We start from the raw sequence: 144,179 nt of genomic DNA, 5'->3' as shown, positions 1-144,179 counted from the left end.
TATGTATGAATTTTATTACAATGGACTATTACATTATCATGTTTAAGACAACTCTTTATTTTGATTCAGCAAACATACTCTTATGTTTTTATTTATATGTTTAATATAAGTGTTTAAATTTTATTCTATTGTTTTATATTTAATTCAAAATAAATAAATAAATAAGGGAATAAATATTATAAATATAAAAAAAAAATCTGGTTTAGTCTATCCCGAGGATATTATCCTCGGTATATACCATTAAGATGACAAATTGGTTGTGCCGAGGACATTTTTCACTCTATACCGATGATATTGTCCTCGGTACAACCTATACCGAGAACATGTTCATTGTCGTCGGTAGAAGTTTACTTCTACCGACGCGGCTGTACCGAGGACTTACTGCTGACGTCATGTTCTCGGTATAAGGTCTACCAAGAACATTTAGGCTTATACCGATGACATTTGTTCTCGGTATAGGCCTTGTTTTTTGTAGTGTGATACTTTTTTAAGTTTAACGAATATATAGGGTTTGTATTATATGTTATATTTTTATATGTTTACAAGTTAATATTAAATATAGTTCTTTATAAAAATATGTTATACAATACAATATGATATAATAATAAAGTGCATCAAACTGTGAATAATTAAGAGATAATAGAATTGAATTTGAGAAAAGTTCAATGTCATAGTAAATGGCTGAGAAATATATTAATATTTATAACCAGTTTACATAAGTGGTTGAAACCATCAAAACAGAAAATACAATAACTAAAACTTAACAGAAAGCTAACAACTAACTATATATTATAACATCCCCCTCAAATTGATAATCCTGAGAAGGACAATCAATTTGCTGCAGAATATGATGAACCAATCCACTAGGAAATGCTCAGGTGGTTCTCTGAAGAGACAGCCAGCTGCTGGAGTGAAGCCATGAGCAACAATGTGCACTGAGTATCCATCTATGGAGGCATCAAATCTGTACTTTGAGCTTAAAGAGGTATTGCCAATGAACATGTTGGTGTTGTTTGGTTTTGACAGTGAAAATGCTTCCATCATAATGTTCCCAGCTCTTTTTTTATGAGAGATGGAAGAGACCAAGTAGTATGGTCGAGGGAAGATGAATCATGAGAGGTTGTAGACACAACAATAAAAGGAAAAGTGGGTGTATGTGAATTTAAAGTGGAGAAATGGATAGTAGAGAATGGCAAAGTATGTAGCATGAGAAAAGAAAAATGGATAAATAACAATGAAAGTAGTATTGGGTTATGAAAATGTAATGACCCACTAATCTAGACTAATTGGACCATTATCGAAACTATACATAAAACTTACATTTTTACGAAAATACCATAATTTATTAAGTAACTTGAAAATAAGAGTTATTTACAAATAAACAGAATACTAAGAAGGATTTTGGGATCCCATTGTCTTTAAAACAAAACAAGATTTAAAATAAAAGACATTACATAATAATGCGGAAAATACACATAAAAACCATAAAAAACATAAAAGGAGACTATATCCTCGAATCGAATAACGCTCGGCCCCTTGACTCCATTCATCATCGATACACATTCTCCAAGCGTCACGAATCTTTCCGCCTCTAAACTTATTTTCCTGCACATAAACAGAAAGGAGTGAGCCTAATGCCCAGTAAGGAAAATCTAACACAAAGTCACATACATAATTTCATAAGAAAACATAAAGACTTAACATAATACATATAACATACACTTATTATAATGGCCATTATTACTTGGGGTCCCATAGACTAAACAAGCATATGCCCATGGGATTAGTGGGGTCCTACTAGCTAAGTAGGTCATATGCCCATAACCCATTTGGGGTCTTGTTAGTCATATGGGTCATATGCCCAAGCCTACAAACATACACATATATCATAACACTTTTAATAACATAAAACATATAGATAACATAATCACATAACATGTTGATTCTAGCCTATTTCCTTACCAAAGTTACCGAGATTATGGACTGAGTTGGGATTGTTGGAACACTCCTAAAACCATAAAAAAAGAGTAAGTCTAAAGAAAGGAGATGAAATGAAAGAGATGGAAAGACTAAACCATAGAAAACATACTTACCAACTTATATGCTTAAAAGCTTGGATTCCCTAACCAAAATAAGAATAAGGTTAGGGGACTGAGTAGAAGGTTTTGAGAAAGGAAATAACATAAAAATACAGAAAAGAACTAGAGTTTTGGGTTTACCTCAAAGATTGCAAGATCAATCTAACTTCCACCGAAATACTATAGCACTCACTTACTTCCCAAAGTGTTTGATAAGCTTATGATGTTTAAGCTTATAGTTTTTCCCCAAACCAAGTGTTTACACTCTTACACTTACTTAACACTAGCAGCCTCTGAACTTAGAGCAAATGGTGAATAATGGCTGGGTACTAGGTCCTATTTATAGAGTTTGGGAATGAAAATATCTTGATTTTACTTGAATAAAAATAATGGCTTTTTAAGTGAAAATCATTTGAATAATCATTCAGCAGAGGCTGAAGACTCGTTCAGAAGATGCTGGACTGTTGAAGGAGTTTGAATGGCTGAAGGGAAAAGAATTCAAATGTATTTGAATTCATGCTGGTGGAGGCGATATATCGCCCCCTATAGGCGATATATCGCCTGGACCTTTGTTCCCGAGGCGACCGTGCATCGATTCGTGTTTTCCGTATCTACGTGCTGCGACATATCGCCCCCTATAGCTGCGATATATCGGCATACGCTGAATATTTAAACACGAATTTACACATTTTTAGCTGAGTTTGAATGGAGTAAACAGCCTTGACTAAGCCCTCAACGTGCTCAAAGCTGCTGACTGACCCTATACATTCAAACTTTTACCCTTATTTAATTTAATCCTCCAAAAATACTTAATCCTTAATTACCATTCAAAACATGTGCTTAAAATCCTATTGGTTGATGTCTAAACCTTATAATATAATAATATAATCCTTAATATCAGACACATTAATCAAACCTTAGGTTATACTTAATATTCTTAAACTATAGGTTAAACTTAGAAAATCTATAAGTACTACTATGAGTGTCCAAATAACTCCCGGTCTGAACCAAAAATCCAAAGTAACAATGATAACACTAAACATACTATAATACTATTAAACAATTAGCTAAGTAAAGTTCTTGGACTCTACAGAAAATATAGAGTCAAAGAAAAGTGAGGACATGTTTATAGAGTCAAAAGGAAAGTAGTAATAAGCAACAAAAATGCTAAAGACAAAGACACTGGGCAATTAGAATCACAGTGAAGTGAAATTATAGACAATAAAAGTATAGAGACAATGAAAGTGGGCAACATTTTATGAACATAATAGATTGCAGACAGTAGACAATGACAAACTATTACTTTCTTGGTGGTACGTTGTGTGGAGGATGAAATGGTGTGGGAAGAAGGTGACAAAGAGGAAGATGGAGCATGAAAAGTTGTAGATGAGACAAGAAATTTAATTATAAAGGTGCCATATTGTGATGGGAGTGAATTGATGATGTATTTGGCATATGTGTAAGGAAAGTAGATGGCCTCATTAGGTTGTGTAATACACTACAACAAATTTGATATACAATGACTCCCTACACTGTCTTACACCATTGGTGTAAGACATTAAAACTTATCAGGGGTTTTAAATGTCTTATGGTGTAAGACATTGAAAGTTTATATTAATGGCTACAAGTTTTCATCATACATGATTAACGTCATCAAGTTAATGTCATCATACATGATTAACGGTACTCTATTTAACACTAGGGAGCGCGATAACAACAGAAACACACAAAACAGTGGCATTAGCCTTGTTGCTAAACTGTGTAAGTCTCTAGTGCAAAAGATAAAAATCCAGTTGAATGTGATATGTCTTTTTATGGAGTAGTTAATGAAATTTGGGAGTTAGATTATATCACAACTCGAGTACCTGTTTTCTTTAGTGATTGGGTGAAAAGTGACAGCGACATAATATATGAAGATTATGGTTTCACATTAGTTAATCTAAAACGAATTGGGCACAAATCTGACCGATTTATATTAGCTTCACAAGCCAAACAAGTATTTTATGTTAATGATCCTTCAGACAACCAATGGTCAATTGTTCTTCCAACGCAAACAAGAGAATGGAACATTAAAGATGGTGATTTACATGATATACCTCTCGAAGAAGAACTTGTCACATTCACCGCACAAGAAGATAATGATGAAGTTGATGATGATTGTATTTGTTTCCGTGAAAACGGTGAAGGATTATGGGTTGATGATAATGGGTCTTGAGGTACCATTTAATGAGTTTGATATGTTTATAATATGTGAAATTTTTAGTTTCATCTTTAAATAACTATTTTTTATAATTATGAGGTTCCAAAATGGTTATAATAATGATATTTATGTGTTTACAGATGGAGGGTGATCCATTTTGTGGTAGTTCTAATGAGGGGGAGCATCGCCCTCATTCTCAGTCAGTGGAACAAGAACAAAAAACTGTGAGAGGACGTACATGGATGTCTAAATGTAACGACCCGACTTTTCTTAACTAGACCTACCGAACATGACTATGACTATCTGGGGTCAACTGGACCCTTACGATCAACTTTGGTAAAAATCGGACGTTAAAAACTAAATAAACTTTAGAAAATTTTACATTGGAGTATTTTGAAATAAAATAGTATTTGGATGGGATCCCATAGCTTTAAAAACAAAATGTAGTTAAACGTAACTTAAGAAATAATCTGTATACACATAGCTTTCTTTAAATAAACTAGTAAACATGAAATTGATAAAACTGTTACTGGACTCAGCGGAAAACTTAAGAGAACCCTGATAACCCTGCAGGTCGGTTGTTTCACAGTATGCATACTTCAGACAGAATCCCTTCCAGCTCATTGCACTGCTCCTTAAGCTTTGCCCTTACCTACACACACAGAGTAACTGATGAGCTATAACGCTCAGTAAGGAAGCTAGCTACAACTCATGATTCTACTATTCAAACCAAACTTTTCATAACAGAAATGCATATCTAGAAACTGCAAACTGAGCAACACGTCTAGCATATTCACATAAGTCAAAGTGTTGCGTAACATACTGAAAACATATAACTGAGCCATCGTGTTATCTGTGGGGTTTTAATCCCAGTGTGGCCTCCACGGCCCAAAGAATACTCACCTCCCGTACCAAAGGGGTATACTCCGCTAAAACATGATGACTTTACTGACTTGGCGGATAACCCCACTGTATGGCTGCATGGGGAATCCACCTTCACAAGGCCTTGTACTGAGCCATCGAGTTATCTGTGGGGTCATGATCCCCGGGTGGCCTCCGCGGCCTAGAGAATACTCACCTCCCGTGCCAAAGGGGTAAACTCCGCTAAAACCCGATGACTTTAAGGACTGGACGGCGAACCCCACTACACGGCTGCATGGGATCCACCCTCACAAGGTTTCCCTTGACAGTCATAAACATTGCACATGCATTCATGATAACTTTACTGCACTAAGCACATTCAAACCCGATAGATGGGTACTATCATGCGCATCCAGCCATATAATCACACATATATATAGCATCTAGAATTTAACCAGCAGTATACAAACATGCAAACAATTCACTAAGATCACAACAAGCTAAGTTACTCTTGGTGTATACTTCCTTACCTCTTGTCCTTAGCTTTCGTGAATTATGTCTTTGTGAGTATTTCCGATCGCGTTTAGACCCTATAATCATATTGGGACAATATGTCTTAGTTTATGCTTACTAAGATTCTAAAATATAAATAAGGGAATTTAAAATCAAAAACTGAAATTCCCGACCTTGGCTCAAACCCGAGCCCTTGGGGTAAAATGACCATAATACCCCTCTCAATATCCCGAACTCAACTTAGAAAAATTATTATTTCCGTTAATAATTTTATCATAAACTATGTCCAAAATTTCAAGTCAAAACTCCCATTATTTCTTAAAATTCCATTTTCTGATGCTTGAGTCCAATTCACGAGCCCCGAGCCCACTTCTTGATCTTGAGACTTAAAATTGGCAATATTGTACTTCCTAAAATATTTTCTAAGTCCTTAAAAATATTTTATAAGTTCTAAGTCATCAAATCTAAACTTTGAAACTAATTCTCGAACCTAGAACTTTTCATGAAGCTTAAATAATAATTCCCGAGCCTAGTTCGTAAATTATTTATCTTAGATATTACTTAGATAAATTTTCTAAACCTCGATCCTCAAATATCAGTTTGTAGACTTTGGGGTACCTAATCCCGAGCTTCACAACAAAATTCCAAAGTTTTGGGACCAACTACCATTTTTGGACCCTGTGGTTACTAATCAGTAACCATTAGTAACTAGTTGCTGAATGGATGAACATGCACGTGAACATCAAAAGACCATCACCCTCACGCACAGCCAACTTCCAAGACCAACCCGAGCCTTGCTTGGACCCAAAATCCCCCACCATGGCAGCCAAGATATCACCCTCATCACCACCATGACCATCACTTCGGCCACAACCACCACCATCACCGGCCTCCACCATTAACGCCGGCAACAATGGTGCTGTATTTTTCATGACAGCCACCTACCAAGCACTAACCACCACCAAATCATCCCAAATCATAATGAATCATTCCCAACACCTTAATAAGTGTTTCTAGACACAAAGTGCTGATTTAAACCATGTATAACAACCCAGATTTTTCAATAAACTTTTAAAAAAACTGAAACGAAAACGGAACCGTAACAACTACGAAGGAAAACTATGGGCTTGTACCTCTTTCTGTGGCTGGTTCATGGTAGTTTCTTCTTCTCCAAAATTTAGTACAAAATGCTATGAACACAACCAAACCATTTCTCATGAGTTTCACACTTAAAATCTAAGAGAACAATCACTGTAAAATAGGTTCGTACTTACGTTTTTCCTTAGAACTGTTCTTGTACTGAGCTCCCAAGAACATTCTCTCCTTTCCTTTGCTTTCTGTTACAAGGGATTAAGGGACTAAGGGACTAAATAAACATGTTCAAGGTCTGTATCTTCAATGGAACACCCAAAGAAAATAACTCACCTTGTTCTTATCCCCTTGGACCCGAACGTACAACACCACAAGCACCGTGCACTTCTTCTTCTTCCTCTCTCTCGGTCCTTTCCAATATCACCAATGGCTGATGCAAATGAGGGATAATGTCTCTAACTTCCTCTCAACCTCTAATAACCACCCTTAGATATTCAAAAAATTTCCCTCCCATTTAGAGTGCTTGACCGAGACTTAATGAAGAAGCACAATGCATATGTGCTGAAAGTTGCATATATTTATCCAAAATAATGCATTAAACCATAGCTTAAAATAATTAAAATCAACTATGGTCTAAGCACTAAATAATGCAATTTTGGTATAAACTTATGTCTATGATTTTATGTGAGTCCTTTCAACATAAAATCATAATTTTAATCCCATAAAATTCCTCTTGAATTATTCATAGACTCTTAGTGAATACATCACAAAATCATAGTCTAAAATAATTATAAGATTTTATGTGGATTCCAAACACATAAAATCATATAGTTAAACTCTTTGAACAAGATGTTCATCTTAGATTTATTTCACATCTAAGTTCCCACATTTTGGTCTAAAGCAATCAACTCACACTTCATTAATTAAAATAATATTCCCCATATATTATTTTAATTATTATTCCTACTCTTAAAAAAAAATTCACAGAACAATGTTTACATAAAACACAATAAACAAATAAATAAATAAAAAATTCCGGGTTATTACACTAAAAACACCAAAAAAAAGGAGTGAAGGACATCTTACACATGCTGAATACAACAAGTATGGTCAAATAGTTGGTGAGACTAGAAGCAATGTTTCATCACAACTTGGATCTATTATTCGAGCCACTGTGTCCATCAACACTAACACTTGGAACGATGTTAGTATGGTGGATAAAAATATAATATGGGATACAATGAAGGTATGATTTTATTAATTATAATTCATTTAATGTTTTTAAAATATATATTGTTTTGACAATATGATTCTTATTACTTTCAAACTTGCAGAAAACTTATGAATTGGACCCCAAACAAAATAAACAAATGTTGATGGATGCAGGAAAGTACTTTCGAAATTAGAAGAATAATCTCACAAGGGTGCACGTGTATGGCGCTATGAAAAAATTCCCAAATGAGTTCCCACCAGCTATTCCACTTGGTTTTGAGAATGTCATAAAACCAGATGAATGGTTAAAGTTTGTGAACTCAAGATTAACTCCCGAGTGGCGTAGAAAGAGAGTAGAGATGAAAAATTATCGAGCATTGAATAAATACAATCACAACCTCTCTAGAGGAGGCTATGTGCGTATTGAACAGATGTTAATGGAACAAAGTGGGAAAAGTCTGACTGAACTTGACAGGGCAGACTTGTGGAGCATGGGTCGTCGGAATGCAAAAGGAGAGCTAGTTGGAGAGGCCTTTGAGATTCAAAAAAATATTGTAAGTGTTCGTATTTAATAATGTTGATATATCAAATTATATATTAGCTTCTACATATAACTTTCTGTGAATATTGTTTCACAGGATCATTACCGGCAACTCCAAACTGAGGGTAAATGGGCACCTGATGGCCCTGATGATGTAATGACGAGGGCGTTGGGCACTCCTGAGCCCTGAGGACGTGTTAAGGCTGGAGGACACGGTGTGTCCCGCACAATATGCTGGAATACTCCAACACCTACCTCAACGAAAAATAAATCAAAAGCCTCTTCTTCGAATGACGACATTAGAAAGGAGTTTGAAGAAAGATTTCGAAAACAAGAAGAAGAGCATCGTCAACAAGCACTACGTCTAGAGGAGCGCCTTCAGCAACAAGATGAGCTCTTGAGAAAATTCATGGCCCAACAGAGTGGGTCGGGATCCAACGTTGGAGTCCCACCAGCACCACCGTCATACTATGTGCCCGACCCACCAGTGCCACCAGCGCATGCATCCTACTATACTCCGACCCACTAGTGCCTCAAGTAGAAGAACAAATTATTGCACTACAACCGCTTTTGCAAGAGGTAATTAAACTTTCTTGAATATTCTAAAACCAAATAAATTTCTTTACTGTTTCGACATGCTTATTTGTATATAATATGTTTCTTGCACAGGGCCGAGCATGCCAATTAGCGATTGGTTCAGTTTCAAACGTTTTTGCATCAGGTAAACTCATTGAAGGAGAGGCAGGCAACAACTATCAAGTTATGATTACTAGCGTTATTAAGCCAACCTGTCCTCTCCCTTTTGCATATCCTGATTTGGACATGTACTTAGTTGCTCAATCCATTGGGACGCCAATAGCGTGGCCTAAGGATTTGGTCATTATATCTGAAGATATATATCATGAGGTGATGCCAAATTTTTACATAATTATCTTTACAATTCTATATTTATTTGTTTGCATCTTTTTTAATTGTTGATATTGTTGTATACAGGCCCCCTCTACAAGTAGGACCAGATCACAACGACCAAAAGCTCCATCAACACAACAACCACGAGAAAAAGGATGACCACAAACTCCTCCAACACAATTGCTCCACACTCCATTGGAACGATTACAAAATATCGTATCTCATTGGGCTGAAGGCGAGTGTGTCAATCTAGGCATAGAGTCTGAAGTTTTTGATCAGGATATGTCTCACTGTTATATATTTAAGGATGACATACTTCAGTTTGCTCGAAAGGAGAAGATTGGACAAGCAGTGGTCGTTAGCTACATGAAGTATATATCTCACAAAGTTCGTTCATTTAATTTTCTAATTTGATTTATTCAATCATATAACAATTTTCATATTTTTGTGTTAGGTTCATTTACAGATATGTGGTACAACAAGATCGCCAAAATAAGTTTTTATTTGTCAATCCTAATATTGTTGCCACTCAAGGGAGTTCATTCGACGATTGTGTTCAAAATCTGTTCAGACGATGCAATGACATAAAATCAAAAGAACAAGTTATGCTTGTCCCTTGGAACCATGGGTAAGTTTAAAAAGTTTTTATTTTTCCCAACCATATCAATACTTTCTTTGTTTAACATTTGAGTTATAATTTTTTGGTTTTTCTTATGCAGTGAACATTGGATGTTGCTTATTTTGGCACCGTATGCATATCATGTTTATTGTTGTGCTCCGGTGAATTCAGATCTCAATAACCGTGAGGAGATTGTATCAGTGATCGTCAGCGCTTTCAATCTTTTTTTTTCTATGAATCTTCCTGATGTCGAGATCCCTGATACTCTACGCATTAAGCAACCTCAGGTAAGTAATTACAACTTAAATTTTTGAAATTTTATAATTATTAAGTAGAATAATATGTGTGCATTTTTTAACAAGTTTCAATTTAATAATGAATTACTGATACTTTTAAATAATTAGTGTCCACACCAACCGGACAATCTGGCATGTGGATACTACATAATGAGGATGTTGAAGGATTTGATTGAACATGCAAGTCCCGGACATTACTTGAGAACAGTATTACTAATTAAAATTTACAAATTATTTTTGAAACCATATATATAAATGTAATCAAATAATTATTTAATATATTTTACTTTATATTTTTTGCAGCTAACAAGTACAGCATAAACAGAGGCACAAATTGATGAGTTTTGACAAGAATGGGCGACAGATATGTTACCAATAATCCAAAGTAACCGACCTCGTTGATAGGTTTTTTTATTTTTTACCTCTTTCTTCATACATATATGCAATATTTGTTAATTTTGAATATGTCTAACAAATATTGTATTTTGTTTTTTTATTTTTTCCCTATTTCTTCATACACAATGCAATATTTGTTAATTTTGAATATATCTAACAAATATTGTATTTCTTGTATATGTCTAACAAATATATATGTCTAACAAATTTTGTATTTCTTGCATATTTTTTGTAATGCCCCGAATTCTCCGTTGTGTTTAACGGCGTGAACAGTAGGCCGGGAGGGCCATACTTGCTTGATTATGTTATTAATTGATAAAGTGCATGTATATGTTGATTATATTATGATATGATGTGAAATGCATGCATGTGAGTCCATATTTCTAATTACAGGGGTGTGATGGTAATTTGGCCCGTTGAGGGTAAATTGATTATTTGTACGCATGTTGGTGATATATCTTGAGACCACATTATGCTGTGGGTTTGTTCAAGCCATTTGTCATGAGACGATCAAGGAATGTTAATTATCGTTTTGGTCATAACAGGCTTAAGCTCGGGGCTCGGGGTGAGTCTCGGGGTGTTTTAATGATTAGAGTGTTACCGGGTATTAAAGGGTAACGGGATGTGAAATATTTGTGTTTGAGAATTTTGAGATTAGCGGGAGTTGGGAAGCGTTAATTATGATTAACGGTGTAGGTGGAAAGTGTCAAAATTACCCTTGAGTTGGCTTTAGAAACTTTTAAAGACCTAGGGGTATAATGGTCTTTTGGCTTGGATATATATGAAGCATGGAAGGCTGTAGAGTAAAACAGAACCAAAACAGAGTAAGAAACCTCCTTCCCGTGCATTCATTTCCCTTGTTTCTTCTTTGGAGTTTTTGAGCTCAAGGTGTGGAACGAAGCTAGGAAATCAAGGGGCTAAGGTTGTGGATTTAGTTCAGCCATTGGAGAGGGTTCAATACCAAGTTTGAGGTAAGCTTTTACCATTATTTTTCTGGTTTTGCCATGTTTTAAAGATAGTTTTCAGCTTGTGTTTTGTGAAGGATTGTTGGAATTGATGGAGGTTTTAGTTGGGGTTTGTCTTGGGTTATGATGGGGGAAAGTTATGGGTGATGTTTGGAGGTTTAAATGGGTGTTTGAAAGAGGTTTGGGTGGTGTTTAAATTGGGTTTGAAGGGTTGGTTCCAAGAGAAATCGTAGGGGAATAAAAAACAGGGGTTTTGGCTGAACTGGGCGTTGCGCCGCGGCATGGCCAGGGTGAGCCGCGGCCCTTGGGGGCTGCTGGGTTTAGGCGCCTCTGTTTGAGGGGCGGGCCGTGGCATGGCCAAGGAGGGCCGCGGCCCTTAAGGCATTTTTTGGCCAAAATAGAGTTTTTAGCATGGGGATTCAAGCCTAAGGCCTCGGGGTTGAACCTACTACCCGGTTGAGTAGTGTTTGATGTCCCGGAGGTTAGGTTTTGGTTTGGGAACCTTTTATTATTCATTTAATTGATGGAATCCCATAATTTGGTTATGACCAGGTAACCGCTAAAGGACCAAAAGGTTGATCGTTCTCAGGGTTGTTCTTGTATTCATTCTTGCTCGAACCGGAGGTAAGAAAACTGCACCCAAAGTGAGACATGCATGGATATTTGTGAGGCATGTTGATTGTATAAATATGGACATGGATTGAATACAGAATCGAAAAAAGTGTTAGTATCAACTGTGAAGCTGTGACTCATTAGTCAGGTTCAGCAGTGATACTGGACACAGGTCAGGAAGCACTGACTCATTAGTCGAAATCGACAAAAGTGTTAGTGTTAACTGTGAAGCTGTGACTCATTAATCAGGTTCGGCAGTGATACTGGACACAGGTCAGGTAGCGCTGACTTATTTGTCAGAACGGCCTTAGCGTGAATCACGCAAGCCAACAGAGATTAGATCTAATCGACTATTAGCATTGAATGACTCAAGGAGCATTAATGCCTGACCGACCCTGAGGGTCGATGAATGAAAAGAGAGCTTGGAGGCTAATGGCTTACCTAGCAGCCACTCTCCCGCTAGAATCATGTGATGTTCATTCGCTTGTTGAAAGCTTTATGTTCAGTGTGATTATAATGATAATCATTTGATAATGTTCATGAGATGTGTTATGTCTTCTTGCTGGGCTTTGGCTCATGGGTGCTATGTGGTACAGGTAAAGGGAAAGAAAAGCTTACCTAGCCTTGATTGGAGAGCTGATGTGGTGTTGTGTACATATGCGGCCGCTTGACCACCACGGTCAAGGAGTTCTCAGAGGAACTAGGGGGTTTACCCTATTTTTGCCGCTTAGGTCGGCGGGTTTTGTAACTTTAAAACAGTAGTGACCATCTTGTACTGAGAACCACTTGTAAATGTTTTGTTTAGCTCTGCAGAGCAGTTTGTAATAAAATCTCCATTTCCTTTTTATTGGTTTTATACCTTAACCTATTAATTACACTTAGAGCACGTCTTTGACCAAAGGACTCAGGTAACGAGTCAAATTTCCGGTCCACCGTTCACCGTAACTGTTCTGGGGTAGCCAGGGCGTTACATTTTTATTTTATTAATTATGGCAATTTTAATTTAAATTAATATTAAAATCATATTTAATTTAATTAATTATGAAATCAAATTTAAATAATATTAATTATAAATTTATTTAATTTATTTTTTTTAAATCTGGGAGACTTTCAATGTCTCCCATTGGGAGAGGTACCTCTCCCAGTAGGAGACGTGGGAAGTCTCCCACCTCTCCCAATGGGAGACGTGAGACCTATACCTACAATGACCCCGCCTACAACGTCTTCCCAATTGGGAGACATTGTAGACTTTCAACCTCTCCCAAATAAAGTCATAAAACTCTTATTTTGTTGTAGTGATAGAGGATTGTACATGGATGTCACATGAAGTAAGAAAGAGAAAGTGGAGGATCCTCGTAAAGATCCAAGTAAATTGCAATGTAAGCAATAAAAACCAATGAAATTAGAGAGAAAAAGAGAAAGTGAGAACATGTTTATGAACATGTAGATACGAGATTCTGGGCATGTTTGAGAACATGAATAGCTAGCGTGGATTGCAAATATGCAGTAAGGTTGATTTTGGCTTTAGAAGGCAGGTTTGGCAATGTGTGGTTGCCAAGAAAACAAAAGAAAATCATGAAAGGTTGGGCTAGTTATTTGAGCAAACAAGTGGTGGGCAATATTTAGAAAGAAATACCTTCTGTGTTGTTTGTTGAAAGGCATCCCCCTGTTTGATTTTGATCAAGAAGATATATCGAATATTTGCCAAAAAACCCAATCAATGCAAGTATACCGCCTGACTGGTTCACAACCTCATTTGCTTTCAACACTATTGTAACGACCCGGATTTTCAAGACTCGATAATGCGGAAATATAAATGTTTTCATTTAACAAAATGTCTCAAAAACCCATAGAAAAAAAACTTTTTTAAAAAGTCGTATGGCCATACTTAACATTTAGTTACAAACATGTTTTATAAAGATTAGAGTGAGCCTAGTTTAGGAAAATTACAGAACATTTCCAAAAATAAAAAGGCTTCCCAAAAGGTCGGTCCACATGTACATTTGCAAGGAGGACTCCAGCGCTCACTGCTCTGCCTTGCCCTTGTTCTTACCTACAACATGAAACAACTAGGTAAGCGAAAACGCTTAGTAAGATCAACTTCCAAACAAAGCAGATAGAGAAATAGGGATCCGGACCCATCCGGACCCTACACAATCAATTTCAAGAACGCTAAAGCGTCCTGGCAAACTTATGGTCATGCCTGATAACCAATGATAAATTAATTCGTAACTAGATAAAAATCCTGCACTCAGAAAAATCCTAGAACAAGCAGATATATTATATCACAACTATATCTTATCAACAATTATATCCCTGCACTCAGAAAATCCCAGAGCAAGCAGATATATTATATCACAACATAATTCGAGACCAACGCTCGACAATTTCTAACAATTCATGCGTAACGCGCCCTCCAACATAATTGCTAATCTGTAAAAGAGAACCGAGTCTCCACACTAAGATCTAGCCAATAAATATTCTCATCAAGGGTAACTATCGTGTTACCTAGGGCATCGCTACTTATTCAAGAGTGTAATCCAATTTACACGGTTTTACGGAGACTTCTATGTTAATCAGTGGTGCTGGTGAGCAGCTGCCCCTAGGGTGTTCAACCTCACTATTTCTTGGCAACCCCTAGTATCTCTAGGCACTCTCACGGAATGGCCAATATTCACGGCTGCTATCCGGGAATAACTTATCAGAGCACTTTCTCGGATTCTAACCGTCCAATGATTAAGTAAGCATGAGGGCCCCTAGGTCCCATTTATCTTGGCGCCCCTAGGTTTAACCAGCTTATCCTCATCTCATGGCCACTCGTCGCGGTAATGAACCGGACATAAATAAAATCAAGCAGTGTGACGGGGATCAACCGTCTAGGATATGACGGACTTCTACCGTTCATATTTTCTAAATCAGCACTCACTAGACTAACGTCTCTAAGCAACTTTCTATGACAGCCTATATATGTGCATGTATCCCTATACTAACATACAAGACAATAATCATTTCATGTTGCAGCCATACAATATAAGTTGACTTACTTGGAGTCCTTTGCGCTCAGCAAGTTTTCACCCTCCAACGTTCAGTCCAGTTACGCTTAGCCAATACTGTAGTTATCCATACAGTATACTCGGATTAATTATGGCACTAATAATTCATTATTATTATTTTGGGCAGTTTGGTCATTTTAATAAAAGTCATTTGTAAGGATTTATAATCCTTATTTGGTTTTAAACCTATTAAGGAAAGTCATACAAAATATTCGAGACTAAACCCTAAGTCTCGGGGAGACCTATCCTAAGGTCTTGATACCTAGGCTCGGGTATCACAATGGTATTTCCCACAATCCGCTAAAAATCTTATTCTTTCAAGGTATCGCTATTAACCCGCTCTTTCGACTAGTCGGTTAAAATATGTAAGATTTTAGCCGGTATTATATCTAGAAAATACAAATAAATTCCTTAATTATTTTTAAAGAAAATAAACTCTTTAAATTTTCCTTATATTTTTCTTAAGGTTTTAATATCTAAAAACCGTTTTAAGAAAATTGTCTAATTTGTCTTAATTAGGAAAACCGTTATAAATTTCTCATCTTAACTAATTAATTTTCCAAAAGCAATTAATCAATTTTACTTACTAGGAAAATAATTTATTTAATTATTTTCTCAAAATATAGGGTTTTAAACCCTCTTTTAATTTATTAACTATTAATAAATTAAATCTCTTATTTTTAGAAAGAATAAAAACTCTTTAATAAAAATAATTCATTTAAACTCAAAGGGATAATTTTAGTGAAAATATGATTTCAAGACTTACCAATTTATATCTTGAAATAAGCAAAATTTTACTTTTTACCTTATGTTCCAAAATCTCATTTTTACACTAAGTGTGAAAAACCTAATTTTCACATTTTTAACTACATACTTCGTTAGTTCATAACTTGAAATTTACTTACCCAATTGTTTCCAAAATTTCCCAATTCCATTTTTGTTATGCCATTTAGGTCTTTGTAAAATCTTAGGTCAAAATGAGCATTTTTTATTGGTGAAATCATTTTCCAACAATGAGGTAAAAATGACCTTATTTTCAAGTCCTTATTTTTTTCCAAACTTTGACAGTTAATAACTTTCAAACCGTTTAATATTTTCTTACCAAATTTTACAGTGGACTAATAGGTTATGCCAGAAATATGTCCACAAAATTTTAGAAAAAACTGGGTTCATTTGCCCTATACAGTGGCTGTCCAAATTTGGTTCCGAAAATAAGAATACGAAAAAACAGTTTTTTACCTAAACTTTGAAATATCATAACTTACTCATTTCTAAACATTTTTTAGTGTTTCAAAAGCTCAATTTTATGTACTCAATCTCAACAACATCACAGTACAATTTAATTTTACAAAAACAATATACAGTGGCTGCTTGACCCCTTGGAAGTCACAGCTTAAAACATGTTTTGTTTTAGGGTATCCTACAAAACCCTTGGGGGTTTTGGTTCCCATTTTCAAAAATCAATACACATGCATCATAAAAATTATTAAACAACTACCATAACCTTATTACATCATCAACAAGAAACTCTAAGCATTAGATATACAAAATAATGCTTAAAACTAAAAACCCTACAACAAACTCATCAAAAGTAAACTTTTTACCTCTTTGGTGTTCTTGCTTAAGGTTTGGACCTTCCTATAAGCTTTGACTCCTTCAAAACCTTTCAAAAACCCTAACAAACTTCCCCCAACAACATAGTCAATTAGCTATTTGAAACTATATGCTTAAAACTTTACAAAAACCTAGATTAGTGAAAGTTTACCTTAGGGAAAATACTTCCTAGACCAAGACTTAGCCTCAAAGTTTCCTTGGTGTTCTTGGGCTTGAAAAATGGAGAGAACACTTTGAGAGGTCTTCAAAAATCAGATGAGTGAATGTGAGAGAGTGGTGTGGTCGGTTGGGGAGGGATGGAAGAGTTATATACTATCTAATTTACCCTAAAAACACTCAAGTGTTTTACCCACTTGCTTTTATCCCTAACCTTTAATTAAATGGGATTTAAATCTTATAAAAGTGGGTTCACACAACTCTAAAAGACCACATGGCCGGCCACCCTTTGCCATATATGATCATTTCATTTTTTTTTTTTTAAAGGGTTAATAAATGTTTCATAAGAAGAAAAGTCCAAATTGACTTTTGACACCTTTTTCACTCTTATTAAGTTTTAATCACCAAACTTAACATTAATTAATTAAATTAAATGTCTCTCACATTTAATTTAATTAATCACATAATAAAATTTAACCTAAGGTCCATTCATGGAATAAAATTCCCCATTTCGGCAAAATTAGGCATTTAACACAAAATGCCTTAAAATTTCCATTTTCTTTTAGGTTTATTATTTTTGACCAAACTTTAACTTTTATGAATGTATTTTATGCCCAAAATATAATTGCCATGATTTTTCGTTTTATTTTCCGAGATTTTTACCCGATCAGGGTTTTTGTGTCGGTCCAGGACCGAAAGTCTTATCTTGACTTTTAAAATCACAAAATTCATATTTTGGCTAGCAATAACTCATGGAATACTTACAAACAAAATATAATATTATTTAAAATAATATTCTAAACCCGGGGGAAAAATCCCGACCCGAGTCGTTTAAAGGTACCCAAAAACGTAGGACGTTACAACTATACCCTTTGGTAGTGATGTGTTCTTCAATCTGTTTTGGTACTCCAAAAACCCAAATACAATCTTTGGATTAAGGAAGACTGAAAGCAACAGTAGTAACAGATGAAAGAAAGGCCAAAAGGGTGGAAGAAACAGAGATATTTGAGGAAATGGAGAAATTAAGAGAGGGAAAATGTAACACCCCAATTTGCTAATAAGGTTTAGGACCTGGATTAGTGTGCCTGGAGGGCAATACGTGAATTTGAATGAATATATGTGATTAGAGTGCATGTTTAGGTGGTATAAATGTGCATATGGACTCCGTTGGTATGTTAGGGGTAAATTGGTAATTTTAGCCCGTTGAGGGCATAAATGCGATAATTTTGTTATGTGATTTGCGCCACATGAGTGTGGTGATACTAATGTGATGCACGTGCCGAGACGGTCCTAAAGAGCTAGTTAATTTAAAAGTCACAATGGGATTTTATACCTGGTTCGGGAGGCGCCTAAGGGTACTTTGGGAATCTTGTAAATTTGAGAATTAGTGGTTAATGGTTATTGGTGATTGAGTAACCTGTGTAACCATTAGTAACTGCTGAGAGTAACAAGTTTAGATGGAAGAATGGTAGAATTGCAAAATAGGTGAAAGGACAAGAGTGCCCTTGAGGTTTAGTTAGGAAGGAATTCTTATGGAAGGGTAAAGTGGTCATTAGGCAAGGGTTAGATAAGGTTCAGCTGAGGGAAAAAGGATTCACGTTCTACACTTTAACATCTTGGTTTACGCTGAATTTGAAGAAAAGGCTAGAAAGGAAGGGAAGCAAGGAGGAGGGGCTGGAGCTTGAAACCTAGGAGGAAATTCAAAGGAGTTTGAGGCAACCAAAACCAGATTTAAGCTAGGATTCTTCAAAGGTAAGAATTGTGCTCTGTTTTTGTTAAATTTAAGTCTGAATTTTCAGAGATTGAGTGTGGGAACCTAAAGGAAATATGGCTGGTTTTGCTTGGAAATTCAGTTAGGATAACCAAGAGGAAAGGGGTTGGAGGCTGGAATTGAGAGGAGTTCAAGCTGAGTTTTGATTGAGGTAAGAATCCTTAGCATGTTTAATTTTCGTATCTGATGTGGTTTAAGATTTTAGAGGCATGATTTATAGTTTTCAAGCTCTGGTTTAAGTCTTGGAAGCCATGGTTTAAGTTTCAGGAATTTGAAACTCAAGATTGGATTTTGAGTGTGAGGGTGTAATTGAGTTTGTTTTTGGTGTTTATAGGTTGTTAAAGGGTTCATTTGGGGTTTTAAATTAATTTTGGGGCTTAGGTACTTGTTTGGGTTGAATTGGAGTTGTTTTGGCTCGGGAAAATGCAGGGGGAAAACCCAGAAATCTGGGTTCGCGTAGGGGCGCCGCGGCCCTGTTCTTTGGTGTCGCGGCGCAAGCATGCATCAGAATTAGGGGAAAGCCTCTGGGCACCGCGGCCCTTGATGGGAGTGTCGCGGCCCTAGGCCATTTTTGACAGCTAAATATCGTATATTTAGGGCTTTTTCCCGGGGACTCGGGGGATGGTTCCATTGCATTGTTTTAGGAAATCAGAGGTCCCGAGAGTACGGGATTGGTCCCGTGAAGTGGTTTTGGGATTGGTTAGTATTAAAAAGTGTTTTATATGTGTTGTGACTTGGATTTCGAAGAGGTTCGGGATAGAGGACCGTGCTTGTGACCTTGGTGCATTGGAAAGCTCGGGATACAGGTAAGAAAACTGTAGCACCTGTAGAGCAGGGCTTAGGCCCATAGTGTTGTTGGAGGGCATGGCCCTAGATTGTATTATTGTTAGGGCGTAGCTTTAATTGAGTTATTATATGTTTGAATGTTGTTTGAGAATGCTATATGTGGTTATAGCATAATGAACGGCAAAGGAGCCGGGAACGGCGAAGGGTCGAGAATGGCAGTGGGGCCGGGAATAACACTTAGCACATGGAGTGCTTATAGTTAGGGTGAGACCCCAATGGATACATGGGATATCCTTACGGTGAAGACCGAGATCCCAGGCTTTGATAATGCTTCTGGGACGGCATGGCCGTATATGTGTTTAATCTGCTGGTCTATCTGTTAATCTGTGGATTTATCTGACATAATGGTTATATATTATGTGTGTGTTATTTGCTGCTTGAGTTTTCTTGCTGGGCTTCGACTCACAGGTGCTCTGTGTTGCAGGTAAGGGCAAAGAGAAAGTCAACCAGCCATGAGTACGGAGAGCGTGGGGGCGGCGTATACGTGTTTGGCCTGCCTGACTGTTTTGGTTAAACCCTAATGTTGATGGTTAATTACTTGTAAACTTGTTTTGGAGTTGTAAATATTTTATAAACTGTATTTTGGAATCCCAAATGTAAGGCACTTGAAATTTTCAATGAGTTAAGGAATTTTCAAAAACTACAGCCTTGATTTCTGTTTAATCACGCTTTTGTTAAAAATCCTGATTAGCGGGTTAATTGCACATCTTGAACTCACTTAGTAACGGCTCTAAGGTAGTAGGGCGTTACAGAAAATGTGGGGAAATGATAATGAAAAATAGTGCAGGAGATCAAGAAAATATAAGCCAAAGTCTACAGATGAGAAGGAGGAGGAGGCATGACCAGTGGAAAGAACTAAACCACCATCATGGTAGGAGCTAGTTTAGACCACAGTAAGGCATTGGAGAATATGTGAATGTTGCCATGTATGACTTTGACCCATGTCTTTCGTGTCCAAGATTCTTGGTGGTCGTAGATTCTGACCCTTGGGAAGAACTGGAATGCCAAGAAAAAAAATAGCCATGGATCTTTACTGAAGCTCTGGTTAGTGAAGAAAGAAAGTAGGGTATTGATGAGTAAGGGAATCTCTAAAAAAAATTGGGAAAAATTTGGGGAATATAGTAGCCATGGATCTTTGGCTGTGGTACTATGCGAATAATTAAGAGATAGTAGAATTGAATTTAAGAAAAGCTCAATGCCATAGTAAATGACTGAGAAATGTATTGGTATTTATAACCAATATACATAAGTTGTTGAAACAACCAAAACAGAAAATACAATAACTAAAACTTAACAGAAATCTAACAACTAACTATATATTCTAACACAAACACACTCATAGTCTAAAGTTATCTCTTAATATTACTTCGACACAAAAATCAACCACACAAGTAATTCATTATTTATAGCATTTTATTTTAGCATCTTATCATCAGTTACTTTTTGTTGTAAAAATTTGTTTTTCTTCTTTTTTTTATTATTTTTTTCAACAGAGAAATTTTAACTTCAAACCTTATTTTTTTTAATAAGAATTTATCGACTAATTCTATCATTTAATAATATATGAGCGTAATTATCCAACATATACTTTTCCAACGACGGTCTCAAATAAAATATGCATCTTATTATGTTACATTCGACTGCATTTTAATTAATAATAGTATATAGTGCCTTCATTCAAAAAGAGCCACCAAACCTCAGTTCACAAACATTTAGATATATAATTAACAAATCTCTTCTTAATTATAATAACTATTGTAATGTTTGGTACGAAGTCATAAATCTAGGTGTTGGTTTAAAATCTTATTTTATGGGAACTATGTATAATGTATAATGTTATTATATAGTGTGATACAAAATTAAGTGAACAATTATGTTACAAATATAATAGGGTATTAAAGTGTCATGGATTTAATGTGTAGAAATAAGAAAGTAAATTTTTAATTTTATAATGGGCAAAATTAGAACTCACTAATTATAAATTAGGGTTGTGGTCCTCTATATATGTATTATTCTATTCTTTCTGCTATCTTATTAACAAAAAAGAAAATAGACTTTCTCTCATAGACATAAATATTATATAAAAATATTTAAACATTTTGTGCAATTTCCAACAATGGCCTCAGATTAGTGATTCCATTCTCATGTTCATCTTCTTCTTTGATTTAGGAAAGGATTTATAGAAATATGATTTAAGATTTTATGTTGAACCACTTTTAGTAACATGTTTGAGATCCGAGATTATGTATTGAAATATTTATATTTATGCATGTTGCTTTAGTCATTAATAAACCTAACACTAGCTAGTTTAAATATGTTACATATGAAATTATTTAATTAATAGTACCCTCTATACAAATAAATTGTTTTAATTAATATTGTACTTCCTGATAATTTTGCAAAATAAACAAAAAGAGATTTGAGAGAAAATCAAAAGGGAGGTTAGGTTTTCATTATATCGAAAGAGATGAAAATAAGAGTACAAAAGCAACAAAATATATAGCCAAAATAATGAGAGGCTAAAAGACTAAACTATCCTTACATATTAATAAAACTTATATTATTAACATCCCCCTCAAACTCACGATGCATTTGCTGGAAGCATCGAGAGTTTGTTAACTAAGAAACGAAAACGAGAAATAGTATGAGTCTTCATAAACAAGTCGGCAATCTGCATAGCGGAAGTGACAAATGGTAAAGTGATGGTCCCATTCTGATAGTGGTGACGAGTAAGACATAGTTGCGAGTCATCTGAATAGCACTAACATTGTCACAATGCATCGGAGTGGGATCTGAGAGAATAACACCCATATCAGCAAGTAACCAACACAACCAAACAATTTCAGCGGTAGTGGAGGCCATGGCACGATATTCTGCTTGTAACGCCCTGGCTACCCCAGAACAGTTATGGTGGACCGGAAATTTGACTCGTTACCTGAGTCCTTTGGTCAAAAACGTGCTCTAAGTGTAGTTAACAGGTTAAGGTATAAAACCAATAAAAAGGGAATGGAGATTTTATTACAAACTGCTCTGCAGAGCTAAACAAAACATTGACAAGTGGTTCTCAGTACAAAATGGTCACTACAGTTTTAAATTTACAATCCCGCCGACCTAAGCGGCAAAAATAGGGTAAACCTCCTAGTTCCTCTGAGAACACCATGACCGTGGCGGTCAAGCGGCCGCATATGTACACACCACCACATCAGCTCTCCACTCAAGGCTAGGTGAGCTTTTCTTTCCCTTTACCTGCACCACATAGCACCCATGAGCCAAAGCCCAGCAAGAAAACATAACACTTCTCATAAACATTATCAAATGATTATCATTATAATCATACTGATCATAAAGCTTTCAACAATAAATGAACATCACATGATTTTAGCGGGAGAGTGGCTGTTAAGTAAGCCACTAGCCTCCAAGCTCTGTTTTCTAGCAGGAGAGTGGCTGCTAGGTAAGCCACTAGCCTCCAAGCTCTGTTTATTCATCAACCCTCAGAGTCGGTCAGGCATTAACGCTCCTTGAGTCATTCAATGCTAATGGTCGATTAGATCTAATCTCCGTTGGCTTGCGTGAACCACGCTAAGTCCATCCTTGACTAATAAGTCAGCGCTAAGTGACCAGTGTCCAGTATCACCGCCGAACCTGACTAATAAGTCACAGCTTCACAGCTGACACTAACACCTTTGCCAAACCTGACTATTTAGTCAGTGCCATGCACAAGCGAACAACATATGCTAAGCATTCCATGTTCAATCCATGTCCATATTACACAATCGACATGCCTTACAAATATCCATGCATGTTACACTCGGGGTGCAGTTTTCTTACCTCCGGTTCGAGCAAGAACAAATAAAAGAGTGACCCTGAGAACGATCGACTTTTTGGTCCTTTAGCGGTTACCTGGTCATAACCAAAATATGGGATTCTGTCAATAAAATGAATAATAAAAGATTCCCAAACCAAAACCTAACCCTCGGGACCTCAAACACTACTCAACCGGGTAGTAGGTTCATTCCCGAGGCCTTAGGCTTGAATCCCCATGCTAAAAAGCTCACTTTGGCCAAAAATGCCTTAAGGGCCACGGCCCGCCCCTCAAACAGAGGCGCCTAAACCCAGCCTTCACCAAGGGCCGCGGCTCACCCTGGCCATGCCGCGGCGCAACGCCCAGTTCAGCCAAAACCCCTGTTTTTCCTCCCCTACGATTTCTCTTGGAACCACCCTTCAAACCCAACTTAAACACCACCCAAACCTCTCTCAAACACCCATTTAAACCCCTAAACAACACTCATAACTCTCCCTCATCATAACCCAAGACAACCCCCTAAAACCTCCATCAATTCCATCAATCCTCCATAAAACTTATCATTAAAACAGGGCAAAACCAGAAAAGTTATGATCAAAGCTTACCTCAAACTTAGTATTGAACCCTCTCCAATGGCTGAACTAAATCCACAACCTTAGCCCCTTGATTTCCTAGCTTAGCTCCACACTTGAGCTCAAAATTCCAAAGAAGAAGCAAGGAAAATGAAGGTACGGGAAGGAGAAGAAGAGAACTCTGTTTTGGGTTCTATTTCACAGCCATCCATACATCATATATATCCAAATACCAAAAGACCATTATACCCCTAGGCATAATAAAGCTTCTTAAACCACTCAAGGGCAATTTTGGCATTTTTCACCTACACCGTTAATCATAATTAACGCTTCCCAATTCCCGCTAATATCAATATTCTCAAACTCCAATATTTCACATCCCGTTACCCTTTAATGCTCGGTAACACTCTAATCATTAAAACACCTTGGAGACTCACCCCGAGCCCCGAGCTTAAGCCCGTTATGACCAAACCGATATTTAGCATTCCTTGATCGTCTCATGCCAAATAGCTCGAACAAACCCAGATTATAATGTGGTCTCAAATTATATCACCAACATGCGAACAAATAATCAATTGACCCTCAACGGGCCAAATTACCATCACACCCCTGTATAAAGAAATATGGACACATATGCATGCATTTCACATCATATCATAATATAAGCAACATATACATGCATTTAATCAATTAATAACATAATTAAGCAAGTACGTCCCTCCCAGCCTACTGTTCACGCCGTTAAACACAACGAAGAATTCGGGGCACTACACTGCTTCTGTAGACGATCGAGAGACAATAGTCTATTTTTTACTCTTCCAAGAAATAAGAGAATCTCCCAAAAATATACAAAAACCAGTGGTAGATTTGCAATCAGTACAATCACCACCCCAATCTGCATCTGAGTAGGCACGTAACTCTAAAGTCGACGTAGATGGAAAAAAGCAGACTCTGAAATTGAGTTCCCCGAAGATATCGAAGAATACGAAGCACAGCTGCCCAATGAACAGTAGTGGGAGATGCAACAAACTGATTGACAATGTGAACTGCATAAGCGATGTCTGGCCTGGTGATAGTAAGGTACACTAAGCTACCAAGCAGAGTGCGATATAGAGAGGGATCTGACAAGGCAACACCATCAGATGAAGAATACCTGGTATTAAGCTCAAAAGGGGTATCAACAGTGCGAGCATCAGAGAGATGAGCCTGATCGAGAATATCAGCAATGTACTTAGATTGAGAAAGAAGATAGCCACGAGGAGAGTAAACTACTTCTATCCCTAAAAAATACCGTAGGGAACCCAAATCTTTCATCTCAAATTCACGAGTCAAGTGTGTTTTCAACTCCGTTATCCCATTCGCATCATCACCGGTGATAATCATATCATCAACATATAAAGAGAGTAAAGTGCGGCCAGAAGAAATACACCTAATAAAGAGAGCTGAATCATGTGCACTGAGGTGGAAGCCGAGAGAAGTAATCACGATGGAGAATTTTTCAAACCATGCTCGGGGAGCTTGTTTAAGCCCATAAAGAGCCTTTTTCAATTTGCAAACTTCTCCTGAATTATGAGGAACACCTAGTGGAGGAACCATGTAAACTTATTCTTGAAGAGTCCTGGTCAAGAAGGCGTTTTTAACGTCCATTTGAGAAATGGACCACTATCGAGCAGACGCAACAGCAATGAGAGTACGAATAGTGGTATGTTTGGAAACTGGAGCGAAAGTTTCCACATAATCCATCCTATAGTCCTGAGCAAAGCCTTTAGCAATCAAACGAGCTTTGTACCGCTCTACTGACCCATCAGACTTAGTCTTGATCTTGTAAACCCAACGAGAACCAATAGCACGCTTCCCCACAAGAAGAGGAACAATATCCCAAGTACCTGTCTTGTACAACGCAGAGAGTTTTTCAGCCATTGCCCGTTGCCAAAGAGGGTCAAGAATAGCCTCTTTATAGGAAGAAGGCTCAGAGAGTTGGTGAATAGAAGTCAAAAAAGAAGAGAAAGAATCAGAATAAGTGGAGTAGACAAAATCAGGTAACTGTGTGGACTTACGAATTCTTTGAGGGTAGTGAGGAGGAGGAGCAGGATCCACAATCTCAGAAGCATCTTGGGTAGTAGTAGGGACAGAAGGGACTTCGACAGGCTAAGAACCGACATCTGCAGAGTTAAGTGTATCAACAGTACAAGAATCAAATGGAACAATACGAGTGAGATCAGAGTTGTGTAGATTGGGGGTGTCCGATGGAATAGAGTAGAAAGATATATGCTCAAGAAACACAACATGACGAGAAACATAGAGTTTTTGACTAATAGGATCATAACATCGATATCCTTTTTACCTTCACCATAACCAAGAAATACACAAAGAGCGGAACGAGAAGTAAGCTTACTACGTTCAACATGAGGACAGAGAACAAAACATGTGGAACCAAAGACTCTCAATGAAGAATAATCAGGAGCGTGACCATAAAGTTTTTCAAAGGGAGACAGACCTGAAGTGATAGATGACGAAATTCTATTGATTGAATGAACTGCAGTCAGAATGGCTTCCCCCCAGAACTCTCTAGGAACATAAGCAAACAATAAGAGAGAACGAGCAGTTTCAATAATGTGTGTGTTTTCTTTCGGCAACCCTATTTTGCTCTAGTGTATCGATACAAGAGGTTTGATGTAAGGTACCATCTCAAGCAAGCAATTCAGATAAACGATTGGAGGTATATTCACCACCCAGATCACATCGAAAACATTTGATAACAGCATTATGTTGAGTTTTAACAGAAGCACGAAACATATGATAAATCGCGAGGAAGTCAAACGATGTTTCATAAGACAGACCCAACAAAAACGAGTATAATCATTAATAAAAGAGACATAGTAACGTGATCCACCTTGATACCATGATAATTTTGCAAAATAGACAAAATGAGATTTGAGAGAATAAAAAAGGAGGCTAGATTTTCATTATATCGAAAGATATGAAAATAAGAGTATAAAAGCAACAAAATATATAGCCAAAATAATAAGAGGCTAAAAGACTAAACTACCCTTACATATTAATAAAATTTATATTATTAACACTTCTAACTTAAAAGTTTGAAAACCAACTTACATGATTCCGAGGGTGGGCAATTGTCTCTGATAAGTTTGTAGGATAGGATGAAAAAATATATATGTGCGTACTTTATATACTTTTTATATGCATCTCTCTTAAATTAAATTTTATTCTTTTACACTTAGATTTCTCTTATAGCTTTATTTATATATATTCATCTTCAAATTTTATATAAATGCAAAATGCCCAGCCACTCTAATTAAAATTTAATCATAAGTCTGCCCTTACACTCTTTTAGCTAGAAAACTATTTTAGATCGCAAACGAAATTATTTTTTAAATAGTGTCACAAATAAGAATTATCTAAACCACCTTATAGTAGGAACAAAATAATTTTAATTAACACTTTCAATAAAATACAAATACATCCAATCGGACGACCTTGGATAGGATTGGGTCCTAGGAGATATTAAAGATTAAGGACTTTTTTTATATGAAGTAACTAAATGATCATGGTATTTTTCAAAAGAATTTTTTAAAAATAGAGAGCTGCCTTAGCTCAGGGTCAATCCTGCATCTAACAATATTTAGCTCACGACTTCACATAATACTGCTCTAGTTCAATTATCAACAAGATATTGTCAACGACAACTTCAAATAAAATTAGTTTATACTATAAGCCAACACGTTCTAATTAATAGTATTATCTTAAATTTAAAAGATACACATCTATCATTCAATTGAGGATCTCATTTAATATTATGAGTGTATTTATCAATAAAATTTTGTCAACGATGACCTAAAAAAACACATTTATATAACTACTTTATATTACAAACCAAAGTGTTCATCTAGTGATCTCATTTAATACAAATATTTATATGACCTCACTTAGTACTATTAGTGTAATTATCAATTAAATTTTCAAATAAGACTCATCTAAAAGATATGCATAAGCTACCAATATTCATTTGACGACCTCATTTAATACTGAGTGTAGTTATCACAAAGATTTTGTCAATGAAGACTTATATAATTAAGGGTAGGTACTCATTTGGTACTTTCTCTTTTGGAAAAGTTTAATTTTGGTACCCTCAATAATCAATATTACTCACTTGGTACCCTCAATTTTGAAAATTAATTAAAATTAGTACATTTATGTCAATTTCGGTGAATAATTTTTTTTCAATGACAAGTTTGCCCTCCCTCCATTAATTTGAAAATTAAGTAATAGTAATAATATTATTAAAAAAAGTAATAATAATAATAAATAAAAACTTAATAATATTAAAATAAGGAATTAATATAAACAAGACAAACGTGGTGTATATCATATATGTTCAGATTGTTTGGCTTCTCTTACAAGCTAAGATGAACGTTACCTTACAGCATACCCACAGAGACTAGGCGAACAGCGCAGGCAAACAGTGCAGGCAAACGGAGAGGAAGGGCGGAGGTCACCTCCAAATAGTCACCTGTAAACTGAGACCCACCCACGATTCGCAGCCAGACGCCAGACGCAGAAACGGAGACGACAGAGGCCACATGCAGGTGAATCACGAACGGAGACGACGACTTTAGGTCACTGTTTCTCCTTCCCTCGCAGGTCACTATTTCTCCTTCAAACGTAGAGCCACCTGCAAACTGTTTCTCCTTCAAACGCAGAGTTAATTTTTTTTTCTTTACTTTTGTTTTTGTTTTCGTGGGTTTCATTGGTGTTGTTATTGAAGGTTTTCTCTGTTTGAGTTTTCAAGCTTGTGTTTTTCTGCCTTTGAATGATGGTGATGAAGGTTTTTTTAACAGTTTTATGGTCTTATTTAGAGAGAGTATATTGGTTCTATCATATACGTGTGCATTTTTTTTGTCTATCATATTTAACCTAAGGCATATATATATATATGTGTGTGTGTGTGTGTGTGTGTGTGTGTCTGTGTTAATTTGTGTCTTTTTTTTTTGGGTGAGCATTTGGAAAAATGTGGCCTAAGTTCCCTGTTTTTGCCATAGTTGTTTATTCAAACTTGCATATTCTTGCAGGATTAATAGACTCCTTCAAACGCAGAGTTAGTTTTTTTTTTTCTTTTTTTTTTTTTGTTTTCGTGGGTTTCATTGGTGTTGTTATTGAAGGTTTTCTCTGTTTGGGTTTTCAAGCTTATGTTTTTCTGGCTTTGAATGATGGTGATGGAGGTTTTTTTTACAGTTTTATGGTCTTATTTAGAGAGAGTATATGGTGTATCATACATATATATATATATGGTTCTATCATATACGTGTGCATTTTTGTTTTGTCTATCATATTTAACCTAAGGCATATAAATATATATATGTGTGTTTGTGTTAATTTGTGTTTTTTTTTTTTTTGTGAGCATTTGGAAAAATGTGGCCTAAGTTCCCTGTTTTTGCCATAGTTGTTGATCCAAACTTGCATATTCTTGCAGGATTAATAGACTCCTTCAAACGCAGAGTTAGTTTTTTTTTTCTTTTTTTCTTTTTTTTTTTGTTTTTGTGGGTTTCATTGGTGTTGTTATTGAATGTTTTCTCTGTTTGGGTTTTCAAGCTTGTTTTTTATGGTTTTGAATGATGGTGATGAAGGTTATTTTATAGTTTTATGTTCTTATTTAGAGAGAGTATATTGGTTCTGTCATATATATATATATATGTGTGTGTGTGTGTGCATGATATATATATACATGGTTCTATCATATATGTGTGCATCTTTTTTTTTGTCTGACATATTTAACCTAAAACATATATATAAATATATATATGTGTGTCTGTGTTTTTTTTGTGAGCATTTGGAAAAATGTGGCTTAAGTTCCTCGTTTTTGCTATATAGTTGTTGATCCAAACTTACATATTCTTGCAGGATTAATAGACAACATGGATATTGTGCAAGCTTTTGATATAGCAGTCTCTGAAGTTGAACCACATATTGGAGCTATTGAATATGCAACTACTGCCTCAAATGAAGAACATTTGAACTTGCTCTGCCTTTTTGAACCTAGTAAATTCCTGACACTATGATTAATAAGTTCCACAATCATTTCAATATGATTATATATACAACTGCTCTACCTTTTTTGTAAACCAATTTTTATGTTGTTACTTCTAAATTTCATTAGGTGCATCATCAAGTGGACACTGCTGGAAGCACAAATATGCTACCCGAAGGGCTTATAAAAAGCCAAATGAGATCATTGAAGCCAATGTTGACCATCTGTTAAGTCCAACTGATGATAGTGACTTGGAATGGGGAAAAGGGAGGCTTGAGAGTTCAATAGATGATAACAACTCTGATTTTACAAAAGAATGGATGAATCTGAGACAAAGTCTTATTATGGGGGCCTCTATGATAGTGATGAGGATGGCCACATTGGTTGCAAGAGAGTATGCATATCGAAAATGGTTGTTGATCCAAACTCAAAAATTCCCATATCAAAAGTTAGAGACATTTACCATAATGGAAAGATAGTGCTTCAGTTGTGGCAAACATTTAGAGACCACAAGCACTTTTGGGAAGTGTTGAAAGATTATGCTATTCAGGAAGGTTTTGAGTTGCGTAAAGTGAAGAATGCTAGAAGCAAAGTCACAACACTTTGTCGAGCAGAAGGATGCAGTTGGAGGATACATGCTTCTTTATCTCCTGATGGAAGACATTTTATCGTCAAATCATTGAATCAGGAGCACAAATGTCAATGTGTAGTGAAGAATAGGACAGTAACCGCTAGCTAGATTGCACATAAGCTTCCTAATAGTTTTGCTAAAACACCTGATCTGAGTTTGCAAAAAATGAGGGATGAGTTGAAAGACAACTTTGGCATCGAGGCAACTAACAAACACTTATGGAAAGCGAGACGGAAGGCAAAAGGAGATGTTGGTGGTGGTTATGTACACTCCTATGCAATTTTAAGGAGATATGTTGTTATGATTCATCGCACTATCCCTAGGAGTGCTGCTATTGTACAAAGTCAACTTGTGCCTATCAATATAGATGATGGTGAGATTGTAAAAGCCCCAAGAATGCAGCCACAATTCAAGAGAATTTTCGTCTGCTATGAACGGGTCAAAAATGGCTTCTTAGCCGGAAGTAGACCATTTTTTGGATTAGATGGATGTCATCTAAAAGGGCCATACAAAGGCATTTTTTTGGCTGCTGTGGGGGTTGATGCAAACCTCCACTTCTACCCCCTTGCTTATGCAATAGTTGAAGTTGAAAACACAAATAGTTGGAGTTGGTTTTTGGAGAAACTAAGGGGAGAAATAGGGGACACTGCCAGTGGCCAGCCATGGTGCATCATGAGTGAATGACAAAAGGTTAGTGTTGTATCTTCCCATTTAGATTCATTTTTATTTACACGCTTGCGTAAATCTAAGACCAAGTTTCATTTATGTAGGGACTAATTGAGGTTGTGGCTGCTATACCAGAGGCAGAACACCGATATTGTTGTTTTCATATTGAGAACAACATGATAAAAAAGTTTGGAACATCACAACTAAGGGGTCTGTTTTGGGCAGCAGCTGAGACAGCAAATTTCAACACTTTCAAGCACATTATGGACATGATAAAAGAATTCAACTCAGAGGCACATGAGTGGTTATCAAATATTGATTTCAATCATTGGACTTTGAGCAAGTTTGTCACTAGAGCAAAGGTAGAACACATTACCAACAATTTCGTTGAGTCATTCAATGATTGGATAGAGGAGCATCGTTACAAGCCTCCAGTGGATCTGTTGGAAGGGCTAAGAATGCAACAATCAGCCATGATGTATGCTAGGAAAAAGACTGCAGAAAGATGGGAGCACAAGCTCACTCCAAAGGTCCATCAAAAGGTACACGAACTACTCAAGAAAGGTCGACGAGCACACGTAACAAGGGTTGGTGAAGAAGAATTTCAGGTTGATTATGACAAGAAAATTTGTATTGTAAGATTAAATGAATGGTACTGCATTTGTGGGCAATGGCATGTCAGAGGAATACCGTGCATACACGCAGCTGCTTGTATAAGCAAAATTAGGGCCAACATAGAAGATTATTGCTCACCATACTTCACCACTGAAATGTGGAGGAAGACTTTCCAGGGTGTAATTCATCCCATAGCTGATGAATCTATATGGCCTGAGTTTGATGATGAAGAACTATTGCCTCCTGTCATAAAGGTGCAACCAGGAAGAACCAAAAAACATCGCAGAAGAAGAGTTCCTGGAGAGGAGAGACCATTACCATCAATGATAGAAAACCAGCCACAGAGACATGTTTCTAGCAGCAAAAAGTGTAAGAATTGTCATGAGTTTGGGCATAACAAGAGGACTTGCAAGAATCCGAGCATCATATCACAAAATCAACCGCCTGAAGGCTCTGCTCAAGCACAAGTACCACTTGAAGGCTCATCTCAAGCACAAGTACCACCACCAACAGGCAGGGGCTGTGGAAAGACAAGTGCTCGAGGCAAAAAAGATGCACCAACAACAAAAAGCAAAGGCAGAGATCGAGGTCGAGGTAAAGGTCGAGGGATAGTAATGGGCACACACTCTAAGGTACACAATTTAAACTTGTTTTTTTGCTGATATATTAATATGTACCAATGAATTGAATGATTCCAATATTATGATGATATATGTTTGTGGAAGTGCATTTTTGCATACTGTAACACTTACTTGTGGAAGTGCAATTTAAACATAAAATAATGTCCAGCATGCTGCAATGTTTTAGGTTCAACAATAACTTTTGATGAACATTATATATTTTGTCTTAGGTCATATATGCCTTCTTTTGTTCATTTTGTATGGCATAAACCATAGATAGTGGGTGATTGTTTTGATAAACTGTGCTAGCTAACTTTATTTAGATGTATTTTACTAGAAGTTATGGTTTTATGATAGAATTTTGTCATGACATATAAATTTCAATGTTTCAGGTTCAAGTTGGGAGCTTAGATGCATCTCTTGAGGAGATGCACTTGTCTGGAGCACCATTAGATATTTTCTTAACTCAGGATACTTAGTGGAATCACAACCACAACAAAAACTTTGGAAGAACATTATATATTTTGTCTTAGGTTATATATGCCTTCTTTTGTTCATTTTGTATGGCATAAACCATAGATAATTGTGTTGGATTTATTTTGTGCTGACTTTAATTTGTACATGTTTTGATGTACTTTAGTTGGCTTTATTTTGTAAAGCAAAGACAAGCAAAGATAGATAGCTGACTTTATTTTGTGCTGGCTTTATTTTGTAAAGCAAAGATAGCTACTGGCTGTTGTGGTTTTATGATGGAATATGCAATGAGTTTCATTTTGCAATCTTATTGATGTTTTCTCAAAATGTAGAATGTAGATTTCTATTTTTAAAGTTAATTTGCAAGTTTTTGACCAAATCAATTTCATATACTACAACCAAATTATGCTTACAGTGCAGCAGGTTTCATAAGCTCGTTTAGTACCATATGTTTTGACAAAGTTTCATTTTGGTACCCTTTATTACGAGTATTACTCACTTGGTACCCTCTATTATGAGGTCTTATTTTTCAAAATTAATTAACCTTGTTAAAATAAAAATAATAATAAAAAACCAATTAATGGAGGGCAAACTGGTAATTAAAAAAAATTGATGACCAGAATCGACTTGAAGGTACCCGTTTTAATTGATCATCAAAATAGAGGGTACCAAATGAGTAATACTCGTAATAGAGGGTACCAAAATTGAACTTTCTCAAAACATAGGGTATTAAACGAGCAAAATCCCTATAATTAATACTAATATTTAAGATAGGATCTTATTTAATACTATGAATATAATTATTAATAAGATTTTGTCAATGACGACTTCAATAAGACTCATCTAATATTCCACTTTATATTACAAATAAATTTACTATAACCAATAGTAATGCCTCCAATTTAAAAGGCACATATGCATAATCCACCAATATTCATTTGACGACCTCATTTAATACCGGGTATACGTAATTATTAGAAAGATTTTGTCAACGACAACTTCAAATAAAACTTATTTATAAAGTCACCTCGTATTACAAACCAAAGTGTAATAATTAATACTAATATTCAAGATACAATCTCAATTAATACTTTAAATATAATTATCAATAAGATTTAACCAATGACGACTTTAATAAGAATCATCTAAAATTCTACCTTATATTACAAATAAATTTATTACAACTAATAGTAGTGCCTCCAATTTAAAAGGTACAAGCATAATTCATCAATATTCAGTTGACGGCCTCGTTTAATACAAAGTGTATTTATCATTAAGATTTTGTCAACGATAACTTCAAGTAAGACTCATTTGTAAATAGTTTTGATAATGTATTTTGTTTTTCTTGGTGAGATTCTTCACTTGTATGTGTGATGAGAGTCTTGTAATAAAAAGAAATAATTTAAGTATCACAATTTTTGGAGGTAAGAATGTTAATTTTATTTTTACTTTACAAGTGAAAATTGACAGAAATAAATTTGATAGTAAGATAATGTTTGATTAGGGGTAATGGAATAAAAAAGAATGAAATGAAATTATTTTTTTCATATCATTACTCCTGCATATAAATAAGCTAAAACAATAACATCATAATATAATAAGCACAACAAATATGAGTGCACAAGCATAAACTTTTGGGAAGGGGCATTGATAATGTCCAACACCACATGACATAATAATATATTATTATTAGTGCAATTTAGTATCAGATTTTATATATTTTAATTTAAAATATAATAAGTAAAACTCGATACTAAATTGCACCAATCAATGTAAAGTATTATTGGACCACATGAATGTCCTATAGCAATGCCCGATTAATAATAGCAGTTGAACTGACAAAACATAGATTTTTTCTCTTTTTTTTTTTAAAAAAAAGAACTCTTAATAAGCTAATGATTTTTTTTTTTTTTTGTTTTAGCAGTCGAACCACTATACAACAATATGACAAAATCAGCTCTTTTCTCAATTTTCGCCAAATCAGGAGAAGAGCAACATACACGTTTGTTTACTCAGGAATTTTGATGAAGATTCTCATGTTCCGACCCACTCTTTAAGTCATCTATGTTAACATCACCCCCCACTGGTGACTCGAAAGAAAAACTCCATACAGAAGCACAATTTTCTTCGCCTATATAAAACATGACCGCAAAACATCATTAGATAACGAAGAAAATTACTGAATTAATAGAACATGACCAGGCAAAAGTATGAACTTGCTCTCCTCCAAGAGAGAAGACACGAGTATTATATCATGAACAAAACTGCCAAGACTAGAGGGAAAAAAACTGGTAAGAATAAAAATGTTACCACCCAAATGCAAATCCTCCTCGCCATCACCATCCTCGCCATCACCAGGAACAACAAACCTACGGTGCCCTGATGAAGAGGCAGCCATCGGCAAAAATGGATGAAAGGAGAAGCCATTGACAGTATCTGAAGTGTCACATATACAGAAATAAGTTATAAAGGAAAGTGCAAGTCATCTCTAATACGAATTATTCCACATTCTAGTGGACCAGAGTATACCTAATGCAGCTTGGAAGCTTGATACCCATTGCCCAGTTTTAAGATCATATATATGAACAGAACCATCCTGAAACCAAAACATTAAATTAATAGAAGAAAAAATGGAGGGATTATTTGCTTAGGGAAACTTGCAATCATCTCATTTGGTTTCAACTATCATCTAAAATTTTGTTTCCGCATATGCCTTGCAGCAGTCACAATAAGAAATTAACCTAACATAAAACTATATTTAAACCACTTTAGATATTTAATTAAATCATTTTGCAAACACAAAAGTATTAATGCGAAGAGGCTTTGCACTGTTTGAGATTTGGATGGGTACACTAAGGGTTTGCATATATTTCAGATTACTTCTAAGATTCATTTCGCAATAGATTGTAGGAAATTGGGAATAGGCATGCTAAAAAAATGTCAACCCAAAGCAACTTGAGAATATGATGGTATGGTGGAATAAAATTACAACTAAAAAGTGTAATTTCTTCAAATAATTATTACCCAAATCTGAAACTACTTGGCCATATACCTGACCACCTGTACCAAGATGCTGGCCTTGTGGTTCAATATCAAATGATATCCGCTGGTTGGTGTATTCTGATGATCTATATAGCCTATAAGTAGGTCCAAACGAAGTGAGTACAATAGATCGACTTTATAACGTATACTAATAGAAAAAGGTCACACTAACAAACAGATAGCATGAACCCCTTGAGAAAAATAAAAAGTTGAGAAAAATCAGAGTCAGCATGTCAGTTTGGAGAGAACTCCAAAAATAAGACTGAAGATACTTTTCAATCCCATTTGTGCTTAAAAAAGTTTTGTCTGCAGATGTAGTCAACAGTCTAGAGCTTCATGCATGTGAAGGTAAGCATGCCCAACTTAGAAGGTCTACGAACTTTGCAATATTACTCCATTAGTAGAGAGAAAGTTCCCAACTAAATTAAAATATATATATTTAAAAAAAAAAAAAAAAAACTTACTTGTACACAACATCAACAGTTTTGCGCATATCCCAGCACATGATATAAGGATCCTTCAAGGTATTTAAATGCCTTAATGTTAAACTCATAAAAATAATAAATCATGTACAGAATATTAATATAAGGTACCTTACGTCCTCCAGTATATAGATAATTTCCATCTTTAGAAAATTGAACCTGAAAGGAAAAGAATAAAATGGTTGCTTTCATATCTATCTATTCTAATGTCAAACAAATGAAGGGATGCCAACTTACATGTGTAACCCCACCTTCTTGGCCGTGCAATACATATAAGAGTTCCATATTATCTTCTCTATATATTCCAGTGGTCTGGCTGTAAGAACCGATAGCTAACATTCCAGTATGAGTTGGACAGAAGGCCATTGCAGATAATATGCCTGTAAATCAACGCAGATAAACATAATTGTTGTTCTCTTCATCAACACAATTCTTAACATAGCAAAACTTATAAAAAAAAAGCTTAAATCAATGCAGATAAACGTATTTCTTATTCTCTTTATCAGCGATTCTTTATATAGCAAAATCACTATTTATTTTAAAAAAAGGTTAACCTGTTTGGCCCTCTTTGTTCCCTTGAAGTGTTGAAAACTGTTTAAATTCTCTACCAGGGCGATGTAAATCAAACACCCTAACAGATTTATTGTATCCAGCAAATATCCTACAAAAAAAATTCCAAAGGACTTCTTTAGATCAACTATTATTTTTCACCAGATATACAATCCATTATTGGTGAACTAAGTAAAGAAATTTAAAAGGACCAACAACACCTGCACAAGGAAGAAAAATTACTTTGTTCCAAGGGGATTGAAAGCAATAGAAAAAGCAGCTGTTATTTCATCCATAGCATCATAAGCGCGATACGTACAACGGAGCTGCAATTATACAGAACAGACATACTTATTAGAAACTACTAAAAACAGTATCATTAGAACTGCTCTAAGCATAACACCTGTGATTTTATAGACCAATCAACTAAGTCAACCGTAATGCATAGGAAAGGTAATGCAATACCATTACTCAAAACATCACATAGATACCAAACAGCAAAATGTAGAGAGAAGACTAGCAACAACGAGTAAGAACCTCTCCGGAAGAAGCATCCCAAAGATGAATAGGATGATCGCGACTCGTACTGGCAAAAACATTGGTAACTGGGTCTGAAATGTATACCAATGTTTAGAATCAAACTTTGAAATAAATCACTTCTTAATGCAGTAAAAGTGAAATTTAATTTTCCTGACTTAAGCGTAGCATTTTGTATACTAACTGGACAACCATAACAAAACTTTGGTAATGAAAAAGCTTCATAAGCACCTGAAACAGACATGTAGGGGTACCAACAAAAGTCATACACAGACTCTCCTTCATTCAGAACAAGGTTTGCAGCATACGAATCTGCAACGTAAGAGACAAATCTTAGTATCTATAAGACAAAGAAATTAATATACTAATATTGAGCTTAGATGAATAAACCAACAAACCAATGGTGAAATTAATACAGACAAATTAAAATTCACATTCTCAACACACCAAGCAATATATTATCTTCCATTAAAGATTTGAAGAAAGGTTATCAATACCCATTGATGTAAACTTACCCCCGTCATCAGTTACAGAAGAGGCATCAAGATAATCATTCCCATTTTCTGGTCTGTAATTAGAAATTGCATGAAAGAACAAAACAAAACCAAAATGGATCACTAAACATTGAAGATAAATCGGTGTAATATAATGAATACTCAATAAATAAATAAAATACATACAACATAAAGATTCGGAAAGTATTGTCCTCAGAGTTAGTTAGAAAACACGAACCGTCTGGGGACCTGCACCGAAAACATAATCGACAGATAAAAAAAAATTAAAAAAAACCACCCAAAAGTTGAAACTTGAAAGAGAGAGAGTGTGTGGGGAACAAGTACCATTTGACGCTCTTGAGGAAGTTATTAGGGTCTGGACCAGTTCTGAACTGGTGGAAGAAGTGATGGGTTCTGTGCGGAGGGACATCGAAGCGAATGACGGGCCACTGGTAAGGTTCCTCTTGGTTGGTCGGGTCATCCGTAACATTGGGCGAACTGGGTTGCTCTGGTTCACAATCTTCTTCAACCATAGTATAGAGGAAAGGTCGCAACTGTAACCGCCAAAATACGAGAACTGCCTCCTTCGCTGCTGTTTTTTCAGGGGGGACTTTGAGCTTGCTTTCTTCTATCGACTTATTTTTGGGGGAAGCTTTGGTCATTTTAATCGATTTTTGTTTTATTTGTATTTTTGTAATTTTGCTTTATTCTCTCGGGGAAACACTAATTTTTTAATAATTCCATTTACATATCAAAGCAAAAAATTTAGGGTGAAAATAAATATTAAAAAATAAACCTATTTATTTGTCAAAAAAAATTAATCTATTTAAAAAATACCAAAAAACTGTTAAAAAAAATTTAAAAACTTTAGATAAATTTAATTAATTTATTAAAAATATTATAAATAATTTGTCAAAAGAACATGTATAATAGATCAATAAACCTATAAAAATAAAACTTAACTTAAGCCTAAAATTCTTCAAACTAAAATCGATTACAATATAATTTTTATGACAAGTGGACAAAAGCTTATTTATTAGAATAATGATATATTCTTTAAAAAAAAAAATGAAATCCACAATTCATAATTTCTTCCAACTTAGTAACATCATTTTTTTTTTATTTGTAGCGTATATTTGTCGAAGCTTAAAGCAACCATAACACTAAACCACAATATATGAATTAGACAAATATTAAGAAAGATAAATAACAAAAATCTCAAGTTTTTAATACAACTTCATTTGCGATAAAAAGTTAGGGCCTGAGTGGTTTGCGATTGAAAAACTATGGTGTTGTTTGTTAATACTTAAAAAATTAATTTTTTATTTAATTAATTAAAAATTTGACAATATAATAAATATAAAATATGTTTGGTAATTCTATTTTTATTTATTATTATTTTTAATTTTAATTAAAATTCATTAAATTTTGAAAATAGAATTTTTTCACTCTCAAAATTTTTTAAAACCGTTTTCGACTTTTTTTTTTTTCTCTTCTTCAAATCAACACCTCATATTGTTAAACAAAAAATAAAAATAAAAGTTATAAAATGCGTTTATTTTTTTATTTTTAAAAATAAAAAAAACAAAAATGGTTACCCAACATATTTTTATTTTTTAAAAATGTAGAAACAAAAATAAAATTATATTTCTATTTTTGTGTTTAAAAAATTCAAAAACAAAAATTTTACCAAACACAACCTACATTTTCAAAAAGTGTGTTGTCGAAATAAAAATATGAATTTATAGTCTGAAAACATGTTTTAAAAAATTATGATTGATTTAGTATTAAAACTGTTTATGAGTTTTAAAAAACTGGATGTGTGATTAGTAAATAATCTAAAAGTAGAAAAAAGTGATAGATTTGTAGGATTTTATAATTCAATAATTTGGAATCAGAAAAATCGTGATTTTCTTATTTTTTATTTTGTAACACAAAATTTGAATATTGATTTGAATTTTATTTTCAAAATAATCTTACCAATCAATTATTCTTGTAGGTCACATTATTTTTAAGTTTTAAAAATAATAAAATAAGATTCAAATACTATAACAATCAGATGCTCATACACTTAAAACACAAGAAATAAGCTTCTAATGTGAAAAAAAAAAAAAAAAAACTCCCTCTAGTAATATTTTAATACATATAAATATATTATTACAATACCTTATTTATTTTTGGTTATTATAGTAAGTGTATATAAATGTATTATAACTTTAAGCTTTCTACAAAGTTACTTATCTCTATTACTCTCATAGTTAAATTATTTTATATTGGATATTTATGTGGCAACATTGGTTTGGATATGCCTAGTGCCAATTTTGTTTTCGCAATATTTTATTTTGATGTTATCTAGTGCCAACATTGATTTGGTTTTATGTTGTAACAACTTTGATTTGACTTTGTTATGATACAAGTCTAGTGCCTAATTATGACTTGAAGAGTTTGTTAATGTTAAATTTTTAAGTTATTTAATCTTTAATCTTTAATTTTTAATTTTAATATATAAATTTATTTAAATTTATAGTTTAATAATTTTACTTTACGAAACCTATCAACAAAGTCGTTGTAGTATAGTGGTAAGTATTCCCGCCTGTCACGCGGGTGACCCGGGTTCGATCCCCGGCAACGGCGATTTTTTTATTTTTTTTTGGTTTTTTTAAGTGTTTTCCCGCAAAACATGAGGAACGAGTCGCTGAGTTTGAGTTTGAGCTCCATGTCGCTTTCGTTCTAAAAAATTTTCACTTTGGCATTCCTTTCTCGTTCATCTTCTTCCTCTCTCTCTCTTCTGTGTCTTTTAGTAATCAATAATCAATGGCGTTTCCTCTTTTTTTCAAGAAAATTGTAGAGTGAATCTGTATTGCCTGGGTCAAGATATCTAGTAATTTAATTTATGAGCAGAGATTTACTACCAGCGACCACTGCCTTGTTCTTGACACCAACTCCACAGTCCACACACGCAGCTGAAGAGTAACCTCACTCAACTCTACTCTCCTCTCCTCCTTCCCTACAACTACTCCACTACAGTGATTTTCTTCTTCTGCTCGCATTACCTCTGGGAGTACCTCCACCGGCCGCTCCTCCTCGCCCCCTATTGCCGCCAAACCTGCAAAACGAAGCAGGTAAATGAAGTCTTTAGACATTTTGTACTAAATTCAAAGGAAAAACAGTGTTTGATTTTGAGTTTCATTCCGCCATGCTTCTGAAAAAATCCCGCCTTTATTCTAAAAAATTCCACTTTCCCATTCAAATTATCGGGCATTCTGTTGCGTCGTTTACAATCATACTTTCGCGGTTTTTATTTTATTTTACAAGCGTTAGGGTTTAGTCTCGCTTAGAAAATTTTAGTTTGTAATATGCGATTATCAAATTTTTGTTGTGATATTTCAGTCTAGTTATTCTTTTGATCAAGATTAGTAATGGAAACGGACGAGTCCCAGCGAGTGCTCCCCTTTCAGTTGCAGTTTGATAAACCGCTAGCTTCTCAGGTTTACAGTCCGTATATTTTTCTGTGTGCGTGTGTGTAAATGTTGTGCGTGCTATTGTATCTATGTTCTTCATTGAATTATGGAATGGTAGATTGTGTTAGCGGAATGGAATCCGGAGAAAGACTTACTGGCAATGGTCACAGAGGACTCCAAGCTTTTGCTGCATCGTTTTAATTGGCAGAGATTATGGACAATCTCACCTGGTGATTACTCGTGTCTCTATTTTTTTTTTCTTGGGGATTCCTTCTTTTTCTTGTAATTTAAAATATTATTTTTATTGGAGAATTATCAATATGAACGAGGTTTTATAGAAAGTGAATGTTCTTCTATTTAATTTTTAGATGTCTCTTCAGCTTCATAATATGATGTATGGTTGAGCATTTGCTTTTGTTCTTAACCTCAAGTTTTTCCCTCCTTTAAAATTTGTACAGGAAGATGTATAACATCTTTATGCTGGCGACCAGATGGTAAAGCTATAGCCGTTGGGCTTGAAGATGGAACTGTTTCATTGCATGATGTTGAAGTGAGTAGCATATGTATAAATATATGTGCATTGTTTGGTTATTTTTATCAACATATCAGTTTTTCAAATTGACTGGTTTATAAATTGTATGTGCCAAAACTTGTATTTGAAAGTTGATGCACTAGGTAATAGAAAATTATCTGTGTTTCATCGGCTCCCCTGTTCTGTCAGTACCTTTATAGTAGATATTATAGGGTGGAGCCATGTATTCTTTATGGTTTTCTAGTAGAAGTTTATAGTCACTTGATAATGTCGTTTCTTGGATACTTGTAATATATTATGGCTAATCGAGACCAAGCTTCAACCCTTGTCCTAACATATTTATCAATGACATATGGTTCTGTTAAAATCTAAAAATTCTTTCTCATGCAAATCATACATGCACGACTTTCATTTATTTCCCTTTTTTGTTCTGTATTTGTGACATTCTAATTAGTAAGTTTCTTTTGTTAATGTCGAGCAGAATGGAAAGCTACTTAGAAGCTTAAAATCCCATAATGTTGCTGTTGTTTGTCTAAACTGGGAGGAGGATGGACATATTAAAGTATGGCTTCTGTAATTTTTATGCTCAACATTATCTCATTTGTGTTTTTATTTATCACTTTATTTTTAGAAATATTCTATTTCTTAAAACTTTTTGCTGGAATAGTTGTATTATTTTCCCAACAAATACTCTTATTCCAATCCTTTTTTTTAATTGGGTTTCAGGATGATTTTGGTAGCATGTCAACATATGAAGATCGTACTTCTCGCTTCTTCCCACCAGCTCCAAGAGCTCCTCGGATACAAGGATTGGTTTCTGGAGACGCTGGCTTCATGGATGATAGTGAAGATTCATTTCAAGACCTGTCAAGCTCTTCACAACAACGCTTTAATATTCTTTGCAGCGGAGATAAAGATGGAATCATCTGCTTTAGTATATTTGGAAGCTTTCCAATTGGCAAAATTGTGAGTAGTCATCTTTTCATTGAAGTAGATATATCTTATATCGGTGACTTTGATGGACAACAATGTAAAATTGACTTACTTGTTCCTTCTTGGACTTTGAGTTTTGGAATCTCCCAGTTTCTTCTTATGGGTTCATGCAAATATTTGTAGCAAGTTAAACAATCCTTCTAGAAGAGGAAACAAAAACTATTCATGATCCAATGATTGCATGTTATTGCAGTTTTTTTTTATATTTTTTTAACCGTGGGTTTTATGTTTAACGTGTCATTTAATTGCATCTGACGTCAACTAAATCATTTGAACCTGTGAATATGCTAGAACATACATGAGTGTTGCGTTCCCTCATCTGATACACAAGCTAAATGCAGACTTCAAAATGCTTCCATTTACAAGGTAAGTTCATTGTTCAAGTGGATGTCATCAGTAAAAAATTTATCTACTGCAAAATGTAAATTTTTAATAATATGATGTTCATGCTTATTGCAACCTTTAATTCATTTTCTTTAGCTGTCTGCATGTATCAATGAAGGTTCAGGTGAAAATCTTATATAGAAGATAAAGTATTAAGAATGCATATAATCAGAAGAATTTTTTTTAAAAGAAAGAAAATCATAAAGATAAGAGTCAACTAGTCTTATTGACCCAGCCAATATACCATTGCATAGGTTGCCTTGTCTAAAGATCTTTGCCGTCTGATAGTCATATGCTCGGGAGAATTAATTAATAACAGGGAAGAATCAGAAAACAAGAAAATGGCTGAGCGTGGTATACATGGATTGCATTGTTTGGCACTTGATACTTCGATATTTTGGAAGAGGTAACTTTGATATAGAAACTGTGAGGTCCAAATATTGTATTTTACCCTGTAGCTATATCTAGTCTATGATTCCCTCTTTTCTTCATGTTCACTAATTACTACTATCAAGGTCCCAGAGACTAAGTTGATCTAGACATGTACGGATTATGCAATTACATCTTTATTTAAAGATATATGACAGCATATTTTTATTTTTGCATTTGGTTGTGATGCTATATAATGGAGAAATTCCTATCTACTAGTAAAACTACCATTTCAGCATTGGGCTGGCAATTTGGTTGTTGGATTTTCTTGTATACAAGTCTTTTTTTGTTTTTTGTTACTATAGTCAGTACTTGTTAGTTGTTACTTTGGAGATTTGGCACATGAAGCATTTCTTTGTACTCTTTGTTAAGGATATTGGGTCTCAAAACCTTGCCTTGAATGGGCTAGGCTAGCTTCAAGTTTTGCCTTATAATCATTCTGTGTTTTATTCTTTTCTCTCTCTCTCTTTTCAATGACAAGGAGAATATGAAGATTCATCAGCAGAATGTTATATATATTTTTTCCTCTGTATATTTCTCTCTGCTCAGCTCTTACTTCATCTGAACTAAATTTAGCACACCCTCTTCATTCTCACTTTACATTTCCCCTGATCTAGGAAAAATGAACTCCATCAAGTGGCTCAACAAGCTTCTAACATTGAAGAATTGACTGAGGTTATCCGAGCATCACTATCAATTATGTCCAAACAGTGGTCTGATGCTATGCACACTTTTCATGAAAAGTTTGATTCTATATCTGATCTAATTGTTAGCCACGGTAACTTCTTGGATACTTTTAGAAATATATTCTCGATCCTAATTCATAACTTTTCTTTTGATTTATTGGTTCCATCTTTGTTATAGGACTTGATTCCTCTTCTCAAGAGGAGTTTTTAAGCCTTCTAGGTGGTGCTCGGACCAGTCCACCAATCCATCAATTTCTAGTGAATTCTCTTGGTGAAGCGGTATTTATATCCTATTCAAAATCCTAAATTTGCAAAAACAGAAATAAGTGATTATATAGCAAGTACTGTTTTCAGGGGGCGAAGCGTGTGTCAAAGGTTGTCTGTGGTGCTGGAAAAGAACTTCAGCATATTGTCCTAAATCATCTCCAGGTTGTTTATTGTAAATTTTTTTCATGGTTGGTGTGATTTTTGTTTTTTTTTGGGCAAGTGAAGAAGAAAGGAAAGAAGGATTAACTAATACTTCTTAGAAATAGTTCTCAGAACATGTCATGGAATTTGTTAGATCAGTTACATGATACTTGATAGATAAACAGGTAGCAAACATTCATTTAAAATAAAGAATAAATAAAAGAAATAAAGAAAGGAGAAGGAAAAAAAATAAGTTTTAAAAAAACACTTTAGAAAGTCAAATTGTGGATATTGTTTATATTTTGCTGCAGTTTGTTCTATGATTCTATATATGTGTGGAAGTGGTTAAAATGATTAAACAATTAAACAGTTTCTTGATTTAACAATATGCTGTCATGTTCCTTATACCAAGCTATCTGAGTGGAAACTAAGAAAAAAAAATCTCCTCTTCAGCCTGCTGCAGAAATTATTGGATTCCGAATTGGAGAACTAAGAGGTCTTTCAAGATGGCGTGCGCGCTACCAGAGCATAGGTTTAGACGAGACGCTCATCAGTAATGCAGCAGATAAAGTCGGGATGATAATTGTACAAGTTGAATGGTTTATGAGGTTGCTTTCATCTGTGGTGCAGCAGGTATGCCTCCTAAGGATCCATCTATTTAATAATGTTTTTGGATGGGCCATTAATTTACTTCTATTCAGGCTTCATTTTAATTCAGACATTTTAAATATGAATTCTTCTGCTCCATTTCCTATTCATCTTTTATTATCACACGGGAAATTAAAGACTTTTGCTGATGATATTTGATCCAGATTCTGCCAGTAACTAAGGAAGCATGTTTAACATTTATTTTTATGCCAGTCCATATTAAGAGTGGGAGAAAATTTTACCAATTGAACTCCCAGATACTATGAACAATGGACCTCATCATTTTATCTTCTACCCCTGTGATGTGTACGTAGTAATCATATTTATGTTTCTCTAACTTCCCTTTATATAATGGTAAAAAAATAAAACAGTTAAGAAGAGGGAATAATGAATGCATCCTGTTTCAGTCTGCTGGTTTTTTTCTGAAACTAGTGTGTCAGTTGTGGTTGTAACATTTTTATACGATTGCAATACATTTTCTCTTATAAATCTGTTTCTTGCTTTGGATTCATGATAATATCTTTTATTTTGTTTTTTTCAGTTCTCAAATTTCTTCAACTGGCTTTTGAAATGTATTAGGATACTTATGCAAGAACCTAGTGATCAGCTTCTACCGTACAATAGGTTTGTCTTGGTTCTACCTTAAGTGTTTCAATCAGCTATTGGCATATAATTTTGATGTCACAGTTCTTGGTTTTGGCAGTGAACTTGTTGTTATATTCCTGAAGTTTCTATATGATCAAGATCCTGTTAAGCAGTTGCTGGAAGCATCCAATGCTGATCAAATTATTGATATTGATCTGTAAGTGTTTTTTTTTCCTGCCCCCAGCCATGTACCTATTGTGTATTTCGGTATACCTGTCAAGATCTTCAAACAATATGATGTTGCTAAATTCTTCAGGGAAACAATGCAGAGAGTCAAAGAATTGTCTCACTTTGGGGGATTTTCAGATTGTGAATATCTGCGAAGGACATTAGCTAAACAATTTCATCAGATGGAGTCTAGGTACACTGCTCCAAATTCCTTTTCTTTTGCCCAATTGTACTGTGTGGATATGTGTTTGCCAATTATCTATATTCTGAACCTGGAAAATATACCAAGGCTCTCAGTGTTAAAATAAAAAAAAATGAGTTTTTTGACCAATGAAAATATGTCTCAGGGTTTTGTTATTATATATTTATATACCCCAATCAGTTGAATTTATGTTTTGGATTATTTCTTATTCTATTTTCTTTTTATGATCTAATAACTGTAGTTTGATCAATTAATGTGGTTTTCCATGATGAAACATACTTTGTCTCATAGTTTGCCTGTTGATTGACTTTCAGTTTCAAGGAGGCTTTTCTGATGCCCTTTACTTCAATTTCAAGAAAGATACTTTGTGTGGATTTATTGCCGCTTGCCCCCCTTCCCCCTTCTTCAGTATCTCTGAAAGTTCCTACTTCCATATCTTACTATGAGGTACTTGCTACCAGTAATCAGCATTGTTTCTATGAAATTTTATTTTAGTTTGTTGCGTGATCATTCACTCACTCACTTCTATTATTTGCTGAAATTAACTGTACAATGTAATCTGCATAAATGATTTTATGTTCACTCATTTTTTTTGGGTGAAAAATAATCCCTCCGCAGGGTGCTTTTCAAGCCATCTCTTATGAGCAGACTTGTCAAGGCAGGTTTGTGGATTTCATATCTTTCCAAATACCAGAAGATTCTTTCTCCAATATTGCAAATTGTATAGCCATAGTCAGGGGGTTTACTCATGACTCAAGCTCTCTGAAGAAGGGCTATACTTCATTGGAAGCTCTGTTGTTGCACATCCCTGATGGCTATCACTGTGTGGATATATCCTTGTATAAGGTAGAGATCTAGACTAGATCTACTATGTAAATTTTTAATTTGTCCTATAACCATTATCGCCTTTTAATTAAACAGGAAAGTCAAATTGTATTGCTATTGAATGATACAACTACCAGTTCTGAAAGCTCTGGAGATGCCTGTATGTTGATTGTGCAAGCAGCTGATCTTCCATTTGCATCAATCTCAAGATCCACTTGTATAGACTTTTGGAAGTTGCATGAACTAAAGGTAATCATTATCTTTGCTATCTTATCCGTTCTTGAGTGGAATAGATCTAAATATTTCGCACTCTTTTTACAATTCTGTAAAATTGTGATACTTTGTTCCCATAGATGGAATATTATTTTCTTCCCAGTTGAGATTCTCTTTCTTCTTTAGTTGTCATCTTTAATGAGCAATTACTCATATCATGTCGAGTGAAAGCAAGCGTCCAATCTTTTGTCTTTCATTATTGTATCTTTTTTTGAGAATAGATTTTCTTGAGGTGAACTTTTTTCCCTCTTCTGTTGAAATTATTCTGGCGAAGTTCCGTTTTGGTATAATACTTTTCAAATTATTTTGTGTAGGACAATATTATTTACTTGCAAATGGAGAATGAGAAGGTTCGGAGTATTCCTCATTCTGTGATTGCTCCTCTGGCAGTTAGCTGTAAGTTGAAAATTTTCTTAGTTAATTTTCTATTTCAAGAACACAATCAACAAGTTATCTTTGCATTTGATCCATCACCCGTGGATTCATTAAAATATAGCTTAAATGTTTCCTTGTGTGCATTTTTTTTCCTTTTGGCTCCATTATCTAACATCACATCTAACTTATTTCCATTGAAGATAAACGTACCCCATAAAAAATACACGCACAGAATTAAATTGCAAATTCTTTACAGTTTCCATAATTGCTTTTGTATAGTAATGTGTTACGTGACCTTGATAAACTAGAGTGTTAAAACAAGCCATTGTCAACAAATCTTTCGAAAACAACCAGTAGTCCGCCTTAGCTGTTGAGTCAGTCAATCAAATTAGATCGTAATTGCATGTGGGCAACCAAGTTTTCTGACATTTATGCTCATCATTCTGACAGCGTCAAGAGGCGTGGCTTGTGTTTTTGCTGCAAGAAAGCGTGCATTGGTGTATATATTAGAGGAGGATGAGGATGAGGTCTCAGAAACAGAATGACTGGCCATTATGATATAAGTGGTAACCTTTTTGGTGAATTTTTGTTAATTTAACCGGAAGCACAAGTATGTTATATGGTTTTGTTTGATTTTTACTTTACGTTTCTCACCATATCCATGCTCCTTGATTAGGAGCAATTCTGTTGTAAATTGGAAACATGATATAAATCAAATGTTCAATTTATTTTGAACAATTTGTCAAATATGAATCACACAACTATAATGAGCTTAAGGGGTTTGACCACATGGTGCTTGACAGGTCAAAAAGAGCAAGATCTAACCTTTTTGGACGTTAAGCTTGGGAAAGTTTCTGTGCGTAAGAGATCTTAAATTCCATAATCTTTCATATGGTTGTGTATAATTTTGAAGTTCAATGTTGTATGAGTGTAGTAGGCTAAAGTAAATTTAAGGCAACTAGTGGTCTGATTCGAACTAAGTAGGTTGTTTGGCATTGTTTTCATAAAATTATTTTTAAAAACAAAGTTACAAAATACAGAAAAATTTGAGGAGAACAACAAAATGATGTTTTTAGTTCTCATAATTTTTTTTGTCATTTTTTTTTCACATAACATTTTTAGTTATTATTATCTCACATTAGTCTCTTTCTCATTAATATATCTCTTCACATTTTCTCTCATCGCGTTCTCTAACATCACTTTCTCTTTTATAATTTTGTATTTCCTTATTTTCTCTCTCATCACTTATTATTTCATTATTTTCTATCTCATCACTTATTATTTCATTATTTTCTATCTCATCACTTCTTATATCTTCATTTTTTTTTCTATCTCGCCATTTTCTCTCTCATCATTTTTTTTTCATTTTTTTTTTTGCATCAATTTCTCTTTTCTCACTTTTTTTTCCTCAAAATTTCTCTATTTATTTTTCATCACTTTTTCTTTCACGATACTTTATCTCATTATTTATTACAAATTTTTAAAAGATTTTTCTCTATATAAACATATTTATTAATTTTTTATTTAATTTTTTAAAAAAAATAAAACTAAAAAATTATTTTTTAAAAATTACAAAAAAATTATTTTCTGTTCTAATTTTTCAAAACACAATTTTGAATACAAAATAATACCATACAAGTCATTAACTTTTCGTTGCTTAAAGATTTATACGCCTCCATAGCAAAACCCTTGTCCATCGGCTCTGTTTAATGATTGATTGGGGAACTCAGTTGCAATATCATGCAGCTAAAAGAAAGTTGATCCGGCAAAATTATCATCACTGCACCTTTTTATTCTCGTGTTACAAAAACAAATACAAATTTAAATACAAATACTACACGTTAATTCGTGTTAACCAAGACTTCACCACTACTACACGTTAATTCGTGTTAGCCAAGACTTCACCACACTAACAATTAAGAACACAACTACGATTACAAAAAAACAGTCGTGCAGAGGCAAAACTTCTACCTTGACTGGATTCTTGTCATTTCCAAATACTAATCTAAGATAAGAACAATCCTAACTCTACCTAATAAGAGGTCAGCAACAATCTCTTATTTCAACCTCTTAATCAATGCTGTCTCAAAAAAACAAAAGTCATAGTTTTTTTTCTAATATTTTTTTCATGATGGTGTTATTTGTAGTTACGGTATTCTTCCTGCAAATTATTTTGAGTAGTTTACAGTGCCAGATTCATGTTTATATTTTTTCGAACAAGTTTGATAAATCGGAATATCAAGAAATATTAAAAATTATTTTTTTCAGCACAATAAATTATTCAGAATCTTTTAAAATTTTGCAGGAAGTATGCGTTAACTACAAGAAACATCAATATGAAAATAAAAAAAATATTGGAAAAAAAATACTGACATGTGTTTTTGGAGGCAAAGGTTAACTTAGAAGTTGAAATAGGAGTTTGGCTGGAACACTGCACTATCTAAACACGATCCTACCGAAAATCCTGCTGAGTTGGCAAACATCTTCAGTTGAAACAGCTCAGGTCTGATGGTTCTACCATTTGCAAGAGCAATGTTGAGACAAACACCATCCTTAAAGATTAAAACCATAGCTATAAGCAGTTGTCAAAAGATATAAGCTTACTAACTGTACAGGAAGGGCAAGGACTGTACAAGCAGAAAGAAGATGCCACAGACGTCAAGGTTTTACAATCCAAGAAATGGCCGGAGCATAAACATAGGATTGCACAACCCGACAGTTCAAGCCGAGACTGTTTTCTTAGCTTCATTTTAGAAACTTTTTAGCCCAAAAGGAAGGCTTTGATGCCGAAATCAGATCAGCTTTGTGCCATGCACCATATTTATGGATCATCCAACTCGACGAGTTGGGCACGTTTCTCAGCAGCCCTCTTCCTGATAAAAATACCCCATCTCAAGGCTGCCTTGAGCTTAAGCCAGCCAACGACAGCTTTCCCAGACCGGGTTCGATCGTCATCAAAGTTGTAGTTCAGAGATGTACTGGGCATGTATTCTGATGAATATGGAAACGCATCTTCAGTAACACTTGGGACGTGGCCATGACCCCCTCCCATGTCGAACATTCGAAGCAAGTGCTGCATATCTTCATTCTCAAGCATCTCATTGCTCCTCATACGAATATCTTCCTCTGCGAAGTAGTCATCTGTTCCCCTAAAAGATGCGAGATTGGACACGCCAACATTCTGGAAGCCGGATGTTAGTGGCTGCAGGGGACCAATGGCGAGGACGTTTTCGCTTCTTTGAAGGTGAGCTTCGTTTGAAGTGCTTGGTAACTGATTTTGACAAGCGAACGAAGAGCCATTGAACTGAACCGGAACATTCAAACTTGCACTATGCGACTGAATAGGGAATCTGGTGGCCATACCATCGTTGTACCCTGGAGAGAAAGAGCACGCACCATCAAGAACCAAATCTAAGATACATATTAGGAAAAGAAAATAATGGACACACAACCGCTATTTCTGAAGAATAAGAGCCTCGATTGAAACAAGAACTGTGGTAAATATTGTAATCATGATATAACTAATTATCTGTTATATTTTCGGTTAAACATCAGTCAAGTTAGTTTCTTGTTTTTAAAGAACTTAGCTGAGCTGTCCAAGTTCTTGAAGACCAATATATATATATATATGTGTGTGTGTGTGTGAGGCTCAAGTTTCATGAGTGATACAAGTGAGAAAACTGAGAAGAGGGCTCTGGTTTCAGAATGAAGAGGTTTGCCAAGAAGTTCTGATACAGAAGGTTTCGGCTCAGAGGATTCCTAGGAGAGTTGAGTGAATCTTTGTATGAGTGTGTGAGGAAATCTTTGTACTGTGAGAGGTTCATTCTTGAGTGAAAAATCAGTGTGTTTTGAGAGTGATTAGCTTGGTGATCTACTGGTTTTCTTGTACAGATAAAATTGGTGTATTCTGACCAATTTTGAGCTTTTGTAATCTTGGTGAAACAATTGTCAAAGATCAATAAAACCCTTGGGGAAAGCTGGATGTAGGCTAACTATTTTGGTTAGCCGAACCAGGATAAGTTTTGGTGTTCTTCTTCCTTATTACTTATATTTGTTTAACATATGTTTTTGGACTTAACATTGATAAACTATCTGTTCTGTTTGAACTTAAAGTTTCTGATAATATAAGTTTAGAACTGATATTTGTTTAGCTTTGATCTTCACCTTAAATTCTGTTTTTCTTCCCACAAGAACGATGCAATCTAATAGTAGTAATGCACATATCAGACACCCTGGTCATGGATTCGAGAAATGTGATGTGTAACAACCGCCATTTGACAGGCACAACTAATGCCAAACATAGACATTATGACAGGTTTTAAAGTGCGAAATATATACCCGTTAGTCCTGAATCCATGGTGTGCTGCGCTGATGGAACAGAAACTGGTAGCGCTGGTAGGTACTGCTGGTCAAATGAATGGTTATAATCTTGAGAGGTCATGGGAACTTCACTTTTAGATATACACAAGTTCTTCTCCGGTTCAGAGCCTAGAAAAGACTTGCCATCGTACTCTATAACATGCATCCAATTGTCATATGCCTTCTTCACCAAGGTGTCCACATGCACCTGCAAAACCAAAATAGTCACAGTATTGTCATTCATAAACTCTGTGCCACAATTCTAAAGACTTGTTATTTCCAATGAACAATAAAATACGTTAACCAGAACTTTGAATAATTAAAGACTCACACGCTGTGCTCCGACAAACACTAGTTAAGAATACAATTAGCCATTGCTTGTGAAACAACTTCTTTTAAGTTGGATTTAGTTTGGTATTGATTTCGTATTGCAGTTGGTAACAATAGTCAACCATAATGAGGAAGCAAGGTGGCTGACCGGGGTGGTCATGTAGTACACTAATTGATTACCTTCTCACTTTCAGGAACAGAATCTGCGGCAAAATATTGTCCATTGGAAATTAGGCCACTCAACTCATAGATATTGTTGAAAGCAACGCCAACACTTCTATCATCGTCGGGATAGTACACATAAAGTTTCCCACTTAAAACACAAGTCTTTGCATGCTCCAGAAGAACTTCCCACATCTTATTTGACATGCCACTACCGAGAATCTGGAAAATTTAAACTGTGTATTAGAAACCGCCACACACACATAAGTGTGCGTGTTAGGTGTGCAATGTGTGTGCATACATACATCCATGTGCATAAAAGAATTGATATAAAAGCCCTATTTGGCTGAGCTTTTTCTTCTGCTTTTAGTTTTTTAGGAAGCTCTTACTAAGAAAGCTGCTAAAGCTGGCTTCTGTTAAAAGAGTTTCTTAAAACTAAAAGCTAAAACTCAGTAGTTAACCAACCAACATTAGAAGTGCTTTTGGAGTTTCAGAAGCCCAAAAGCAGCTTTTAAAATCCCACATCCTTACATTTCTCAATGTCTGTGAATCTCTAACCACAAATCGCAAGAAATCTTCAACTGTAAGGATTCCAGCTTTGTTCAGCTTCTTGTGAAAGGACCCATCTTTTCCAATTTTCTCTAATCTCCAAACTTCATCGGTTAATGCTGGTGGATAGTGTTTCTTGTATACTGTAAAACCCAAAGATTACAAATTTTTGCAATGGAGGAACACATAAAATATAAAAGAAACTTATTGCAATACTTTGTCAACTCACATTCTCCACGGTGATCCTTAACTGTGAAAGCTTCTGTTTTCGCTTCACGAATACGAACACCCTCACAAGAGCCAGAGGCAACCTTCAACCCGAGTCTGAATTTCCTGCTCCTAATCCAGCTGGAATTATCAGTAAACGTCAACTCCCCTAGCGTTCCTACGCCTTCTTTGAGTGTTATCTGCAGATCTCCAGTTAGCAATGGTCTCTTTCCTTCACGCTCTTTGACGACATGGCCTTCGAAGTCTTCTTGGGCCCAGTTTTCATCATCCTCGTTATTGAAATCACCTTCAAGCACAATAATATCTAGTCTCGCAGAGGATTCTGGACCTGATGTCACAATCTGACCTGTGCTTGCATTAATCAAAACAATGTGGATTGCAGTACCCTGCTCCCCTTCTACTTTTCCACCAGTAAAGAGTGGAAGAGACAACTTGGACCTGAAGCGCAACTGCAAGTTTCTTCCATCAGGACCCTCTATACGTTTGGGAGAAGACCTGATATTTCTTGACCATTAGAATAAGAATAAGAAACCACACAAATATTCAACATAAAGAACTGAACATGAATAATGTTTAATACCTCCCAGTGAGTTTGGCAGTGCCTAACTTTGCTAAAGCACGCTCAACTTCTTCACTAACCTGTTCATCATTACAAATAATAAATTTCAGAAACTTTTTAGTTAGACAAAAGTTTAACTTCAACGTCAGAAGAGAGCATGTTATCTTACAACTCTACGAAGAATAGGCTCCAATGACGAGCAAAGTTTTTGCAGACTATCCACCTTAAGAGCTTCAACAATTACGCTGCATTTAAACCGAGATTACATTAACAAATTACTATAAACATCAAAGTTGTAAAAAGAATTTGGAAGCTCCAGCCGATGAAAACCCTTTGTGCATAAATAAACTAGTTCTCTTAGTCAAAAATCACAAGAGCCAAATAAGTAAGTTTAATCCATCCTCAGTTGAATATGATATAAGTTTTTGGTCATAAAGTTTCACAATCAAAAGTCGGAGCGAGACCCATTTAGTACCTCACTAGTTGAAAATTTGAGCTAACTTTACAAAGTAAAGTAAAGAATAGGCTCCAATAGTATGGTAGCCCCTTAAAAAAGAAAGATTTTGAAGAAGAAACAGTAAACAAATTTCGATGTTAAAGATGGAAAATACCTGGCTAAAGCAGGTCGTTTTCTTTCGGGTTGAGCTTCTTCAGCTGAAGTTGAATCCAACCCTCGTTTTTCCCTGGCCATACTATTCGATCTCTCCATGTACCTACTTTGCATCTTCACCGCGTCCATTCTAAACCTCCCCGTTTGGTTACTGAGAAAGTGCAAGAAAAATAACTAAAGAATGACCACCAAAACAAGAAACAAAATCCAAAACTTACATGAACCTCCATCCAACTTACCTTAAAGTTTGACCCGAATCGTCCATTCAGATAAGCTCAAAAACTTTGAAAGTGTTTTTCTTTTCTCAGCAACCAAACGAAGTTGGGTGCAGAGAGAGGCGTAAATTGAATAAAATCAGTTAAAGAGGATAAGGAGAGAAAGTAAAAAGGGTGGAGCGGGAAAGTGAAAGAAAAAGCTCAAGAAAATGTATATGAGAATATCAGAAGTTTCCACGAAATGGCTGCGAATTTTCTTACTAACGTTTCGGAAACATCATGGATAGGATTCGTAGTACATTACTTAGCGGTTTTTTTGGCCAAACTACTGTTTTTCTTCTTTTTTGTTTCTTTTTTCTTTTTTTTTTTCTTTTTTACAAACAAACAAAAAATCCCATCAGTTCAACCTAGTTAGTCACTAGTAATCTAAAACTGATCGAGGCCGTCCATTGCATAGAAGTTTGGGAATCTATCATGTTTTTTAAGGTATCGGCCACTCAATGATTTAGTTGTCTTTTGGCATGTAATACTGTTTTTTTTTTTGCTGCGGTCATGCTTTTATTTTTTATATCATTTAAGTCTCAAAATTTTATTTTATATTAATTACATCTCAATATTTTTATGTTATATCATTTAAGTCTCTAAACATTTTTATTATTTTTTTTAAAATACATAAAAAATATATAAATATAAATAAATAGTAAATCATTCTTATAATATTTATATATTTAATTTAATCTATGACAAATTGAAAAAAAAAATATTTTCATAATATTTTTAAAAAATTAAATTAATATTTTGTTAAAATAATATTATTACTTACATTGGTATTTTATAATTAATATTAATAATTATATTATCTTAATTATTTTGATGTTATTAATTTTTTATTATGTTTATGCTTTTTTATTTCATACATTTTAAAAAAAAATTAATTAGTTTAATGAAAAATTAGTTTAATTTATAAAATCATTAAATATTTTTCAAAATGTCATGAATTTTTTTTTTCAATGTCATATTTAGTATTGTCATAAATTAAGTGGTCTAATTTTTTTTAAGATTGATTAATCTTTTTTTATATTTTATTTTTGTATTTTGAAATAAAAATAATATTTAAGGACCTAGCTAAATGATAAGATTTGAAGAGATTAGGGATATAACTAATATAAAATTAAATTTTGAGACCTAAATGTTACAAAAGGTAAAGAATTAAATTTTCAATTTAAAAAAAAAAAAACTTTTTGATAAGCTATTTTGGAAAAGGTAAAAATTGTGACTTCTTAGGAAAGTACTTTTAGATATGGTAAAAATTAAAATCTTAAACTTAGCCAAACAAGTCTTTATTCTTGTGTTTGTGTGTCCACAATTTCAAATTGTCCATAGTGAATAGCAACCGTTCGATTTGAAATTTTTTTTATTTATTCACCCGATTTTTTTGTTTTTAAAAAAAATGGTCAAATTCAAAGTAGGGAATCAAAATTCAATTCGACCTTTTCCTCATTATCTTCTTCTTTTCTTCGAAAAAATAATAATTTCAAAGAGATTTTGAGAGTTAAGTCCATAATCCTCTCAAGTATGATAGTTGAAAAGACTGAAAAGGCAAAATAAATAGAATACTAGGGCAAAAAGAAAACGACATGAGCCCAAAACTGTGTATTTATGTATTTATGTGAGAGCTGTCAACTACCACAGGAAAGACGCCGCAACCCTATATGATTAGTTTTGGGCTTATATTATGAAAAAATATACGTTGTCTGTCCTGTCTTACTAATTATTTAAGATACATTATTTACTTATAGTATTAATATAATTAGAAAAAAAAATTGTAGATAATTTAAATATATATTAAATAAATTAGTTGTCTTAAAATAATTGATGGGATATGAAAGAGATTTAAAATTGGGTTTATATATTTTTTAATTATGTGTTTTGTCTCATTATTTGTTTGGAATCTGTGTTTTGATAAAATATTTTTTGGACCTTATGTTTTGTAAAATAGTTAAAATAGAACCCTAAATCCGATTTTGGTCAATGTTTTTTCAACTAAAATCACAAATAATTTACCAAACTAATAATTCAGAATAAAAATAAAATCATTCTGCTTAAAAATTGTATTGTTATATTCAATTTTCTCTTCATTAAAATTGCGTTTAGGATTCTATTTTAACTCTTTTATAATACATAAAATCCAAAAAATAATTTGTCAAAACACAGAATCCAAAAAAAATATAAACCTTTTAAAATTTAGAGACAACAGATCTTTTTATCCTATCTCCAATATCTCTTTCTCTAGTTTGTGTCTAAGTTCTTTAATACTATCAAATCTTATCTTATTATATGAATATTGTACCGTGCGCTTTGGCTAAGATTCTCAATAATTATTATTTCTTTTGGTGTTGATGAGTTAGAGTATTTTTTTATAAAAAAAAAAATAAGAAATAAAATAAAATGGTTATATGGACAAGAAGTGGTGCAGTCCAACACTAAAGCACAAAAGAGGAAAAGGAATAAATATATTAGAGGTCCCACAGACAGAGACCACGTGTGTTACATTTATCAAATTTGTATATATGTAATCATTCCTTCCCTCCTTACCGGTGCAAATAGTATCAAATTAATTTTGTCTATTTGCTCAGTACATACGGCTAGGGCAACCACCAGTACTTGTACTCACTTGTTCATGATCATGATCATGATCACGATACATATTGGATTATGTTTTACATTATCACATATTCCATTTAAAGCCAAACAATGTAAGATAACTATTTTTAACCTAAAATCACAATAAAGATATGCACACTAAGATTATGCACCAAAACATTACACCAATTGATGTGATACTATTTTTTTTTTTTTTTTAAAAGTTGTGTTTTGATAAATTATTTTTTGGACGCTGTGTTTTGTAAAATGATTCAAATAGGCCCATAAACCTGATTTTGATGAACAAAAAATTGAATATAACAACACAGTTCTTAAGCAAAATGACTGTATTTATTTCTGAGTTGTTTGTTTGATGAATTATTTGTAATTTTAGTTCAAAAAATTTTGATCAAAATTGAGTTTAGGAGTCTATTTGAACTATTTTAGAAAACACTAGGTCCAAAAAGTTGCTTTTTAAAACACAGGGTTCAAACAGGTAATGAACTAAAACACAAGATCTAAAAAGACATAAACCCAAAAAAAATCGTATAAAATAAATATATTGATTAAAAAAAACTAACACGTCAGATAGTGTAATGCTTTAGTACATAATTTTAGTGCACATATCATTACTCACAAACAAATATTCAATACCTTAACATATGGTTGGTAGGTAATACCTTATTTGAATTAATATATAACTCCTAAGGATAATGTTTTATAAAAGGGTCATTAACAAATCACCCTCAAGTACTAATCAATGAAAATTAGCGTAAAATTTGATATAATGATAAAATCGATTTGTGGGGGAAAAAGAAGAAAAAAGAGATGCAATAATTGTAATATATGAGCACATATTTCAAAGCGAATCCAAGATATTCCGATAAGCAATAACACGAAGAAAATTCTGTACGGTGTATTTTAGTGAGGACCCCATATGTGTTGTTTGTATATAGTCATGACACATGTCTCTGAAATGGATGTGACATACGAGTTGAACAAATCCACACTATTGCTCCATTATATCATCAACTAAAACTATAGTTCGATTTCAATCTCTCTAAGAAAAAAATTAAAACTATAGTTCAAGTTTAACCATACAAAACATGAACTAAAATTACTTGTCTTTGGATAGCTACCACTGCGTGAACTGCAGCCACACACATTTAAGAACTGTATGAGGGAGGCACTGCCAGAAGCTATAACCAATCCAATAAACAAAACCATGTGGAAGTTCCTCCACAGCTACCGCCCATTCTTGCTTTTTTTTCTTTTGCTTCCCTTAGTTTTGTCACCTCTCTTTTCGGACTTGGACTTGGACTTTGATTTGTGTCTTACAACTCTCTTCATCGGTTTCTTCTTTGTCACAGGCACCTTGTGCTTTTGACTAGCTGCAATCGGCTGCACTAATGGTCTTTCTATCTTTACACTCGGAATGATATCTTCCTCGCGAGTGATTTCGCTTGTTGTCACTGAAACTTGAAGATCGCCGTTGTCGTAGATTGTTGTACCTTCAAACAATAAGGTACAAAATCAGTATTCAGTTAGGCCAAAATCTTGTGCATTAAAACATAGATGATACTTTAAACAGATGCATTTGTAATTGGAGAAAGAAACAAAAAAGAATGAACAGTTCTTGATGCACTCAGTACTGGCAGATTTGGCTTGTTTTCATATATATGGTTTAGCCACGTGAAGTCATGATGTGATCCTAAGGTAAATTCCGAACATTTTCTTTCAAATGAATAGTGCCAGTTTCAATTTTAGTAAAACTGGTTTTCAGATAATGTGATGTTCAGAAGAAAAAGTTTATTTGTCCCTTTGGCATTTTACTGATAGTATAACGACATTAGTCTTTTGTATCTTCTGATTCCAATCCTGAATGATTTACCAATCGGAATTCAAAATGTATCACAAGTCATCATAGACAAACTTAGAGTACCCCATTAAGCACAAAGTTGGGCTGGCAACCAAAGGTACCCGATAAGAACCAGCCAGCATATCCACATGATATACTGGCACTGTATCCACATGATATACTGGCACTGTAACATAGACTTGTATCAAACATAGGATTGGGTAAATAATAATACCAGAGACAGAAGGAATGGGCTCGCTATCCTCATCCTCTTCCTCCTCATTGTGCTCCTCGCTGCCATCAGGTGCTGAATCTGTGACTGGTGGAGCTCCACCAAACGAAACAAAATCTCTTTCTAGCTTCCTCTGCAACATAACACATAAGAAAATGAACACTCGTTTTACACTAAATATAAGTAAACAAGAGCACATTATGGATGCAATTACACAATGCAGTATAGATAATGAGACCCTAAAAAAAAGATGTGAGGTATTGAAAATGATCAACATTCAGATTTATCATTCATAAACTTCCTGTGTCCCACGCTCTGCTTTCCTTGAATCTACTTAATATTACTCTAACATTCACAGCTTAATCTGTCATAAACTTCTGTGTCCCACGCTCTACTTTCCTTGTATCTTCTAAATCTACTTAATATTTTTTTTTTCTAAGTACCAGATGCCTCGACAACATGAAAGTTGTAATGCTGGCTGCCTGATATAGAGGAAATGTCATAACTCTGGCTCTTAGGGCTTTGCTCAAATTCCTTTCCAACTTCTTATTTAAACAAATTAAAAATAAACGTGAATAAATATTATATATAAACATATTAAAGACACCTGGTTGGTAAACTTTATTTCATTACTAGTTTATAGAAACAAGAACAAAAATTGATATTTAAAATAAAAATGAACGAATCTATGCTCTTATACTTTTAATGTTCTAAAAAAATTATTCTTATTTTAACTTAAAAATCCAATAATGAAAAAAAAATCAAAACAAGCTCTTATCAATTCATTTTTGACAACTTTCAATGTAGTTTCTTGGCAAAATAAACAAGTGTTGTACCCGTAAGTTGAGACAATATAAAACTATGGACAGCCAACCTACATATCATTCTTCTACTATTAAGCTTTTACCAGTTCACCATGTAGATGAAATCATGTTCAAGAAATAATTCAAAGAACCTTTCTTTTTTCTCTCTTTTCTGCCATCCAAAGCCTGTAATCAATCTTTCTTACAACTAAAGAGCTAAACTTAATGATGAAGCCATGGTGATTTCAACAATGATGCTACTGTTGCAGGTCTCTTGATAAAACTGCTTGCAACTCTCTTTTTCTATCCTTTCCTCTCAATTAACCTTACAAAATTTGGAAAACATAAAACGCTAGAATGACAGGTGCTCCCCAAAAGAAATCGAACCTGAAACCTCATGGGAGTAAACCATAAACATAATTACTCAACTCCCCCTCGTGTATAGCTTTCTTATAAATTAATGAGCTAAAAGCAAACAGTTATTCTTGCAGAACATACAAGACTTTGTTTGGAACATTCAAAATGCATAAATCACCCACGAAAAATGAAAATTGAGTCGGGTGAATAAATGGTTTATCACATTCAAGTAACTGTCAGTACTAAGTTTTCTATTCAATCATGGATAATGAAATCAAGGATTGAATCGAAAGATTTCATTTTTAAGCTCTTCCCTCTAAGCTCCAGAATAAACGAAATTTAAACGTCCACAAAATAAAAACAAATGGGGAAGGTTGTCCAAGTAACATGGTATTGTTTAGTTACTCCATTACACTACGTTCAAGTGATAACCAAATTTGCAGCATCGAAATATATGCATATGTGGGTAGAGAAAAAGAGAACCAAAAGGAGCGAATATGAATGTATAAAGTCTAAACCTTCTTGCGGGCTTCAATACGCTTTCGCCTTAGTGCCTCGTCTTGCTGTTGTAGGGCAAGCTTTCTTCTCTTCTTCTTCCTCTTCTGAAACCCTGTCACGTAGTTCCTTCTCAGACCAAAACCCCAAGTTAAACACACAAAAATAGACCCAAAAAAATTAAAGTAACGTCTCCAAACACGCAGACATGGAGAAAACCCGAATCAAAAAAGTAAGGTTCCAGTTTCATCGGATTCGCTGTAATAGAGCTAAGTTTTTTGTGGTAATAGAAAAAGGGGATTGTACAGGTAGTACCTGAGATCCTTCTCATCGAAGCTTATGGCAAGAGCTTTATTCTTGAGAACCCTCTTCTTTATGTGGAGGTTTCGCGACGAAGCGGCCGGAATCTGTTGCCGTTCGACCTCTTTTTCCATTGTTGCTCTACTGAGTCTTGTGTGTGCCGAATCGCAGAGAACGACATCAACTAAAAACGAGTCCTTTCTTAAATGGGCTTTCAGTGGTCGTGTCTAATCCTCTTATTCGAGACCTAAGCCCACAATTGTTGTTAACTGTGGCCCAAATATAAACAATAGCATATTTATGGTTTGGAATTATTTAAAGAGGTTTTTTCGTAAATATGGTTTTTTAGCCATTAATATGCAAAAATATGGTAATTAAACTTTTTTTTGGTTTGTATGGACAAATTTAATTAAAAAAAATCAGATTATGAGAAAAAAAATATGGCATAATAATGATTTTTTACAAAAATATGGCATAATAATAATTTTTTTACAAAAATATGGGAAACAAATCTCATAAAAAATAATACAAGTTTTAAAAAGCTATAAAATAATACTTGTAAAAAAAAAAGTTATATTTTTTAAAACTTTATTAAAAAACCCATATAAAATATAATTTTTAGTTATTTAAAAATGGGGGATTTTTATTTTTATGGTTTTTATGCCAACATTTTGCAAAAACACGGGGAAGTTACTTTTTTTTTAAATTATGGAATAAATTCATCAAAAGCTCAAAATTTATGGAAAAACAATGCAACTAACAAAATAGGAAGCAAATCTTCCAAACACAAAGTTTAATAAGAAAAAGATTCGCAAATTGGATTGAACACTTTATGTTTACCTTGGCACTTCTCGATGACCACCGACCAACCTTCGACTAAGCTTTGGCGACAACAATCACCACCCTTCAACGACGTTCATCTACAACTCTTTCTTCTTCATCTTCTTCTTCTTCTAACATTCACAACTCCTTTTTCTTCTTCAGCTGCCGCTACAATCTTCATTATTTTTTTTTTTTGCAAATCAAATTTTTTTTTCCTCATATTTGGAAAGTAACCACAAACCTGTCTAAATTTTTAAGATTTTTAAGTGAACGATTACTCGTATTATTGCAAATATGATTTCTTCTTCTTGTGTAACATATTAAATCTAATTTGTTTTTTTTTGGGGATTTTTTTCCATCTTCAAATCTGCGATAGGTAACAGGTTACCTTCATGTTATAGCTTCTTCCTCTTCCTTTTTGATAAAGTTTTCTTCTTCTTTTTCTTCAATAATATTTTTTTTAGTTTTTATGATTGTTTTTAAGACTAGATCAAGTTTTTTTCCTTCAAATTTGATGTTTGTTTTTAGATTTGAGATAAGTAACTGATTACTGTCACGTTCTGCTATATGTATAATTCTAAATTTTCTAGGTAATTGGATATCCATATTATTTTGCATCTCTCATAGTAATTAGTTACCTATAATGATAGTTGTTAACCGAGATTTTCGGCAACTATCTTAAGGAAGGATGTTTACTGATAATAATAATGAAAATGGAAGATTGACACAGGATTTTTACGTGGTTGGGGCGTTAACTAGCCTTAGTCCACTAGTCTGTATATAAGTCTGTATTAGAGTTAGGATAAGCTTTTACAATGGAGTTGTTTCACTGTATTTGAGCAGAGTTTTTGCCTTCTCCCTCCTTTTCTACGTTGCATTACAACTCATATTTATAGGTCGAGGGGGACATCAGGTTTGGGCCGGGCCCGACCCGGACCCATCTGGGGAATGTATACAAGGGGCCTTCCTAGTGGAGGCCCACGCTAAAAAGATATACAGTACACCAAACCCAAACCAGCTCAGGCCCAAGTAGTTGCCCTGAGGCGCAAGCATTCTCCCGACAAAACGGCACTTTGGCTCTGACCACTCCGAATCACGAGGCCGATTCAGGGGACAAGACCGGTCAGAATACTTGGCTGCGCAGTCCTGACACGCCAGCAGATAATCCCAAGGTGACCCTTTCTGCAGGTGAAAAGTGGGGGGACAATGCCCACGCGAAATGAGGCGGTTTCAGTGTCCTGGACGCCTGACCCGTAGCCTGGGGATGAAACGGCCCAGGTTCGTTTACCTTTGGCCCGCTTCGTTTACTTCGGGCCCGGACCATTCCGGGCCCGGGACAGGGACGCGATGGCCGCGATGGTCCGGGGCACTCCGGACAGTGCCGGGACCGTTCAAGCTGAACATGAACCCGGAGGAACGTCCCGGACCCTTCTACACAGGCCCAGTCCGTAGTCCTCGGACCAGGCTCAAATACCGAACCGGTCCCTCTGACCGCGGGCCGGGGCGAGGGCCCAAAACCCTGACAGGAAAATGGGGATAACAATAGTATTTAACCTAGATCTAGAAAAAAAAAATCAGAATTGAAACGTGAAAAATTATCAATTAAGTAATTAGTTAACTTTCTCAAATTTTTTAAAAAAAAAAAAACATACAAGAAAAGTCTAAAAAGAAAGAAAATACATAAAATAAATAAAAAAAACTATTAAAAACAATTTATATTACCAAAAAAAAATATTGCATAACAGTTACAGTAAATTTTAATATAAAAATAGTTATATAATATGATTTTAATAAAAACAATTTAGTTTTATAAAAATAACAATTAGAAAAAGATTTGAAATAATAAAAATATATTATAAGTCAATCAGATTTAAAAAATAAGTAAAAAAACAAAATTAAATGACAAAATTAACCTCCAAATTAAAAAAAATTAATTAATAACAAAACTAAGGTTTAATCACCAATTTATTCAAAAGTATGGAGAAAAAACTCATAATTTAAGCATTTTTAATAAAAAAAAAAGCCATAAAATAAATTTTTTTTGAAAAAAAAATAGTTATATTTTTTGCATAAATTTTTATAAAAAGCCATTAAATCTATAATTTCCTCTTTAAAAAAATAGGGATTTTTTTATAAATATATTTTTTATGATTTTTTTATCTTTCATATGTTTTTTTTTTCAAAAATACTATCGATGTACAGTAGTTTCATTGAAATGATACAAAAGATTATTGACTCGTTATTTATAGCAATTTTAGCAAGGAAATCATACAAGAAATTTGTTGGCTGGTCTTTTATACCAATTCCAACGAGGAAACCTTACAAATGATTTAAAGGAAACTATATGAAATATGTTTTTTTTTTATCAAGTTTTCTTTTTTTAAATGTGTGTGGTAATAACCGATTACCACCATCAAAATAATATTATTTTTTAGTAATGTGATGGTAATTGGTTACTTGATCAGGTCTGAAAAAAGAAAAACAGATATGAAAAAAATTATGACAGTAATTGGTTACTTAACCAAGTGTGAAAAAAATTCAGATCTAAACAAAAAATCTAAATTCATTGTTATCTTAATTGGTACACTTAGGTATGAAAAAAAAATTGCATCACCAGGTGTAAAAAAAAAGATCAAATCTAAAAAAAATATATATATATATAAATTGATTCTTGTCGTAATTAGTTACAGTTAGGCTTGAAAAAAAAAATCGAATCTAAAAAAAAAATGTAGTCGCCAAGAAAAGTCTAAACATATTATGATGGTAACTTGTTACAGTTAGGTCTTAACAAAAAATTAGATTTTAAATGAAAAATCATATCTGAAAAAAAAAAAAAAAAAAAAAAGATCAAGAAGATCAAATGACGACTAAAATACCCAATATTTTCAAAATGTTGCACTTTTATATCCACTTTTTTTTTTGCGGTAAATATACTCAATATCTTCAAAATATTACATTTTTATATAAAAACTTTTTTTGCAATAAATATACCTACTGTTTTTAAAATGTTGCACTTTTATACTTACTTTTTAAAATTATTTTGAGAAATAATAAGAAAGTAAAAGAAAAATATAGGATTTTAGTTATTTTTAAAATTTTAAATTATTCTCACTTTCAAAATAATAACAAAAAGTAAGATTAGTCAAATTAATCAAAATAAATAAACTTATAATTTTCCTTTACTTTAAAAAAAAAACTTATATTTTAAATTGATGAAAATATAAATTTTTTTAATTATTTTAAATCATTTTTATTAATTTTAATAAAAGACTATTAATATTTAATTTTAAATAGTTATTTTGAGAAAGAATAATAAAGAGAAAATAAATTAAAATTTTAAAAATAATTAAAATCCTATATTTTTCCTTCATTATCTTATTATTTATCAATATAATAAAAAATAGGTATAAAAGTACAACATTTACTGCAAAAAAAAAGATTGAGTATAAAAGTGCAGCATTTTGAATACATTAGTATTTTACTGCCAAAAAAATGATTGTGTATGAAAGTGTAATTTTTTTAAAACATTGGGTATTTTAGTCGCCATTTACTCGAACAAGAATAAGAACTAAACAGGGTCTGAAGAAGAAGAACCATAGAAGGCAGAGGTGTGTCGCGCGTCGAGGGAAGGGGGCAGAGGTTGCATTACCGACGAGGACTAAGAAGAGAGAATCAAATGGGGGAGGAAAGAGGAAGAAAAAATAAAATGATTATGAGATAGATAACTTTTTTGTTATTTGATTTATGGCAATAAATATATTATATTTTATGGTATTCTCATATTTTAAACTTTTTTTTTTTAAATTACTATATTTTATATAATTATTTTTTTGGGTAAATACCATTTTGGAACCTGTGTTTTACAAAATGAAACAAAACAGTACCTTATACCCAATCTTGGTAAAAAAAAATTCCAATATAGTCTTTCATTCTCAGCTCCTCGACCACTTTTCTTGCTTTTCTCAACTCATTGCATCGCTAACTGTAACGCCCTACTACACAGGGACTGTTACATTGTGTATTTTAAATAGTACTAAACTTGTTAAACGAGTCATTTGACCATAATTGTGTAACTAAGTGCGATTAATGGTTTAGGGTTAAAAAATTTGGTCAAAGATACAAACGTTTCACTAAATTTACTGTATACATAAGATCCCAAGATACATTTGAAAGGTTAATTACAATAAAAAAGTCACAACTTGCCAACCTAAGCGGCAAAACAGGGTTTGACCCTAGTTCCTTTTTAAACCCTCGGCCGTGGTGGTCGAGCAGCCGCATATGTACACATTGTCACCTAAGTTCTCTAACTTAAGGATGGTCCAACTTTATTTTACCTTTACCTACACCACATAGCATCCGTGAGCCGAGGCTCAGCAGCAAAACTTAAACATGATCATAAGCAGTTAATAACACGTCACCAAATCATAATAAGCATGCCTAACAACAATAACCCTATTCATGCATGTAGGCAATTAATTATGGAATCATTATGGGGCTTGTAGTTCTAATCAGATGACTATGGGGTCAACTTGGGGTCATTTGTCCTAAATAGATGATTGTGGAGTCATTCTGGGGTCCTGTGCCCTTAATAGATGACTGTGAAGTCATTCTGGGGTCTTGTGCCCTAAATAGATGACTATGAAGTCATTATGGGGACTTGTGCCATAAGCCATGTGACCATCAAGTCACATGGGCCTTTTAGCCCTGATTATGAGTAACTAGCCAAGCGCTTTAGTTTTCTTCGACCATAGGGTCGGACAAGCGTATAATGCTCTGTTGATTAGATCTAATCATATCGATTAGCGCTCAATGCGCTATTGCCGCTCTTGACTAATGCAAACAAGCATATATCATATGTCAAATATCCAGATATAAGGTACTCAGTATGCTTAATCAACAATCACAAGCATAATCATAATCATGTGCATTTATAGAGACTCAAGCTCTGATCAATTCCATATTCAACATTCATGCCATGCCATAATCACATGCATCACATACTGGGTGCAGTTTTCTCACCTTTGGTCCAAGCATAGGTTACCAATAAACGACCATCGAGCACGAACTTGGTTCCAAACCCTTAACGATAACCTAGTCACAACCATAATATAGAATCCCATAAAAAACAAGTAAATAAATACTTTCGGATCGAGTCTTAGCCTCCAGGACGTCTAATTCTACCAAACCAAGTAGTGGGATCGATCCCGAGCCCTTAAGTTTAAGTTCCCACGACTATAAACCTAACCTGGCCAAAACTGCACAGGCGGGCCGCATCTTAGCCCTGGGGGTCGCGGTGCGCCTCCCAAACAGACAACCCTCTGGCTGGGCTTCAGGATGCAGGCTGCGACTTGCTCCCTATACATGCATATTATGTCATATTATAATATAACTCACATAATCACATAATGATACACGTAAATATCATATAATCACATTATTTCATAATTTGTCATCCTGACCCCTTAATCAAGGCCCTAAGCCTTATTAGGAAATTTGAGACGTTACACTAACGATCCGAGAATTGATCTTATAATTGAATTTTTTTTTTACCAAAACTATGTATAAGGTGCTCTTTTATTCTATTTTGCAAAACGTAGGGTCTGAATTGTCATTTAACAAAATACAAGAGCCGATCAGTAACTTTTGCAAAACACAAGATCCAAAATTATATTTACCCTTATTTTTTCCCCCATAAATGTAGATACTATGTTTATTTTTCCCATACAATAATTAAAATTGGTAAAATTAACAACACGTCTCAATATGCACATTTTTCCCATCAGGACGGGGTCCCGCGAAGACCCACCCCTAATGGGGTGCGAAATCCCCATCTAAATGGGGAGCGGAGCAGGGATGGGGATAATTTTCAATTCTCGAATGTTAAATGAGGCCGACGGGGCCCCGTTTAAATTATTATATTTTTATGTAATATTTTATATGTATTTTATATTTTTTTTTGTGTGTTATTGTAGTATATTAGTAACTTTTTTAATATTTTAAATTTTATTTGGGATAATGTTTAGTATTTTAAATCACAAATATCGTGTAATATTTTAATTTACATATAATTTATTTTTTTATTTTAAAATTCTAATATAAAATTGATTTTTTTAAATAAATGGGTTCCTCGTGAGAATTCTCCGCCCTAGTAGGAGATTTCTCATCCCGTTCCCGACAGAAAATAAGCAAGAATGGGACAGAGACAAATTAAAATTATATGTGGGGATGAGGACAGGAAGCACTCCCTGCTAATTCCTTGCCTCATTTGCATCACTACTCTAAGATTCAGCTTTCTTAGAAGTGAAAAAACATCATTTTCTTACAAAGGTCTAAACGTTGTAATAACTTCATTATAAAGAAGTGAATAATTACAAAGGTAAAGGCAACTCAGCCAATAATATAATAGCATATGGACAAAGCATATCTTTTAAATCAAAACTAACAATGGTGTTCACACTCCTGAGAATGAAAAATCCTGGACAAGTGTATGAAGCTAGCCAACATCATTGATACTCAACCCTAGTCCAAATGTTCTATAAGTAATGATTATTATTGGGTATATTTGCGGCGAAAATACTAAAATTATCGTGTTTGTAACACTTAAATACATAAATTATTTTTTTGGCAGCGAAAGTACATTACATCCATATTTTGGTGCAGTTCAGTGTAGCTGTTTGTTTCATTCGTTAAGTCCGTTACCATAGCATGATATTTACTTATAACTTAAGTATTTTTATCGCAAATATCTCTTAAATTGAGTACTTTCACCATAAATATCCCTTTAATTGTGTCCTTTTGCTGGACATGTTACAATCGGATTTAACGATGAAAATTGATAGTTGTACTAAAGTGCATTAAAACTTGGACAGAAAGTATTTTCGCCACTAAAAAAAAAATTTGGTACTTACAATCATAAAAAAATGAGTACTTTTCTCACAAATATCCCTTATTATTATTATTATTTTGTAAGAATACAATGAATAATTGATTAGTGTTGAAAAAACATGAAATTAAGGTTTTTTTTAATTATTATTATTATCATAAATACAACCGTAAATTAAACATAACTTGATGGCATAAATGATACAAAAATAACAAAAGTTTGCGCCCATTATAGGAGGAAAAAAATGACATTCCCTCATAACATCTCTCAATAATTAATGATACATTTAAAGATATGGTACTATACAGTATACATATCTGCATTTGAGTCAATGCCACAGGTGTCCATACATATCTATATTATAAATAGTATTTTTCAGAATTAAAGAAAAAGCTGCCTAAAATTAAGTAAAAAAAAATATCTTTATTTTTAGGATTTCTTGGCAAAATGGCCTATTTTTTTAAGTCATTTTGCATTTTAGCCTATTTTTAATAATTCTTTGCAAAATGACCTCTCATAATTTAGACAGGTAGTCGAAAATTTAGACAGGTGGTCGAAAAATTTAGACAGGTGGTCGAAAATTTTGACAGCTGGTCGAAAAATTTAGACAACTGGTCGAAATTTTTTGACAACTGGTCAATTTTAGACATAGGTCATTTTGTAAAAAATTATCAAACATAGGCCAGAGTGCAAAATCACTAAAAAAAAAAAAAAAAAATACTATTTTCACCAATTTCCCTTATTTTTATTGCCGAAAATACGCAATTAATTGAATGCAATAACTTTACATGTCTGTTTTCTAAGTTTTGTATGGTGACAAGTCTATTTCTCTCATTTTTTTAAGCTAAACTTAAGGAACACGTTTTTCAGCAAAAATAAAAGAAAACTACGCCTTCGCTTCGACCACAATTAAGAAAGAAATATAGTATTAAATAATTAAAAGTGTTTGTACAATTTTATATCTCTAAGTTTTAGTTAAGTGTCAAATAATAAAAATTCTACAAAAAACATTTGATTGTCAAAATAAATCAGAGATAACTTCTCACCTAATTTTAGGTCGATTTTTTTATTTAAGAAAATCTAAAATAGTCTTTAATTGAATTATAACTAAATGGTATTTATTTATATTAAATAATTAATTATAATAATTTAAAGGAAATACCATTAAAATCTTATTAATAAGTTTTTTTTAAAGGAAGATTAGGAAATTTCCCCTACAATTTTAGCAATCACAACGTTGATGTGGAATTTTAAAAAAAAATAGAATTATAATTGTTATTTAGCTAATTTTTCAGAGTATAAAATAGTATAACTCTGATTAAAATAAAGATATTTTGTTCATACAAAAAGTAAACTGGTGTTAGTAGTAATGTTAATTTGATAAGAAATTACATTTTATATAAATTTTTTAATAAAATTTGTAAAAATATGTTTTTTAAAAAAAAAAATTATTATAAGTCATTTTCTAAATTTTTTTACTTAATTTAGTTTCTCATATTTTTATATAAAAAAATTAATTTATGTCTTAATTTTACTTTTAATCAAAATTTTTATATTTAATTAGTTAACAATTATGTTTTTCATATTTTATTTTATTTTTAATAAAATTTTCCATACAAATTAAAATATTATAATCTCTTAGTTTTTTTCCAAGATAATAGCATAAAAATCCCCATTAAAAAGATCAGCAAGAGTAACGTTAACAGCCGCCAAAGATAACGTTGGCGAGTAGAGCCAGAAAGTAAAAACCAAACTGAAAAACGAAGCCTTTATCAACAGAGGAAGCTAGCTAGCGTGAGACTTTTACCACTATTAAGATTCCAGTTCGGTCACAAAACCCGGATCTTTCCCAGTTTCGTAACTGAAGCCAGTCGGTTTCTCCGCATAAACTCGAGCCGAGGGTCACTCTTCCAAATCCACCAAACCATGGACCAACCAGACACCTCGCCCCACCAACCCATTTTCTCCGACAGCGTCATCGTAAATGGCTCCGTTACGCCGTTAACGTTATCCGCTGACGGCTTTCTCCTGTGGTCGGAGGCTGGTCAACGGCGTTTGACCGTGGAGAAGGAGGTTCTCGGGTTTGCAACGGATGGTCCGAAGATCAAGATCAGAGCCCTCATTGAAACAGGGGACAGAATCTGCTGTTCCGGAAGCAGGGGAGCTCTGGTGAGGACCAACTTCGTGTTCGAGTTTTTGTCTCAGGACTCTCAGAGGCTCTTCTGCCAGAAACTTCGTCAATACATCGATTCTCTCGGTAATTTCTCTTTATATATATTCTTTTCTTTTTTTGGTTCGGCTTTCCATGTTGTTTGGTCATCGGGAAAGTGTGGTAAAATTGAAGAAATCTGGAGAAGTCTGAACATTTGGGGTTCGCTTGATTAGTTTATTGGGAATATCAATGCTAATAATGAACTATTGCATTATCAACTTTTGTTTTTTTAATGAAATTCCACAACTTATGATTCGCTGTTTCGTTTATAACAGTGTTTTTCAGTGTTTATAACAGTGGATTAGTTTATCAGTGTTTTTCAACAGTCGATTTTTATAGCTTTTATAGGATTAAGAACACGAAGTTCTTGTTCGAATTCGAATTTTTTAGAATTATTTGTTTCTTTCGATTCGAAAGAAAGAAAAAAAAAGTTGATGGGATTGATGGAAATGGTGACAGGCCGACCTAGGAGAGTGCTTGTGTTTGTGAATCCATTTGGTGGAAGCAAATCCGCTTCAAAGATATATCTTGATGAAGTGAGACCTCTTCTTGAGGATGCTGATGTCCAGTTTACATTGCAAGGTTGGGATTTACTCATTAAACAGTCAACTTTCTAATTGACTTTGGAATTTAGAATTCATTTTCCACCATTTGTGTTTGATTTTTTTCTTGATCAAATATGCAGAAACTCAACATCAATTGCATGCCAAAGAAGTGGCTAGAACATTAGATCTTCCGAAGTATGATGGCATCGTTTGTGTTAGCGGGGACGGCGTTCTAGTAGAGGTTAGTTACTAAGAATCAGTGAACACATGGATGTCATTATGTTTCTATTGCAGAAATTTTATATATAAGAAAGTCTTTTATGCAATTGTCAAAGTAACTAGAAGAATTGCTTGTGATAACCAGCTCTTATTATGTTAGAACTTCTTTTATACTATTGTATATGTTAAGGTTCTGTTCTCCATTAACATTTAGTACTTCATTCACATTGCCTTGATGAAAGACATTTTTTTTCGAGCACCTCTTGTCTATTCCCTCGTGTCTTAAACGTGGCTATTTAACTACAATGCATTCTTGTTCTTACTAGTGTTGCGCATTTTAGTAGGTAGTAAATGGACTACTTGAAAGGGAAGATTGGGACACTGCAATAAAGATGCCTATTGGAGTAGTTCCAGCAGGTTCATTGTTTTTCTACTCTCGCACACAGAATTTTATTTAAGAAAATGGTTCATGGTTGGCTAATTTTTTCTTTCTTCAAAAGACTGTTTCTTTAGTGGAAATTAGTGTTGTACTAATTTGTAATTTTTTATATTTAGGTACTGGAAATGGTATGGCAAAATCTCTTCTCGATTCGGTGGGTTATCCATGTGCAGTATCTAACGCTGTTCTTGCCATAATTCGAGGTTAGTACAGTGTATGACCGTACTTTTTTGATCTGTTTATGCTAATTACTTTGGTTCATTCTTGTGGAAAATTGTTCTCTTGAAAGAAAGGTTAATGATTTAACTACTATAGGCCATAAGCGTTCGCTGGATGTAACTACTATATTGCAAGGAGAGACCAAATTTTTTAGTGTACTGATGCTTGCTTGGGGTAAGCCTAAATTACCATTGTTGCTGTATTGAACTAGGCTATTGTACTGGCATGATTCTTATAAAAAATTCTGGTTCAAAACGACCGTTGGCTGTAATCATGTTTTTTTGTTTCATATCAGGTCTGATAGCTGATATTGACATTGAATCTGAAAAGTATCGGTGGATGGGAAGCGCTCGTCTTGACTTCTATGTATGTTTTAATATTCTTTTCTATCAGTGTGAACCATTTTTACTGTGATGACTGCCTTGACTGCTAGTCCATTATCAAAAACTACTAGCATTGAGGGCAAACTAACCTTAATCTTTCGATCGTCTGAATCTTGAACAAAATAACTACTTATTTTGTTAAATTGGAATTGTATTTTTTTTTCACATATCATTACACCAAATTAAGTTCTTAATATCAGATGTCTTCACATTACTTGAGTTCAATAGCTGAATCAAACTATTCTAATACAATTTCATTCCACAGGCTCTTCAGCGGATTTTAAGTTTAAGGCAATATAATGGACGTATTTCTTTTGTGCCGGCACCTGGCTTTGAAGCCTATGGAGAGCCTACTGGTGATAAGAGTGAACTTACTAGTTGTAAGAACATCGTTTGTGGTCCAAGTGAAGCGACAACCATGGAGGTCCACGGGCATGGCTACCAAGGACCCGATTTTCTCTCGGGGATTTCAGACTGGAGAACCATTAATGGACCATTTGTTTCAGTCTGGCTTCACAATGTTCCTTGGGGGAGTGAAGACACAATGGCAGCTCCTCAGGCCAAGGTCCGGACTTCATCTATGACTTTCAAACCTTTTCCCTTTTTCAAATGAATTTCGTAATTATCTTCAGCTTGGATGATTATAAAGTTTAAATGAAACCTTATAATTGTTTTATACAGTTTTCAGATGGCTATATAGACGTGATAGTTATGAGGGAATGCCCGAAACTACCCTTGCTCTCATTGATGACCAAACTGAATAATGGAAACCATGTCAATTCACCTTACGTTATGTACTTCAAGGTAACAAGTTCATGAAATTGATAGCCACCTAGTTTAGAACCCTTTTTTTTTCTTTCCTTGAACTGCAAAAGAAATAAGGTCTCTACTGTCATAATCTCTAATTGTTTACAATGAACTACAGGTGAAATCATTCGTCTTGGAACCCGGTTCGCGTACAGAAGACCCTACAAAGGAAGGGATTATAGATTCAGATGGTGAGGTTTTGGCCAGAGGTAAAGGAACTTACAAGTGTGACCAGAAAACCTTGATGTCCTATGATAAACTTCAGCTGACAGTTGATCAAGGTTTAGCCACCTTATTCTCCCCTCTATAGAAATTTGATTCAATCAGGCAGAGCCCTGGGACTGGGATTTCAGCCTATGTAAAATCCACATATAATTTTCCAAAGAGGATAAGTTAGTAGATTTTCTTCTCTTTAAACTAATCAGAAAAAGAAAAAGAAAAAGAAAACTACAATAAAAATTATTGGCTGAGAATATATAGTGAAAATTATACTAGGTCTTTTACCGCACAAATTTAAAAACAGGATAATTTTTAGTTGTCTCTTTACTTAAATTACCATTTTGAATGCTTTCTTTAATTATTATAGGCAACCTCTGTTCATCAAAATGTCCACACTGCACATTCCGCCAACACTGCACCAAAATATGTGGACTAAAACACCGATTGCATTTTTTTCAAACCGTGCGGTGCATTATGGGTTTGGTTTTGAATTTTATAAATGTGGTTCAGACTAGGGGTGCACACGTGTCGGGTTTCGGGTGTATCAAGTTTGGATTTTGCGGGTTTCTGGTGGAAGAAAGTGGTACTGAATCCGATTTGAAATTTTTGAGTTTTGGGCCAAAAATAGGCATTGGTAAACAAATTTCAAAAATACCATTTTTTTTATTTTTTAAAATTTTTTTTTTTACTTTTCAGTTTCACATGTTTTTTTTAACTTTATTGTTAGTTTGTTAATATTGATTTTTTACAAATTGGGTCTTGGTAATTTTTTTGAAAAAAACATTAAGTTTTTTTAAAATTAACTTTTTTTAATTATGTTCGGTTTCCCATGTGTCCTTAATTTCAAAATCCGAACCCGATCCAAACTATGTCGGGTTCAGATTGGATTTCACCCGAATTTGATGGATTTTGCAAAAATTCGGGTTGGTCGGGTCAGGTTTGCGAGATTTTCGGGTCAAATGTTCACCCCTACCCCTAGTTCAAATCGCACTGCATTACATTACTATATATATTTTATATGTTTTTAATTTTTATCACATTTAAACTTAACGTAGCTTATTGAAAATAAAGTCCAACTTGTTTGTTCCAATTCATTTAATTAGGGCAACATGTTAAATAAAACTTTCATTTTCCTCTCAAAATTGTTTATAATCTTTAATTATTAAACTATCTAACGATAGGTGTAAACTGACCATATTGTACCGCACTGCATTTTTGTGGTACGATTTTAGTCCATGCGACGCGATTCTTATAAATTAGCAAAAGATGGGCCCTGCCGGCAACACCAAACTTCAGTATAGTGCCAATGTTGCAGTTTATAGCCTCATACTATTATAAGTTGTAATAGGTGTGGTGACTGGTCAGACCAGAATGCTATGACCAAATATTTTAGATAAAAGAAAATAATGATACGGCTACTGGCAAGTAGTAATTTGGGAACAAATAATAAATACACACACAGACTTTTTTTAGTTTAGAAAAATAGGCAGTTGTTGCGATTCAAACGTTGTCTTATTGTTTTTTTTATTCATTTTATTTTTCACAATCTAAATTCAAATGGGAATATTAAAATTAAAAGGCAGCATCCTTAGCTACGTTGATTATCATTACAAGATTATTATATAATAGGAGCCTATTTTAAAATACAAATGAACAATTTAAAAGAGGTTAACAAGTTACAATTTGATTGTTATGATTTTCTTTCATTTTAGTGATTCTTCACTAATATATCAAATTCCAAATGATAATTAAAAGACTTAAACTGAATTTATTACTTATTTAAAGGGTGGGCTCAAATTTTCTATCCCATTTTTACATGTCCTCATGTCCCTAATTAATGAAAATAAGACATTTATAAGATGTCATTAATTAAATATATAAAATATCATTTTAAATGGGAATACGAGGACATACAAAAAAAGAAAATTTCAATCCCAAAAGTGCTTTGACTAGTCTATAAGCATCATTATTAATTTATTACAAGCTCAAATCATATTTTTAATATCCTCAATTAAGAAGCCACACTGACACTGAAAACCAAAACTTAGAAAGAAAATAAATCATTCTTAGCGTTACTTTATACTATTATAATTTAAAAATAAAGACCCTAATATAAGGCTAGTCTGATTGAACATGGAACAATTTTAAGCCATCAAACGCTCTTAGATGACCCAAATAGAAAGTATATCATCCATCATAATAATTTTTTAGAAATTATAGTAAATGACACAAAATAATTATCTTTATTTTTAAAATTGTAAAAATATGACCATTTTATCTAAATTGTTATTTTATAAAATTTTATTTATTTATTTAGAAGCGTATAATTTTAATATAATGGTTTATATATATTAGTTTTGTTTAATTAGTTTTTATTTTAAAGTTATATTGATTTTTTTAAAAATTTTATGAGTTGTTGGTATATTATTTTCCAACTAGTGTATATTTTTGTGGTTTGATATATTATTTTTTTTATAATATTTAGTTTCTATCTTATTATACATAATAGTAGTATATAATTTTGTATCATGATATATACATTTTAATTGTAATATATAATTTTGTTAGCATAGTATATACATTTTTTAGTAATAATTTTGTAAGTTTTGTTAGTATATTATTTTTCAACTCAGTATATGTATTTTATGATATGATATATCATTCAACAACTCATAAAAAACAAAATAAAATTAAAATAACTGTAAAATAAAAACTAATATACATATACCATAATATTAAAATATTTAGAATAAATGAATAATTTGCTAAAGAACATATTTTGTAATATGTAATATTAAAAAAATTATTAAGCTATTTTACTATAAAATTAAAAACATAAGGGTCTGTTCGGTAACCCTTAAAAAAATAGTTTTTCATATTTTTAATTAAAAATTTCAAAATAAAGTAAAGATATACGTTCGGTAGGTGACTTTTGCTTTTTATTTTTTTAATTTAGAAATAAAAATAAAGTAAATTTTGAAAACAAAATTATGTTGCTTTTAAAATACTTTTTTCATTTCTCTATCTCTCGTCTTCCTCACGCACACTACATCAATGGTGATTTCTTCTTCTCTCATCTGTGGCTTCCACTCTCAACTCTGATTTCTTTGGATAAGATTATCATCTCATTCTCACATATCTCTATCATCTATTTCACTTTCTCTCTCTTCCTCTTTTTTAGTTTCAATATCATGTCTCAAAAATCTGTTTTTCTTTTCTCATTTTCGATATTTTAGATCTGAGAATAGTCTGACAAGCAGAATAAGCTCTTAGAGGAAGATTATCAGCTATTAAAAGGATGGTTTTATTTTTAAAATATTTGAGTATGTATGGGTATTTATGATTTTGAAGGCCTTTTAGTATTTCTCTCTATTTCTATTTCTCTCTTTTCCATATTTATATCCCTAAAATAATTTAATGCTTATAAAAACAGCCCAAGAACACACATTCAATTTGGTTGAACCTCCACTCATGATCAACCTTCTTCCTCGTCACTGTCCACCTCAACTTGGGTCCTTATATAGTTTTGTTTAGATGAAACCTTATATTTGAAGGAGTGCCCGAAACTACCCTTGCTCTCAATTCACCATTTCACCTTACCCCCATGTACTTCAAGGTAATAAGTCAATGAAGTTGATAGCCACCTAGTTTAAAAAAAAAAAATTATTTCCTTGAACTGCAAATGAACATGTTTGGTTTGCATGAATGGAATGAAAATTCATATTCCTATGTTTGGTTTGGAGTTTGAAGCTTGGTAATAGAATTCTATAGGAATATAACAAGGGTCATTTGGCAAAATGAACTACTTTTAAAGTTTTTTTGCAAAATGACATCTCATAATTTAGATAGTTAGTCGAAAATTAAGACAGTTGGTCGAAAAATTCAAATAGCCAGTCGAAAATTTTAAATAGCTGGTCAAAAAATTTAGACAACTGATCGAATTTTAGAAAGAGACCATTTTACAAAAAATTATCAAAAGTAAACCAAAGTACAAAATTACTTTAAAAAAAGAGGTCATTCTCACCCATTTCTCATATAATAATTCATATGTTTAGTGCACCGAACTATTCCTTTCCAAAAATAATATTACAAAAAAAAAAGAGACTATTTTGTTGCAAATTTTTTTATTGAATATTTAAAAAATAAATAAAACAAAATATATTCCATTTTACTCTTATACTAAACCAAACAAAATAATTATAATTCCAATATTCATTTCAAAACTAAACCAAAACATCCCAATATCATTCTCTCGATCATTATTGTTCTTACAAGAATTCACATATCAGCCATCAATTTCCATGTTGAAAATAATTTTGTCACAACCCATTGATTGTTATTGTTAATTTTTTTTTTTCTCTCTAAGCTGCAGTTCATGGATTCATTTACTCTTGGAGTTGCTTGGAAAATGGCTAGTCAAGTATTGGGGTAGGTAGATGAGGTGTATGATGTTTTATTAAAAATAGATAGACTACATTACTTTCATATTTATTTTTAATTTTTTATTGGCTAGATTTATTAAAAAAATTATAATAGAATCGCCACACTTAGAGATGCTCTAAGTTGTAATATGTGAGGTGGGAATGGTGTGACCAAATATTTTTGAAAAAAACAAAAGAGTAACCTGACAATTGGCAAGTAGTAATTTAGGGTATATAAATAATAAATGCATAAGCTGACTTTTATTAATTTATAGAGAGAAAAAAAAGGCAGGTGTTACGATTTAAACGTTGTCTTATTATTATTATTATCATTTTTATTCGGTTTATTATCCTACTTATTTATTATTTTTCAAATAAGTTAGAGAAAAAACGTCTTTCACATTTTTAATTTAAAAGGAATACTAAAATTGAAAGAGGCATCCTTTGCTACGTGGATTATCATTAAAAAATTATATACAGACATCGGTGATAATAGGAGCTTGCATTAAAATACAATCACTTGTTAGATTATCTTGGTGCGGACTAAATAAGGAATATAATAATTTTTTAATTTAGTAAAATAAAATATTTCTCTAATAATAAAAAATATTTTTAAATAATATTGTAATAGTCATAATTAAAAATAAATTATGTTAATATTTAATATAAGATATTTAAAAAAAAAAAAGAAATTAAAACAAATATATTTAAAAAAGTGTATGATACTTAATATTATTGTTATAACATACTTGAAATCCATGTAATTAATAGGGTGTATATTTTTTGGACTTTATGTTTTGATAAATTACTTTTTGTACTCCATATTTTGTAAAATAGTTAAAATAGAATACTAAACTCAATTTTGATGAATAAAAAATTAAATATAACAACACAGTTTTTAAGCAGAATGATTTTATTTTTGTTCTAAATTGTTAGTTTGGTAGATTATCTGTGATTTTAGTTGAGAAAATATTGACCAAAATCGGGTTTAAGGTTCTATTTTAACGATATTATAAAACATATAATCCAAAAAGTAATTTATCAAAACATAAGGTACAAACAAGTAATGAGATAAAACAGAAGATCCTATAAATCATAACTAATAATAGAAAAAGAAACAAAAAAATAATTGTGGAAATAAACAAATATTTATCAAAAAGTTTATGATAGGCATAATTTATATCAAATTTAATATAAAAAAATTTTATGCTTAAAATTTTAATTAAAATCTATATAACCCAATTTTGACAAAGCCAGTCGATCTCTCCTTCATCGTGCCCATATCCACCAGTTTTTTTTTTTTCTCAAAAAAAGGAATTGGAATTAAACCTCAGACAAAAAAGTGGCGATCACATGGGGATTCACCTCCCAAAAATTCAGAAATCCATAAGTTTTAGAAGAAAAAGCCCATTGGGCAGGAACATTGGCACAATTATTCCTAACTATATATCCAAAACAAGATCAAATTCAATAAAGACAACCTCCTCCGAACCTAAGAGAAAGAATTATCTTATTTGACATTTTAACTTGTACAATAACACATGAGGTGACACCTCATAATTGATTAGCGGTACTTCATAATATTTATTAAATTCAAATTTATGGGACTCGATATTGAATTGCACCAATAACGATACGTCACCTACTTGTAGTGTTGGACACCACTCTTGTTCCTTAACAATTCTCTAAGAAAAAATATGCAGGCTTCAGGGCAAGTGTTTTTGCTTAGACTTTGATATAAGAGTAATGATATGTCTATCCAAAATATGTACCTAAACATTATACACTTAGATAACATAATTAATAATATTTATCGAAATTGAGATTTACTATTTTAAAAAATAGTGTCATGCTTCTGTGTAATATTTATTTATATATTTTGAGTGCATATATCATTACTTTTGACATATTAGCATGCAATCGAAAATCAACACACAATCATTTCATCCACCAGCTTTGTTGTCACCAATGACGGAACCAAGGGACCTGGAGGGAGCCATGGTCACAGGCTCCCTCATTTTTTTGGACATTTTAATATAATATATATTTTAAAAATAAATTAAATATATATGTAAAAATTATATTGTCCACTCTAATAAAATTTTAAAAAATTCTATACATTTTTATATGTTTTAATATATTAATAAAATCAACATATGAGTTACCAATAGTCATTAGATTCATATGAATTACTGTAGAGTAAGCAATGCTATTTTCAAGATTGGTTTGCCTTGTGTTAGAATTGAGTCTGAGTGTGAACACTCTAGCGAGGCACCAGTTCCGTTATAACAAAATTTGTTATTTGTATTAGTTGCCTTGCTTTGTTATGTAACTAATTCTGTTGTAACAAAGTCTCAGCTACTAGCTTAGCATATATATATATATATATTGATATGAGTCTCATCGTTTTGGATTGAGCTCTTCATTGTCTACTCATTTTTCTTCTCTCTCTAAGTTTTGTTATTTCTTTTTGCCATTATTTTTCTAGTTCGGTTCTTGAGTTCAGTGAACTCTTACATGGTATCAAAGACTCTTGCCATGGCTTTCGACGGATCAGTCGCCAATAAAAATGCTCCACCAGTTCCTCCTCCTGTTGTTCCCGCTGCACCTCCTCCTCCGGCAGCCGATCCTATTTGCCTTCCCAATAATAATCTCCTTCCGCTTAATCTCTGACTAGATCGCACAAACTACTCCTATTGGAGAGCTCTGGTTCTTGCTGCAACATGTGCCTACAATCTTGATGGCTATATCCTTGGCACAACTCCCTCTCCACCAATCACTATTGTAGGTAATGCTCCCAATCCTACTTATTTCCAGTGGCTTCGCTTTGATCAATTCCTCATGCATTGGATGATGAATTCTGTGACTGAGGTAATGCTTGGACATGTGATCAACTACCGCACTTCTGCTGAGATCTGGAATGTTTTTGCTCAGCTATTTGTCACCAAATCCAAGGCTAGGCTTCTACAAATCAAAGGTCTTCTTCAGTCGACAAAGAAAGGCTCATCTTCCATTGATGAGTATATTTTGAAGATGAAACAATATGCCGAAGCTCTTGCTGAACCTGGTGAATCGATTTCCGATGATAGTCTCTGTCTCTATATTCTTGGAGGCCTTGGTCCTGAATTCAAAGCTACGGTAGTTAATCTCACCAATTGATCTGAGCCTCTCAACATTCAAGATGTTTAGTTCAGTCTACATAGTCAGGAAATGTGTCTCCTACAACTCACCAGCTCTACTCTAGACAATGTTCAGGCCAATTTTGCAACCTTGTCTCTCCGAGGAAATAATCGAGGCTATGGTCGTGGTAATCGTGGTTTATATCATGGTGGCTGATCTTTTAATGCTGGACGGAATTTTGGGTGTGGAAGCAAGCTGATTTTTCAACTGTGTGGTCGACCTGGACATGCTATTTAGAAATGTTATCATAGGTTTGATGTCAACTACACTGGCGCTTCCACTACCACAGATACTTCTCCATCTACTTCAGCTGGGCCATCTCAAGCTTACATCACTGAATCACACATTCCAGAAACTTACTCGAATGCCTCGTACTTGGATAGTGGAGCAACTAATCACATGGCCAATGATTCTCAACAGTTGTCTCAACAAGGTTGATTACAAAGGCAAAGCCACTTTTAATTCCAGCCAATCTTTACTTCTAAAAGACATTCTTCATGTCCCAAATCTCACTAAGAATCTACTTAGTATCTCTCAATTCACCACAGATAACAATGTTGTCTTGGAATTTGACTCTTCTTGTTGTCTTATAAAGGACAAGACCACGAGGTGTGTACTTCTTCGAGGTTCCCTCAGTGATGGTCTACAAGCTTCAAGTCTCACCATTTGTCCCAAATGTTGTTTTCAATCCTCAACCATAGTCAATCACTAAAGTATCATGTAATACTACAACTTTAAACTGTACAACCACAAGTAATCCTGTAAGAGACAAGTCTCAAGTTGCTTCTGCCTGGCATCGTAGACTTGGTCACCCTTCCAAGTCTGTCTTAACCAAGATTTTTTCTGTAGTCTCACCTTCTGTTAAGTGTAATGCAGTTGATTTTTGTGATGCTTGCCAAATAGGCAAGTTGCATCAGTTTAGCTTTAAAAGCTAAAATAATAAAACTACTCACTCTTTTGAGTTAGTTCATTCAGATGTTTGGGGTCCATCATTTCATACTTCCATAGATGGTTACAAGTACTATGTAAGCTTTGTTGATGACTTTACTAAATTTGTGTGGCTTTTTCCTATGCAAACAAAAACTAAAGTTTCACTCATTTTCAAGCAATTCAATGCTTTTGTTGAAAAAATGTTTCAGTCCAAGATAAAAAGTATCCAAACTGACTTAGGAACCGAGTATAAACCATTGTATACACTGTTTAAAAATCTGGGCATTCAAAGCAGAAATTCCTGTCCTCATACTCATCAACAACAAGGCCGTGTTGAAAGAAAACAACGACATGTTGTTGATATTGGCCTCACTCTTCTTGCTCAGGCCAATATGCCTCTCACGTTTTGGTGGGAAGCTTTTACTTCAGTTGCATATCTCATTAACAGATTACCTACACCAGTTCTTGATTTTGTTTCACCCTATGAGATGTTATTTCACCGTGCTCCAGACTATAACATGCTCAAAAAATTTGGTTGCTCTTGTTTTCCCTTACTTCGTCCATATCAACATCATAAAGTTGCTTTTAGGTCTTCCAAGTGTGTATTCATTGGTTACAGTATGAATCAAAAGGGATATAGATGTTTGCATGCTAGTGGTCGGGTCTATGTTGCTAGGAGTGTCATGTTTAATGAGTCTGAATTTCCATATTCATCTCTGTTTCCTCAACAGTCTACTTCTACTATTAGTCCCACCCAATTTATTGATGCTAATGCGTACACAATTCCACGTCCTACACCCTCTACTGTCAATCGAAGTACCTCTCTTCCCACTGTTATTTCTTCAGTGTCGCATACTACTTCTCAGTCATCACCTGTTTCTTCCTCACCAAATTTGTCCTCTAATATTCATAACTCAGCCGATTCTTCCCAATCCTTACATGAGTCTGTTCCTAATGTCTCTCATATTCCCATTGACAACTTAGATGCCACTTTGCCTATTCCACCTACTGTTCATAATACTCATTCCATGGTATCTAGGTCCAAAGTTGGAACTTTCAAACCCAAAGCCTACCTTACTCATCTCTCATCTGAATTAGAACCAATCAATTTTAAGCATGCTCTTGCTAATCCGAACTGGAGACAGACTATGCAGAGAGAATTTCAGGCTCTACACAACAATAACACTTGGACTTTGGTTCCCTCTACACCTGATATGATTGTTGTGACAAATAGGTGGATATTTCGTATAAAGCATAATGCAGATGGGACCATAAATCGATACAAAGCTCGACTTGTAGCTAGAGGTTTTCAACATACTCCAGGATTGGATTTCCTTGAGACATACAGTCCAGTTCTCAAGCCTTGCACTATAAGGGTCATTTTTACACTTGTAGCTACATTTGGTTGGGAAATACAACAGGTTGATGTGAATAATGCCTTCTTAAATGGAGAGCTACACGAGACAGTCTATATGCATCAACCACAAGGATTTGTTAGCTCCCAATTTCCAAATCATGTTTGAAACCTTAATAAGGCTTTGCATGACCTTAAACAAGCCCCAAGAGCTTGGTTTGAGAAGCTCAAACACTCATTGTTACTGTGGGGATTGCCAACTCCAAATCAGATTCCAGTTTATTATTTTCTCGTAGAAGTGGCCAGTTGTTACTTATTTTGGTCTATGTTGATGATATCCTCATCACTGGAGGTGATTCGGTGCAAGTTCACAAGTTCATAAAGGATTTGAATAACCAGTTTGCTTTGAAAGTTATTGGTCCTGTCCACTTCTTTCTCGGTTTTGAAGTATATAGAGATACATCAGGTATTTACTTAAATAAAAGAAAGTACATTCAGGATATCCTTCATAAAACAAACATGTATAAGGCCAAAGTTCAACCCACTCCTATGTGTCCGACCACACAACTTAGTTTACAAACTGGTACTCTCTTAGATGACCCTTTCATATACAGAAGTGTTGTTGGGGCTCTTAAGTATCTCACTTTGACAAGGCCTGATATAGCCTTCTCTGTCAATCTTCTGAGTCAGTTTCTCAAAGCCCCTACCACAACACACTGGTCTGCCTGCAAGAGAGTCCTTCACTATTTGGTTGGTAATCCCACTCTTGGCTTGCATTTCAAACCGGCCTCTGTTTTTGATCTTCAAGGATATACTAATGCTGATTGGGCTGGTTGCGTTGATGACCGTAAATCAACATCAGGTTATTGTGTGTTTTTTGGTGGTAATTTGATCAGTTGGTCCTCCAAGAAACAAAACGTAATTGCTCGATCTAGCACGGAATCCGAGTACAGGTCTCTTGCTTTAGCTAATGCTGAGTTAATTTGGCTTCAGTCTTTGCTTAGTGAAGTTGGTCTGACGTTACGTCACTGTCCAGTTCTATGGTGTGATAATCTGGGAGCTGGTTCTTTGGCCTCAAATCCTATTTTCCACGCTCGGACGAAACATATCGAAATCGACCTACACTTTGTCAGAGATCGTGTTCTTGCCAAGCAACTTGAAGTTTGATACATTGATTCTGCTTATCAGATAACAGATTTGCTCACTAAGCCTTTGCATATTTCTCAATTCCATTTTCTTTGTGACAAGTTAACACTTAGATCATCTCCATGTAACTTGAGGGGATGTTAGAATTGAGTCTGAGTGTGGACACTCTAGTGAACAGAATCTGTTATTTGTATTAGTTGCCTTGCTTTGTTATGTAACTAATTATGTTGTAACAAAGTCTCAGCTACTAGCTTAGCTTATATATATATTGATATGAGTCTCATCGTTTTCGGTTGAGCTCTTCATTTTCTACTCATTTTTCTTCTATCTCTAAGTTTTGTTATTTCTTTCTGCCATTGTTTTTCTGGTTCGGTTCTTGAGTTCAGTGAACTCTTATACCTTGACTTCGAGTATAAATGAAAAGAGTGGAACAAAGTGTTGCTTCAAGAACATCAGCATTAAAATCTTAAATGAAAGGGTTCCCAATTTTGATTAATAACGAGAAAGAGTACCAAAACTGGTTATAAAGAGAATTGTTCATAATTTGTAGTTTAAACAATAAGAAACATAGATGGAGAACGAAGAGAATAATCACCAATCATATTCATCCCTTGGCTCGTGTACAAGCATTTCTTGGTTTTCTTTTGCCCACAACTAAACTCTCGTAATCATCAAATTTGGAACTCTTTGATTTGAACTACTTTGAATTTGGTGATGAACTCACATTTTGCCCTGATTGACTCTTTCTTTTGTCTTCCTCTTTTTAGCAACTGGTGGAAATGTTATCTCAATAGATTAATTTCTTCTACTCTATGTCTACTTGAAGCTTTACCATGCCATACCACCAAGAACATATTCTCGCTATCTGAAGAATTTTTTCTTCAACAAAAGTAATTGTAGCTCCTCAAGAGAAATAAATCCAGCATACTACTCTATTATGATACTGAACCTTTAGGAAACTTTACTACTTATATGCGATAATCCAAGCTTCGTTAGCATCTACCGTCTTGTAGACATGATCACGAGCTATGTCATCCACTTGTTCAAAATATAAGTGCAATAAAAAAAAATTCTAAATATTTATGAAAAATTATATCACAAAATAAAAATAAAAACATGAGTTAAATTGTGGTTTGAATCTCTTTCCACGATCGTGATCATTGATCATGTTCATCGTAACTCTATCGAGTATTGACAAACTTGAAAACTGATTAATGATCATGTTTGACTAAGTTTTTGCTTATAGCAGAAAGTATAAAATAAGTAACTTATTTTTATATTTTAATAACTATTATATAAATATTGTTTTAAATGAAAAGTTATTTTTAAAGTATTTAAATATTAATTTAAAAAAATACCTTCTCAAATTTTGTTTGAGTAATGAGAACCTAATTTCTCTCGAATTGTGGTTTGAATCTATTTTCACAATCGTGATCATTGATTATCATCATGGCTCTATCGAGTATTGACAAACTTGAAAATTGATTAATGATCATATTTGACTAAGTTTTTGCTTATAGCATAAAGTATAAAATAAGTAACTTATTTTTTATATTTTGACAACTACTATATAAATATTGTCTTAAATAAAAAGTTATTTTTAAAGTATTTAATTTAAAAAATACCTTCTCCAATTTTGTTTGAGAAATGAGAACCTAATTTCTCTGAAAAAAAATTCTTTAATTAATATATATTTTTTATTTGAATCCAAAAACTTTCAAAAGACTTTTTCTAATCCTTAAAACTAAAAAAGAGCTTAAAAAGCCTAACTAAATGAGGCAAATATAAAATAGGCGCAGCAAAGCTTTAAGCCGAAATAGATAGAGTACACAAATGATTGAACACGCCAGTGTGATTGTGGGGTCCATTTCTTTTTTTTTTATTTATTTTTTTCATTTCCAAATTTTATCGTTTCTTTGTAATTAATTTTCAACTGAATAATCCTTTGTACGTCACAGCAGGGTATGCCCCCACTCCTCTTATATGAAAATTCGAAGCTGAGTGAGAACTCTTCTACTTTACATTCTATGATTGGTGGGGAGAAAATAAATACATTTTCCTAAAAAAAAATTATATATGATATGAAAAATAGGAAACAAAACTAAACTATTATTTAAAATCACTTTATTTTTCTCAAATTATTAATTTAGTAAACTCACCTCTCTTCGTTTCACCCCAAAATTAGTGGGTTCCACTTCACAATTCTCTAGAGAAAATAATATAACTTATACTATCTTATCAAACTTTTTTTTTTTGTTCTTTTCTATTTTATAATGTACGGTACACTTAAAATTTAAATAATATTATATATATATATGAGAATTTTCTCATGAGGCCTTAACTTTAAGTCTTATCGGTGAGACTCTTAATGTTCTTGACCCGCCAAGAGTTTTCAGCGCGATTTTTTTTTATGACCATGAATATTGTAACTGTTTAGAGCATCCTGTAAATTTTCAGAAAATTTCGAATAATTTACAGTACTGAAAACTAGGTTTAAACATATTGTTGCACATATGACTAATATTTTTTAGGGGAGGTAACCATTTGGTACCCTCTATTTTTGCAAAATATCATTTTGGTACCTTGTGTGTACAAATAATGCTCATTTGGTACCCTGTATTTTGAAATCGTATATATTTGGTACCCTACACATTTTTGGTATCCTGTATTTTAAAATTGTACATATTTGGTACCCTAAACTCAAATTTAATTAATAAAATTTTACCAATTTAATTAAATTACTCTCAATCATACGAGTTACAAATTATATATAACTGCTGATAGTTTTGTCATATTAACAAAATTTTATTAATTAGGATACAAAATATCTATGTTTTCAAAATACAGGGTACCATATGAGCATTATTGAAAACAGAGAGTACCAAAATAATACTTTGTGAAAACAAATGGTACCTAATGAGTAAATTCCATATTTTTTATGCGCGTGGAAATCAATATGTTTGAATCTAGTTTTCGGTATTGTAAATTATTCAAAATTTTCTGAAAATTTGCAAGAAGTTCTAAATAATTACAATGTACACAATTATAAAAAATAAATTAGCCGAAAATACATTCCAAGCCAAAAAAAAAAAAAAAAAAAGTGCACTAGTATACCCATTTGAAGGGTGTACCCAAAAATTTGCCAACACTTTTTTTTTTACTTTTTAGAATTCGAGATTTTCTCACATAAAGAAATAATTAATAATTAAGATCCTTTTACGCGTTGTACCGATGCTAATTTTATTGGAGGAAATCGCGCAATCAAGCATATAATTTTGACCCCATATATAAATACATGCATTTTACCTTTTTCTAAAGTTCATTTTTCATCATTACAAAAATATTTATTGTCACATAATCATAAATTTAGATGATATTTTAGTGTTAAAACATAAAAGTCATGGACAGCATGATTAACTTAATAATAAATACTATTTTACTCACCCATTTGTTTGTTTAATCATATATAGCATATGTATAGTTATAATTGCAATCTTTCATTTTTTTTTGAAAAATTCCTCAAATTCAGAAGATATAACATTTCGAACATAATTGGTCAATGAATCCCAATCATCCTACTATCACAAAGAGAACTTAACTCATTTTTTGCTAGAGCTGCTAGAGCATGGACTGTCATACTTTTAAGTCTAGAAATATAACAACATCTATGTTAATGCAACAATGTTGTCTTTGTAAATCTGGAGGTACTTGCCAACAAATTCTGGTTATCCGTCCTTTTCCGTCAATGAAGATGACTCTGCTGATCGTCGAACCATCAGGGAGTACCTGCAAGAAAGACACTTCGATGCTTAAGTCAGATTTCGATCCCCTCATCTGAATGAGACCAAGGTATTTATAATAAAAAATATTAGGTGGTTAGTCAGATAAGTTTGCTCCCTAATTGGTCGGAGGAATAACTGAATTTCCCTTCCAAATGCTTTAGAATCTATTAAGTATGCAGACGCGCCTCTGACCCATGACTTCTGACTCGGGAGCTTCTGCAGGGGCCAAAACGCTCCGCTTCAACTTACTTAAAATGGGAAAGCCCTTTGGGCCGAATATTTTGGGTCCAACTAACGGGAACAAGGAAATAATGTCTTCAACAAGCACCCCAAACCTTCCACTAATAGCACAAGAATTAATGCCAGCAATGGCAACCAGTGTCACTCTCAATAACTGATAACCGAAGCCTTAATAACAAAGCTAATTTAAATCCATCTCTCTCTCAGCGCCAATAATTCAGCATGTGAAGAACAAAAACCTTTAATTATTACACAAACCATTATTATATGATGAAGAACACATGTGACATTGTCACTAGTTACTATATATATATAATATTCTTAACTTTATCGATGACTAACTTTTTTCTAATCCTATTAGGGATAAAACTAATAAGGAAAAACATGCATGCATTATTGTTATAGGCCAGAATTGAATGTGCTAAAGTTTCATTATGATCTGATTTTTATGTATGTACACATGTATATATAAATAGGACTTATATTATCATATGTGTAATAGTATAGGTTACACAAATTATTGATCGAAATTAACAATCAATACATGCATGCATGTATGTCTTTTCTTGGGGTCCCTACATATTCATATTCTATGTGACATTTCATGTTGATCTGTTTCAACCTCATATTCATTTTTGGAACCTTGCATGAGTAGCTTAATTAGCTATACTGTAGCTAATACCTAGCTATCAACAACCACCGTTATGTTTTCTATCTTCACATTATTACATAAATAATGTTTTAATTGTTCATATAATAATGCATTATTAATCATGAGACCCATCTTTTATCTTTAAATATTATTATTAGCCACACAATTAATTTATTACAATATAATTTAAATAAAAATGTTTATTTCATAATTAATTTACATATCATTTCATCTTAATATAATGTTTTAGTAAAAAAAAAAAAAAAATCAAATAGCCAACTGGCTGATCGAAAGTTTAAGCTTTTACTTTTTACCAATCTTAGTAGATTTTACTTTTAGGCGTAGAGTAATCAAGTTAGTTTTCAGGTTTATATACCAACAACAAGTGAGTTGGTAATCTATGATTTTTTTTTTTTTTTTTAAGTAAGATAGTATTTTATAATTAACTAGTGATACTTCATAATAATTATTATATTAAATTTAACTAATAAAAAAAAGTCACTTTTGTATGGTGTGAACACCAATAGCACACCTTTGCAATCCCCTCTCTCTCTCTCTATATATATATATATATATATATATATAACGAGGTGGTGTACTTGGTCATTTTGGTAATGGTGGAAAATTCAAGTGCAAGAAAAACACGTTTAAAATTGCAAGAAATTCACGTTTGCGTAGTGGTGTGAGAAACTGTTTATTTTTGTGCGATAGAGACTTATAAGTCATATTTTGTTGGTTCTTGCTACGTGTACCAAGCACCATTAATAACAAACAGCATATGCTCGTTACTATATATATAAGCCTTTAATTTTTAAATACATGTGCCAATTGGTGTCACCAAAGGTATAACAAAAAGTAACCAAATGTTATATTATTTAGCATATAAAATTTAGTACTATACTCCAATATTGCACCACATTATTATACTGGGTAGAAATAATGTGTAATACAAGTTTAAAATTTAAACATTGTGAATAATTTTAATAAAAACTGTTTTATTATTTTAAAATATATATATATAATAGAATTAATTATAGTTTTATAGTATCACTATGACATTTAAACACAATGTTGATATATATATTTACATTGCTACATGACATATATATAAAATACAATAATATTTAAAAAGAAATTAATAATAAGAATAAAAAAAGTCATAGTGTAGACAGTAATATATGTGCATCAATTATTTTTGGTTTCTAATGTATTTCGCAATGTCCTTTGGTGAATTTGATGAAGAAAAAAAGTTCCAATGACTTGATAAAAATCAAACTATCACACAAATTTATAAGATAAAAAAAATGATCTATATGCATTTATTATTTTTAAATAAATATGATTTAATTATTTAAATTATTATAAAATATCATATATTTTAATTAATTAATATATTTATTTTTGTTTAAGTTTATATTTGTTCTAGTTTTTAAATTTAGTAGTAACAACAAAATATTATATATTATATGTTTGATATAATATTAAGTTTAAGTTCAATTACATTTTATTTAAGTTAAAAAATGTATGATTTTATTATTTTTAAATAATTATCAATGTAAAATATCTCAAAAATATATTATTTTAATTATTTATTTAAGTTTAAGTTTAAATTATGTTTACAATCTACTGTTAAATATATAAATATTCTGTTAAATATAATAATATTTCGTTAAAGTTAACAAAAAAAATAAAAAACCGTTAAAATAAAAAAATTTCATTATATACACACTTATTATATAATAGAATGGATGTAATAATATTATTCAATAAATGCAAAATAATTTTATTATAATTGAATTTTAAATAAAATAAATATATAAAATTTTTGATTGGTCACGTTAATTCAGAACTCACTAATTATAAATTTTAATTTAATAATACTAATCTATGTACTAAATTTAATGCAACTTTTAATATTACTTTAGAGATGAGTTTTAAATATATAAAATACAAATTTTGTCACACAATTTGGCCCCATGCTCTTACAAAATATATATTATTTAATCTTGTGCTGATAGATGCCTTAATAAGGGTTGTGACAAACATTAATTATAAGTTATATATATATATATATTTGTTCAATGACGATGTCATTGTTGATAATATTTTAAATTACTTTTGCAGCCAATACACTAATTATTTTTGTTGTTTAATTTCACACCCTTTAACTTGTTCTAGATGGATTGAAGAGTGTGATAAAACATTTGTTTTTGCCAACGTGGAATAAAAAAAAGTTGTACACTTTACATAAAAGAAAGTGTCAAATAACGAGAGACAAAAGAAAGCACCTAGATTATTAGCATTAATATTTTGCCATCGTTATATTAATTAATGATATTACTATACTTATATATGTTACGTAAAATTTACTCTTTAGTGCGAATAATTTCAAATTGACCAAATTGGCAAAGACAGTTATTGCCTCTATAGGACCACAGTAGTAATAGTATACAGTACGTATTTTAGGAGAGAGAGACTAAAGCTGTATAATTATAATTCGTTGATGAATGGGGCCCATTTACAGCATACTTCGATCAATAGAATCCGTACACCAAATTGTACGTTAAAAAAAAATCCAATTATTTAATGCGTCCACCTTTGTTTCTTTTATCCATTCTATTCTATTACCTCATAATAATAATAATAAAATAATTATAATAAAAATAATAGTGGTGGGTGTTTACACTAGTGGGGTTCTTTTGCCCTTCTTTTTAAACTTTGTAAATAGTTTTTAGTGTGATTTATTTTAATAATATATATTGCAGTTATTTAAAATATTTATAAATTTTAAAAAAATTATAAATAATTTACAGTATTGATAAAACTAGATTCAAATATATTATTTTACACGCGCTTAAAAATATTAGTCACACGTGTAACAATTTATTTTTAAACTAGTTTTGAACACTATAAATTATACAGAATTTTCTGAAAATTTGCATGATGTTTCAAATATCTATAATCTACATGATCTTAAAGGAAAATTTCGTCGAAAACTGTTCACGGTCTTGCAAAATTTTAAAAAATTATGAATAATTTACAGTACTGAAAACTAGGTTCAAACTTGCTATTTTACATACGCATAAAAATATTAGTCAGGCGTGTAATCACCTGTTTTAAACTAATTTTGGACACTATAAATTATTCATAATTTTTTGAAAATTTGCATGTTGCTTCAAATATCTATAATCTATATGGTCTTAAAACAAAATTTCGCCGAAAAATTATTCACGGGTCGATGACACAAAAAAACCAAACTATAGAAATTCCCAATAATATTAATGGTATCTTTGGCTTTGGCGAAGAAACAACTCATGGCCACTCACCAATGATTTAACTATTTTTTTTCTTCTTAATTTTTAATGTTTGGTTAGACAAATGAAATATCTTTCCTTACCGATAAATATATAACAGAAAACCTTACTAAGAACAAAGCGTGTGGTTTTGGATCTGGTTTTTTGGTTTTTGGTAATAAAACAATTAATGTAACTGTCTCAATTTTTTTATTTTATTTTATTTTTTATGTTTCTTAAAATGTCATACATATATATATATATATGATCGAAGAGTCTATAACGTGGGACATCACTAGGCTTTATATATAAGACTTGTTTTTATTAAATTATTAATCCGAGTATATCCTAATTAATAATGTGACACCTGTCTACGTTCACACTAGTTAACCGTTACGATTAATACATGTACGTTATAATATTTTAGCATTTTGCTTCAAATATTTAAATTACTTATTAATATATTTATTTTAATGGAACGTAATTAATGACGACCAATCAAAACAAGGATAAGCTTTAATACCATAACCACTGGCCAGTAGTATCACTTTCTTTATTTTATTTATTTTTTGCTAAAACATCACTTTCTATTTTCTATCGAGTATTAATAATAAGTAGCTTAGATTGGCTGTAGAATAATTACCACCTAAAAAAAATTGATATTACGTGTATATATATATATATTTTTAAATTAGTATGAAAGGGAGATGTTGTCAAACCAAAAAAGCGCGCGTGTGTAATTTGAGAAGTAAGCGTTACGTGATTGCATGACCTTTGGCGGGCCTTGCATGATTATTCACATCGTTTCGCACGGCAAGGCGGTTTCCCACTCGCGATGACTGTAGATATATGTGTGCACGCGCTGTCTCGATTTGCTTTCTTTTTCACGTGGGGCATTTTTGGTAATACCAGTAGCGGGCTTAATACGAGTCAAACTAAGAAACGAATTTACCAAATCACCCCTCTTCTCTTCCGACCGTTGGGCAAGAATCGCAAGGGAACCATTGGGATAAAATGGAATTTTGCGCATGTGCCAACGACGTCGACGAAAAAGAAGCGAGTGAATTTTGTTAGTAAGAGAAGATTTTAATTAATAAAATAGACACAAGACTCAGACGACGCCAAAGAAATAGATACAAGACTCAGACGTGTTTTTAAAGCCTCTTATAAATAATTTTACGGATTAGATTTATTATATTTTCTCTCACTAAAACAGATATACCAAAACTATCTATCTTCTCTCTCTCTAGCTTTGTGCAGTAGTACAGATCAGGTTGCGAAGACCGTATTCTGGTTTCTGCTCTTTAAAGAGCTCTCTGATGGTGGTGCTGGATTTCTAGGGTTTTATGTAAGGGGGTTTTATTTTGTTTTTTATTTCTCTAGAGACTTGAGTGAGAGTTGTACGAGCTTCGATGTCGACTGCCTCGTCTTCGTCGCCGGCTCCTAAGGTCTGCTACAATTCTGAGTGTAAGGAATTGAAACCGGAGCGCTCCAGAAAGGGATGGCGCCTCCGCACCGGAGAGTTAGCTGACCTTTGTGATCGATGCGCGTAAGTACAGTTTTATTTCGGCTGTTCTATTTGGCTTGTTGTGTGGTTTTACTTTTTTTTTTTTCCTCCCTCTTTGCTTGAACTGTGGAAAGTGATTTTGATTTTGGTGGTCTGTTTGAGTTTGAATTTCGGTGAGGTTTAGGGTTTTACTTGTGGGTATTGGGAGTAATTTACTGAATTGAGAGTTGGTTATGGTGCTATTAGCCGGTTTGGTAACGAAGATTAGGTCTGATTAAAATGTTTATTTGGGGAGTTTGGCTTTAAGATACCATTTTTCTTTTTTTACTTCTTTGTTTTGCGTTTCGGGATTTGGGGTGTATCAAGCACGATCACGGGTCTTGAAGAAATTTGCCTTATTTCAATTTGTGCGTCCCTTTCTCTTTTCGAATTAAAAGAGCTATGGAAATTCACTGTGATGGGTATTCTTCTTTGACGCTGTTTTCTACCTTTTGAAATCCAGTGCTCCAGTGAATGTGGAGAAGGATCGATGTGACATTTTGCTTGTGATTAGTATGGCTTTTACTTAGTTTTAGGTATCTAGTCAACACCTGGCAAATATATATCACAAATGTTTTTTCGTTACTTTTAAATTGTGCTTCATTTGATTTTATGATTCTTCCTTAGTTTTGTCGGAGTTTGCTGAAGATCAATTAATCCGAACACAATTATGTTTACCTTCACATCTTTGAGTCTGTATTGGGTTATGAGGTTGTTAAGATTTTTAGTACGAGACTGGAAAGTAACCTGATATGCGCACTCAATTCCCTTTTAGGTGATAAATTGGTGTCAATCCTTTAATTATCATTCTAACAATAGTGGGGGTGGCAAATGGTTAAGAATTGAAATTGGACTTTGACTTTGTTGACTGTGCTATGTTGACTGCAATATTCCTTCATCTTGGTAGTTCTGTTTTTTTTTTTTACTTTTTTTTTTGCTGCCTTTTCTGCTTGTAAAAGGGAACTTGTGAAGCAATATTTTTGCAAATGTTATATACTCAGGAGTAAGAGAATATGCGGGTCACTGGAATATATATATATATATATATAGTAACTTATTATTCTCAGCTCTTACGCACAGTTGGTTATATTTTCTCTACCTTTTGTATTTTCTTTGCTGTTTGATGATAGAACGTCTAATTTCTTTGGCATTTCAAGTATATTGTAATCACACCGAGGCTTTATTTTATTTAAACTTTATAGACGTTGTTTCTTTATAGTTTGAAACATTATGGTTTTATTATAATTTGCGTACTCTGTACTAATTTCTCTCTCTTTCAAATTTGTGTCAATTGTATGTTTAAGCATGATTTGCTCCAAAACTTAATTTACTTCTGTTTTGCTCAAGTTCTGCTTTTGAGGAAGGAAGATTCTGTGAGACTTTCCATGGAAATGCTTCTGGCTGGAGGTGTTGTGAATCTTGTGGAAAGGTTGCTAGAAATTTTGTGACTAATTACATAGTTTTATTATAAATGTATAATACTATTAAAAGAAGAAAAGTTACTTCGGTTCTGGATATTTACATCTTATATTGGTTGTATTTTCTTTGCAGCGGATTCATTGTGGATGTATTGTTTCTATTCATGCCTTTACATTATTGGACCCTGGAGGAATTGAATGTATTACCTGTGCAAGGAAAAATGTCTTTTTGGTAGGAAGAAATTTACCTATACGTTCAATTCTTTTTATTGCAACAAATGATATAGTTTTATTTATGGTTGCATATATGAGCATGTAAAAGTTGCTTATTTATTTTAATTTTGAGCTAAATTTTTTTATAAAAAAGTGCGTGAAATTAATTGTTTACTTCGACCAGTTGGTTTTATAAGCCTTTTTTTAATACAAAAAAAATATTATCATGCAACTTAGTATTCTGTACTGTGTACTTCAGACGTCAAATCCAACATGGGCCCAATCTTTCCTTTTCCCATCTGAAAGACTCAAAGACTTGTCTATGACGAAAAACTGGAATCAGTTGGCTGGATCAGGTCCTGTTCCTTGGCGGCAAGCCCCTAGCTTATTTAGTTCGTCTATTCCATCATCTGAAATGCAGCCAAGGGTTCCTTTTGAAGTTGACATTTCAAGTGCAATAAACAAACTTGGTAATGTAGAAAGGATATCTACTTGTTCCTTGGACAAGAACAAAATTGAGGATTTATCTGAAAGATTACACAATGGTTGCCTGAAGCTTGGTGCCCAAGAGATACATGAAAGGATATCTACTTGTTCCTTGGAGAAGAGAAAAATTGAGGATTTATCTGAAAGATTACACAATGGTTGCCTGAAGCTTGGTGCCCAAGAGATACATGAAAATGGGATCACAGGTACTAACTTTCATGCTCTTCAGTATGCAGTGGAAAGAATAAGGGTATTTGTATGAGTTCTTAATTTTGATTTGATACTATAGAAGTGGCTAACATACTTGTTTTGAACGTATTTATACAGGAAAGAATTGTGAGGAGCAAATTAGTTCATGTTTGAGTATGTCTCAACATTCTTCTTCTCTAAAGGAGGATCCATCTACTCCCCAATTTGGTATGATTGTACCCTATTCCGGTCCAATTGAAACAAATGATCAACTAGTGGTTTCTGGAACAAATTTGCGGCCAACCCCTCCTTCCTTGTCAAAACAATTTCTACAGAACGGGGTTGACCCATCTGGTGAAACTCATATTCGCAATGCAAGGCCTCGGGCAGATGCCAGAGGAAGAAATCAATTACTTCCTCGGTATTGGCCTAGATTTACTGATCAAGAGCTACAACAAATAACTGGAGAGTATCCTTTTGTTTTATTTTCTTATTTGTAAATTTTAGATGTTCTCCTAGGAACATTTTCTAGGCTTGTATTATGAGTGTTGCTGGGAACACTCATAATCAAGAGCTGCAACATTTTCTAGGAATTTATACCTGTCCTTGCTAGGCTTGTATTATGAGTGTTCCTTCTTGTGTTGTTGGGCACCACTGGTGCCCCTTAGCAATTCTCTTGTATTAACGTGTTCTAAGATCACCAAACCATACGCCTTAACCATATTTAAGTTCAAATTCTGTAATCACTCCGTTGTTTGAGAAAATGTTAAGTGCAAGTGACGCTGGACGAATTGGACGTCTTGTACTGCCAAAAAAATGTGCAGAGGTGAGTTTTTATGTTATTAAGTGGAATGTAACTTTGGTTTTATGGAGTGCCAAAAGAAAAATCTTTGGTTTTTAGAGGTGGTAAACACACCAATTGTTTGAAAGTTAAATACATTTTTTAGTCCCTGCTGGTGGGTTAGATGGGTTAGTTAATTGATATGTATCATTACCATTCATCATGATAATTTTTGACCTTGTACGTATGCTTAGAGTTGGGTGCACCAAGTCTGATGAATTTTTTCGTGTGTTATTTTTCTATTAATTTTAGTATATTGTTGGTCTCTTCTCCTCCACTTTATTATTTTTTGTCTTTCCTGTCAGGTCAATTATTAGACTGCTTTGTTCTAATTTGTGGCTTGAAAACTGAATTGACATGATGCATGTTTCATTATTTGCAACACTAAAGATCACTCTGGCTTAGTATTTTCACCACATTCTCTTTTTAGGCATATGATATGTGATTTAGCTTATATGTTTTTATGCAAATAATGCGTTTTCCATGTGGCAGGCCTACTTTCCTCCAATTTCTCAGCCTGAAGGATTACCTCTTAAGGTCCAGGATGCAAAAGGCAAGGAATGGATATTTCAGTTTCGCTTCTGGCCTAATAACAATAGCAGAATGTATGTTCTGGAGGGAGTTACCCCTTGCATACAGTCCATGCAATTACAAGCTGGTGACATAGGTAATCAACTGCTGCCACTTGGGAAAATATTGAATTTATAAGTATGGAGTTGATTGTTACTTCTGAATATGGACGGATAAACACTTTAATAATGATTTAGCTCAGCAAGTACCCATTCATTTTTCTTTTTAGGTTTGTTGGATTTGGTTACTGCTGTCTTGGATTTACTGGGTCCTTGTGTACTTAATAACATTGATAGAATATCTGGTCAAATATTAAAGTGTTAACTGCTGCAGTGTAGTGGTCTCAAAGATTCTCATTTTAAGCTCAGTATATGTATATCATTTTTCTAGTGCATGTAGTGTCAGCTTATATTATAGCATCTGGTTCTTTGATTCTCCCACTTTGGGTCTGAGTGCTGTTCTTTTGTCGCAGTCACGTTTAGTCGTTTAGAGCCTGAAGGAAAACTAGTCATGGGGTTCAGGAAGGCCTCAGCAGCCCCACCATCAGATCAGGTTTGACCTTTTCTCAATTCACCGTCCATTACGTTTATTCTGATTGTCCATGGGTGGTGTTGTTAAAGAAGGCTTCAATATATTCATACCTGGATATGAAACTTTGTTATAATGTTAAGTTGGAAGATAATGCAATTGCAATAATTTGCCATGAAATGTAGAAGGAACTAAGTTTCTTTATTCTGTTTCTGTATTTTAAATTTGTGTATAATTGCTGGATTTGTTTGAAATAATAAAAGAGAAACCAGACAGCACTCTTAAACAATTTGTGTGGGATTATTTATCTCATCCAAATGTGTGAGCTCTCAAAAGTAGTAGGGTCTCACTTCTATTTCAAGTTCCAATGCTAGTAGATCCTGTTTTGTAGGAAGTTTTTTATTTTTAGAAAAAACGTAAGGAAAAGTAAAATAAAATACTAAGTATTAATTTATAGAAAAATTAGTCTTTATTCAATTCAATACTGCACCACTTACAAGAAAATATTGACTTTATCCCAATTCAATCCGATATATTCTAGTCATGTGCACCAAATGCACTTCTAGCTCACATTGGTCTTGGTTTTGTTCTATTCAATGTTCATCAACTTAACTACTGAGTAAAGCATGCATTTCAGCTGAGCTTATCATCTTGTGTTGTAAAATTTCTAGGTTTTAGCATGGATATCTCTATTTGGTGTACTGTCAATAATGTCAGCATACTATTTACTTTTTCTAATTGCTTTAATTGGCAGGAGAATGAAACAAACAAGAATGCAAATGGAGTTTCAGCACGCGGAGATGTTAGTATTTCAAAGTAGATCTACTTAAGTTTATTTTTATTCGTCTTTTAAATCTTAGCTCAGTATTACCTAGCTTTTCATCAATCAACCAGGTGGAACTGGCTGATCCTAGTTGTTGGTCAAAAGTTGACAAGTCTGGATACATAGCAAAAGAAGTTGTAGGAGGAAAAGCGTTGATCTCTAGAAAGAGGAAGAGTAGTACTTTAGGTTCTAAGAGTAAGCGCCTTAGAATTGAAAATGAAGACATGATGGAGCTGAAGCTAACATGGGAAGAAGCTCAAGGGCTGCTTTGTCCTCCTACCAATCACGTTCCGAGTGTTATAGTGATTGAAGGCTTTGAGTTTGAGGAATATGAGGTACTGAATTTAGTTCTATTCTAGAAAGATATGTCATTGCCAAGTTTTTGTTTTTTGATATTGAAGTATTCCATATATATGCTAGCAAGGAAGATGGAGGTTGCTTGCACTCAAAGTTCTGCTGTTCATAACTGTGCTGTTCTAGAATGGCTTTACCATGGCTTTTGTTTTGCTAATGAAGCATGAGTCATATGGTGGGTTCTAGAGTGTCGTGGTAGAAAGTAAACTTGATAAAACCTAATATGACATCTTGTAGTTCTTTTTTTCTATATTCAAGTTTTTATTTTATTTTGAATATTACTATCATTACATTTTACATAAACTTCTGTTTGTACTGATTAGTTTCTAGAAGCAAGCAAATGGAAAGAACTATATGAACAGCCAAATTTTATTGTGTTTATTATTGTAATACCATCTGCCTATCATTCATTTTTCCCGAGTCCTGCCCTTTAAACTTTACAGTGTTAAACTCCAAACTTATATTTTTATAATGAGTGTGTGTGTGTGGGTTTTGCAAATATAAAATTTGGGGTCTAGGGCTGATTACTAACTCTGGTTATTGTCATTACAGGATGCCCCAGTACTTGGGAAACCAACTATTTTTTCAACTAACAATGGGTAAATTGCTTGGCTTTGAGCTCCGATATCTGTATACATATTTTTTTTAAGATTCTATGAGCTAGTTCTTATTTGAGTCATTTCATGCTTCAGAGTGGTGTTATTTTTGTGGCTATGGGTTAACACAAGCTTAAATGCTTTTTTATTTGTATCAGTGAAAAGGTTCAATGGGTTCAATGTGAAGATTGTTTCAAATTGCGCAAATTGCCTGCTGATGCCCTTGTTCCCCCTACTAAATGGACTTGTTCTGATAATTCATGGGACCCACAAAGGTATTAGCCGCCATCCTGCATGTATTGTTGTGATGATAATTCTGTTTTGGCACATAAACTTTACATCTCACTTCCAAATATTATTGGATGCGATAGTTATGTGCCTCTTCTCCTTAATCTTATCTCGCTCTAATATAATTAGGCAAAATAGATATGCTCCTTTTTCTCTTAAGGCTCAAGTCTGCTGTTAAGCGCGGTGAACTTTCTCAATAAAACCTTCCCCCAACAATTAGGGACGCAAAAACTCTCTTAACAAAGATACAATTTCAAATGAGCTATTAAGATTTCATTGCTTCTCTGCCTGCATTTCTTTTGGGGGAATCTTCAAACTTGTTACGTTACGACTTTGTGAAAAGTCAAATTGACCTATGAGTTACAGATTTACAGTATCTGGTTTTCTGTTAATCTGTTAAAAAATTGCTTGCAGATCTTCCTGTTCTGCAGCTCAAGAATTAACTTCAGAAGAACGTCAAGATCTGCTGCCGACTGTTTCAGGTAGAGATTGCTGGAGATGGTATTTTATTATTGTTTTCTGTTCCCCATCCTGCCACGTATGATGAATTTGGAGTTTAACTTGTTTAAGCTGTGGGGCATGTCACTCAATTTTTAATTAAAAGTTTTCGTGTGATATTGGGATATGCATTTTAGTGTTAAAGCTAAAACTGTAATGTGTCCTACTGTGATTGAACAGCTGCGTCTAAGAAAATGAAGGCTGCTAAACAGGATGTGGAGAATGTGGAAGCTCTTGAGGGTCTTGACACCCTCGCTAATCTAGCTATTTTGGGAGAAAGTGACTCCCTCCCAGCATCAGCTCAGGCGACCACGAAACACCCCCGACATAGACCTGGTTGCTCATGCATTGTGTGCATCCAGCCCCCAAGTGGGAAAGGCCCCAAGCACAAACCATCATGTACATGTAACGTTTGCCTAACCGTGAAACGGCGCTTCCGTACACTAATGATGCGACGTGAGAAGAAGCAATCTGAAAAAGAAGCAGAAACTACACGCAAAAAGCAGCAGCAGCTGCAACCCTTGCCAGAGAAGTTGCAGGATGACACAGTGACCAATAATAATAATAATGCCCCAAATAGTCCTAAACGGCATATTGATGTCCTTGAAATTTCAGATGACGATCCTAGTAAGGTGAAATCATCCACCTCACCATTTAAAGGCCAAATAGACCTGAATATCCAGCCGGAGCGGGAAGAAGAGCTATCCCCTAGCTCAGATTCTGGCAGCATGATGAAGTTGCTCCATGATGCTACAGAGAGATATCTTAAACAGCATAGAGTGTCGGGCTCTGGTTGCAATGAAAATCCATCTGGTAATGTGTTGCGGTGCGATGGAGATGAGACAATGGGAGAGAAACACACCAACGGCATAAACCTCGGTACCAATCATCACAATGCAGATGAAGATCGCCCCGCAACTTTGTCCATCACCGCTTCGCTATCATCAACTCCCGCTGGATGAACCTGCGATTTCTTGTTCCTTGTTTCTTCTTGTATACTATGTCGCATTGATCAGCAACTCGTGGTGGCGTTGTTGAACACCTTGGGTTCTGCATTCATCCACAGTAGTATCTCTCTCATTCAGAGGTCTGTACATAAAAAGAGAGTAGGAAAGGAAGAGGGCTTATCGAGAAACGAATTGTATGGTCTGATATTTTCTCTCTACATTTAAAGTAATTGTAGGCCCAAGTTGTGTTGAAGTAGTTGGGAGACGATGAATGCTACAACTGAAGTGCATTGCAGGTTGAGGCTTTTGCAGTTTCTTTTTTCTTTTCCTTTTTTTTTGGAGCTCGCCTTGCAGCCTTCATTCTGTAATAGAGATGTAACAAATATCTGTTTTTTCGGCTCGATGAAAGTAGTGATTTACATTTGGGGTAGCATACTTGTTTACTCATGTTTTTGTACATAAATTTATGATACAATTATGCGACTGATAAAGATGTCAAATCTGCATGGGGCGTACAAAGTAGCAATTTTTGTCAGAGCTTTGGTATTGGGAATAACAAACCAAAGCATCTCTATGTTTAATTATGAATATATATTATTAACAAAATTTTAAATTTATTTAAATAAACTAAAAGTTTTATGTCTTTTTAAACTGTGTTTTGACTCTGTTTGTATTATTTATTTTGATAAATTATTTTTTAGATTCTGTATTTTCTAAAATAATTTAAATAAATATCTAAACTCGATTTTTTATCAAAATTTTTTAAACTAAAATTACAAATAATTCATCAAACTAACGACTCACAACAAAAATAGTTATTTTGCCGTAGAACTGTGTTGTTATATTTAATTTTGTGTTAATCAAAATCAGGTTTAGGGATCTATTTGAACTATTTTATAAAATACAGAGTCTAAAAAATAATTTATCAAAATATAAGATCCAAACAAATAATAAGACAAAATACAGAGTCTAAAAAAATATATACGCTAAACTAAAATATGCTTTGTTTATACCCATTAAACAATCGAAATCTAGCTTGTTACTACCTGGTATTAATAGACATTTTTATGTAATGTTATTTTTTAATAACCACATCTCGCTGGATATTTTTAACTAGGTCTGAAATGCTTTCATTATTCTCATAATGCAAGTATTGGGCAAATGGTATGGAATAGAATTTGGAGAGATATTAAATTATTGAATTATAACAAAAAATTTAGTATTGTACTGGAAAAAACAATGTCATAATAATGAAATTAGTTATTATTATTTCAGTCAAATTGATATGATTTGATAATCATGGCTTTTTTTTTATATTAAAAATATAATTATCCTATCAATAAAAAGCAAGCACATATAAATGTAATCTCTTCCAGCAATCGATTTTATTGTATAATAATATAAAAAGAATTATGAATAAAACTACATGATAATAATAAGTATTACTTAGAATCTGTCAAAAGTTAATTCTACAAGAGAATTCCAATCAAAATCTATGTATCATGCATGACCCTATAATAATTATGAAATATTTTTTAAGTTTATTAACTAAACTGTTAATCTTATCGGTAATGTTGAGGATACTCACCACTAAATGATCCCAACCGAACTTATATTATATCATATCTTTGTGGCTGAGACTTGGTGAAAAGAAAAGAAAATGACCAAGTCAACGAGACAGTTCTTGACTAGGAAAAAAAATTAGAAAGCTTTCTATGTTAATTGAGGATTAAAAAAAAAGCAAAGCCATATTCGTACCCTTGCCCCCTTAACAACGGCCTTGTAGGATAATTTGGCTGGTCCTAATCCTGAGTTAACACCAAGCCTCTAATAATACCTCTTAATCCCATCCCAACCAAAAATAAGGAAACTTCGTCCCATCTCCATTTCTGGATCACTATTTTCTGCCTTTGTCACCATCTTTCTCTTCCTCTTCATTATGCAATAGTCCTAACTCTTACAAGAAACTTTTACGTACACTAGTTCTAATAACCAAACACAAATAACTTTTTTACTGAGACAAAAATCTTCTTCTTCTTTTTTTTTTTAATAGTTTCTTTGTCCACTGCCGTGATTGATTTCACGTGAGAAGAGAAACCCAATTCACAGAAGAAGAAGAAGAAGAAGAAGAAGAAGAAGAAGAAGATAATCAAAATGAACGATTTATTCTCGAGCTCATTCAAAAGATATACGGACCTGAAACAGCAGTCGTACCTTGACGACATGGAAGCCGGGAAAGAGAGCGCGAATCTCGACAAATTCTTCGAAGACGTGGAGAATGTCAAGGAAGACATGAAATCGGTCGAGAAGCTTTACAGAAAACTACAGGACGCTAACGAGGAAGGTAAGATAGTCCACAACGCCAAAACCATGAAGGAGCTTCGGTCGAGGATGGACACAGACGTGGAGCAGGTGCTACGACGAGTCAAACTCATAAAGGGAAAGCTCGAAGCTTTGGAACGTTCCAACGCAGCCAACCGAAATCTGCCCGGGTCCGGACCCGGGTCTTCGGCTGACCGGACTCGGACCTCGGTGGTGAGCGGGCTGGGGAAGAAGCTCAAGACCATGATGGACCATTTTCAGGGGTTGAGGAACCGAATGCAGTCGGAGTATAAGGAGACAGTGGAGCGAAGGTACTTCACCATAACAGGGGAGAGAGCGAGTGAGGAGACGATAGAGAATCTGATATCGAGTGGAGAGAGCGAGAGTTTTTTGCAGAAGGCGATTCAGGAACAGGGTAGGGGTCAGATTTTGGACACCATTTCAGAGATTCAAGAACGACACGACGCGGTTAAGGAGATTGAGAAGAACCTGATTGAGCTTCATCAGATTTTCTTGGACATGGCGGCTCTGGTGGAGTCGCAGGGTCACCAGCTGAATGACATCGAGAGCCACGTGGCGCACGCTAGCTCGTTTGTGAGGCGTGGGACTGGTAACCTCCAAGAGGCGAGGGAGTACCAGAAGAGCTCCAGAAAGTGGACGTGCATGGCCGTTGGCCTTGGTGCGGTTCTCGTCTTTCTTCTCTTGTTCCCACTTTTCACATCAATCTTTCCTCATTTGATCTAAAAAGAAAATGTTGACTTATTTGGTCTCTCTGTATAGGGTGCAATTCAAAATTATGATACCCAAAATAGTTGCATATATAGCCAATGTAATTAAAAAATTTCTCTTTTGTAAATGTAGGAAAATAGGTGTACATGAATTTGCTGCTCTGTGGTGTTGTTATAAGAACAGGGAAACGGGTGATAATATTTGTATTATCAATTATATATTTGAATTCTCTAATGAAATTACCATTTGACTATTGCTTTCTATTTTTCTAGTCGAAACATTAAGCCTTGCGCTTGAATGTTCATGAATTAATGGACCCCCTTGTTAAATATGAATGGTTAGTTTGTTGCTTGCAAAATTATCAATATGTATATATACATAGGAATATATCAATTCGCTAAAAATGACAATTATTTGCCTACGTCTACGAGAGTCACCAAATATTTTTGAACAAGTAGGAATTATACAAGAGTATTTCTCTCAGGAAATGCTTACACTTTCAACTAAGACTTTTTCACTTTAATTTTTCTGTCTCGACCTATGCCCTTCTTCGAGAGCTCTTTTTTATTGAGAAATTTGATTATTGATGCATAATAGTAGTTCATGTAACAAAATTATTTTAGCTTATGTAAGTATTGTTGGGTTTTATGCCCTTATAAAATCATGTCGAACATGTAACCCGATTTCATATAATCAATAAAAGTAATATAAATCATTTAGTTTGGACAACCGTGTATAAGTAGTATAAATGCTTATAAATCATTTTTCCGTCTCGACCTATGCCCTTCTTAGACATATCTTTTTTATTAAGAAATTTGATTATTGATGCATAATAGGAGGTTCTATAACAAAATTATTTTAGCTTATGTAAGCATTGTTAGGTTTTATGCCCTTATAAAATCATGTCGAACATATAACCCGATTTCATATTGTCAATAAAAGTAGTATAAATCATTTAGTATAAATCATTTAGTTTAACAACCGTGTTGCTTGCTTATTTGGTTACATTGGACTAAGACCGATATTGATTATTGATTGATAAATAAGTATCGTTTTTATCGAATTTAATTAACATCACAACGTTGACCATAAATTAAGTCGATCTTAATTCTGAGTGATAATATTTTGCTAATTATATTATTTAAATTTTTTTACTTGTTACGTTCAAAGGAATCAGGAGATACTATTGAATTGAATAGGAAATATAGGAGTTTTCCAAATACTCACAGAAACTCTCACTCACAGAGTATTTCTCTCAAGAGATGCTTACACTCTCAACTAAGAATTTCTCACTCTGATTTTTCCTTCTCAACCGATGCCTTTCTTCAAAGAGCTCTTTCTTATTTATAGAAGGGAAAAATGATCTCTCTTTCCCCAAGATGCAATAATGAAAGACACAAAAGTCCAACCAACCATCCAACTTTTGACTAAGTTACAAGTTAGTTAGGTGTCTTGAGCCTTGAGCTTGAGCCAATTTTCAACGAATAAATGTTGCAACCATATCTTATACTTGTTGGCAAAAAAGGATGGGAATGTAAGATAGAGACAATAGTTAATTAGAATATAAAATATGTACCAATATATTCTCTATTTTTTCTCTTACCATTTTTATAGAAAAAATATTATAAAAGTTGTATCATTATAATTCTATATATTCTCTATAATTATAGTTTTTCATTTAAACAAAAAAAATATATAGGGTCTAAATTGTATCATTTAATAGAATATGGGGACCTATGTGCTCAAAAATTTAATATGGAGTCCTAAATAATACCATTGGTATAGAATAAGGACCGCAATTGCTATATAGGGCAAATTTTGCTCTCTCCAAGAACATCTCTTGTCAAAGAAAGAAATGTACTTCTTCCTCTCCATATCCGACTTTTGAAGGGATTTTGTGATGTGTTGTTTTTCTAGGGATACTTTTAAGAGGGAAGAAAATAGACAAAGTTTTCATTTATGGAGAAAGCCAAGTCAATAATATATGACTGTCAAGTCTTTTCATTGATCCATACACATCAATTTATTTATTACAAGGGAAACTCACTTTCCATCTTAGTCTTGCACTCTCTCGTACTATTATTCTGTTATTTTACCCCATGAATTTTATTAATCTACATAAAAATATTTGAACACTCCTAACAAGTAATCAAAATGAACATTTAATCAAAATTTGTCTGGAATACTGTTGTGCAAACGAGATAAATATTGAAATTAGAGATCAAAATTATACTTTTTATATGACAACCAAAACATCAAATTTCAGTTTGAATTTAAAAATAATAATTTAAAAAAATCAATATTCAGCCATTTTGCTTAGAACCCCCCAATGATTAATTTCTAAAATTACTAGTAAAGCTTACAAAATTTGATGAAGTCTGTTAGAATAAAATGAGTGCTGAATAGATGCAAGTCTGTTTTTATTAAAAAAAAGAGTAAAAATATGCAAAAACAGAACATGTATCAACTGCAAAGATTACTAGCTTTCTCATCAATTTGTCCAACTTTCACCCAGGCAAACAATCAATGATGCGATAAGTAATAAGAATACAACAATTTGTTTTCTCAAGCCAAAGAATAAAAATTCACCCACTTTGTAGAACCCTAATGGTTTATTCCTAAAATTTAGGTATGAGTTTATATAAATATATATTTACTAGTAAGACTCGCAAAGTCTGTTCGAATAAAGAGTATGTATCAAAAGGAGAGCATGTATAATCTGCAAATATTACTAGCTTTCTTATCAATCAACTGAGCACAAAGTGTTAAGAACACAAACATCTGCTTTCTCAAGCCAAAGTAGTCATATAATCATAAAATCGTTCTCTTGACTTTTAAAATGTGTTTCACCTAAACTTTGGAGTTCAATTGAATCCAGAATAGTATGCAATAATAAATGCTGCAGACGATATTCACTAACAAGTTCAAGTAGTACTACCATTTGAAAGATAAGGAGTACGAAATTAAAGCAAAGTGTACTGAAAAGTAACACGATAGTACTAATAAAAGGTCATTACGAATTAAGTACTACTAACATGTGATTGCACCAAAATCAGATCTTTCATCCAAGATCAGATATCCAAAAAAATAGTAATTCATCCCAAGGAATCACTGAGGTTCAACCAAGCATATCCTATAACTAACACCATAACACAATATGAAGAGTCAATCCGAGATCATATCCTCTTATTTACATACTTACAGAAAACAATCAAGTGCCAGCGTTCGGCAAAGCTGCCATAAATGAGTTATAAGATGACTCAAGATCGAAGTGAAGCTGACGAGCCTGCTGCTCCGTCAACTCATCTGCCGCACCCATCTTTGATAGCCTTGCAATCCACTCCTTCAACTTCACCCTGCCCACAAAATCTGGAGGCAAAAAGCTCAACTTATTAAGCGATGTCGCAAGGTCAGAGAGCAAAGGGTGCACCTGATCAACTGCAAACATATTGAGCTTCAATGAATCCATGGCCGTGATGAAATTCTGCGTACACTCTGCCACGGCGGCAGCTGACGTGTTTCCCGACGAAGAAGAGGCGGTCCGGTGCTCCACAGTGGCAGGCACCCCAGAAGTCACCAGGCGATTTAACGCAGCTGAGCAATCCATTTTGTATGTGTCAGCAAAGCGCTCTATGCTCGGGATGGTGTCTTTGAGTGAGGAACTTAAGGTTTTGAAATGGGCAATGAGTTTAAGGCATTCGGCCTCGTACTCTGTCGAGGAGATGATGTCTCGAACATAGGCCTTCTCAAGCTTCTCAGTTGCTTTTATTATGGCATATAACTCGGCGAAGTTCTCATACATTTCTCTCTCGCGCTTGTCGTTCCAGAGCTTGACCTCCATTTGGGTATTCATATATGTTTAATAGATTAAAAGGGTGTGTGTATATATGTATATCTATATACTTTGGAGGTTCAATGAAAAATGGGATTTTCAGCCGTTTGGGGATAGCAAATGTGTGAAGAGAATTGGAGAAGAGAACGGGTCACGCGCAAAGAGGAAAAACCTTTTATTCACTGGAGCAAAATCATGTATAGAGAAATATAAAAACAAAGTGAGTGAGAATCATCTCTAAGTACTTGTGCACAAGTAAACAAATAAAAAAGCAAAACATTCAGTTTAGGAATAGCAAATTCAAACAGTATAAAGCATAACTAGCTAGTACGAGATAATAATCAACACGGGTTTTCTGATTGGCTAACAGGAAAAAAAAAAAAAAAAGTCTTAAATTAGAATAATTTGCAGTTCGAACCTTGAAAAACAAAACTTAAACCCCAATCGAATCAGGTCTTCCATTTTCTCAACAGCCAAACAGGTAAGAAATAGTACAAACAAAAAGAAGATTCAAAACAATGCAAAGAGTGAATTACACAATCCATATCGAACCCAAATTCTCGATTTTAAAGAAAGAAAGAAAAAAAATCATAGAATTGAACCCTAAAAACATTGAGGATCAGAAAACAAAGAAGATTAAGATCAAAATATTAGGACAGAGAGAGAGAACAAAGGGGAAAAAAACTTACGGAGAAGAAAACGCGTCTGATTGGAAAGGTTGAAGAGAGAGAGAGAGAAAAGTGTGTCTGTATGTGTCGGAGGAGGAAGAAGAAGGTGATGAGAGAGAGAGAGAGAGATTGCGTGTGATTTGGCTTGAAATATTATTGCTGCTTACGGCATCTACGTGTAGCAGTTGAAAAAGAAACCCAAAACAAAACTACAATTTCAATTTACAAACACGCCCTTTTCACTTCTCTCTCTGCTGTTCTCTTCTGTGCTGTGACGCTACATATTTGACTTTTATACCCCTATTACTACTACTACTTTTCTTTCTTTCTTTCTTTCTTTCTTGGGATCAACGTCGTACGATTTCCTGGCCCATTATTTTCCACCTCATGGCCCAAAATCACTTCATTCATTTATGGGCCTCGTAATAAAGTTAAGATGGGCCTCCAACATCCTACAAAAATACCACAATTATAGAAGTCTCTGCCCAAAAATCTCTATTTAAATATTTAATTTTTTAATTCTTTTTTCATTTATTTGAAATATTAAATAATGAGAAAATAGGAATCGAGAGATATCATAAAAAAAAAAGTTTATACATTTTTGGACTCTGAATTTTTCCTATTATTTGTTTAGACTCTGTATTTTGAAAAATTACTTTTTGGACCCTATGTTTTGTAAAATAGTTAAAATAGAACCCTAAACTCGATTTTGGTCAATGTTTTTTCAACTAAAATCACAAATAATTTACCAAACTAACAATTCATAATAAAATAAAATCATTCTGCTTAAAAACTGTGTTGTTAAATTCAATTTTTTTTCATCAAAATTGTGTTTAGGGTTCTATTTTAACAATTTTACAAAACATTGGGTTCAAAAAATAATTTGTCAAAACACAAGGTCCAAACAAGTAATGAGACAAAACACATGGTCCAAAAATATATAAACAAAAAAAAAATAATGCTAGACACACTCCCATATTGTAACTGGAAACAAAAATTACATGTTATGATGTGTAACTACTTAACTCTACGTCTTTCGAAGTAGGGTCCACATCATTATTAATTGCATGGTAACTTAACTATAAATTATAAATTATAGTGTGAAACTTTTGTGTGGAATTTTGAAATATCCCAATTATTTTGCTTGAAAATTTTGCACTAGGTGGATGGAGACTTTTAAGTATGGCACTTGAAAAGGATTTCTTTAACATTATTTGACTCTTCATTGATTTTAGAATAAATAGAATTTTTACTTCCTGAACTATTATCACTATTTTATTGTACCTCCTAAATATTTTACGTTATTTTAAAATTTCCCAAATTATTACCGTTATATTATTGTGCCAATTTTGTTAGATTTTATCCTACATACCTAACTAAATGATGATTTGACATATTTGGAATTGAGGTGACCCATGTGTATAATTAAATTTTTTTTTTAAATTAAAATTATTTTAAAAGATTAAAAAATAATAATTTTAAAATATAACTTTTGCAACAAAAAAATTACTTAGTGACTCAAGTGCAATATTTCAAACTATTTTTTAATTTTTGTCGCAAAAAAAAAACCTACTTAATAACTTAAGTATAACATTTTATACTACTTACTAATTTTTGTCACACAAAAAATTACTTAGTGATTTACGTACAATTTTTTATATTATTTACTGATTTTTGCCGCAAATTTCCATTAAATATATCATTTTAACTTAAAGAGCTTTAGGGGCAAATCCAATACAGTCAATTTTATACCAAATACCATTCCATTCAAACATCATATCTCCCCTCATTTTTGGTGCGACAATGTAGCAAGAATAAAAGTTATTATTATTATTTTTTTTTTGTTGACTTTTTAACTTTAAATATTAATAATTTTAAATGAATATAATAATAGCTATGATTTAATAAAATAATATAATTATATTTTAAATATTATTTTGTGTGAAATTTAGTGTTATGATTGGAATGAATTCTTTGAGTCTGTGCTCATTTTCTTTGCAAAATGGACATTTCTCTACTAATGTCTCTTTAGCAACACTCATTAATCGTGTATGAAATATACAGAAAAATAAACAAAGGTAAACACAATTATGGAATTTTGAAGATTTAGGATAGTAAAAAATTAAAAAATATATAAATAAAGATTGCAACCTGAGGAAAAAAAAATTAAGAAATAAATTAAATGATAACATACTTGGTTTAAAAAATAGATAACCATAGACTTCTCCTATTTTCATGGTAAACCCGTTTTGAATGTCTTCTTTTTGTATTCTAAAAATTGTGAGTGATTTCTTTATAGTAGATTTTTTTTTTTAAGCAATGATAACTTCATTAATGATAACATAATGTCAGTATATCTTAAAAATTTTAAATATCCAGAATAAAATGATGAATATCTTCGTAGCAAACAAGTTGTTCAACAATTTTATGAGTATGTGCAATAAATAAACAAACTGTTTTCTTGACTCTAGAATTGAAAAGTCATTGTATTAATTGGACAACTAAATGCGTTGCACAACTTTTTGTTTTTTATAATAAAATGAACAATTACAACAAGCAAAGTGTGATGATAGATGGCTTGGGCTAAATTTCCTGAAGCATTTTCTATTAAAGAAAAAATAGGGACAATTGCTACATGAGTACTCAATGTTTGGCTTTTGTACGCGGTATAGAGTTAATATTTATTTTTAGTGGCAATAGTAGCTAAAGTCAGTAAAAGTGTAATTACGTCAGTCTCCTCCGTTAGGTCGGTTAATGAGCTGATTAGACAGACACGTGTCATGTTTTTCTTGGTCCAAATCATAATTATTTTAAAAATATTTGTAAAATCCCTATTTTGAGGGATTTGTTTCTATTTTTAGTTTATTGACATTTTTGGTTTTAGTCAAAATTAATATTGTATTTATTGATTAAATCCTGTTTATTGTGTAATACTCTCTGCTGTAATGTCTCTTTCCGTATATAGAATAAATCTGGAATTATCTTGGAAATATTCTTGTCATTTATTCTTTTTGTCTCGGTTAGGAAAGTCTGGGTATTTTTGGTTCCAGCAGAATCCGGTTCTGTCTAAACAGGTGGATATTTACCCTATTTAGAATTATCTTGTGCATCAAGTAATCAATGGTGAATATTCTTTATTTATGCTTTTGTTTCTCTATAAAAGCTTCTGACCTAGACGATTAGGTTATCACTTCAGAGATTGATTTCATATTTTGTTGAAGTGTCGTTTTCATGTGCAAAGAGCTTTTGTTCTAGAGCTCTTTGTGTTTTGTTTTCTGTTTTTCTTGCATATGTTTTGTTAACTGTTTTGCAGGTAAAACTCTCAAGGGCACCTTGTTTAAGAGCTTCGGGAGAAGCTTGTAGTGTGAGTCACTCTTCGGGATGATTAGTGCACGGACCAGAAGTTGAAGGGAGTTCAAGTTTCTGAGTCATTTGGAAGTGTTATTAGGAAGTGTCAAATTGCTGGGATTGCGACAATTTAAAGAGGGAGTCTTTAAGATTGTATAAGTCAATTGGTGATTGTAATTTGAATAATTCTTATCTAATAAACTTCATTCTCTGGGCGTGGCCCCGTGGATTAGTAACAACCTGCAAAGGTTGTTGATACCACGTAAAAATTCGTGTGTCCTTTATTTTTACGTTTCTGATTAAGTAATTCTGTTTACACATATCATACATCTGTTTAAGCATTTCCGCAATCTGTTAAAACGTGTTTTTACATACATCCTTGGATTAATTATTTGAATTAACCAATTAATTTAATCCAAATAAGAGAATTTCAATTAGTATCAGAGCGGTTCACTAAACTCTTAGTGAGATCTTGTGGTTATTTTCCGTTTGATTTGTTTTGTGTGAAATGTCTTTCTTTGCAGAAGGTAGTTCGGTGTCTCGACCTCCATTGCTAAATGACTCAAACTATCCATATTGGAAAGTTAGGATGAGAGCCTTCATAAAAGCTCAAGATGAGAAAGCATGGAGAGCAATTTTGTCTGGGTGGTCACCTCCTACTGAAAAAGGTGAAGATGGAAGCACAATTGTAAAATCTGAACTTGTTTGGGACACAGAAGAAGAAAAATTATCTAGCTATAATAATAAAGCTCTTCACGCCATATTCAATGGTGTTGGAGAAAGTTTTATAAAGCTTGTTTCCACTTGCACCTCTGCTAAAGAAGCCTGGACAATCCTTCAAACTCAATTTGAAGGAACAGCTGATGTCAAGAGATCTCGATTCATTATGCTTCAAACTAGGTTTGATGATCTCAGAATGTCTGATTCTGAGACTTTAACTGAATTCTATGAAAGACTTTCTGATATTGCTAATGAATATTTTGCCTTGGGTGAGAAACTTGATGATTCTGTACTTGTTAGGAAAATTGTTAGAGTTCTACCTGACAGGTTTAATGTGAAGCTCACAGCAATGGAAGAGGCAAAAGATTTCAGCAACATGAAGGTGGAAGAGTTGATGGGATCACTACGAACTTTTGAGCTTAACCAAAAGATTCGTCAAAAGGACAAACCTAACCCATCAAAAGAAAAAGAAAAAACGATTGCTTTCAAAAGCACAGAGATGGAGACTCCTGATGAGGGAGACAGTGATAGTGAAATGGCTTTGCTCTCAAAAAAATTTCAAAAATACATGAAAAAGATTGGGAATAGGCAAACCATTGGAAAGGCTCCTAGAGGTAATTTCTCTTACTCTAAACCCTCTTTCTCTAACAAAAAGGGTATTCAGTGCAGGGAATGTGAAGGTTTTGGGCACATCCAGGCTGAATGTGCAAACACTCTCAAAAAGAACAAGAAAGGTATGATCGTTACATGGAGTGACGAAGACTCGGATAACAGTGAAGAGGAAAAAGAGAACGTTGCGTTCACAACCAGCGTTTCTGAGTCAACATTGAGAGAGGCCAAAATGGTGTGCCTAAACAATTGTACCAAAGGTGAAATCTCGGATAGTGATGAATCCGATCTAAATGATGAGTCTCTAGGAGAAGCATACAAAAAATTGTATGAATCATGGGAGAAATTGTGTTCTGAGAATCGATCATTGGTTAGTAAGAACAAAGATCTTTCTGCTGAGATTAAAATACTTGTTGATCAAAATGAATTGCTTGAAAATGATATTAATTCGAAAATTAATGAAATAAGCAAATTGACAAAAGATCTTGAGAATCTCAATAAGAATGTTAGAATGCTTAACCCTGGATCTACTGTTTTTGAGGAAATTCAGAATGCAGGTCAACAAGGGCACATAGGACTTGGAGCCTCAAGTTCTCAAAAAGTGCAAAAAACTGTGTTTGTTTCTGCAGGGTTATTGGCACCTGAAAGTTCTGCTCCCACAGGTATAGTGTCTGACTCAACAGAAAACAAACCTGTTGTTACAGAAAAAAGGTTCACTGGTCGTAAGAACAAAGGTAAGAATACTGTGTTTATTCCCACATGTCACTTCTGTGGGAGAAAGGGACATATTAGACCAAGATGTTTCACTCTCATGAATTTTGCTAAAAACAAATACTTTGAAAAATCGAATTATTTCAAAGAAAACATGAAAGTGAAAAGATCTAAATCAAAAAATGTTTGGATTGAAAAGAAAAAATGTTTTGCTGGAATTTGTGATGATAGACTTCCTTCGTCTTACTTATGGTATTTTGACAGTGGTTGTTCTAGACATATGACAGGTAACAAGACAATTCTCACTGACATAAGACCTATGCATTGTGGATCAGTCACGTTTGGTAATGGTATTGAAGGTAATGTTCTTGGAATAGGTACTCTTGATTTTGATGGGTTACCTAGAATTAAAGGAATTTTACTTGTTGAAGGACTTAAGGCTAATCTCCTTAGCATTAGCCAAATTTGTGACCAAGGCTTCATGGTCAACTTTGATAAAGAAAATTGTGTTGTGGTAAATCAAGATGGTGAGGAAATTCTTGAAGGGTACAGGTCTAGAGACAATTGTTATACCATGTTACCCTCTTTCATGTGTTATTCTGCCTTAGGTAACAATACTGATGTGTGGCATGCCAAACTTGGGCATATAAACTTTAAACTGTTGAAAAAGTTGTCTCATGCAGGGATTGTTCGTGGCTTACCTAGTTTGGGTAAGGAAACTGAAGACAAGTGCAAAGAATGCCAACTTGGTAAGCAACTAAAAAGCACTCATAAAAGTGTCTCTGCATTAATACTTCGAAAGTGCTAGAGTTGCTTCACATGGATCTAATGGGTCCAATTCAAGTTGAAAGCTTGAATGGTAAGAGGTATATATTTGTGTGTGTGGATGATTTTTCTAGATACACATGGGTTGAATTCTTAAGGGAAAAATCAGATACGTTTGATGCGTTTAAAACCTTGTGTACTAAGTTACAGGTTGAAAAAGATTGCACAATTGGAAAAATTTTGCGCATATGTAGCGATCATGGGAAGGAGTTTGAGAACTCGGTCTATGATGAATTTTGTAAGACTGCAGGTATTACTCATGAGTTCTCAGCTCCTAAAACGCCTCAACAGAATGGCGTAGTGGAAAGGAAGAATCGTACCCTGCAAGAAATGGCTAGGGTAATGTTGAATAGCAAGAAACTAACTAAGAGGCTATGGGCTGAAGCCATTAGTACTGCTTGCTATATCATAAATCGTGTCTTTCTTCGTCCAGGTACCTCTAAAACCTCATATGAATTTTGGAAAGGTAAAAAACCAAGTGTTGCTTATTTTCATGTGTTTGGATGTGCTTGTTACATTTTGAGGGATAGAGAACATCTGGGAAAATTTGATAACAAAAGTGATGAGGGTGTATTTCTTGGGTACTCCACTAATAGTAAGGCTTATCGTGTGTATAACATGAGAACCCAAACTGTTATGGAGTCAATTAATGTTGTTATTGATGATGTTCGAGATTTCTCTTAATTTTCTACAGAAGAAGAAATTGACAGGTTTGTGGACGAATCCGATGAGCAAGTTGACGGTGAACTTGTTCATGACCATGCTGTGGGAACCTCCGGAACATCTGTATCCACAGATCCTGAGTCTGATGACACAGATACTGAACAGACAGAAAAAAGGTTTCCAGGTATTATATCTGATGAGATTCGAAAAGAACCTTCTAGCAGAGTCAAACTGAACCATCCATCAGATTTAATTCTGGGGGATTCTAAAGACAGCATGGTGACACGAAAGAGGTTTAGTAATGTTTCTCGTTTTGCTTGTTTTTTATCCAATTTTGAGCCTAAAAATGTGAAAGAGGCATTAACTAATGCTAATTGGATTGAGGCTATGCAGGAAGAATTGGAGCAATTTTTCAGAAATAAAGTGTGGAATCTTGTGCCCCGTCCACTTAACACAAATATTATTGGTACTAAATGGATCTTTAAAAATAAATCTGATGAATTTGGTACTATCATAAGAAATAAGGCAAGATTGGTGGCACAAGGATACACACAAGTGGAAGGGATAGATTTTGATGAAACATTTGCCCCAGTTGCAAGACTGGAATCTATACGTTTGTTACTCTCTATTGCTTGTTTGACTGGTTTCAGGTTGTTTCAAATGGATGTGAAATCCGCATTCTTGAATGGTGTTTTAAATGAGGAGGTCTATGTTGAACAACCTAAAGGGTTTGAAGACCCTCATGCACCAGACCATGTCTACAAGCTAGACAAAGCTCTTTATGGGCTCAAGCAGGCACCAAGGGCATGGTATGAGAAACTTACAAATTTCTTGGTGTCACATGGGTACAAAAGGGGAGGAGTTGACAAAACATTGTTCATCAAGACTGTTGATTCACATATCATAATTGCTCAAATCTATGTGAATGACATTGTTTTTGGCTCTACCTCTGAGTCAGAAGTGAAAAAGTTTGTGGAACAAATGAAAGACGAGTTTGAAATGAGTATGGTGGGTGAACTAACGTTTTTTCTAGGTCTGCAGGTAAAGCAAATGGAGGAAGGCACTTTTATGAGTCAAAGCAAATATGCAAAGAATTTGGTCAAGAAATTTGGTCTTGAAAGCTCAAAATTTGCAAAAACACCAATGAGCACCACAACTAAACTCACAAAAGATGAGAATGGTGTCAAAGTTGATCCTACACTCTATAGGAGTATGATTGGTAGTTTGCTTTATCTCACTGCTAGTAGACCTGACTTGTGTTATAGTGTTGGTGTGTGTGCCAGGTACCAAGGGAATCCAATGGAATCTCATGTGAAGGCTGTGAAAAGAATAATTAGATATGTTCACGGAACAACTGATTATGGGCTTTGGTACACCAAAGAAACTAATCCCACTCTTGTGTGTTTTAGTGATGCAGATTGGGTTGGCAACACCGATGATCGAAAGAGTACTAGTGGGGGATGTTTCTATCTAGGGAACAATTTGGTGTCATGGCACAGCAAAAAACAAAACTCGATCTCCCTCTCCACTGCTGAGGCAGAATACATTGCTGCTGGAAGTTGTTGTGCTCAACTCTTATGGATGAAACAAATGCTGAAAGACTATGGGTTTGATCTTGACACCTTAACTGTTTTTTGTGATAACACAAGTGCCATCAACATTTCAAAAAATCCGGTACAACACTCTAGGACTAAGCACATTGATATTCGACACCATTTCATAAGAGAATTAGTTGAGAATAAAACTCTTGTGCTTGAGTATATTGAAACTGAAAAACAACTTGCAGATATTTTCACCAAGGCCTTGGATTCGGTTAGGTTTGACTCCCTCAGAAAATCCTTGGGAATTTGTCTTGTTTAAAGTATTGGTTCTTGGTTGTTGGCACGAGCTTAGAATCTGTTCAAACATTTTGAGAATCTGTGTGTATGACTTAGAATAAATTATCCTGTGTTGTATGAATTCCTGAATTGCATGCCTAGAGTAAAATCAAATAGCAATCCCTTCGTAGTATATTTCTGTGAATCAAGCATCGTTTTATGTGACAGTGGTGTTTAGTGTTTCACAATTTCAGGCTCCTATGAATGAATAGAGCTACCTTCCTAGTGTGTGAAAGCCATCTTTGAGTAAGTTGGAACTTTGTAATTCGGAGTTATAAAGAGGATACTCTACCATAGAAAAGGGCTACCACTAGGGTAAGTGTGAGAGCGTCTTCATAGGGTACAAAATTTTGAAAGAGACTTTCTGTCAAATTGGGCAATGTTCCCTTGCTACACTCTCACACACATATGCTTGAAGTTGTGATTCACCGAATTTTAAAAAAAAAAGGAAAAAGAAAAATTTATAATAAATGTTCACATAGTGTTTGATTCATTTTGAAATATGCTTAGTAACTGGATTGTGCTTGATTTGTGTTCAGGTATTGCTCAAGACTTCATCTTCACAAGGTTTTTTATTTTAAGGTTCTCATACACACATGATTCTCTCATTGATTGTTCAGATTGTTTGTCACGTGCCCATAATTCAAGTTGTATTTGTTGTTTAGTTTTATTCTATTAAATTTAAAAAATAAAAAAAAGAAAATAAAAAAATAAAAAAGGGAAAAGGAAATATGGGGGAATTGTCTTGACCGAATCTTGGTTTTGTGAATACTGCTTTGATGAGTTTCTTTTCAATATACCAAGTTATTCAAGTTTTTTTTATTCTTGGCATCTCACGTGAATTAATTGAGAATATTGTGTTGCTTAAAGTCTTTGATGTGGTTTCTTTTTTTTTTTGAAATCGTATGGCTAGGGTTTCATCTCTTTTATTGTATCATGATCTTCTCCATTAAATTCGGTTTCCTTTTGTGTTCTTCAATTGTTGTCTTTTTTGAAATAAAAAGGGAAAGAAAATTGTAAAGGAAGGGAGAAAGGAGATCGTGTGCCATGATGAGGATATTTGGTCTTAATGAGAAATTTTTTGAAAAAGGAAACATCACTTCCTTGTGAGATTTGAGCAGTTATTTCAGAGAGATGTGACAGATTTTTGGGCAATTAACCGTCCATTTTGAGTAATGGAAACATCACGATCGGTTTGTTCCTTTATATAAAGGTTTCTTCCTCTTGTCTCTCTCACACGATTTCTCTAATTCTTCTTCATCTTCTTGGCTGTTATTTCTTGTCTTTGTTTTTTTTTAGTTATAGATACCATGGTGAGGACCAGAGGAGCACACTCAAAGAAAACTCCAACCAATCTCTCAAAACCTCTGTCTAAAACACCTGTCAGCACAGCCGTGCCGTCTGCCTCTGTTCTTCCCAAGTCCGTCTCGACGCCTAGTTCATCTGCGGGGACAAGACCCAAAATGAAGCCGCATAAGCAGACAACTCCGGTTCCCACGGCGACCCCTCTGGTGTTCCCCGATGTTGATGCTGCTGTCCCTGTGTCGTCACCACCACCTAAAGGGGTAGTGACCTAAAAGGTCTCTGTTATTCCTTCTTCTCAGAGCGCTCCAACCAAAAGGACTAGGGCATCCGAAAAAGGGTCTGTCGAACCCTCTCCACCAAAGAAGTCGTCTCTCCCACCGAAGACAAATGCCAAAGGTTTTTTTGAAGAGGAAAACGCCCTCCGATTCTACTGTCTCTCCTCTATCCTCGGTCAAGAAACGTCTCAAGGACAACCCACCATCACCGTCCACTTCTGAGGCAGATGAAGAAGAAGAAACGGTGGCTGAAGAATCCACAGAAGATATCCCAGAGAAAGTGGCCTCTGACAAAGAGCTGTCTCAGGAACCTGAAGAATCAGCCACCGACTCTGAGCCAAGGGAAGAGGAAGATGTTGCGTCGTCTGATCCAGATGTGGACACAATCCCAAGCCCTGTCGCCGCTGTTCCCAGTCCTGTGGTAACAAAACCCTCATCCAAGGGAAAAGGCAAGAAACCCATCTCTCGGTCTGGTACTCCTCTTACTAAGTCAGTGGTAAAATTTCAACCTCACTCTTATTCCTTCTGTTATAATGATAATGAACGAGATATGATGTTGTATGCCCATCGTAAGTTCCTTCCCGAGAGGAATTTTGTTCTTAGTGACCATAGGTCCTTCGGAGTTCTCATCTTGCTTCAAAAACGTGAGTGGGTTGGGTCCTTGGTGAAGCTTTCTGGCTATGTGGAGCGTGTTGTGAAGGAGTTTTATGCCAATCTTACCAATGATGTGCTTGATCCAAAGTCCCCTCACTTCGAAAAGGTTTATGTCCGCGGACAATGGTACTCCTTCGCTCCTAAAGATATTGTAATCGCACTCCAAATTCCGATTGCAACTGTTGAAGACCAAGCTGCTGAAACTCTTGATCGCGATGAAGTATTGTCCGAGCTCGTGGGACAAAGAATGCAGTGGTCTCCCAACACTGTTCTGCTGGTCACCAACCTGACAAATACGTATGCTGTGCTCCACAAGTTCGCCACTACCAACTGGAAGCCTACATCTCACACTAACACAATTTCTTTTGACCTGGCCGCATTCCTCTATAAAGTTGGCACAGGCATAGAAGTTGATCTGGCGAAACTCATTTTTGATCAAATTGTTGGTTTCCGCAGTGGTAATCGTAAGTCTCTTAATTTGCCATTTCCCCATCTCATTTATAAAATTCTTAGCATGCAGAATGATGACATCAAACTGGAGACCGAAGACTTGGTCCTAGCTTCTACTGCCGTTTCATTCCGATCAGGTGGTTCTTCAAATGAGTCTGGCGAAGCACCAAGCGCCAAGAAAGTGAAGCCTCAGTCACTCAATTTTGCATCAGAGGACCTGCCCCTTGATTCTGTCCCAACAGATTCACCTGCTGTGGCTACTGAATTGGCGTTCCTTCGTTCTAGTATGGCTGATCTTCACACAAAGTTTGCCATCTTCCAGCAGTCCATTCATGACCTACGGCTGCTTGTCACCCGTGCTTCCAATTTCTGACCACTGTTTTTATTTTGTTTGTTTATTTTGCCCTACAACATTGGTCTTTTGGGGTCTTTTATATTTTTCTTTGGTACTTTGACAGACAAATAGGGGGAGAAGCACACTCCTGGTTTATTTTTTATGAAGTTTTTGTGAAAATCAAACTCTGGACCCTCTACTTTTTGAGGGGGAGTTTTTTATGATTACTTGTTTTTGATTACTTGTGCTTTTTCGCAGGGGGAGTTTTATTTGGTAATCACTAACTTGTTTTTCTTGCAGAAGTGTTATATTAATTTTGCCTTCCAAAGTGCCAAAGGGGGAGATTGTAAAATCCCGATTTTGAGGGATTTGTTTCTATTTTTAGTTTATTGGCATTTTTGGTTTTAGTCAAAATTAATATTGTATTTATTGATTAAATCCTGTTTATTGTGTAATATTCTCTGCTGTAATGTCTCTTTCCGTATATAGAATAAATCTGGAATTATCTTGGAAATATTCTTGTCATTTATTCTTTTTGTCTCGGTTAGGAAAGTCTGGGTATTTTTGGTTCCAGCAGAATCCGGTTCTGTCTAAACAGGTGGATATTTACCCTATTTAGAATTATCTTGTGCATCAAGTAATCAATGGTGAATATTCTTTATTTATGCTTTTGTTTCTCTATAAAAGCTTCTGACCTAGACAATTAGGTTATCACTTCAGAGATTGATTTCATATTTTGTTGAAGTGCCGTTTTCATGTGCAAAGAGCTTTTGTTCTAGAGCTCTTTGTGTTTTGTTTTCTGTTTTTCTTGCATATGTTTTGTTAACTGTTTTGCAGGTAAAACTCTCAAGGACACCTTGTTTAAGAGCTTCGGGAGAAGCTTGTAGTGTGAGTCACTCTTCGGGATGATTAGTGCACGGACCAGAAGTTGAAGGGAGTTCAAGTTTCTGAGTCATTTGGAAGTGTTATTAGGAAGTGTCAAATTGCTGGGATTGCGACAATTTAAAGAGGGAGTCTTTAAGATTGTATAAGTCAATTGGTGATTGTAATTTGAATAATTCTTATCTAATAAACTTCATTCTCTGGGCGTGGCCCCGTGGATTAGTAACAACCTGCAAAGGTTGTTGATACCACGTAAAAATTCGTATGTCCTTTATTTTTACGTTTCTGATTAAGTAATTCTGTTTACACATATCATACATCTGTTTAAGCATTTCCGCAATCTGTTAAAACGTGTTTTTACATACATCCTTGGATTAATTATTTGAATTAACCAATTAATTTAATCCAAATAAGAGAATTTCAATATTATTGAGCTAGACTAATCACGGAGTGACATGTGTTGGTCCAGTCATCACAAAACGGAGACCTAACAGAGGAGGCTGACGAAATTACACTTTTACTGACTTTGTGTACTATTGCCACTAAAAATAAACATTGGGTCTATGCCGCGTACAAAACTCCATTATTGGGTACTTATGCCGCAAATATCCCAAAAAAATACTTGAATGATGAATAGTAATTTATAAGATTGTTGTTATTTGGCACTTTAAGGTGTCTAAGACCACATGAAATGACACCCTATAATTGGTTAACGATACCTCGTAATACTTATTAAATTCAAATAAGTGGGACCTGATATTGAATTTCACCAATAACAGTATGTCACATCATTGCGGTGTTAGGTACCAATGATACCTCTTAGCAATTCTCAATTTATAAATATAGAAAAGATACTATAACATAATAATATGTGGGCGCATTAAAAAATTCAAATTTTATATATTTATAGATATACTTTAAAAATACTACTCTGGATTCAATATGAATTTTTTTTGTTGGTCTTTACAATAACTGATTTTTCATTTTTTATTTGAAAAAATATTGTCTCTATATCTACTATCACATCTCTTCTATATAAAAAATTTGTAGATAATAAAAATTATTGATTTTAACCGTTTTTATTTTTTTAATGTTAACTTTAACGGAATAGTTTTATATTTAATGGTAGTTTGTAAATATCACTTAAACGTAAACTTAAATAAAATAAAATAAATAATTAAAAAAATTAAAATTGAATATTGTTGAAATATTTTATAATAATAATTATTTAAAAATAATAAATACTTAAACAAATTAAAATATGATATTTTTGAGATATTTTACCATAATAATTATTTAATAATAATAAATAGTTACACAAATTAAAAGAACATAATTTTTAGATATTTTACAATAATAATTATTTAAAAATAATAAAATCAAATGTTTTATAACTTAAATAAAATTTAATTAAATTTAAACTTTAACTCACTTATTAGAATAATATCATATTAAAAATATAATATAATTTACTGTCAATTAGCAACAAATTATTTTTTCTTAAAACTAGCAAGAAACTTAAATTTAAAATCCACGTATAATATTTAATATTACATTAAACATATAATATATAATCTCTTGTTATCACCCCCAAATTTAAAAACTATAACAAATGTAAATTTAAACTTAAACAAAAATAAATAAATTATTTAATTAAAACATGATATTTATATGACATTAATATAAATTTAATAAAAATAATTAATGAATTCTATAAATAAAACTAAGGAAATGTGCATTGCACGTTACTTGTATCTAGTATATATATAAATGGAAGACTTTTCAATGGTTACTACCTATAGATGAGTACTAACAATTATGATGATGTGGCAACATAGTGACTTGATATAGCAAGTCACCAACAAGTAAATATTTTTTTCTACATTAATTTCAAATATAATTTTTTTTTTTTGCCATAATTAATGGTATTTCCAACCAATGACAAACACTAGTTACATTTAGAAATTGACATGAATTTGAAAAATGAAAAATTTACACTATTATATTTTCATAATAAAATTCACGTTTTTCATTAGGTAATCCTTCCAAAAATTTGAAAAAATCAAAATTTATTTTTGTAGAAATATTTATTAACAACTATAAATATGGATCATTGATCTTAATCCAATGCTTAACATTAAAGTAACTATCCATGGGTAGTAACCATTAAGAGTGCACCCATATATAAATATACTAGGTAGAAACAACATGCAATGCATGTTTACTTAATTTTAAAGTTGTAAACATACTTATTCAAACATGTTTTTTTTTAATTATCATATACATTTTAAACAAATAAACAATATCATAAAAATAAATAAAATATGTTTGTTGACGCCGTTTTTCATCAACAGATAAAAGAAGAGAGCACGTAAACAATTAAAGACAATAGCTAAAACAAACAAACGAATCAGACACACGGTTTTTACGTGGTTCAGCAGTTAAATCTGCCTAGTCCTCGAGTCTCTGTTATTAATCTCAAGATTATCTCTGAACAATTCTTTAGCATGAATTCTCCAGAGTTTTCTCTCAAGGATCAGAATTTCGGTCCTCTACAATGGTGCATGACTTCTCTATTTATAGAGAAGGGTGCAGAATACTATCCCACATATTTTGGGTAGTTACTCTTTTGTGAATAAAAATAAATGGCTTTAAATGCCAACAATCAGATATAAAAGGAAACGTTCCCCAAAGATCAGGAAACGCATAACTGACTAAATAATATCCCACGATTTTTGGGGATTTACATCAATAAATGAGGATTATATCCCATATCTACAATACTTGTAGATATTCAAGGTAATCATAGCATATCTCCAAGGCTTCAGCATCTAAGGTTTCACGTCATTGTGCGAGCTACTGACATTTCCCGAGCTGACATTGCTTTCGAGATAGCATATCGAGCTCGAGATCCCTGCTCCGAAGTTGTTCCTGAAGATGAGGGGCTCACAGAGCTATCCTTCGAGATCGAGATCATTTCGAGGTCACCATATTCGAGGTCTGTATCATACTTTGCAGGCTCCGATTTACAATCGTAGAGCATACCCTAACCCTCACGAGACCATTTAATGCGAACTCAGCTTTCGAGGTCATATTTGCTATGGCTCGAAATCTGGGTATAACATTTTGCCCCCTCAAAAGTATTTGTTCGAATCCTAAGAGAAGGAAACTTTTGAACTACTCTTTTCGGGAACCATACCGTCACACTCATAAAAACGGACACGTGCCAGATGGGTATTGCTCACTTTAGGTACTTGAGTACCTTGGGAACATGCCCACGATCGTTCGTCTGACAGCTTTTCGGCGCCATCTTATCATCGACTCCCCTCCATTCGATCTGTTGAGGATTTTAATCAACGCTCCTGATTAATTCGGTTTTCCCACCTATTTATACAAGACCCCCTCTTCGTCTTCTTCACATTTGCTCATCACAGACCAGAAAAAAGAAAAACACTCCCTAAACCTCTTACCACAGTTTATGCTCATTGCATGTTTTCTAGGCCGAAGAAACAAAAGAATCCTGGTTTGTAAGAGTCAGTGAGTTCTTTCCTGCAACCTCTTCTCCACTCGACGATTTCGCTGCACTCCCCATCACTGTGTAAGTACGCCATTTTTGTTGTTCCTTTTATACTGTGCTTGCTGTGTATGTTAGTTTACGTTTTTAGCATGATGCGATAGGAGGGTTTGAACCGATAGGTTTTTAAGCTTTCTGGATTTTCACTCTGGAAGTTCGTCTCTGGTTTATATCCAGATTCGACGTTTGAATGTGGTTTCAACTTTCTGGGTTTTGAAAATTTTAGGCTATGTTTCTTGTACACCAAGTTTTCGGGTAAAAACCCTTATTCTTGACAATTACACGAAACCCGAAAAAACCCTTTCCTGGCTAACCGCCACCTTTCTTTCCCTTGAACTTCGGGATTTTCAAAAAATCATCCACGTTCTTTTTCTTCCCTGTGGAATATGCGCTCTGACTCTTTAGCGAGGGTCTTAATATTTAGTTTCTTGCCCTTAGATGTCCGAGCTCATCCTATCGAGTTCGTGATCCTTGCATGCATGGCCCTCACCATTTTTTCTTTCTCGTTAGATGTCACAGAATCTGGAAAGACGGTGGGGGTCATTACGAGCAATCCCTTACGAGCCCAAATCTCCGAGCCCGGAATCGATCTTTGTTCGGAACCAGCGTCGGATTAAAGAGTACGAGATCGCACGCGAGCAAGAAGACATTCGAGCCCGCTATCGCCGCCAGATTGACGAGGTCATCGAAAAGAAGAGAAGGGTTCTTCGAGAAGCCATCTATCCGGAGCCTAACCCAGGACCTAGGCCAGTTCCCCTCGACCCTGCGTTAAAAGTCACAGTAGCATACCACCCGGGGGAACTCCAGTTTTCCCTAATGGCGGAGCCTTCGTCTTCGCAGCCTAGGAGGGAGATGTTTGAAGCCGAATTCTACCAGAGCTCGGTTACCACCTCCGACCAGATAACTGACATCCTGGCCATTCATGGCCTTAGCTCACTAGACACACTGAAGTGTCGAGCTCCGACAAGGCATGAACGGAGCTGCTTCGCTCCTGGGGGCCGCGATTCCAGTGTGAAATACGCGGCCTGGAGCCAGGAACACCTAAAGGCAGGAGCTTTGCTGCCCCTGAAGTCCTTTTTCAGAGATTTCACCGATTTCGTTGGGTTGGCTCCATTCCAACTCAACACCAACTCATACAAGGTGCTGTCTGCCCTGAGGTCCTTATTCCACGAGCTGGGGTGGATAGGACCTTCACCCCAAGAGATTTTATATCTCTTTTGTTTGAAGATTAATCCCTCCCGAGCTCGGGGAGGAGATGGTTTCTACTATCTTTCGAGCTACCCCAAAGAGACAAAAATCTTTGAAGACCTTCCGAACCATCCCCCTGACTTCAAGAGGGCTTTTTTCTGGACAGACGGTCTGTTCCCGTCTCGACATCGTTCGTTTAGGCGGATTCGTAAGTATTCTCGTTACTTTCTATTTTTGAGCTCGAATCTTTAGCCCTGGAATCCATGTTTAGTTGAAGTGTATCTCGCCTTTCAGCTAACTTTCAGCGTCCCACCCCTGACGAGACAATGAAGGAGCACAGAGAGAGCCTGCTCCGACTCCCTTATGGCATGAGGTCTCTCTCATTTCTGCTACATGAGGACAAGCTACGAGCTTGTGGGTTGTTAGGACAGGGCCAGTCAACCTCTGACTGGTCCAGTAACAAATATGAACGCTGGGAGGAAGTGCCTCTGCCCACAGGCATCCTTCCTCCGAGGAGGGAAAGGAAAGCATCTCTCCCAATTCGCTCGAGAAGTCCGCGGTCGGGGAACGAGGCAAATGATGAAGCCTCGGGTTCGGACTCCGATGGAGGTAAAACCCTTCCTACTTCGCGAATGTGGTCTCCCACTTTATTAAAACACAGGCCCAATAGACTAGTCTCGTGCCCACAGGATAGATACCACTTCTACATATGGAGTTGGGTAGATGACTGTGTCCATAGGTTTGATAGTGGGCTCGGGAAATACGACACTATGTATACCACGAACGAGATGTGGAATGGGATAGCTGTGCAGTATGGGACCAATGATTATAGGGACCTTTTGAGGTTATCACCAACTTATAGGGAAGGCCCTCCCCCCGCCTCTTCTGAAGACGGGGGAATTTCATGGTCCCCAAGCTCAAGCTCGGGGGAAAGTTCCAGTTAGGTTTTTTCTTTCACCACTCTATATATAGTGTTGAAGTAACTTGTATTTCTTTTACTGACTCACTGTGATGACTTGTGCAGGCAATATGGACTCCGACCTCGACGCCCTCATCGACAATGCGGGTGTCAAGAGGAGCAAGCGCCCCAGGGCAAGGGGACTGAAAACCAGTCAGCCTGGGAAAAGCTCCAAGAGATCTAGGAAAACGCCTCCTCTTCCCCCGCCGGCTTCGAGCTCTGCTGCTGCGTCGGCTGGCCAGACTAACGCCCCCACGACGATACCACCCTCGCAGGCCGTCGTTTCTGTGGTGGCGCCAGCCTCGCAGGCTGGTGTCGCTGCCGTGGTCGAATCCCATCCTCCTGTGGCGGGTCAAATGCCTTCTACTCAGCTCGCCAAAAGACCTTCTGCTTCCCGAGCTCAGAAGCTAACCATTTCCACCCATATGGATTCGTATGTGGTGGATAATGCTGCCGGTCCTCACGGATCTACGCTGATCTCGGACGTAATGTCCCGGATCGGCCAGAGCTACGGCAATTTTGAGGCTCCTCAGTGGCAGTGTCTAACTAGCACTCGGGACCGCACTGTCCTGTTCGAGAAGAGTATCGAGCACACTGCCGCGGTGAGTATCCTATATTCCCTTTGCTTACATTCATACTGTCTCGAGGCTAATGATGGTTTCTTCCTTTTTTCAGGCTCTTGCTTTCACTGCCCAGCTCAATTACGAGCTGAACAACGAGGTCCATTTGAGCAGGTCCCTCGCCCAAGAGGAGAGGGACCTCCACCTTAAAGCGAATGATGACCTGAAGGCAGCGAACATTAAGCTCGAGGCAGTGGTTAAGGAGCGTGAGGAAATGGCCAAGGAGCTTGGGAAGCTGAAAAATGAGCTCGAGGAGCAAAAGAGAGATAACATCCAGCTTCGGGAGACCAATAAGAAGCTCGAGGAAGACAAGGCCGTCACCCTCGACCTCATGGAGGATATCAAAACCCGCCTTACTGCCGAGTTCAAAGAAAAGAAGGAAACGGCGGTCGATTCAGCCATGTACCGGATGTGGGCCTATAACGAAGAATTGGACACCAGTTTTTTGGGTCCCCTCGAGGCGTCCTTCCTCGAACGATGGAATGCTCGGCTCGAGAAGGAAGAGGCTGAGCAGCTCGAGAAGGATAAAGCTGCTCCGAGTACCGTTTCGGAGGGAGCTCAGGAGGATAGTCATGCTATTCGTCCTGAGGGGTCCGGTGCCACTGATGCTGAGAAGGCCAAGGAGACTCCTCTTCTTTGAATCTGACTTCGGGGAGATCAGTTTTCGGGGCTGCGTCCCATTATTTCTGTAATTATTTTAACTTATGCCCACGGGGCTGATACAATTCCTGTTACTATTTTTTTATATGCTTACATTTCTTGGCTCGAAATATTTTGCATATTTTTATAATTGATGGACCGGTTATGTTTATTTATGCATACAAACATAGTTTGGATTTAGGCTCGAAATTCGATGCATTCATGCATAGTTTATTCGAATTATCCGTTTCCAACCTCGTTATTTATCAAGGTCGTACATTACTTTAACCAAGAACTGAAAAGTACTTATATGGCATGTAATATGAATGATTTGGTTAATCTTTTAGTCACTTTTCCTCATCCTTAGTATCTTAGCTCCGAGGTTATGAGTTCGAAACTATTTTAAGATGTTCCAGCCTCGATTCTCGACATATTTCGTGATGGGTTTAGGCTCCCATTTATCATTGATCGATAATTTGGCTGGTTTGTTCCAAACCTGTTATGCTTGGACATCTGGTTAACTCCAAACGTTTTTGGTTTTTGGTAGTTCGGTAATGTCCGAACTATCTAAGCCCGTGTACTTGGTTATTTCCAAATACTTAATGTTTTTGATAACTCGGTTAAGTCCGAACTATCTAAGCTCGCTCGGTTAAGTCCGAACTATCTAAGCTCGCGTATTTGGTTATATCCAAATACTTTTTTGTTTTTTTTTATTTTTTTTATTTTTTTTATTTTTAAGCTGGAGGTATGTATACCAATGATGCCCCCTTAATATCCTATGAGTGTGACCATAGGTTATTAAATTAAGAGAGATTGCAAAAATAAAAATAAATTACATGTGAAACAAAGTAGACCCTTTATTTGAAATTCGAAAACAAACTAAGTACAGAAAATCATGGTTACGGGCGACACTTCCCACACTATTGATAATATGGTCTAAGGTGTTCGCCATTCCATGCTCGTGGTATGAGGCTCCCATCTAATCTCGCAAGTTTGTATACGCCAGGGCAGATGACTGATTCTATCTGGTATGGTCCTTCCCAGTTTGGCCCGAGTACTCCTGCTGCTGAATCTCGGGTTGCTAAGAATACGCGTCTCAATACCAGATCTCCTACTCCGAACTTTCGACTTCGAACCCTTTTATTGAAATATCTTGTTGTTCGTTGCTGGTAAGCAGCATTTCTCAGCTGAGCCTCCTCCCTTTTTTCTTCGATCAAGTCTAGGGTTTCTTCGAGCTGAGTATGATTGGAACTTTGGTCGTAAATCTGAGTTCGAATCGTTGGAATTTCGACCTCAATGGGAAACATTGCCTCGCAGCCGTATGCTAGAGAAAATGGGGTATGTCCAGTTGATGTCCGAGCTGTAGCTCTATATCCCCAAAGGACTTGGGGTAATTCCTCAGGCCATCGTCCCTTTGCTTCTTCCAACTTTTTCTTCAAGGAACTCTTGAGAGTTTTATTAACGGCTTCGACCTGACCGTTCGCCTGAGGGTGAGCCACTGACGAAAAGCTCTTGATTATACCGTTCTTGTTACAAAAGTTGGTAAATAAGTCGCAGTCAAACTGGGTTCCGTTGTCAGACACAATCTTTCTTGGCACTCCATATCGGCATACGATGTTTTTTACCACGAAATCTAGGATCTTCTTTGAAGTTATGGTCGCTAGTGGTTCAGCCTCTGTCCATTTTGTGAAGTAATCAACCGCGACCACAGCATACTTTACTCCTCCTTTGCCAGTTGGGAGTGAGCCTATGAGGTCGATGCCCCATACCGCAAAAGGCCATGGGGACGTCAACATGGTTAGTTCGGAAGGTGGAGCTCGGGGTATCGTGGCGAATCTCTGGCACTTGTCGCACTTTTTCACGAACTCGAAAGAATCCGTTTTAATGGTTGGCCAGAAATATCCTTGGCGTATAATCTTCTTGGATAGGCTATGCCCCCCGGTATGATCTCCGCAGAACCCTTCATGAACTTCTCTAATAATCTTCTTTGCCTCGGGGGGAGTCACACATCTGAGCAATGGCATGGAATACCCTCTTCTGTATAGCCTTCCATCCAGGATGGTGTAACGAGGAAGTTGATACATTAGTTTCCGAGCCTGACTTCGATCTTTCGGAAGAATTCCATTTTCGAGGTATTCAACGATCGGGCTCATCCAGGTCGGTTCTGTCTCGATCATGCACACATCTTCCTCGTCTGACTCAGTAATGCTGGGTGCTGACAAGTGTTCTACGGGTACAACATTCAGCTCCTCATTTTCAGTGGAAGTGGCGAGCCGAGCTAAGGCATCTGCATTTGAGTTTTGTTCTCGGGGAACCTGTTCGATCGCATAAAACTCGAAAAACTCCAATGCGGATTTTGCCTTCTCCAGATAAGCTGCCATTTTTGTGCCTCGAGCCTGGTATTCTCCCAAGATTTGATTAACTACGAGCTGGGAGTCGCTGTAGCAATGTATAGCTTTGGCCTTGAGTTCCTTTGCTATTCGTAGTCCCGCAAGTAAAGCTTCATACTCAGCTTCATTATTAGATGCTTTAAAGCCGAACTTTAAAGCATAGTGAAATCTGCTCCCTGTAGGAGTGATCAGAATAACTCCTGCCCCCGCTCCATTTTCATTTGACGACCCGTCGACGTAAAGTTTCCACAGCTCGTGGGCCGTGGTTGTTACCTCGTCATCAGCGATGCCGGTGCACTCCACTATGAAATCCGCCAACGCTTGTGCCTTGATGGTCGTCCTCGGATGGTAGGTGATCTCGAATTGTCCGAGTTCAACAGCCCACTTTAGGAGTCGACCAGACGCCTATGGTTTAGACAAGACTTGCCTTAGTGGTTGATCTGTTAATACATGGATAGGATGTGCCTGAAAGTAAGGGCGGAGCTTTCGAGATGAGTGGATCAGACTGAGGGCGAGCTTCTCCATCAGTGGATACCTTGACTCTGCCCCCAGTAATCTTTTACTGATATAGTAGACGGGTTTCTGTATTCTCTCTTCCTCTCGGACGAGCACCGCGCTTATCGCGTGTTCGGTAGTTGAGAGGTACAGGAACAGTACTTCTCCCGTCTCAGGCTTTGATAGGATGGGCGGTTCGGCTAGGTGCTTTTTGAGCTCCTGAAAGGCTAGCTCGCACTCATCTGTCCATTCGAACTTCTTACTTCCTTTCAATAAGTTGAAGAATGGGAGACCGCGGTCTGTTGACTTCGAGATGAACCTGCTCAGAGCTGCCATCCTGCCAGTCAGGCTTTGAACATCTTTATGCTTCCGAGGCGAAGGCATATCGATGAGGGCCTTTATCTTGTCGGGATTAGCCTCGATCCCACGAGAATTGACAATGAAACCCAGAAATTTTCCTGAAGACACCCCAAAAGTGCACTTCTGAGGATTCAACTTCATGTTGTACTTTCTGAGCACGCCAAAGCACTCTTCGAGGTCATCAACATGGTTCTTGTTAAGTTGAGACTTTACAAGCATGTCGTCAACATAAACTTCCATGTTGTTCCCTATTTGCTCTGAGAACATCATGTTTACGAGCCGCTGGTACGTGGCTCTGGCATTCTTGAGTCCGAATGGCATGACATTGTAGCAGTAGAGCCCTTTATCTGTAATGAAGCTCGTATGCTCTTGGTCGGGGGCATGCATGGGAATCTGGTTATATCCAGAATAGGCATCCATGAACGACATCAGACCATGCCCCGCCGTGGCATCCACGAGCTGATCAATTCTCGGCAGGGGAAAACAGTCTTTCGGGCAGGCCTTGTTGAGGTCCGAGTAGTCAATGCACGTCCTCCATGTCCCATTGGGTTTCGGCACCAACACTGGATTGGCCACCCAATCAGGGTAAAAAGCGTCCCTTATAAAATTATTTTCTTTCAGCCTGTCCACCTCCTCCTTTAGTGCTTTCTTTCTGTCTTCATCCAGCTGCCTTCGCTTTTGCTGCTTCGGGGGAAAGCTTTTGTCTATATTCAATGCGTGGCTCGCTACATTAGGGCTTATTCCCACCATGTCAAAGTGGGACCACGCGAAGACATCCTGGTTTTTCTTCAGAAAGCAAATTAATTGCTATTTTGATTCGTCTTGGAGGTGTTTCCCGACCTTCACCTTTTTTGAGGGATCAGATTCATCGAGCTGAACCTCTTCGAGCTCCTCCAAAGGTTGGAGGTCAACCTTCTCTCCAATCCTTGGATCGATCTCCTCATCAATTTCTAAAACTGTCCCATCTTTATTCTGTATGACAACAAGTGCTTGCGCGCTTGTTTGTTTCTTTCCCCTTAAGGAAATGCTGTTGCACTCCCTTCCTGCCAATTGATCTCCTTTCAATGTTCCGACCCCGCTTGGAGTTGGGAACTTAAGGGCTAGATGCCTTACAGATGAAACTGCCCCCAGCCCGACCAGGGCGGGTCTCCCGAGCAATACATTGTAGGCAGATGGTAACTCTACTACCACGAACTCCATCATCTCGGTCACCGAGACTGGATAGTCTCCCAAGGTCACAGGGAGTTCAATGGACCCCATACAGGCGGTTCCTTCTCCAGAAAAGCCGTACAAAGTGGTTGCACAAGCCTTCAGGTCGCGAAGGGAGAGTCCCATTTTTTCTAGGGTTGCTTTATAAAGAATGTTAACTGAGCTCCCATTGTCTATGAGAACTCGGCGCACTCTTTTGTTGGCAAGCTGTAGGGTGATGACGAGTGGATCATGATGAGGGAACTGGACGTGGGAGGCATCCTCCTCGGTGAAGGTTATAGGTTGAGTCTCAACCCTTTTGCTTTTTGGTGCCCTTGGTTCGGGTTCATATGGAGACCCGTCCCCTGTCTTCAGCTCATTCACATATCGTTTTTGAGCATTTCTGCCCCCTCCTGCGAGATGAGGACCTCCCGAGATGGTTATTACATCCTCTCCATCTATCGGCGGAGACCTGTCCTCATCCCGAGATCGGGAGTTATTATTCTGTGCTGCCGGAAGCGCGGCTACTCTCTGGCTAGCAGTAGCCTGTCCAGTATTCTGGTTTTTGACGTACTGCCGGAAATAACCTCTCGAGATCAACCCTTCGATCTCGTCCTTCAGCTGTCGGCACTCATCAGTTGTATGGCCGGTGTCCCTATGAAATCGACAGTATTTGCTGGAATCCCTCTTGGATTTTTGATTCCTCATAAGGTCCGGACGCCTGAAGGGGACCTGGTTTTCATTAGCCAGGTATATGTTTTCCCGAGACTCGTTGAGCTCGGTGTGCACTTTATATACGGAGAAATACCTTTCTCCTTTTTTCTTCTTTCCTCCATCAACCTCGGGATTATTTCCCTCGCTCTTTTTCCTCTTGGAGGGATTCTCCGAGGTAGGCTGTGTAGCTGCTGGGTCAACCGAGGTTGAGGCGGAGTTAATGTTTATCGTTGTAGTTTCGGTCTGCGAGGTCGCCTTGAGTGTTGACCTCGCCTCCTCTACATTGACAAATCTTTGCGCCCGTCTGTTAAACTCGGTTATCGACCTCACCGGTTTCCCTTGCATGTCATCCCAAAGGGCACTCCCGGGTAAAACACCAGCTCGAATGGCCATCAAATGCCCACTGTCATCCACGTCTCGAGCTCGGGCGACCTCTAGATTAAATCTTGTCAGGTAGCTCTTTAGTGTTTCGCCCGGTTGTTGTCGGACGTTAGTCAAAGTGGATGCTTCGGGTCTGACTCCCATCATAGCTCGGAACTGCTTCTTGAAGTCTCTAGACAATTGATCCCACGAAGTTATAGAATGTCTCTTGTACTTCTCGAACCAACTCTTGGCAGGCCCGACCAATGATGTCAGAAACAACATACATCTGAGCTCGTAACTCACGTTACTAGCTCTCATGATAGTGTTGAATGTACTCAGATGGTTGCATGGGTCGGTTTTTCCTTCAAACGCTGCGACGTGAGGAATCCGGAACCCTTGGGGGAACTGAGTGTTAGAAATATTGGGAGCAAATGGCTCGAGCTCCTCATCAGAGTCCTCATATCGACCGTTCCCTCGTTCATTCTTCAAAAGCCTAAAGGCTTTTTCGAGCTGATCGATCCTTTCTTGTACTGGGTCCTTAGGCGGTGTTTGGAATTGATAGTCATTAATCGCGATCCCAGGCTCGCGTCTCCGTGAGGGATCTCTACGCCCATTCAGATGATTCCTAAGATCTGGGTTTGTCTGATCTCCCTTTCCCCTGCTCTGATTCAGGTGATTGCGCAGGTCGGGATGGCTCTTGTGATTTCCAGTATTTTTACGACCCCGGTCGTGTTTACTAACAGACCTAGTTTCTCTGGACTCATCACTAGTGAAACTCATCGATCGGTCATTTCGTGGTGGATCCTTTCTACGTCGCCTTGTCCCTGCAGTGCGAGATCGGGACGTCTGACTTCTCTCGGATGGCGCGCCTTTCCGCCCCTGGAACGTCTCCCTGTTTTCTTGTCTTTCCCCTATACGCCCTTGATCCTGATCTCGATCAGGTTGAGCGTTCCTGCGGGGAGGTGAAGGATATCTTATGGGAGACGGAGGAAACCGTATAGGTGACGGTGGTTGCCGTCCTTGCCTCGACCTGGAGGGTCCAGAATTTGCCCGAGATGGGCCAGTTGCGTTTGGTGCACTACCAGGAACCTGAGTCCGAGCCTCGGCAGGAGCCCGGTTGCTCTCAGTTCCTGCAGGCACTTCCACAGGTGGATTAGGCGGGACCCGAGCTCGGGTACTCCTCTGAGGCCTAGAAGGAGCAGATGGCTCTGTTGGTGCTGGAGGTTGCGCTGGCCTCCTTGTGGTAGCATTTTTTCGTGGACGCCCACGGGGCCTCCGGGGAGGAACGTGCACGTCCCTTGGAGGAGGGACTTGGTCTTCGCGCGGAAGCGGGGGCTGAGCCACCTGCGCCTCCGCGGCTATCCTAGTCAACTCCTCGTTACGTTTGTTGGCATCTGCCAGCAGTTGTTTCAGCTGCCGATTCTCCAATTCTACAATAGGGACATAACGCTCAGGGTTATAATACATGTCCTCATCCCTTGGTTGTGGAGGTGGTCCCCGGGAATCGGAGGACCCACTCCTTTCTTCAGCGTCCGGGTTCTCCATCAGTTGTTTTCCAGGACGCCTTGGGTAATTTTCTTCAGGAGTGTTCTGATTGTTTGCAGCCATGAATCTCTCTGGGATGGATGCTTGAGGCTCTCAATGAAAGCACCAAACTGTTGACGCCGTTTTTCGTCAACAGATAAAAGAAGAGAGCACGTAAACAATTAAAGACAATAGCTAAAACAAACAAACGAATCAGACACACGGTTTTTACGTGGTTCAGCAGTTAAATCTGCCTAGTCCACGAGTCTCTGTTATTAATCTCAAGATTATCTCTGAACAATTCTTTAGCATGAATTATCCAGAGTTTTCTCTCAAGGATCAGAATTTCGGTCCTCTACAATGGTGCATGACTTCTCTATTTATAGAGAAGGATGCAGAATACTATCCCACATATTTTGGGTAGTTACTCTTTTGTGAATAAAAATAAATGGCTTTAAATGCCAACAATCAGATATAAAAGGAAACGTTCCCCAAAGATCAGGAAACGCATAACTGACTAAATAATATCCCACGATTTTTGGGGATTTACATCAATAAATGAGGATTATATCCCATATCTACAATACTTGTAGATATTCAAGGTAATCATAGCGTATCTCCAAGGCTTCAGCATCTAAGGTTTCACGTCATTGTGCGAGCTACTGACATTTCCCGAGCTGACATTGCTTTCGAGATAGCATATCGAGCTCGAGATCCCTGCTCCGAAGTTGTTCCTGAAGATGAGGGGCTCACAGAGCTATCCTTCGAGATCGAGATCATTTCGAGGTCACCATATTCGAGGTCTGTATCATACTTTGCAGGCTCCGATTTACAATCGTAGAGCATACCCTAACCCTCACGAGACCATTTAATGCGAACTCAGCTTTCGAGGTCATATTTGCTATGGCTCGAAATCTGGGTATAACAATGTTTAACATAATGTATGACATAAATGTATTAAAGAAATTAGGGCAAAACATTGTCTATAATTTTAATAAAAACTGATTTACTTTTTTTTAAATATATAATAGAATAAATTACAATTTTATAGTATAATATTTATATCTATAATCTCTACATATTTCACATCTAAACAAAACATTGACATAGATATATATATATATATTTACATGACTACATGATATATATATATATATAAATTACAATAATATTTAAAAATTAATTAATAATAGAATAAAATAAGAATAGAAAGAGTCATAGTGTAGAGTAGTATTACATGCATCAACTATCTTTAGTTTCTAACTAAGAAAAAAAAGATTCAATCACTTAATAAAAAATAAACTATCACACAAATTTATAAGATAAGAAAATGATATGTATGTCTTTATTGTATTTAAATAAATATAATTTAATTATTTAAATTATTATAAAATATCTTAAAATATCCTATTTTAATTAATTTATTTATTTATTTTTGTATAAATTTATGTTTGTTCTAGTTTTTGAATTTGGCAGTGACAACAAAACATTATATATTATATGTTTAATATAATATTATTATTATACATGGATTTTAAATTTAAGTTTGTTGCTAATTTTTTTTTTTTTAAATAAAAAATTTGTTGCTAGTAGATTATATTACATTATATGTTTAATATGATATTATTCTAATACGTGAAGTTTAAGTTTAAGTTTAATTAAATTATAAAACTTGTGATTTTATTATTTTTAAATAATTATCATTGTAAAATATCTCAAAAATATTCTATTTTAATTTGTTTAATTATTTATTTAAGTTGAAATAATGTTTACAATATACTGTTAAATATAGAATATTATGTTAAAGTTAACGGAAAAAAATAAAAAAACCTTAAAACAAAAAATTTCATTTATCTACATACATTTTATATAGAAGATATATATATTTTTTAAATGGTTTATACATTTTTGGACCCTGTGTTTTTTTCCATTACCTGTTTGGACCCTGTGTTTTGACAAATTACTTTTTGGACCCTATGTTTTGTAAAATAGTAAAAATATAACCCTAAACTCAATTTTGATGAAGAAAAAATTGAATATAACAACATAGTTTTTAAGCAGAATGATTTTATTTTTGTTCTGAATTGTTAATTTGGTAAATTATTTGTGATTTTAGTTGAAAAAACATTGACCAAAATCGGATTTAGGGTTCTATTTTAACAATTTTACGAAACATAGAGTCCAAAAAATAATTTGTCAAAACACAGGGTCCAAAGAAAAAACACATGGTCCAAAAAAGTATAAATCATTTTTTAAAATATACCAAATGCATACAAGCATTGGGGAATGTTGATACGTTATGAATTGCCTTTGCTAAGCTGTAAAGATGTTACAAATGCGAGAGTGAATTTTGACAAAGCAGTGCAGTTGAACTATAATACAAGGCAGTGGATGATCTAGCTAGTGCAAGTGTTTGGTGTGAATTGGCCAAAAATACAATGCAGACTTAACAATTCTAAAGGAGCACAATTGAAAAGAAGAGGTAATTAAATGGATTCTCTGTTCTTTTCTTCCGTTTAATTATAAGGACAACTCCAATCACAAATACCATTTTTGTGTTAAACTAGCACCAAAATGCAAAAAAATTGACACTATCATTTTTTTCAATTCCAATTACACCACCAAAATTTTCACCAAAAACTATAATCTATATCACTATATAATTTTATTTTATAAATATAATAATATACATACAAATTTATTTACAAAAGTTTAATATAAAAATGAGAAAACAAAAAAATATATATACCATTTGCTATAGTAACCACCATATTTGGTGGGACACTATAGCTTAACACCATAATAATGGAAAAAATGTCGTCTGGTTGGAATGAGACATAGTGTAATATTGACATCATTTTGTCGTTTTCTAAAATGCCAAAATAGTGCTAATATCACACCATATTACAATCCAACTGAAGTACATTTGTCCCACTATTATGTTGTCAAGCTACTAACGGTTTTTTACTTTGTTGCTTTTTATATTACTATTTAATAATAAATGTATATTTATATTATTTTATATATAAAATAAAATATTATGTAAGATTTTTTTTAGTGTAAATTTTAGTATTGTGGTGGTTGGAATAAGAGAAAAATATAGTGCTAAAATTACACTATTTTGTTGATGTTTCAACACCAAAATGCATTTCATGGTTAGAGTTGGTCTCCCTTATTTATATATAATCAATCTGAATTTAATAACATCGAACTTATAATTTATGGTGGATTTTACTCTTTTATTATTGTAATGATGCAACCATAACCATATTTTTTCTAATTTACAGTTCACTAAGGTTATACTTTTATGTATGATCTCATATTCTGTGCTGACTATAATAGTGGCCTGTTGTAAATAAATTTTTATTACTAACAATTTGTCCTTTATTACTACCACTGCAGTGGCTACACATGGAATTGAATTAGTTCAAATGAAACTGCATAAATCCTTGGCACTTTGGACTTGTTACGTTGACTTGGTCAGCAAAACTGATAAGAATAGCCACTCCCCAAATTATAATTGATTAGGAGTAAGCAGACTCTTATGCATCAATGTCTTCTATTTTTTAATTTTGCATGGATTGACACATTAAAATTTTACTGTTTCAGGAACACAAGTACTTGGAAGATGCTTTCAAGGTATACGAAGTTGGTCCATTGCCTTTTCTTTTAAACTTGTTTGGATTGAGTTAGAAAACTCTGCCATATATAATAGTGAAAAGTTCAACATTGACGAGTTTTACATTAAATTAATGTAGTTGGGACTAATTTTGGTCTCTCGGAGACTAGGAACATATATGAACATGCTGTAGAATCCGATCTTCCAGATGAAGACGTGAAAAGAATATGTTTGAAGTATGTTGAGCTTGAGAAATTGATCATGTTCGTGTCATAATTACGTCTGATGATGGTTTTTAGCACGAATGAAGTAATTTTGAGCTCCAATATAATAACGAGAATACCTTTAGACAAATGTTTTGTATGAAACGAGACAAGGAGAACACAAACATTGAATGAATAGGCTAAGAAAAGCCTAAATCTTTATAATAACAATAATAGTAATCATAGAAAAACGAAAGCTTTGGAATTAGGATCTTCATTTTCTCTTTTCTACCATTTTTTTAACGTGTTGTTTCTATTGTTTTGGTTACATTTTTTATTACGTGCTATCAATAGTTTTGGTGAGTCTATAAGATTAGTATCTTTGTTATTCTTAGTTGCAGTTTTAATTACTTATCGATAGAGTAACCAATAATTACCAATTTGGTTATGATGAATTCACAAAATAATATTTACAATGCTTATCAACTTGGATATGTTTAGTCAAACAATTTAGACAATCACTAATTTAATTACTGTGACTATTTCAATCGAAGAATTATATATGGCTATCCAATTTATTGTTGACAAATCTACTCATTTATTATTTTATATTTTTCTCTTATATTTATTAATCCAATCATAATTTGCAAGCATGATCTATATCTTCAGCACACACTTGAATAACCAAAATAAGAAATTGATTTTTGTGAAACCGGTGAGCAAGTTTTGTGAAAGTAGTTAGTTACTAAGTTTATGATTGTGAAACTAGTTATCAGTTACCATAAACCTCATCAATATCAAACTTTCTTCCCAAAATTGTCAATTTGGTATTATATTTAGGGTAGTTAACCATTTGGTACACTGTTTTTGCAAAGTATCATTTTAATACCCTCTGTTTTCAATAATACCCATATGGTACTGTGTATTTTAAAATCGTACATATTTGGTACACTAAACTCAAATTTAATTAATAAAATTTTACTAATTTAATCAAACTGTTGTCAATTATGTAAGTTCCAAATTTAAATTTAATTACTTAATTACATATAAATGATGACAATTTGATCATATTGACAAAATTTTATCTATCAAATCTGAGTCTAGAATATCAAATATGTATAATTTTGAAACACATTATTAAAAACAGAAAGTACCACAATGATACTTTGCAAAAACATAAGGTAACAAAAAAAATACCAAATGAGTAAATTCCCTTATATTTAACCAATCAAGGCATACAAGTTTGTTCTAGCTATTAGTCAATCAACGAAGAACCAGTCACAGGTAATAGTGAGTCACTGTACACTATATCTGCATCCACCACACTCGACTACTCTGGCGAGCTTCTAAGCTTCACTACTACATGTGTATGTACACAGTTCACTATATCTACATCCCAAAATAAGGTCATCAAAAAAAAAAAAGATCATCAAGGTAGTTCCCAATGATAACATTCAAAACGGTAACCTTTAGTTGTTGGATTCCCGTACAATCCTAAGAGTATCTTCATGATAAAATTCAGGGCCACATATGAATGCCTTGGTTCAAGGTTCTTCCAGGACGCATTCTTGTGCTGTTTCTGTTGGCACGGTTCAATTCATCCACAGCAGGGTAGCAAGTTCTTTGATCAGATTCTTGGTACTTAATATTATGCATGTTGGCAGGGTTCCAAATTCTTCGAGGAATCATGGTAGTTGTTTCGCTGTTGAAAGTACTACGCCTTGCTTCGTTGACAGAAGGGCTCATATCATAACAAGTTCTTCGATTGGATTCAAGCAACATCTCAATGCCATGGTGTGTTGTTCTTTCATGTCTCAATTCATTGACAGGAGAGACCATACCTTGATGATCCTCCCTGTTTCTGAAACTAGCTTCTAGTGGCAATCTCACCCGATCGAAGTTAAGATTTTTCTCTCCAACAAAACCTGGCAGAGGCGAAGTTAATCTCACAGAATCCATTTGAGATCTATCAAAGTCAATAGACGGATTTTGTACTTGGAATTTCTCAAATCTTCTATGGAATTTCTCAAAGCTTGAAGTTGTTGCTCTAGGATGGGATGAGTTAGAGAGTCCAAATTTAAAGGTACTGCACTTGCCTAAACGAAAAGTTTTATCACATTTGGAACCATCTCCTCTTTTATTATTATAACCAGGATAGTCTTTAATGTTGAACTCCACACACTCCATCAAAGACAATGAGTTATAGGCTGCCAATTCCTCTAAGTTCCACCAGGAAAATGGTGGTGTAGTCTTGTGATTTACATGAATTTCACCATTGGGTCGAAGCATACTTCTTGCATTAAAAAAAAATCCATGAACAAGACACCTATGCTTGCTGTCAATGTTAGGATGAAAAAACAAATACATCAATAGTCATCAAACTTTATTAGCATCCTACATCCCATATGATAGCATATCAATCTGTCTTGGACATTTTTAGTAGTTTAATCATTAGGTATATGCATCAAATAACCATAAGCAAATGGGTTCAAAGTGAAGTTTTAAACAAGTAAGAGCAAATAAGCCATATAATTTTTTTTAATCAAACAACTTACTGAATTAGACGGGTATCGTCTTCTCTTGCACCAAAACCTGCATGAGGAAAGTTAAAAATAATTCGATCGAATTTCCGCATTCTCAATTCAGAATAAATCTTCATCATGGTTGCATTCACACCATGCAAACAGGATGCTCCCAGGTTTGTTAAATGCTCCAAATGTGATCTTGCTTTCTTGTACTTCTTGACGACAACATCTACTTGGCAGAAGAAAAAAAAAACAAATGGGATGTTTAAAAGCATGAAAAAGAAAATACACCAATCAAAGGTAGCTTGAATTGCTTAAAAAAACTCAAAGTTTAGTTTGTACTCTATAATGTGTACACAAAATTACAACAATTTTTGTACAATTTTACTACCATAACTTGCTTTTCATAGAATTCAGGTACTTTTGGTTGTGATTAATTGAAAATAAAGGAATAAAAATAGGAATAGAATAGAATTTAATACAAGTCAAAAGTGTATTACAATGATTCTTTAACTTTTATTTTGAAAAATAGTTACTTTTTTTTGGTAAGCGAGGGTATCAGGGCCCCATCCCCACTAA

At 34.6% G+C, this 144,179-nt stretch overlaps 12 protein-coding genes and 1 non-coding gene across 18 annotated transcripts in view; 8 read left to right on the top strand and 5 right to left on the bottom strand.

The window, feature by feature from the left end:
* Window positions 1-30,950: 30,950 nt before the first annotated feature.
* Window positions 30,951-33,311, top strand: LOC133793636 (uncharacterized). The gene is made up of 3 exons (XM_062230943.1): window positions 30,951-31,370; window positions 31,556-32,660; window positions 33,079-33,311. The coding sequence occupies exons 1-3, from the start codon at window positions 30,951-30,953 to the stop codon at window positions 33,108-33,110; spliced, it is 1,557 nt and encodes a 518-aa protein (XP_062086927.1). The 3' UTR covers window positions 33,111-33,311.
* A 1,414-nt stretch (window positions 33,312-34,725) lies between these two features.
* On the bottom strand, window positions 34,726-38,952 carry LOC133794159 (uncharacterized). Of its 3 annotated transcripts, none has more exons than XM_062231358.1 (14): window positions 38,610-38,952; window positions 38,451-38,513; window positions 38,286-38,338; window positions 38,002-38,082; window positions 37,771-37,844; window positions 37,477-37,559; window positions 37,239-37,345; window positions 36,922-37,064; window positions 36,796-36,843; window positions 36,667-36,719; window positions 36,213-36,297; window positions 35,690-35,756; window positions 35,471-35,596; window positions 34,726-35,291 (listed from the first exon to the last, which is right to left on the bottom strand). In XM_062231358.1, the coding sequence occupies exons 1-14, from the start codon at window positions 38,924-38,926 to the stop codon at window positions 35,173-35,175; spliced, it is 1,419 nt and encodes a 472-aa protein (XP_062087342.1). In that variant the 5' UTR covers window positions 38,927-38,952; the 3' UTR covers window positions 34,726-35,172. The 3 variants fall into 3 exon arrangements, with proteins under 3 accessions (XP_062087342.1, XP_062087343.1, XP_062087344.1); XM_062231359.1 differs by having other exon boundaries at window positions 35,474-35,596; XM_062231360.1 differs by lacking the exon at window positions 34,726-35,291 and having other exon boundaries at window positions 36,185-36,297.
* Window positions 38,953-40,826: 1,874 nt separating this feature from the next.
* On the top strand, window positions 40,827-40,898 carry TRNAD-GUC (transfer RNA aspartic acid (anticodon GUC)). Its single transcript has one exon. It is a non-coding gene; the product is annotated as a tRNA-Asp (tRNA).
* LOC133794157 (anaphase-promoting complex subunit 4) lies at window positions 40,830-49,104 on the top strand. 3 transcript variants are annotated; one of them, XM_062231355.1, is made up of 20 exons: window positions 40,830-41,386; window positions 41,682-41,752; window positions 41,844-41,955; window positions 42,184-42,275; window positions 42,739-42,819; window positions 42,984-43,223; window positions 43,542-43,616; window positions 43,889-44,040; window positions 44,681-44,841; window positions 44,928-45,028; window positions 45,104-45,178; window positions 45,611-45,790; window positions 46,347-46,429; window positions 46,509-46,607; window positions 46,707-46,811; window positions 47,135-47,267; window positions 47,439-47,666; window positions 47,742-47,894; window positions 48,233-48,314; window positions 48,744-49,104. In XM_062231355.1, the coding sequence occupies exons 2-20, from the start codon at window positions 41,684-41,686 to the stop codon at window positions 48,836-48,838; spliced, it is 2,316 nt and encodes a 771-aa protein (XP_062087339.1). In that variant the 5' UTR covers window positions 40,830-41,386; window positions 41,682-41,683; the 3' UTR covers window positions 48,839-49,104. The 3 variants fall into 3 exon arrangements, with proteins under 3 accessions (XP_062087339.1, XP_062087340.1, XP_062087338.1); XM_062231356.1 differs by having other exon boundaries at window positions 41,660-41,752; XM_062231354.1 differs by having other exon boundaries at window positions 41,655-41,752.
* A 946-nt stretch (window positions 49,105-50,050) lies between these two features.
* LOC133794158 (calmodulin-binding protein 60 C-like) lies at window positions 50,051-55,565 on the bottom strand. Its single transcript, XM_062231357.1, has 9 exons — window positions 55,330-55,565; window positions 55,092-55,241; window positions 54,650-54,725; window positions 54,502-54,560; window positions 53,923-54,416; window positions 53,676-53,836; window positions 53,163-53,366; window positions 52,632-52,860; window positions 50,051-51,668 (listed from the first exon to the last, which is right to left on the bottom strand). Exons 1-9 carry the CDS (start codon window positions 55,353-55,355, stop codon window positions 51,115-51,117), a joined length of 1,953 nt encoding a protein of 650 aa, XP_062087341.1. The 5' UTR covers window positions 55,356-55,565; the 3' UTR covers window positions 50,051-51,114.
* A 3,274-nt stretch (window positions 55,566-58,839) lies between these two features.
* On the bottom strand, window positions 58,840-62,213 carry LOC133794156 (uncharacterized). The gene is made up of 4 exons (XM_062231353.1): window positions 62,009-62,213; window positions 61,717-61,822; window positions 60,042-60,171; window positions 58,840-59,459 (listed from the first exon to the last, which is right to left on the bottom strand). Exons 1-4 carry the CDS (start codon window positions 62,125-62,127, stop codon window positions 59,194-59,196), a joined length of 621 nt encoding a protein of 206 aa, XP_062087337.1. The 5' UTR covers window positions 62,128-62,213; the 3' UTR covers window positions 58,840-59,193.
* A 9,195-nt stretch (window positions 62,214-71,408) lies between these two features.
* Window positions 71,409-75,099, top strand: LOC133794155 (sphingosine kinase 1-like). Of its 2 annotated transcripts, XM_062231351.1 has the most exons (10): window positions 71,409-71,955; window positions 72,370-72,492; window positions 72,596-72,696; window positions 73,019-73,091; window positions 73,230-73,316; window positions 73,429-73,506; window positions 73,628-73,698; window positions 73,981-74,280; window positions 74,397-74,519; window positions 74,641-75,099. In XM_062231351.1, the coding sequence occupies exons 1-10, from the start codon at window positions 71,625-71,627 to the stop codon at window positions 74,830-74,832; spliced, it is 1,479 nt and encodes a 492-aa protein (XP_062087335.1). In that variant the 5' UTR covers window positions 71,409-71,624; the 3' UTR covers window positions 74,833-75,099. The 2 variants fall into 2 exon arrangements, with proteins under 2 accessions (XP_062087335.1, XP_062087336.1); XM_062231352.1 differs by lacking the exons at window positions 71,409-71,955; window positions 72,370-72,492 and having other exon boundaries at window positions 72,594-72,696; window positions 73,016-73,091.
* A 19,835-nt stretch (window positions 75,100-94,934) lies between these two features.
* LOC133794154 (B3 domain-containing protein Os07g0563300) lies at window positions 94,935-103,466 on the top strand. Its single transcript, XM_062231350.1, has 14 exons — window positions 94,935-95,288; window positions 96,633-96,714; window positions 96,837-96,935; window positions 97,176-97,608; window positions 97,730-98,060; window positions 98,321-98,417; window positions 98,925-99,099; window positions 99,475-99,554; window positions 100,285-100,332; window positions 100,425-100,688; window positions 101,260-101,306; window positions 101,462-101,578; window positions 102,006-102,073; window positions 102,270-103,466. Exons 1-14 carry the CDS (start codon window positions 95,152-95,154, stop codon window positions 103,049-103,051), a joined length of 2,760 nt encoding a protein of 919 aa, XP_062087334.1. The 5' UTR covers window positions 94,935-95,151; the 3' UTR covers window positions 103,052-103,466.
* Window positions 103,467-104,596: 1,130 nt separating this feature from the next.
* Window positions 104,597-106,110, top strand: LOC133793436 (syntaxin-124-like). The gene has a single exon (XM_062230796.1). It carries the CDS (start codon window positions 105,191-105,193, stop codon window positions 106,100-106,102), a length of 912 nt encoding a protein of 303 aa, XP_062086780.1. The 5' UTR covers window positions 104,597-105,190; the 3' UTR covers window positions 106,103-106,110.
* A 2,940-nt stretch (window positions 106,111-109,050) lies between these two features.
* On the bottom strand, window positions 109,051-110,758 carry LOC133794153 (vacuolar protein sorting-associated protein 28 homolog 1). Its single transcript, XM_062231349.1, has 2 exons — window positions 110,609-110,758; window positions 109,051-110,101 (listed from the first exon to the last, which is right to left on the bottom strand). Exon 2 carries the CDS (start codon window positions 109,938-109,940, stop codon window positions 109,299-109,301), a length of 642 nt encoding a protein of 213 aa, XP_062087333.1. The 5' UTR covers window positions 109,941-110,101; window positions 110,609-110,758; the 3' UTR covers window positions 109,051-109,298.
* Window positions 110,759-115,004: 4,246 nt separating this feature from the next.
* LOC133793633 (uncharacterized) lies at window positions 115,005-116,783 on the top strand. The gene has a single exon (XM_062230941.1). It carries the CDS (start codon window positions 115,005-115,007, stop codon window positions 116,781-116,783), a length of 1,779 nt encoding a protein of 592 aa, XP_062086925.1.
* Window positions 116,784-121,032: 4,249 nt separating this feature from the next.
* On the top strand, window positions 121,033-122,397 carry LOC133793631 (uncharacterized). Its single transcript, XM_062230939.1, has one exon. The coding sequence runs from the start codon at window positions 121,033-121,035 to the stop codon at window positions 122,395-122,397; it is 1,365 nt and encodes a 454-aa protein (XP_062086923.1).
* A 19,871-nt stretch (window positions 122,398-142,268) lies between these two features.
* LOC133793435 (heavy metal-associated isoprenylated plant protein 41-like) overlaps window positions 142,269-144,179 on the bottom strand; it is a 3,057-nt gene continuing 1,146 nt past the window's right edge. Inside the window, exons 2-3 of the mRNA XM_062230795.1 lie at window positions 143,631-143,829; window positions 142,269-143,410 (exon numbers count right to left, since the gene is read on the bottom strand). Coding sequence (XP_062086779.1) covers window positions 142,594-143,410; window positions 143,631-143,829 — 1,016 coding nt within the window. The 3' untranslated portion in view covers window positions 142,269-142,593. The remainder of the gene's footprint in view (window positions 143,411-143,630; window positions 143,830-144,179) is intronic.

Source organism: Humulus lupulus, chromosome 8 (genome assembly GCF_963169125.1).
Source record: "Humulus lupulus chromosome 8, drHumLupu1.1, whole genome shotgun sequence".
Classification (NCBI taxonomy): Eukaryota; Viridiplantae; Streptophyta; class Magnoliopsida; order Rosales; family Cannabaceae; genus Humulus; species Humulus lupulus.
The sequence above is the reverse complement of the archived record's forward strand: the minus strand, read 5'-3'. Positions and strand labels throughout refer to the sequence as shown.

Excerpts from the sequence above, each read along its gene's own strand:
- LOC133793636 (XM_062230943.1), top strand. The coding sequence starts at position 30,951 with ATGAGGGATGAGTTGAAAGACAACTTTGGCATCGAGGCAACTAACAAA. Across the intron at positions 31,371-31,555 it reads TTGCTTATGCAATAGTTGAA|GGACTAATTGAGGTTGTGGC; the intron begins GTTGAAAACACA and ends TCATTTATGTAG. Across the intron at positions 32,661-33,078 it reads AGGCAGAGATCGAGGTCGAG|GTTCAAGTTGGGAGCTTAGA; the intron begins GTAAAGGTCGAG and ends TCAATGTTTCAG.
- LOC133794159 (XM_062231358.1), bottom strand. The coding sequence starts at position 38,926 with ATGACCAAAGCTTCCCCCAAAAATAAGTCGATAGAAGAAAGCAAGCTC. Across the intron at positions 37,346-37,476 it reads TTCAATCCCCTTGGAACAAA|GATATTTGCTGGATACAATA; the intron begins GTAATTTTTCTT and ends TTTTTTTTGTAG. Across the intron at positions 36,844-36,921 it reads AAGAAGGTGGGGTTACACAT|GTTCAATTTTCTAAAGATGG; the intron begins GTAAGTTGGCAT and ends TTTTCCTTTCAG.
- LOC133794157 (XM_062231355.1), top strand. The coding sequence starts at position 41,684 with ATGGAAACGGACGAGTCCCAGCGAGTGCTCCCCTTTCAGTTGCAGTTT. Across the intron at positions 43,224-43,541 it reads GCTTTCCAATTGGCAAAATT|AACATACATGAGTGTTGCGT; the intron begins GTGAGTAGTCAT and ends TGAATATGCTAG. Across the intron at positions 45,029-45,103 it reads TGAATTCTCTTGGTGAAGCG|GGGGCGAAGCGTGTGTCAAA; the intron begins GTATTTATATCC and ends TACTGTTTTCAG.
- LOC133794158 (XM_062231357.1), bottom strand. The coding sequence starts at position 55,355 with ATGGACGATTCGGGTCAAACTTTAAG. Across the intron at positions 54,726-55,091 it reads AAACGACCTGCTTTAGCCAG|CGTAATTGTTGAAGCTCTTA; the intron begins GTATTTTCCATC and ends GTTTAAATGCAG. Across the intron at positions 53,367-53,675 it reads ATTCACAGACATTGAGAAAT|ATTCTCGGTAGTGGCATGTC; the intron begins GTAAGGATGTGG and ends TAAATTTTCCAG.
- LOC133794156 (XM_062231353.1), bottom strand. The coding sequence starts at position 62,127 with ATGGAAAAAGAGGTCGAACGGCAACAGATTCCGGCCGCTTCGTCGCGA. Across the intron at positions 61,823-62,008 it reads TTCGATGAGAAGGATCTCAG|GAACTACGTGACAGGGTTTC; the intron begins GTACTACCTGTA and ends TGGTCTGAGAAG. Across the intron at positions 59,460-60,041 it reads GCCCATTCCTTCTGTCTCTG|GTACAACAATCTACGACAAC; the intron begins GTATTATTATTT and ends TATTGTTTGAAG.
- LOC133794155 (XM_062231351.1), top strand. The coding sequence starts at position 71,625 with ATGGACCAACCAGACACCTCGCCCCACCAACCCATTTTCTCCGACAGC. Across the intron at positions 71,956-72,369 it reads TCAATACATCGATTCTCTCG|GCCGACCTAGGAGAGTGCTT; the intron begins GTAATTTCTCTT and ends AAATGGTGACAG. Across the intron at positions 73,092-73,229 it reads TATTGGAGTAGTTCCAGCAG|GTACTGGAAATGGTATGGCA; the intron begins GTTCATTGTTTT and ends TTTTATATTTAG.
- LOC133794154 (XM_062231350.1), top strand. The coding sequence starts at position 95,152 with ATGTCGACTGCCTCGTCTTCGTCGCCGGCTCCTAAGGTCTGCTACAAT. Across the intron at positions 95,289-96,632 it reads GACCTTTGTGATCGATGCGC|TTCTGCTTTTGAGGAAGGAA; the intron begins GTAAGTACAGTT and ends GTTTTGCTCAAG. Across the intron at positions 98,061-98,320 it reads CTACAACAAATAACTGGAGA|TTCAAATTCTGTAATCACTC; the intron begins GTATCCTTTTGT and ends ACCATATTTAAG.
- LOC133793436 (XM_062230796.1), top strand. The coding sequence starts at position 105,191 with ATGAACGATTTATTCTCGAGCTCATTCAAAAGATATACGGACCTGAAA.
- LOC133794153 (XM_062231349.1), bottom strand. The coding sequence starts at position 109,940 with ATGAATACCCAAATGGAGGTCAAGCTCTGGAACGACAAGCGCGAGAGA.
- LOC133793633 (XM_062230941.1), top strand. The coding sequence starts at position 115,005 with ATGGAAGAGGCAAAAGATTTCAGCAACATGAAGGTGGAAGAGTTGATG.
- LOC133793631 (XM_062230939.1), top strand. The coding sequence starts at position 121,033 with ATGCCAAAGGTTTTTTTGAAGAGGAAAACGCCCTCCGATTCTACTGTC.